Here is a 121896-nt window from a genome sequence, read left to right as displayed (position 1 = left end):
TTAGTCTATGCAATAAGTTCTAGGTTAGACTGGCCTATATAGTGAGATCCTGTCTCAAGAAATCCCCTCCCTCAAAAGATAACAAAAAAATCAAAATTATTCCTATTCTTTTTATCCCTTGAGGGACACCTGGATAGCTTTTTTAAAATGCAGATCCTAAGTACCTTATCACACCAAGGAGTTCAAGGTCAGCCTGAGCTGTATACGACTGATCTTAGAAACGAAACAATGAAACCCAGGCCTGGTGGCTCATGATTGTCATCCCAGCACCCAGGTGGCTGAGGCAGGAAGTTCACAAGTTCAAGGCCAGCTTGGGTTACACAGCAAGACCAAGGTACTCGAGACAGCGGGTGGAAAGACAATAGTCCTGTGATAAAGTGGCAGTAAAAACAGACAGGGACTAGCAGGTGTGCTGCTCAAAGTAATCGGGTCAAAGTGGGCTTATCCTGGGGTGATGCTGAAGTTGCTGGGTACCAAAGCAGTCTCTGACAGGTCAGGTGCGTCCCTGCAGACGAACTCTGTGTGACTCCCTGTCTCACTGCCAGATCTTTATGGAGACTGCTTGTCGTCTAACTGTATTCGTGTGACTTGGCCCCTGCGAGGGTATTCTACAAGGGGGTTGTGGTGATTTGAATGATCCCCGCCCCCATACACACAGGCTCATGTCTGCTTGGCCCCCAGTTGGTGGAGTTGTTTGTGAAGGATTAGGTGTGGCCTTGCTGGAGGAGGTGTGTTAGTTCTCTCTGCCTCGTGGTTGTCATCTGAAAGATGTGAGCCCTCAGCTGCTGTTCCATCTCTGTCCGCCTGCCTGCTGCCATGCTCCGCACCATGACGGCCCTAACCTCTGGAACGATGGTCCCCAAGTTAAGTGCTCTCCGACATTGCCTTGGACATGGTGTTTTAGCACAGTGATAGAAAAGTAACTAAGAAGCTGGGTGTGGTGGCGCCCGCCTTTAATCCCAGTGTGTTGAGAATGGGAGTCTCCACTGTAGTCTACTCTAAAGGCTTGTGGTTTCAATGCTATTAGAGGCCTGCTTCTCTTGTGAGGTGCCAGGTCTGTGGCTAACAAAGCTGGTTAAAGCCCAGGCAAAGGATGCTGGGATGGGGTGGGCAAGGGACACGGGATGGGGCAGCTGCCTCTGGAAACAGCCAAACTGTCCTCAGCTGCAGCAAGGATAGAGGATTAGGTGACAGTCCCCTAACCTAGCCCGGAACTAACACCCTCCTCCCCTTCACCCAGGCACCACGGCCTGCCCCTCAAGCCTGTCAAAGCTCAGAATAACTCTGAGAACCAGACAGCAGGATGGCAAGGGCTCTGCTGGATGCCCTGCTTCTCTTGGCACTACTTGGTAGGGGAAGCCAACCTGAAGGGACTAGGGCAAAGGCTGAGACCGGGCTGTAGACTGAGATGGTACTTGGTCCCCAGGCGCACTATTGTTGGTTTAGGAGAAACCCAGAAAGATAAACAGGAGGCCTGCACAGGCCCAGGGGCGGAGAGAAACCTCTTAGGCTGTTGCTTCCCGTCTAGTGACTCTTGTTTCTCGGCCTACCACAGGCAGAAGCGAGGGCAAGAATGAAGAGCTTAGCCTGTATCACCATCTCTTCGACAAGTATGACCCAGGATGCCGGCCAGTTAGGAGGCCTGAGGACACTGTTACCATCACCCTCAAGGTCACCCTAACCAACCTCATCTCACTGGTAAGACACCCCCCCATTCCTATGCCTGTACCCTCACTTCTGGCCCTAACTCCTGACTTCAGACAGACTCATTCCTTTTGTAGAATGAGAAGGAGGAGACTCTGACCACCAACGTCTGGATCGGAATTGTGAGTCAGATCTGGGGAACAGTGTGAGGGTTCCCGGCCAACCCCTTTCTTCCTACCAGGTGGGAGATGGAGCGCACACCCTTCTACCCCTACCGCTTAGGACTGGCATGACTACCGGCTCAACTTCAGCAAGGATGATTTTGCAGGCATAGAAACCCTGCGGGTCCCTTCAGAACGTGTATGGCTGCCAGAGATTGTTCTGGAAAACAAGTAAGGATTGGTCAAGACCAGGCTGCAAGGGGAACAGTTTGGGGGGACTTGGTTGGTGGAATGGGTTCAGTACGCTTTTCAATACTGTGAAAAACTTGGTCTCCACAGTATCGATGGGCAGTTTGGAGTGGCCTATGACTGCAATGTTCTGGTCAGCGAGGGAGGCTATGTGACCTGGTTGCCCCCAGCCATCTATCATAGCACATGCGCGGTGGAGGTCACCTACTTCCCCTTCGACTGGCAGAACTGCTCTCTCGTTTTCCGGTGGGGAGTCTCACTTTAAGCAGGAGACTGAGGGGGGGGGCTGGAGCAGGGGACAGGGCCTGATGTGGAGGAGCTCTATGGAAGAGTTGTGTAGGTGGTGGAGTGAGAAGCTAGACCTGGGTCTGCTGTCGGGGTGGGTGCCCAGGTTTCTTAGTGCGGTCTTGTAGTTTTATTCCATAGTCCCAGCTACTCCTCAGGAAGACTCAGAGATGTAAAAATCACCTGAGTCCAGGAGTTCCTTGGACAACATGGCAAGCCCTTGCTGCAACCAAGCCAGACCAAAAAGGAAGTAGAGCTGAGAGCAGATGTGCTGGGGGGTTGTGGATAAGAGCAGAGCCAGATCCAAGCTTCCAGGGCGGGACTAAGGAGGATCCCAGCTTCTGGGGGAAGCCTGGCTCTGTTTCACAGCTCCAAGCTTCCAGGGCGGGAGTAAGGAGGATCCCAGCTTCTGGGGTGAAGCCTGGCTCTGTTTCACAGCTCCCAGACCTACAATGCTGAAGAGGTGAAGTTCATCTTCGCGGTGGACGACAGTGGCAAGGCCATCAACAACATTGAAATCGACACCGAAGCTTTTACTGGTGAAGGGGCTATCCCTTTTTCCAAAACCTTTCCCAGATGAGGCCCAAGGAGGGAACTCAGGCCACACAACTTGAGCTTGCTCTTCTTGAAGTCAGTCTCAATTGTCACACTAGACCCCTCTCTTCACTTGAGGTTTTTCCACACCCTTGCAGGAATACCCCTCTCGGCCCATACTTCCCCATGCTAACAGCCCAGGGTCCAAGTAGTCTACTTGGACCTTGACAGCTGCACCCACCCACTCAGTCTGGAGTTGCAGGTATGTGGTCTGACGTCACCCCATGTTCTGCAGAGAATGGAGAATGGGCCATCGACTACTGCCCAGGCATGATTCGCCACTATGGGGGAGCCTCCGCAGAAGTCCCTAGAGAAACTGACATCATCTACACGCTCATCATCCGCCGGAAGCCGCTTTTTTACATCATTAACATCATTGTACCTTGTGTGCTCATTTCCGGCTTGGTGCTGCTCGCTTACTTCCTGCCTGCGCAGGGTAAGGAGTGACCCGAGTTCTAAACCCCAGGCTGGGCTCGCTCCCTCGGACTCCTCTCACAGCCTGTTCCCTCTAGCCGGTGGCCAGAAATGCACGGTCTCAATCAATGTCCTGCTAGCCCAGACTGTCTTCTTGTTCCTAATTGCCCAGAAAATTCCAGAGACGTCTCTGAGCGTGCCACTGCTGGGCAGGTAACCTCAAAGTGCATCCCACAGAGATGGGGTACCAGCATGGAGGGCGGAGCCAAAGAAGGCTGGCCTAGGGGACTTGCAGTTGTCCTGTTCTGGGCTTTTTATTTGGACACAGGGTGGGGCTGGGACAGTGTTGGGTTATCTGGTCCCCGGTTCTCCTCACTGCTGCTGGATGCCACTTTGAGGTCTCCCGAGTATCTCTGTTGAGAGGTCAGTGTGGCTCAGTATATCCTCAATCCCACCTCCTCTGACCCGTGTCACACCCCTTATTCCGAACGCACCGGATCCCCGGGGACCCCAAGGCCCAGTTGGCGTAGGGTTTGTTGCAGGGATGAGGTGGACCCATGCAAACCACGTCCGCACAGGCATAGCCACGCCCCCTGGATCAGATACCGGACACTTGCGCCAGCTGCTGCTCCAGCTTGCCGAATCCCCTGCCCTGCGGCCAGGGCTACACGAGCCAGCGCCCTCCCCGGATCCCCAGTGTCCGGAGCTGGGCCCGGGCAGCCGTCGCTCCTGTCCAGTAGCTGTAACTCCTGCTGTAGCCACAGGGCGGAGATCTGCATTGGGGGCACAGGGGCTAAAGGTCTCTGGTTTTGCTGGCCTAGCCCTCTCCCCCTTTTCTTCCCATCCCTTAACTCCCCAGGGCTGCACCTCTAATAAGGTGGCGCCAAAGCTCATGATGCTGGTCGCAGCTTCTTTTAGCACCAGCCCTAAGGTGGGCTTTTGGGCGGGCGGCTTATCAGATTCCAGGGGCTCCTGGGACTCAAGTTCTCTGAACCGTTGCAGCAGATACTCGTGAGCTGCGGCCACAGCAAGTTCCAGGGAAGATAGAAGCGGAGGCTGTAGGGCCACCTGGAAAAGTAGGGGTAGTGGAGTGGTCTTGGTCACATGGAATGGGTCACAGCAGCAGGCGCTGGAGACCTCCCCAGATGACGCCTTTGGGTGGGCCATTCTCTTACTCTCACCTCGGTGGAGCTGTGGAAGTGGTAGACCCACAGCAGGGTGTCCAAGTTGCTGGGAGTCCCCTTCATGGCTGCAACAGATGGTAGGTGCAGAAGGGCGGGGACAATACTGGCATCGTGGAGGGGTAGCAAGGCGAAGTAACTCCTCCACTTGCGCGCAGTTGTTTGTGAAGTAGAATGACAGCTAATAGCCTCTCCTGCTATGTGGGATGCTGTGACATCACGCCTCCGGGGTATCTCAGGTATCTTATTTTCGTCATGGTGGTTGCCACGCTCATTGTTATGAATTGCGTCATCGTGCTCAACGTGTCGTTGCGGACGCCGACAACTCATGCCACATCCCCTCGGCTGCGCCAAGTAAGCGCTGGTTGAGTAAAGGGCAGCCCAGGGTGGGAGGCGGGCTTGGAATTTATCTCTGCCCTGGCCACAGATTTTATTGGAGTTATTGCCACGCCTCCTGGGCTCGAGCCCACCCCCAGAGACTCCCCGAGCTGCCTCACCAGCTAGGCGTGCCTCGTCTGTGGGCATTCTGCTCCGAGCAGAGGAGCTCATCCTGAAAAAGCCGCGGAGCGAACTCGTGTTTGAGGGGCAGAGGCATCGGCATGGGGCTTGGACGGGTGAGCACTGCTCTTGGTGGGTCAAAAGCACACACTCGGAGTTGCCGATGCTCTTTCATGACCCAGCACTTGGTGGTGGCGCTCTTTCAGCCGCCTTCTGTCAGAACCTGGGTGCTGCAGCCCCTGAAATCCGCTGTTGTGTGGATGCTGTGAACTTTGTGGCCGAGAGCACACGGGACCAGGAAGCCAACGGAGAGGTGGGTTAGGTTGAGGGGGGAGTGGCCCTATGGCCCTTCCCTCCCTAACGCTAAGCTGTGTCTCACAGGAAGTGTCCGACTGGGTGCGCATGGGGAAGGCCCTCGACAACGTCTGCTTTTGGGCAGCTTTGGTACTCTTTGGAGTCGGTTCCTGCCTCATCTTCCTTGGGGGTTACTTCAACCAAGTTCCTGATCTCCCCTACCCACCGTGTATCCAACCATGAGCCTGCACCAGCACCACCCCCCCCGCCAAAGAAGTTGATTTTGAAAACAGGCTGTACCTCCTGGCTCCTGTGATCCATCTGACCAGTGAGGCTCTGCACAGACTTACACATAGGAACACTGAAGCTACAAGTCTGCCCTGCCTTGCTGGAGCTGCAAAAACTACACACTCAAAGTGCTCCCCAGGGTTACCACCTACGGAGGACGCACTGGCCTTCTCTGTCATGTCTTCTGGGTTTCCTGGCCTAGCACCATCACCTCACTTCATCTCCACAAGACTTCCTCCACAGAGCCTAACACCTCTCCTCCACCCTCTGTATCCCTAACTCTGAAAGCGCTCCCTGGAAAGACAGCATCTAGGATTGAGAGAAAACAATGGTAGATCTCAAAATGGTGGGAGCTGGTTGAATTGTCTTTATTAACAAACGGGATTTCCAAGGCCACTACATTGAGAAAGGATACCAGAGGGAAGGGCTGCTCGCTGCTCACACTATATACAGATGCAAGCAAGGGGGTATGGAGGGTGGGAGCGCCGAGCTCTACCTCCAGGGAAGGGGCAGAGGCTGGGGGAGGGTGGGAAAGGAGGAATGTTTTGGCTGTGGGGTCCCTCCTCCATTCCCTGGGACCTGGGGGTGGGGGAGAGGGGAATCATTAAAGTGCTTTCAGAAAATGAGGACATGGTCCCTGCCTCTGGAGTGGCTAGTGACCCCCCCCAGAGTCTGGTACATTCAAGGGGGGAGCCGGCTCCCCTGTCGTGCAAATAAAGGGGTACAGGGCCCTGCTCAGTCAGCAGCAATGGGGTAAAGGGGTCCAAGCCCCAAGCACTCTCCTCTTAAGTGGAGAAAAGGGGAGGGGCAAGTCCCACTCAGTTCCTGGTAAGGGGAAGCTGTGTCATTCATACCCCACAAGTTGGGGACAGGCACAGTTTTGAAAACATGTTGGGAAAAAAGGATGGTCACGTGATCACAAAAGCTTCAGGGATCAGAGGTCACGTTCCCAGCAGGCTCCAGTGACTCAAACCAGTAAAAGCAAAAGCCCAAGGGGAGGGAGGGGGGCCGGGCGGCCTGGGTAGTCTGGCTGTGGGGAAGACAGCTGGGTCCACGTGGGGGGCCCCAGCTCAGGGGCTCGTCACCAGTTCATGATGCAGTTACGGTTCAAAGTCATAAAGTAAACTTGGCTGCTTCCCCCAGAGCGGACTGAGGCAAAAAACACCTGGATGAGATAGAAAAGCTATCACCAAGGGCTAAAGTGTGTGTCTGTGGGTGGGGGTTCCTCACCTGGGAAAGGGAAGAGGAAGTGAGAGAAACTACAGAGTGACTGGTTTCTTCCCACCCCCAAGGTGTGTCACCCGACCCCTGGGTAAAGGCAACAGAACCCAAGGGAAGGAGGGTAGGGGCTCTGAGGGCTTCCAGAGGGGCTGCTTTGAGGAGAGGGCAGCAGCACTCCCCCAGACCTGCCCAGCACAAGGTCTGGAGAGTCGGTCCAGCACAGGGCTGGGCTCCTTCATGGATACACTGCCTCACCTTATCGTTCCGCTCACACAGGAACTTGAGCCTCTGGGCTCGTTTGTGCATGAAGACCCCATCTAGGTGGCCTGTCTCCACAGAGCGGATCTCAATGGCTTTCTCACCCCAGCCCATTATCTGGTTGGAGCAGATGTAGGCTGAAGGGAGAGGACGGGAGAGAGGCTGTAAGGAGGCTGTGGTCGGGTCCTCAGGGCAAGCAGACTGGGAGGTGGCCCTCACGCACCCACAGAGGTGGGCATCTCGCCCCACTGCAGCACCACGTCCTTGATGATCCGCCCGTAAGTGTTGACATAGACTCCCTCGTCTTCATAGCAGAGCAGCATCTCCATGCCGTCAGTATTGGGGAGGAAGATGATGGCATGGGGTGTGATCTGGCTCTGGATCTAGGGAGAAGAGACGGCTGGTGGGGCTCCCATGTCTGACGTCCACAATGGGCAGGTCCCACACTGCCCAACAGCCCTGCTAAGCTCACGTGTACAGGGATGTAGATGTCGTAGCTGTTCCCAGAGTCAACATCCACAGCATGGAAGCCAGCACTGGAGCCATAGATGACCTTGAGCCGCTGTCCCTCCTCTACTGTCAGGTCTACCAGCAGAGGGCGGTGAGGGAGGTCAGCGAAGGACTGTGGAGGAGAGGAGGTTCAGGGAAGACAGGAGCAGGCGCAGAACCTTGGAATGCACGCAAGGCCAAGCTGCCACTACCTTGAAGGCCATGAACTTGTGGTAGGGTTTGGGAGCCCAGGCATACACTTCCACAGAGTTCTTCAGGGCAATGACCAGGAACTTAATCCGCTCATATTTCACTGGGGGCAGGAAAGAGAAGGACGCAGTGACTTCCGCTGTCAGGCTTTGATGACCTCTGGATGTAGCCCAGATCTCATTTCTCCCTGGCTACTGTGCTGTGGCATCCTCACCGACACGGTAGTGGCCACAGCCCTCCATGTCCCCCACGGTGGTCCACCCTTGCTTCTTCTCCACCTCTGGGTCATTGTGCAGAATCTTATTCCGCAGCCAGGACAGGTAATATACCCGGAGTTTGTTCCTTTTCCCTGAGAGATGAATATACACACACACACACACAAAAAAAAAAACCTTCACACTCATTGAAGGCCCCATTGCTGCTTCCCACAATGTTGTTTGCACACCACAGGGAACGACCAAGGCTACTTTCCTCCCAAACTGAAGATGACAAAGCCAGAGTTGACACGCTTGTCCCCAAACTCTACACACAAACCTGAGATGGTGATGAGCAAGTTGAGCCCTTCCAGCACATCCATTTGCTGGAAGCGTCGCCGCCCAATGAGTCCATACACTTTGCCCTGCCCGCTTCGGTCCAGCAACATCAGCCCATTCTCTGTACCCACCAGGAGGTTGACCCCTGCAACAAGAGTCCTTGGACAAGTCAAGAGGCGGACCCAGGCTCTCCCCTACCAGGCTCATGAAGGAGGCTATTCCCAGACCCCATCCAGCCTTTTCAACCCTGGCTTACCCCAGAGGGCTGCACAGAGGATCTCCGAATTGAATCTCTTCTTGTACTTCCGAATCTCAGGAGTCTCACTGTGAGCCCGGGTGTTGGTGGGATTAACGTTGACCACAGAGCCCTTCCTCACATCGAACTGCAGCTGATCCAGACGACCACCCTCTCCACCTACTAGGGCTGCCAAGATGAAGAGGGAGGGTGGGCTGCAGGCCTCTAGTGTCTATTTTATTCCTATGCTCCTACATCGGATCTTGGTACTCCAGAATTCTCAAAAGGGGGAAGAGAAAGACTTCAGAACAGAGGTGCACAAAGAGATAAAAAAAACAAAAAAACAAAAACAAAACCGGTCTTGAGGCCAAGGCCTGGCTTAAATCCTACCTCTGTCACTCAACACTTCAACTTTTGCCCAGTTCCCTTAGCCACTCTGAGCAATCGTCACTGGGAAGCCCTCCCTTAGCAAGGGCTAAGCCTCAAAAAAAAGAGGCCTGTGCTCGTGGCGCACGCCTTTAATACCAGCACTCAGGAAGCAGAGGCAGGCGGATCTCTGTGAGTTCAAGACAAGCCTGGTCTACAGAGCAAGTTCCAGGACAGCCAGAGCTGTTAAACAGAGAAACACTATCTTGAAAAACCAAAAAATAAAAAATTTTAAATTCTTATTTTCTTTTCTATGTGTTCAGGTATCCATAGAGGCCAGAAAGGGCATCAGATTCCCTGGACCTGAAGTTACGGGAGGTTTTGAGGTGTCCGATGTGAATATTGGGAACCAAATTTGGGTTCTCTGGAAGAGTAGCAAGTACTTTTAACCACTGAACTATCTCCTCAGCCCAGGCTTATACTCTACTGTAAAGCTACATTCCCAAAGAACTCTGCTCAGGCTAGCTCTGGACAAGAACCTCAAGGCAGACAGACCCTCCTGTCCTTACCTGTGATAGGGATGGTATCCCCACTGCCTCCAGGCTGGTAGAGCCCTAGATCCACAAACATGGTGAATGAGCTCTTCCCAGGGGCCTTTACCAGCCCACGAGACTGGTACTGCGGGAGGGGAGAGGGAGCAGTCAAGAGACAGGCATGGCTCTGGCCTGTGGTCCTGTCTTGTACGGGTCAGACCTCAGGTCCCTACTGAGAGCTTCACACGCCACAGTGGTCCCACTACCCCACTCTTGTGCAAACCCCAGGGTTCGCTCTTCACCATGGACCTGCTCCAGCACACTTACGTCACTGCCTCCGTCCTTTGCTGGAGGGCTTTGACCTTTGCTGTTCTCAGTGGGTGAGTGGCTGGGCTGGACCACATCTGGCAGATTTGTGTAGCCATTGCTATCAGCAAGCAGCAGACTTCGTTCCTCTTCAGGAGTCTGTAGAATACAGACAAAGTCAAGGTTGGGCTGCAGAGAGCTTGCTGCAGGTATAGGAAAGGTTATGGAGACAGCCACTCACACGCTGGACCACCATGGTGCCTCCGCCATATGGGGGCTGGTTCCCAGCTATCTCCTCAACATCATGAACCACCATGGTGCTGACGCTGTCCGTGTCTCCATCGCTGCTGTGGAAAAAAGGAAGGTGGGGCCTTCCAGGTCCTGCCTGCCATACAATGCCACAGGAAGCAGGTGACAGCCAGAGACTTGGACTTTTAGTCTCCTCTAAAGTCCTCACTGACTCAGATGTTTTCTGAGTGGCCCTCAGGGCAGGCTGGCAAAGAGACAGAGGAGCATCTGAAGGACCCCACAACCGACAGAACAGACGAGGTGGGAAGCTAGCACTCCAGCTAGCACTGCTCCCTGCGACCTGGTCCAGCCCACCCCCTCCTTCCCAGCATCTCTCCTCTCCTTGTCCTGGTGAGGGAGGCCCTGCCCTAGGACACCCCATACCGGCCCCCGGGAGTGTCTCTGCTCCCCTCTGATGGCTCCCCATCGCCTTCCTCGTCATCATCTTCACTGCTCTCCACCTCCTCACTGGACGAGGAGTAGTCCATGGCTTTCTTGGGAGGCCTAGGGGCCTCGTCCAGGGTCCGTTCTTTGAGCAACACAAAGTCCTGTAGGGGAGACGAGACGAGAGAGACGGAGTGGGGCTTGGGCAGAAGCCGTACAAAGGCTGCCAGTGGAGCTGCAGACGGGGGACAAGGGAGGACTCCCAACAGCCCCTCACTAACCTCACCGATCGCTCGCTTATAGCTCTGGGAGGGGCCACAGAGGAGGAAAGGCAGCCAGGAGGAAGCAGGAGAGATGGTGAGAAGGTTAGTGACCTGAGCTGTGCTGGGTGAGACTCTAACTCCCCTCGTCCTCTCACATTAGTGAAGGATCTGGCCCCCATCCCAGTGCCCAGGGCTCTAAAGGCTCCATATCCCACTTCAGATCACTCACTGCGGGCCGGCCTGGCCTCGAACGGTGGTCTTCAGGCTTGGCTTTATTCCCGGGGGAGAGCACTGGGGAGCTGTCCAGTTTTGTGGAGGCTGGGCAGACAGGGTGGGAGAAAGGTCACAGAGACCTATGAAGTGGCCCCAGGCCCATGCCCTGAGTTGACCACAGGCCCCAAACCCACACACACACACTCATCCCTCCTGTCCCTGTGGTATTTTGGTCCTAAGCCACAGGTCCTGCTTTCAGTGCTGATCAAGACAGAGTCAAGGCCCCTTGCAAGCTTAGGCCCTGGCTGACGTACCTTCCACACGGTTTCGGTTGCGTTCCAGTGAGCCAGCCTGAGGGAGATGTCCGTGAGAGGCCGGGAGGACACTGTCTGAGCGCTCCCAGCCAGGATCACTCCTCCTGAGATCGGGGTTACTGTCAAGGACAGAGCTCAGGTCAGAGGTGTGCTCCCACCCATGGGTGTCGGGCGAGCGAGCGGCACTGTGGCGGGAGCCGTGGCCAGGGAAGCAGGTGACACACGTGAGGCGAGAGTGGGCCAGCCCCATTACCTAGAGGCGCTGGGCGGGCCAGGGGGCGGAGCTGGGGGCCCGGGAGGCTTGGGGGCGCCCCGCTCTGCCCGCCTCTGCAGATAGATTTGCCAGGCGGAGTTGCTGCGAGGTCTGTGGAGGGAGCACAGGGTGCCGGGGCGGGTGGTGGTGGGTGGCACAAGGAGGGGCTGAGGTGTCTGGTTTGGGGCTTGTCCCACCCCTATGCAGGCAACCTGGCCAATTCCCTGTGTCTCTTATTCCCTAGGCTGCCACATGACTCCACCCTGGGGTTGTGTACCTGGCGCGGACAGCCTGAGCTGGCCGGGACCCTCCGGCCCCACTGGTGTTAAGGGCAGTGGCAATAGACGAGGTTCTCTGAGGAACCTGGAGAGAAGGAGCAGTTGACAAGCTCTGTCAGTCTTGTACAGACATTACACACATTCAATTCCAGTGTCAATCTAAGAAGTGCAGTCTTCAGCATCCACGGAGAAACCAACAGGTCAGGAAAGTTACTGAGTATGACCAGGCCATGAAGCTGGAAAGTGGCCACGTAGGATAAGGGGGCCCTTCCATATGGAGCACCTGGCCATTTCTCAGCCCCCCATTGTCACTACTGCCTTTCCACCCTCTGGTTGCTAACCCTTGCAGGCAGGGTTCCCATGGCTGCCTTGTTTCTTCCTTCCCACTCTGAACTCTATGTTCTTGTCCTCCAAGGTTGTGCTTACCTTAGGTGGAGCCTCATTATCAGGCCGGACCCAGGATGGGGGGTTTGGGCCAGGACCAGGCCCTTCCGAGGTGGGGTCTGAATTCTGGCGGATGACAGCTCCTCGGGCACTGGGCGTGGCAGTGGGTGTGGGGACAGCAGCAGGGTCAGGGTCATGGGAGGCAGGGAAGGCAGCCAGGTTTCGAGTGGGCTGGTCCTGCAGGGACTGGGATCGGGGTACAGGTGCTGCATATGGCTTCAGTGGGACCCGGTGTGCCACCAGGCTCTGCAGAGAGACCAGGAAGGGTGGGCTGCCTGCTTTGCGGCACATCCTGCAAACCAGGGTCTGGGCTGAGCCAAGTCCCTTCTCCCTTCAGAAGACAAGGGGCTTCTAACGCTGGGGAAGAAGACTAGACACACGCAGCTGCAATGGCCACAGGGCTGTGCCCCGTGATGTGCAGAAGACACCGGTGAGTGCACACGTGTGCCATGCATGCAGCTCTAAGCAAAACCACTGTGTTAGGACAGGAACGGGGACAGACTCACCTTGTGCGGTCCTTCCTGAGGCTCCACGGGCCTCTGCATAGGAGGAGTTTGGGAAAGAGGTCCTGGGGGGCTAGGAGAGGCCTGGGAGATAGGGGGCTCTGGTCCCGTACTGCTTGGCTTCGTCTTGGCCAAGGGAGAGTTCTGTTGCTTATTCATCCGTGCTCTCTCTTCCACCTGTGGTGCCAGAGGGTCCTTAGCAGGCCAGGGTCTGCTTCCCAGGTCTCAAAATTTAGATTCTCACCTGCTCCAACCACTCCGGCACTACAACCTCTGCTCCTTTGCCCTTCTCCATGCCCGTTACTTAATGTGCAGCGGTAAGTACCTCTCGGGCCCACGCTGGCTTGTCAGCAGGATTAATGCCCCGACCATAATGATATAGGGGCTTCCTGTCCCCAGGCAGGATCTGCTGCTGCTGCTGCTGCTTCTGGAGCTGCTGTTGTTGCTGCTGCTGCTGCAGGGACTTGAGGTAGGCATGCTCCTGCTGCAGCTGTCTCTGGAGCCGCTCTGACTGCCGCTGCTCCTCCAGCTGCTTCCGCTTGTATTCCTGGGCCCAATGGTAGGGAAAGAGGGCTCAGCAGAGTGTGGCCCTGTAAGTTAGAGCAGGCATGCCCTTCCTTTCTCTACTGCCTACACAGGAGCTGCTCCCCTGGTCTTGGGAAGCCCCTTTCCCTGATGTGTTCCCATCCCAGTGCAGGAAAACAGCTCAGGATGGCATCTTCCCGAGGACACCGAGGGACCCCGTTACCAGCAGCAGGGCCTGTTCCTGGAGCAGCTGTTGCTGAAGGATCTCGAGCTGTCGCTGCTCCTCCTCTAGCCTGTGACGGATATATTCCTGGGGGGTGGGGGGGCACGGGGCAGGGAGAGAGGGAGGCGGCAGAGGAGGGTGGCAGCAGCGGCGAAGGGAGGGAATCAGCGGGGTGAGGATGAGGGTAACGGGTAGATGAGCCCCAGGGGGCAATGTGGCATAGATGGGAGTAAGAGGAGACGGGATGAAGAGGAATCAGGTGGGGACCATGAGGGACAGTGCCCCAGGCAGGAGTCAGGGATGGGCAGAGAGATGGGGAATGAAGGCACAGAGTCAGGAGGGCAGGGATAGGGTGGGGTTGAAGGGTAGGAGAAAACAGAGAGAAAGAGTGAAGCTAGAAAAGATAGGAGGAATCTGGGGCAGGGGAGCGAAAGGGGCAGGGCACCGAGGAGCAGGAAGGCAGGCGGCAGGAGCAGGGCAGGATGGGCGTGGAGGCGGGTGTGTGTGTGCACTGGCACCAATACCTGCTCCCGCTCTGCCTGCCGCCTCTCCTCCTCTCGCCGCAAGGCCTGCATGTCTTCCAACCGCCGCTGCTGCTCCTTCTCCTGCAGCTTCCGCTGCTCCCTCTCGCGACGCTGTTGCTGTAGACCAAGGAGGTGGTGTGCATTACGGGCCATAACAGATGCCGGCACGCAGTCTGGGGAGGATTACCCCTCCACGGAGAACAGGGCAGGGGTTTGTTAGAGACGGTGGAGGAAAGGCTTTAACACTGCCAGGCATATAGCCGTAACCCTGTACCAGAACTGCACACCTGGCCCTAAGGGCTGGGCTTGAGAAGTTTGTGAGGTAGCCGTGTCACAGGGCTAGACAGAGACTGCTGGTCTTGGAGTGGGCTCAACAGGGTGACATGTTCCTTTTCCCATTGCACCACTGTGCCGGCTAGTTTTATGCCAACTTGACACAAGGTAGAGTCACTTTAGAAGAGGGAACCTTGCCAGGCGTTGGTGGTGCACGCCTGTAATCCCAGCACTCAGGAGGCAGAGGTAGGCGGAGCTCTGTGAGTTCGAGGTCAGCCTGGTCTACAGAGAGAGTTCCAAGACAACCTCCAAAACAATACAGAGAAACCCTGTCTCGAAAAACCAAAAAAAAAAAAAAAAAAAAAAAAAGAAGAGGGAACCTTAACTTAGAAAATGACCCAACCAAATGAGCAGTGCATCTTCTTGATTGATGACGCATATGGGAGGGCCCAGCTCACTGTGGGTGGTGCCTCCTAGACTGATGGTCCTGGTGCTTTCAGGAAACAGGACAAGCAAGCCATGGGGCACAAGTCAGCAAGCAGTGCTCCTCTTGGCCTCTTCATCAGTTTCTGTCTTGGGTTCCTACCCTGACTTCTGATGATGAACTGTGATGTAGATGTGTAAACAAAATAAACCCTTTTCTCTCTCCAAGTTGCTTTTGGTCATCACAGCAGTTGAAAGCCCTAAGATAGCCACCCAACAACAACAACAACAACAAAGCGTCAACAACAGCAACCTCCTCACATGCTCCTTGCACCTCAAATTTGACTCTGTCTTGAATGCTAAAAGATATATGTTAGTGACAGTCTTTGGCCAGCAGAGGGCACCAAGTGTTTGTGTACAGAAAAGCAACCTTTGGATTTGCAGAACCACCTTCATTTGTCTTCTGGCCAGTGTCTGTCCCCACCCCAAACAAGACCAACAATAAAATGACCAAGACCAGGGCTCTGAACACACAAAAGCACTCTTCCCGTGGTAAGGCAGCTGGCCAGGCCTCTGTCACTTGCTACTGACTGCTGTTACAGAGAATGGCAGAAAGTCTCCATCAAGCTTTCTTGCAAATCTCGTGTTAGTAAGAACCGAGGCCTACTCTGAGAAATGGTGACAGTGGAGATGCTGAAGCTACTGCCTCCTAGACAATGTTTTTGTTTAGTTATGAATTTTGAAAAAAAATACAAATTTCTTATTCTCCATCATGTACCAATAAGTACATTTAGACACACATACATGTTATTTTTTTGTCATTAGACATCAAACCCAAGAGCCTCATGTATGACAGACTCTACCACTGAGCTATATCCTCAGCCTCCAGCCCTTTTTCTGAGACAAAGCCTCACACTTGCCATGTAGCTGAGGCTGACCTAGAACTCCTTGTCTTCCTGCCTCCTCCTTCAGAGTGCTGAGGTTATAAGTGGGTACTACTGCAACCAGTTTTACATGGTGCTGGGGACTGGACTCGGGGTTTCAGGCAAGCCCTCTATCAACTGAGCTATACAACTTTTTGGTTGTTTGGGGGTTTTGAAGACTAGGCTTTTCTGGAATTACTCATCTCCCTGCCTCTACCTCCCAAATGCTGCGGGCACAGGACAAAGTCACCACACCTAACTGTAATATCTTTTTTTTTTTCGAGACAAGGTTTCTCTGTGGCTTTGGAGGCTGTCCTGGAACTCACTCTGTAGACCAGGCTGGCCTCGAACTCACAGAGATCCGCCTGCCTCTGCCTCCCGAGTACTGGGATTAAAGGCGTGCGCCACCAAAGCCCAGCTTAACTGTAATATCTTAAAGAGTAATATAACAAATAGAAAACTGTTCTTAAATGTAAGATTCTCTTCAATTAAAATGAATCCTTCGCCAGGCGGTGGTGGTACACGCCTTTAATCCTAGCACTCAGGAGGCAGAGGCAGGCGGATCTCTGTGAGTTCGAGGCCGGGCTGGACCGACAGCCTCCAAAACAATACAGAGAAACCCTGTCTCGTAAAAACCAAAAAAAAAAAAAAAAAAAAAAAAAAGAATCCCTCTACCTACCTGTAATTAGTCCAAAGCAGGAAGACTATAATTTATAACAACAACAACAAAAATCACAATCAAAATAACTGTAAGTACTAGAAGGGTCTTTCCAGCTTTTAATCAGCTACACCAACAAATGTAGGCACAGACCTGTGGCTGGCCAAGACTGACGGTCTATGGAGCTGAGAAGCCCACAGTGGAAACACAAGTAGAAACAGCTTTATCATGGCAACAGCTGTCACTTTTCAGACATGGCTCTGCTCTGACAGGATGCTGATGGCACAGTCATCCACACAGGGCTGGGACGGGGCTGAGTCTTTCCAAGCATGCTGAAAGGCTCCTCCCCCTCCTGGGTGGGCTACCCACCTCCTCCACGCGCCGCCGCTCCTCCTTCTGCTCCTCTATGCGACGCTGCCGCTGGTGCAGCAGGTGTTTGATGTGAGCCTCGGGGTCTCGCTGCTGCTGCTGCTGCTGCTGCTGCTGCTGCAGCTTTAACGCCTCCGAGTTGCTCTTATTCTCTTGCTGGAGTCGGAGGAACTCTCGACGGAGTGTGGACTCCCCAGGCACATTCATGATGGAGCTGGATAGGGTAGCACAAAGGTGTGTGGAGTCAGGACATGCTGGTGGTCCCTAACCCTGGGCAGCCTGCCTGAGCGGATGCCTCCAACTGTACTGGACATCCTGCCAATGGCCAATCCCAAGGGGAGTACATTTGTCTTCTCTTCTGTCCCTCTTCCCTGTTTGAGACAGGGCCTGGATTATGTAGCCCAGACTGGTTTGGAACTTGCTATCTTCCAGCTTTGGACTCCCAAATGCTAGGATTAGAGGCATGCATCATCACCCCTGGCTTCTGTCCAGCATTTAGTGCCCATACCTTTGTCATTTATTTCACTGTTTCATACAAGGACTCCATTTGGTTTTTTTTTTTCAGTTACATCATTTATTGTGTATGTGCACACACGCTTGTGAGTGACACGTGTGCATGTCTGAGTGTGCCACAGCATTCACATGGAGATCAGACGACAACTGGAAGAACCCTCTCCTTACCACGTGGGTCCCGGGAACTAAACTCAGGTCATCAGGTTGGGGCAGGTGCCTCTCTGCCTGCTGAGCCGGTTCCCCAACCCAGGGACTCAGTTTATACAGCCCTTTCCTCTTACACACCGCTACCTGAGAGCCCCCGGAGCAAAGGGCCATTGCTGTCCCCTCAGACAACACACACAGACCCCGACCTCCCACCTGTACCTGCCAAGCCCACCTTGGCTCGCCTTCCTCTCCATGGCTGTCGTCTTCCTCTTCACTGCCACTGTACTCATACTCTGTCTCCTCTGCAAAGGGAAGACCACTGAGGCTTTTCCACCCAAAGCTCCAGACTCACCCTGGGTAGGGAAACCTCAGCTGGGAACAGGCTCACACGCTCACACAAGCACAGCCTCGGGATGGGATTTCTGTGAGGAAATCACGCAGCCATCCTCACCTGTAAGGCTGACTTGAGACAAGCAGGAAAAGCCCCTAGAATTTTAAGTTTGGGAGAACGCTCCTTGGGCAGGGAGTATAAAGGCAAGCCCAAAGGACTTACCGCTAGAGAGGAGACAGGGCAAAGATATCACCCAAACCCCTCTGCTCCTCACCCATCCACTGACCTTTCTCACCCCGCTTCTTCCGGGATCGGTCAATGTGGTCCTTAAGCTGGATGCGGACCTGCCGCTCTGTGGGCTGGTCTCGGATGAAGGGAAACTTGAGTAACTGTTCAGTTGGTGGGCGGCTCAAGTACGTCTTGATGAGACACGTGTCAATGAAGTCAGTGAACTTCTTAGACCTGAAAACAGGAGTGGCTTACACTGGAAGGGCCCCTTTGGAAGGGGAGTCACAGAAGATGGTGGGCCATTTATCTTTAAATTGTCTTTTCCTTCCTGGCTTCTCTAAACCCCAACCCAGCTGCTACCTACAGTCCCCACAGTTCTTCCATGGTGTACACCAATGCCTGAACACAAAGAATTATTAGGGTGAGGATGGCCCTACCTAACCTTCACTGTCAGATTGAAAACACCCATAGACATACCATTTCTTTGACTTGAGCCTGGGGGGAGGGTTCCGAGGGATGAGGAAGAGAGCCCGCATTGGGTGCATGTCACACAGAGCTGAGACACAGAAGAGGCATTGTCAATCCTCTTTGCTTTATCGAGAGGCCAAGGAATCCCTCAACACGACTCTCAAAGTCCACCTCCTCCCTATACTCCCTCCCTTGCCCTCCCTCTGTCCCATGCTACTCCAAGGCAAAGTCGGCACTTACGGGGGGCTCCCTCTGCCATTTCGATGGCTGTGATTCCTAGAGACCAAATGTCACTCTAAAAGAAGGGAAAGAAGGGACAGGTATGAATTGTCCCTGACAATGTCCCACAACTCCCTTCATGCAGCACCCCACACAAACCTATCATATCTTCACCCCCTTCTTCCAAATCACTTCACCTTCCTATATAAACATTTCCTGCCATAAAATACTGGGTTTTTAATTTAGTTTATTTGTAATAGGCTCTTGTTAGGAAGTCCTGGAAGGCCTCAAACTGCTATCCTCCAGGTTTTGGCTTCCCGGGCCTGGTCACACATGTTGAAAAGTTTCTATCTCTTCATTACTCACATGTCACTTCCCTCACCCTGCCCACGCCCCAAGCTTTTAGTCTATCCGTTATTCCCATCTTCCTTCCTGACCCCAGGAGGCCCAGTGCTCCTGCTTTCCCACTTCATACCCTGTAGTCATAGGTGGCATCAGGGTTCTCATCACAGGCAATGACTTCTGGGGCCATCCAGTATGGGGTACCAATGAAAGTGTTCCGCCTGCCCACAGTGCGGTCCAACTGAGCACTCACCCCAAAGTCCACTGTGAGACATGAGGAAGGGTCAGCATGAAAAGCACCCCCTTTCTTCTGCTCACACTGCTACATGCTCTCATGTGCCTGGCCTATAGCAGCAGAAGCCCAGATCCCACCTAGAAACCTCCACACCCTCTTCAGGGCGACATCGCAGGCAGGAGGGAACTCAATGCCCTGTCTCCACAGAAGGGTGCAGAGCAGCTGCGCCCTAGTGGGCAGCAGGTGAAAGGCTTCTCGAGATTTTTAGCAGGAAGCAGACATCTCAGTGTGGGAGATGGAGACAGGGAAGAGAGCCCCTCAGCACAAATGCAATTGGACCTACGCCAGACACTGGAGGAAGGAGACCCTGCTCCCTGGCTTGCTAGTGAAGGACCTCAGAAGGACCCACGGTACCTAGCTTAACTTCAGCATTCTCTGTCAGCAGCACATTCTGTCCCTTGATGTCTCGGTGGATCACCTTGTGGGCATGGAGATGGGCAAGACCCTGGGACAAAAGAGTGGGGGAATCAGCCACAGCGCTGGAGGGGGCAGGAAAGAGCATGAAGGTGCAAAGAGATTGAGAGGAAGTTAGCTACTGTCCTTACTTCAGAGCAAGGCTGAGGGTACAGACCACCCCCACCACAGCCCAAGGGCAGGCAGAGCTGCCAGGTATGTGTGTTGGGGGGGGAGGAGCTCTTCGCAGTGGTTAGCCACCTTCCTCAGTGGGACGATCAATACCGGTGAAGCAGTTCTAGCCAGTGTGGCATGGGGGAAGGACTAGTGAGGGGCTTCAAGCTCACCCTGAGAATCTCCCTGCAGATGTAGGCAATGCAATCCTCCTTCAGTGCATTCCCTTTTGTGTTCTTTACCAGGTCAGTCACTGAGCCAGCACCACAGAACTCCATCACCAGCTATGGGTCCAGGTCCGAGGCAAGAGTCAGAAAGAAAAATATGTCAGGCAAGTCCTCTGCCCCACAGCCAGGGCCCCGGAGGAAGGCCAGAGGTTTGGAGACCAGAACTGGTATGAGTCAAACAGCAGGGCTAGATGACCCCTTGGAAGCTTTATAGGACTTCCTGAGGTCAGAGAGAGAGGGGCACGCAGCTGGGGAAGAACTGTAGTGAGGAATGAAGGACTCCCCAGACTGTCAGCACAATGATGCGGCTATCATTCTCCGTGAAGTGTTCAGTGCTCTAGTCAAACCCTCCCTAGACTCCCAAACTGGTTTACAACTGCTGCTTTAGAGCAAGGGATGGCAACTACAGGGTGCTAAAGAATGTGGGGTTGGTTTGTTTGTTTTTAAATTTTGTTTTTGCTTTGTTTTGAGATAGGGTTTCACAATGTAGGTGTAGCTGGAACTCACTATATAGATAAGGCTGGCCCTGAACTCAGAGATCCACCTGTCTCTGCTCTCTGAGTGCTGGGATTAAAGGTGTGTGTCACCACATAGCCCTGTAAATTATCTTTGTGTATCCATGGGGGCTACACCCAGCTTGAATGAGAGAGAGAGAGAGAGAGAGAGAGAGAGAGAGAGAGAGAGAGAGAGAATGAATATGTGTGTGTAAAGAGAATAAATGTGTGTGCGCACGCACATATATATATTTACATAAACAAACAAATAAATGAAAAGGCTAGCCCTGTCTGTCTCCCATTTTGCCATCATTGGGATTACAAACATCCCCTTCCATGATGAGCTATTTATGTGTGTTCTTAGGATCCAAACTTATGTTCCCACACTTGGAAGGCAAGCGCTCTTCCAACTGAGCTATCTCCTCAGCATGTTTTCACTATGTTTAATTATTAGGGAGAGAAAACCAAAACAACCCCACAAAAACCCAGGGTTCTATTTCATGGCCCATGAGAATAATACCAACTTTAAGTGACCTAAATATAAATCTGAGAATTCAGGCACACTTACGCTTGGTTCTGTTTGGGTGAGGTCTTTCCATGTGGGCCAGGGTAGTCTCAAACTTATGAAGCTCCTGCCCTGAGCCTCTGAGTGTTCAGCTAGCCACGCTCATTTGCTGATGTGCTATCTATTGCTCTCACAGAGCATCAGCAGAACTGAGTAATGATAAAAGCAAACATGACCAAGAAAGCCTAAAGCATTGACTATCGGGACTTTCACAAAAACGCTCAACATCCTTGGTTCAGAGGCAAGAAGGGCTGAGTCTGCTAGGGAAGTTCATGGGGTTCCACTCAGTGTGCTGCTGGAGGGAACTCAGGAGCAATTTCTTTCAACCGTTTTCACTAAAATTGACATCCAATTTAGGGACAGGCTGGTTGGGACTGATATGTTTGCTATGCAATCAAAGTAATATTCATGTGCCCCACCACTGGGACAGCACAGTGGGTGGAGAAGAGGCCCAGTACCCCACACATTAATAAGAGAGTGTTTGGCCACTATTGCCTAACTGTCAGTCCTCAGTGGTTTCCCACTATGCGCAACTAGGTGAGCTGCATGTGTCCCCCCAAATCCTTGGAGCCATTGAGACTGGAACCATGGCTCATGCTCAACTTTGCAGGGTAGATAGATGCTTACTAAACAGCTAAAGTCTAGCTGACTTCCAGCATGTTCTTCAAAACTCCCAATAGCCACAATGATGCCCCTTGTTGCTTTCCCCTCAGCTTATGGGCCCAGCACCACAAAGGCTGAGGCCAGAAAATCTGTGGCACCAGTGTCCAAGCTAGGGAACAAATGAATCTTAGGAATGGTCTGGGTCAGGAGGTATTTGGGTAGGCTCTTGTTCAAATCATCACCCAGAAGGGCTGTGTACTGCCAGGATGGGTCTGAGTCCTGTTGTTTCCTACAGATACTTTGATTCCATGGCTCTACCAATATTGTTTTCGAAGGCACAAAGAACTTAAGAACTAAGCCATCCCTCATTCCCAACCACATCATCTGACTATGACCAAGACTCTACTGCTTATTGATTAAGAAGTGTTTGCTGATTAGTCAGGGTAAAGTGCAGGGCGGAGGGCCAAACACTAGGATCCCTGTCAGTAAACACACAAGGGACAAGACACTGGGCAGACAAGACTGAAAAGCAGAGTTCCTTTGGATCCACATTTAAGGCAGGGATGTCAGAACAGATACTGGCCTTGAGTTCCCCGTGAGCGGCTTGGAGCAGAAACATTTGGGAGGGGCTGGAAGGGCATTTCTTACCCAGAGCTGGTCATCGTTTCCAGGAGGGCTCTTCTTGATAAAGGCCCCATAGTAGGTGGCAATGTTGCGATGGTGAGAGTACTTTTTTAACATGTTGATTTCCTGTTTGATCTCTTCCTCCTCGTCCTAAGGCAAAACGGGTAGGTAAAGCCTAAGATCTTACAGCCCCTTTCTGATGCCAGCCTCACCCTGCCAAACCTCATTTCCTACCTCTGTGACATCCATGACCTTAATGGCAGCCAGCTGCCCAGTCTTGACATGCCGACCCTGCAAGAAAGCCAAGTATAGAAGGTGTGGAGGGGGTCAGGGTATATGCTCGCTTAGTAAAATAAAGAAGAGGAACTAATTCTGGGAAAATTCCTGTCTCTCAGTGTTTTTCTGCTTTAGAATGTGCCCTTCATGTGGGTAGAAGTCTTGCTTTTACACAGCAGAAGACAGAAGGGAGGTTCCTGAGCCATCACAGCTAACACAGAACTGCCTAGACATTTCTAGGCTGTAAGGATAACGTTCAGCAAGGAAGACGGCTCTCCTATACAACACCTGAGGTACATGACAGATGCCACTGCTCTGTTCCGGCAGCCCTAGCAGGGACTTTCTCCCATATCCTAATGCAGGCTGCAAAGGGGCTAACCCTCTCTTTCATCTATGTAAGATAAAATGTCTGGTGCTTTCCTGACCAAGCCACTCTAGACAGGAGGCCTTTCCCTGGATCGATCTCACGCCCAAGGTGTTTATGTTATCAAGGAAAGAACAGACTCACAGCTGAGTGTAGGAAACGCAGGTAAACAAAGGGAGCAGCTGCCGTGTGCCACACCTAGTCATCAATCTTAATGGTGGGAACCTTTTAGTGTGTGTACCACAGCTTCTCTACCTCAATTGCAACCCCACCCCATCCACCCTTCTGAAACCCTTTGTTAAGAACCATCAATAGCTTGGACAAGGAAGCACCAGGCTTCCTGAGCAGAGCAGAATGGGACAGCAGCCATTCATGGGAAGGACACGGGCATTGCAGCTACCCCAGTCCAACCCCAAGCACAGAAAAGCACAGCTATCTACATGGAAACAGCTCAGCAGGAGCTGGGCACTGCCTGTTCCCCCAAAGCCCTTGCTCACCAGGGGGGAGGGGTAGAGCAAAGAAAGGCTGGTGGTCCCAGTGGGCAGGAGACTCAGAGAGGCAAGATGCCTGTGGAAATGCCAGGAGCTGTGCCTTGATGAGGAAGCAGACTAAATGCTCTAGGGACAGCACCACCCTAAACATCCCTTTCATTATGTGGACACCTCATGTATGCGCGGAGGTGCCGCTACTTGAGAGGGCTAAGCTGGCCAAGCTGAAAAGCTAATCAGGGCAGAGGAAATGCCACTTCTGTGGGAAAAAAGCAGCTCAAAAGCAGGAGGCTTGGGTTCTGGCAGGCTACCTGGGGCAAGCAGCTGCAGGAGGTCAAGAAAGCTGTTTCCTCTCTACAGGCCACCAGTGAGGTCCCATCAACCCCCAGTCTTCTTGTGGGCTTGGAGGTATCAATCCACACTTCTGGCATGAACTGTGAATTTGCAGGTGAGCCCTGACACCCACATCCCCATGTGTTCTTCCTGCTTTCAATCCCACAGCCATCAGCTGCACAGGAACACACATACACTCAGAGATGATGATGATGTCTCCTTTCTGTTGCTGCTCTCTGTGGTCTGTGCTTTTCTCCCTATCTGAGGGGCTCCCAGCCTCTGTCATCTCCTGTAGCTTCCCTCAGATTGCCAGTCCTGGGATCTACTTCCTCGGTTGCTCTAAAGACGGCCCTACTGGTTTAAAGGTTGTATTTCTGTCCCATGTCTCACCTTGTACACCTGTCCATAGGTTCCATTGCCAACCACCTCCACCAGCTCAAAGATTCCTGCGGGGTCCTGGGAAGAGAGAGAAGAACAAGGTGTCATCACTTCAACAAGTACTGTGATGCTAGAGGGGAAGAAGCTGTCAATCAGGACATGAGTGTCAGAGAAGGCTACCACTTAGGGGATTGTGGAGAATCCCGATGGCTAGATGCCTTTTCCCTGGATGGTCAGGGTTAATGTTCTATGGGAAGTCAGAGCCCAGATGACTTTTCAGAGACATGCTCTTCATGCCCAACCCAGTGGCCAGCTCGGTATCTGTGCTTCCTGCAGCAAGTGAGGGTACCCAAGAGCAAACCCCTGGGTGGTCTAAACTTTCTGTGAGGTAATGCCCACAAAGCACAAGACCCGGGCTGGCAGGGTGTGCCAATAAGAGCTTATATTGACATTACTTTAAAGGCAGAGTTGAGGGGTTGGAGAGACGGCTCAGCGGTTCAGAGCACTGGCTGCTCTTTCAGAGGGCCGGGTTCAATTCCCAGCACCCACAAGGCAGTTCATGACTGTCTATAACTCTAGTTCCAGGGGATGTGACACCCTCACACAGACATACATGCAGGCACACCACTAATACAAATGAAATAAAAATGAATTAATTTAAACAGCTGGGGTGGCAGAGATGAGCCATGCTATCAGGGTCTCCTCTCCCTAGTCTTCTTAAAACAAGGGTCTCCAGGTAGGACAGGAAGTGTCTGGGGAATGTGAAGGATGCTCCACAAAAGGAGAAAGGGCCCCTTACTGCTGGACTGAATTCTGTCTGTGCTCCTTTCTGAACCACACAGTGCCAGGAGAAGGCCCACCCACAGGCAACACAGAGCTTCCAAGATATCCTTCTTCCTGCTCGCTCACAGCAGGCAGCCTGGTCTCTGACTTATCTGCCAGCCTACCCTAAGGTCACCCACACCCTCCTGGCAGGACTGCCCCTAGACCCCCAAACTGGGAGGTGTAGCTGCAAGCACCACCCCCATCCTATAGAAAGGGCAGGTCTGTTCCAATCCCTGCAGGGAGGCACCAAGAGTGAGAACACCACCATGAAATCAACATTCCAGGCAACACATGAAGTCTCTGTGCTGACCATCCTAACACCCCTCTTGCTGATTTTAAGAACCAATATAGGATTTTTGAAAATAAAAACATCCTGTTGCACTGAAGAACTCTACAGGGAAAGAGTCTGGCATGGTGGAAACCAGGAGGTCGAAGCCCAAGGCCTTTTAAGAATGTGTGCATTTTCTCAAAGAGGAAGTGGAGGGCAGAAACACCCTGGCTCCCTCACTGTAGGATCACAAGGCATTGTGACTGCTATTTACTTGCTGGGAAACTCCCTGGAGGAAGTGCCTGAGTTCTTGCTTTCAAGATCTGTCCTGCATCTCAACCAGACCTAGCACTCAGCACCCCATCTTCCCCAAGAGCATCTCACAGCAATGGAGGGGCCTTCTCCTCATCCATGATTACAGACCTTATGTCAACAGTCAATTATTTTGCTAGCTAGTTACCAAAAAGTATTTGTGCGGGTGAGGGTGCATGCATGTCATGATGCAAGTGTGGAGGGTAGGACAACTCTAGACCACTGGTCCCCTCCTTCCACTATCTGACACAGGGTCTCTTGCTCACTGCTGAGTTAGAATAACTGGCTTAGTACATAATGTGTGGAGGGAGGACAACCTGTGTGTGGGGTTTGTTCTGTCTATCCTGTGAGTCCTGGGGAACAGAACTCAGGTTGTCAGGCTTGGCAGCAGGACCCTTACCTGTTGAGTCATCTCACTAGCCCAGCCTCTAAAACATCCTTAACAGGTCTGAGACATCAACAGGACTCAAAGGCAATGGGGGCACTGCTGCCACCCTTTGGGGATGGAGTCAAATACAAGGTCTGCCTGAACCTGACAGCTACAAGGAACATGAGTATTATCTAGCTCTAGTTCTAGATGTGGAGGCTCAAAGAAAACACCAGGCTGGAGAGATGGTTCAGAGGTTAAGAGCACTGGCTGCTCTTCTGAGTTCATGTACCAGCAACCACATGGTGGCTCACAACCATCTCTAATGAGATCTAGTGCCCTTTTCTGGCATGCAGGCATACATGCAGACAGAACACTGTATACATAATAGATAAATCTTTTGGAAAAAAAAAGAGAGAGAGAACACAGTTCCTAGAGGATCTTCCCTGGGAAGGAGGGAGGAGCTTCTCGTGCCACCTTTGAGGAAATCTTTTCTGGAATCCAACTTCAGTTTTTTCAGCAGAGGAAGAGAGGCAGGAAAGTAGATTGGTGGGTGCAGTTTTTCCCAAATACAATGGCTCAATAAAGGCACAGTGATATGCCACTATGAGCTCAATTCACCACAGGAATGTTTTTATTCTATAACCAGAATTCTCAATCTGTCTCTTGACATGTATTTGGGTGCTGAGGAATGAGAACATCTCTGAGGACAGACCCAGGGACTGGGACACAGTCAGCAGTCCCAACTCAGCTCTCTGACCCTCTGCTGTAAAGGACAATACAGACAGTGGGGGGCAATGACATACTGGTCACAGCACCCGTCCCACAGATCAGCTGCACCATCTTTTCTCACCCTTGACTTCATGCTCTGTAGTTCCTTCCCTGCGCTGGTCACCAGGTCCTTTCCCTGCCATGTCCTTGGTTTACTCTCAATTCTGTTGGCTGCCACTTCAGACCCATCTGTTTTGCCCTCTCTCCTACAGACCCTCCCTCCCCACCTCTCCTTTTAGCTGCCCCTGCACTTTAACCTCGTCAACTCTCCTGAGCTTTCTTTTCTGCTCCCCACTGCTTGAAGACAGTCCCACCACAGAGTGCCCACCATGAGTCAGCCAGTGACTGTGAGTGCCTCTAACCACCCGGCATGGGATGAGCCCTGGAAACTTGATGAGGCAGCCTGTCTCACTGCACCTGTTCCATCAGGCGCTAACTCCAAGGCAGCTTCTCTAATAGGCACACCAGCTCAGCCACATTGAGAAACGCTTTGCCTCATCATCTGACGTGACAACACACATCATCGAGAGACTGCTTGCTGTGGTGAGACAAGCAGCAGGAAGTAGCTCCCTGGTGAGAATATGGGCATCAGCTGTATGTCCTTGACCAAATGTTTGTTTCAGGCCTCATTTTCTTTCTGGAGAGACTTCGGCTCTAATTCAGAGTTTCCAATTGGCTCAGAGGAGACAAAACTTGGCGGTTGGAGGCTGGGTGTTTCCAGCCACAGAGACTGAAGAGTGTCGTGGCATGCCCTGCTGAGGAACAGCGCTGTGGTTAAGACACTACTTTTGAGAAGTCAGGAGCGTGGGAGCATGTCTATCATGCAGTTAAAAACAAGGGTCTGATGAAGAGGCAGACACACTTGCGAGCATGAGAGATGATGACAAGGTATAAAAGAAAAGAGCACAGGAAAGTGGGGGAAAAAGCCACGGCTAGCCTGAGAGAAAGGACAGACACTGGAGGATGGGTGGCCCTGGAGGCCACCCTGTGGGGAGGACAGAGTGACAAGACAGTCTCAAATGCTACAGAGCAGTCAGAGGACATTGCAGAGACCCCAATGGCCTTAGCTTCTAAACAACCAGTGAGAAGCTTCAGGGGAACTGCACTTGTGGGAGCGAGCGGAAAGCAGAGTGGGGGCCAGAGGAAACGGGAGGGGCAGGGAAATCAAGGCGTTCTTCATTCGGGAGCACCCTCCCAGGAGCATTCTGAGAGCGGAAGAGGGAAATCAGATGACGCCTAGAGAAGGCAGCAGGGTCAGACAAGGTTCTGAAAATAGGGTAGATCACTCATGTCTGTGGATAAAGACCACAAAAAGGGAAGACAAAAAGAATCCAGTATTTTTCCCCCTGAGACAAGGTTTCTTTGTGTAGCCTTGGCTGTCCTGGAACTCACTTTGCAGACCAGGCTGGCCTTGAACTCACAGAGATCCACCTGCCTCTGCCTCCTATGTGCTGGGATTAAAGACGTGCACCAGTAGGGCCAGGCCAAGGGACTGATTTTAAATAACATATATGTGTCATGTACATCTGCCAGGTTTTGCGGTTGTGGCTATTGTTACTGTGGTTCCGTCAGGAGAATGGTCCACCTCTGAGCTTCACTGCCAGCTCAGGAGTACAGATGTTGTTTGTTTTTGTTTTTTTGAGGCAGGGTTTCTCTGTATAGCTTTGGAGGCTGTCCTGGAACTCGCTCTGTAGACTAGGCTGGCCTCCAACTCACAGAGATCCGCCTACCTCTGCCTCCTGAGTGCTGGGACTAAAGGCGTGCGCCACCATCGCCCGGCGAGTATGGATGTTTTTACTCCAGAGTAAGAATATTGTTCTCTGCTTTGCAGTAGTGACAAAGCCCAATGGTACCCGATTCTATCTCTGCATACCCAATGATCCAGAATACCCAGACTGCACACTGATCAGACAACAAAGGCAGCCCTTCAAGTACAATCTGTCCTTGGTCACCCTTCAAAGGTGAAAAGCCTCTCCAGGGGCTATGGTGCTCCTGGAGAGACCTCGGGTGGCCTTCCCTGGCTGACCTGGCTCTGCTGTAACCAGTGCTGTAGGCCTTCCCAGCCTCCTCCTCAGTTCCTATCTAGTCAGCTACCCAGGTGGAAGAGCCACCAAAGACCAGGACAGAGCTAAGTCTTGAGACCTGCTGAGGTCAAGAAGACAGTTAGGCAGGAAAAGGTACTTAGTGAACAGCCTTTTGCCCAGAGACATGGAAGGAGAAGACTATCTCCACAAAGTTGTTCTCTGACCTCTGCCAGCACTCCATGGCACAGATGTCCCTTCCCCAACACACATCATGCCTACACACAAATCATACATATATAATTAAAAAAAAAAGAAGTTGAGAGACTGGAGAGATGGCTCAGAGTTAAGAGCACTAGCTGCTCTTAGAGCCGAGTTGAGTTCAGGTCCCAGGACCCACATGGTGGCTCACAATCACTTGTAACTCTAGTTCCAGGGGCTCCAATGCCCTCTGCCAATGCCCGTTTCTGACCTCTTGAAGGCTCCTGGCTGCACTTGCATGCGAGCACATAAAACTCATGAGGGACACAGGGACGCACACAGATAAATCGTTGAAGAAAATAAAAAGGAAGATGAAGGAGATCAGTAATACTCCGTGGCCTTGACGAGAGATGGAACTGGAAGGAAGTTCCCTTCCAGTTAGAGTGGACGTACATGATGTGGAAAGCCTTCAGAACCTTCAATCGGTAACAGTTCCTAATACAGACACCTAAAGTAGGTCAGGCATCCATGGCAGCATACATCTCTAGCCTCAGCTACTTGGGAGACTGAGGCAGGAAGACTATCTGAAGCAATATATACCTCCAGATAAAATAACAAATAAAAAGCTAAGCAGAAGTGTAACTCAGTTGGTACAGTGCACACCTAACATACTCCAGGTCCTGCATTTGACCCCCAATTCTGCATATACTCAGTGTGGTGATGCATACCTGGAGTCCCAGAACTCCAGTAGTGATGATAGAAAGATCACAAATTCAAGGTTATCTTCAGGTACATAGTGAGTTTGGGGGCTATCTGGGACACAGCAAATGAGCCTGTCTCAAAAGAGCGAGGGATACTTAAGGAGATGGTTTAGTGTCTGCTGCCTAGGCATGAGGAACTAAATTAGCTCCCCAGCACCCACAAAAAGGTGGGTGTGGCAGCATATGCCTTAAAACCTGGGGGAAATGGTATGCATCCCTGGAGCTTGCTGGCTAGTCAGCCTAGCCAATCAGTGAGTCTCAGGTTCAGAAAGTGACTAAGTCTCAAAATGTAAGTTGAAGAGATACAGAGATAACAACTATGATGTTAACATCCCTCTCAACAAGCACATGCACAAATATACACACTCCTTTATACTCCTAGCCACTTGTTACATCCATAGATTAGTGCCTCTCTCAGCCTTCAGCTGATCAGTTTCTTTTGCAGTAGATGGTGATTAACATGGACACCCACAACTGGTCAACTTGTAGACACTAAGAGTCTGTGGATCGCACAGTCCAAACACCATGCACATCCCCAAAGCCAAGGGATGATTGTGGAAGAGGGGCTGGATGATAAGGGAACTGTGGTTTCCAGTCACATCAGGACAGTTACACACATGAACTCACAGTGACTGTGACAGCATGCACAAGAACTACACAAGCTCAAACCAGATAAAGGCCCAGCATGGAGGGGTGATGTCCTTCTGTTTATATGTTTCCCTTACTGGCTGATGTATAAGACACTGTTTGGTCAATAGAGGCAGGAAGACAGGCGGGACTAGGAGACCAGGAGAATTCTGGGAAAGGTAGGCAGAGAGAGACGGCAGGGATGCCAATGTAGAGACCAGGAAGATAGGTGTTCTCCAGTGAGACCACGTGGAAATACTTAGATTAATAGAAATGGGTTAATAGTTAAGACTGAGCTGGCCAATAAGAAGCTCTAGCCATTGGTCAACAGTTTTATAATCAATATAGCGTCGGTGTGCATATTTGGGGCTGAGAAGGGTGGCAGGACCTGGCGGGACAAGAAAATCCAGCAACAGAGGGGGTTAGTGGGTATGAAGCCTCCCACCCCAATCAAGGAGCTACTGGTATGGAGGACAGTCAGTTTTCTTTAAGCGTGTGCCCTTATTTGAATAACACAAATTAGAATTTTTTAAATTATTATTTCAAATTTTGGAGGTTGTTTTGTTTTCTTTAAAAAAAGGAGGACACACACACAGAAAGTTGCAGGAGAGCCAGGGCTACACAGAGAAACCCTATTTCAAAAAGTGTGAGTGAGTGAGTGAGTGAGTGAGTGAGTGAGTGTGTGTGTGTGTGTGTGTGTGTGTGTGTGTGTGTGTGTAGAGTTGGCTCTGAAGAGAACTTACTGCTCTTACAGAGGAGCAAGGTTCAATTCCCAGCACCCACATATGGTTCACAACTGTCTGAAACTACAGTCCCAGGTGATCTGATAGCCTCTTCTAACCTCCAAGGCATCAGACATGCAGGTATACATATGGGTAAAACACTTATAAACCTAAAAAACCCCAACAAAACAAAATAACAAGCAGAAATAGGGAGGTAGAGGTGGATCTTGGAGGAGTTGAGGGGTAGTGGTAAATATTATCAAAATACACTGTAGGAAATTCCCAAAGAATTATGCATTAAAAGAAATATTTCTGGGGCTCTTTAAATAGCTCCGTAGGTAGAGACACCTTGTCATCAAGTCTAATGACCTGCATTCAATTCCTGAGATCCACATTCCCTCATGTTTTCCTCTGACATCCACATGTACATGGTGGCATGCACTCTCACACACAAATACATGTGTGGTGGTTTGGATGCAAATGACCCCCATAGGCTCACATATCTGAATATGTTTCTCAACTGGTAGGTTGTTTGGGAAGGACTAAAAGGAGTGGCCTTAGTAAAGGCCATGTGTCATTCACTGGGAATGGATTTCAAAGCCCATGCCAGGCCCCATCTGGCCCTCTCTGCCTGCTGCCTGGAGATCAGATGTTAAACTCACAGTCATTAGCGCCATGCCACACTGCCTGCCACCAGGCTCTGCACCATGATGGTCATGTACTAACCGTCTGAAAATGTAAGCAAGCCCCCAATTTAAATACTTCCTTTTATAAATTGCTTTGGTCATGTGTTTCCTCACAGTAACAGAACAGTAACTAAGACTAACACAAATAAATAAGTAAACAAATATTTTTAAGAGGATACCTGGACTGGACAGATGGCTCAATGATTAAGAGTGCTTACTGATCTTATAGATAGCAGAATTCAGCAGCCAGCACCCAGATCAGACAGCTCACAACTGTCTGTAACTCCGGCTCCAGGGAATCCAATACCCTTCTGGCCTCAACAGGTACCTGCATTCAGTTCACATACTCACACATACATTGTCATAATTAAAAATAAAATTAAAATATTTTTAAAGGATTCCTACTATACTCTCTCTCTCTCTCTCTCTCTCTCTCTCTCTCTCTCTCACACACACACACACACACACACACACACACACACACACACACACACACACAATGCCCTCGGGTTTCAATGGCAGAGCACGAGCCCACTATACTTGCACCCCTGGGCGTGATTGGAAGTCCAATACGGATATGCGTAAACAGCACACATATGCACACTGTGGTGTGCCCGACACTGAGCAGAGGTCCTGCCCAACGAGTTGCATACATTAGGCAGCACTTACCGTTCCTGTAAAGCTAAGAGCAAGGGAAGCCTAAACCAGGCAAAAAGATAAGGTAAATCAGAAATAAGCAAAGGATCTGAAGAAACATTTCTTCAAAGACATACGTAGTGGCCAATAAACATATAGGAGATGCAAATAAAAAACACAAGACACTAGTTCACACCTATCAGAAAGGCTATAATCAAAGCACAATCAATAGATGTTGGTGAATGCTATCTATGAAGAAACTGGAACCCTCATATTGCTGGTAGACATGTGAAATGGTGTAACCCTTTGAAAAACAATTTAATTCAGAAAAGCCCTAAAGCAAAATAAACCAAATGTCAACTGGTAATCGTATTGTGTCTACATAATGAAAAAATGAAACATCATTGAAAATACTGGAGAACCGCAGCTAGATGAACCTTGAAAACATGCTAAGGAGCCATGTGTGGTGCCTCCTGATTGTGCTCTGTGCACTTGGGAAGCCGAGGCAAGGGAACTGAATACTTGAGGCAATCCTGAGCTACAATTTGAAACTCCGTCTGAAAGAAAAGAAAAGGTATGTTTATGAAAGAGGCCAGTCACAAAAGGCCATGTTTTATGACTCCATTATGTATGTATTCATAAGAAGCAAATCCAGAGACAGAAAGTGATTGCCAAAGGCTAAACAGAGGGGAAATATATAGTGACTGCTAATGAGAACAGTTTTATTTAGGGCTGATGAAAATGTTCTGGAATTAGATGATAGTGCAATGATCACAAAATCTTGAATATACTAAAAGCCTCTCTAAAATGACCAACTTACTTTTTTGAGACAAGGTTTATGTGTAGCTCATACTGGCCTGGAACTTATTACACCCAGCTAAGATACTTTCAAAGGGTAGATTTTTTGGCATTTGAGTTTTATCTCAAAAAAGCTTATTAAAAATGATTATCTAGCTGGGCAGTGGTAACACATGCCTTTAATCCCAGCACTTGAGAGGCAGAGACAGGCAGATCTCTGTGAATTTGGGGGCAACCTGGCCTACAGACCAAGTTCCAGAACAGCTGGAGCTACACAGAGAAACCCTGTCTTGAAAAACAAAAACAAAACAAACAAAAACAAAAAGAACCCTAAGACTGTCCACTGTGGTGCTCAATCAATCAAGATTTATGACGATCCCTCCACGTGAAAAAAGGTACCCCACTACTGTGGGACCTATGAAGTGCTTCAGGTCAACACTTATGAAAAATCCTAAGCAGTCACACAGAAACAGCTGGACACTGTGGCACACACCTATCATTCCAGCACTTGGGGAGGTGGATGCAGGAGGATCTCAAGTTTAAGATTATTCTCAGCTACAAAGCAGGACTGAGACTAGCCTAGGCCAAATGAGACAGTCTCAAAATGAAACAAAAAAACCGTAACAACTCAAGTGATTAAAAGTTAGGCAATTAGGGTGACTGGTTCCTAGCATATACATGGTGACTCACAACTGTGTGTACTCCAGTTCCAGAAGATCCAACTGAGGTGAGAAGCATTAAACCCCCCTGGAGCTAGGGTCACAGGTGGTTGTGAGCCATATGACTTGCATGTGGGAACTGAAGAGCAGTATGAATATTTAGTCACCAAGCTGAATCTCAAACCCATAGTAATTTTAAAGCATTTCCTTTGTTGCTGGCACTGTCAATGTATAATCTAGAAGGCAGTACTATTGCTACTCCCACCTCACAGGAGAAGGAAGTGTAGAACAATTCAGTGGCATGCCCAGAGTCACACACAACTAGGAAGTGATGAAGCCAAGACCCAACCTCAGAGTCCAACTTCAAGGCCTGAAGCACACTATCTGGTTCACAACTCCTGTTGTCTGAGGGACTTCGAGAGTCAAAGAACTGGGTTCCTGCCTAGACACTGCCAGGCCAAGACTGAAGGGGCATGCTAACTAGAGCAAACTTCCATCTATCCATTCCAAATAAGGGAGAAGATGCCAGACAGAAAATGGAGTCAGGCCTGGAGAAATCATTATTACCTCAGGTAAAGGAAAGCAGGAGCTGCCAGCAAACAGTACAAAGATGACACAGAAATCAAAGCATTCACGGAAACAGAGGACATGGCTAAGAGCTACAGGGGAATGTAAGGCAGGAGAGCTGAGATAGACTGTAACTATTCACCTGCCCCCCACTGCTCCCAAAAATCCAGAACCATCTGTGGTCCATGGAGTTATATGCTCAGTTCTGATGCTCAGCAAGATGAGCCGCCAGGTGGTGGTGGTGTGTGCCTTTAATTCCAGCACTCAGGAGGCAGAGGCAGGTGGATCTCAGCGAGTTCGAAGCCAGCCTGGCCTACAAAGTAAGTTCCAGGACAGCCAGGGCTGTTACACAGAGAAACCCCATCTTGAGAAACCAAAAACAAACAACAGCAAAAACAAACAAACAAAAAAAAACCCAGGGTCTGGAGAGATGGCTCAGTCATTAAGAGCATTCATTGGTTGCTCTTCCAAAGGACCCAGGTTCAATTCCCAGCACTCACACGGCAGCTCACAACTGTCTGTAGGCCCAGGGGATCTGACATGACACCCTCATACAGACATACATGCAGGCAGAACCTCAATGCACATAAAAATAAATCATTAAAAAAATAATGACCTCCCAGGGTAGTGTATGCTTGCTATCCCAACACTTGAGAGTCTGAGGCAGGAGAACCTCAAATTCAAGCCAGAGCAAGGAAGCATGTTTCTGTCACAAACAACGAAACCCCAATATTGCTGACAGACCTATGCTGTTTTACACACACTAACTGATTTAATCCTTAGATAAATCCACAAGATAGACAATTGTATTATTACAGACTAGGAATCTGGATTGTGAAGGTGTAGGGATGTGACAGCCTGCCCTACCCGATGGCACTGTGTTATTGCCTGCCCAGAAATAAATGGCTCTAGCCCAGTCATTAGTGACACTTCTGCCAGAGAGCTCAGACCTGTGTAATAATTTACCCATAACTCTCCATGACTAAAGGATGAAGTGGTCTTTTCATTACTATATAACGGCAAAGAGAAATAACTGAGGGGGAGTAAAACAACCTCTTGCCCAGCAGTGGATTCCACAGATAACTGTAATGCACACCTTTGATATCCACCTTATAAACCTTTCCCTTAGCCCCCTTTAGCACAGAATGCTGTTTGGCTCTAAGGCTGCTATCCCACTAGCAGTAAGAATAAATTCATTTAATCTAAATTTAAATTGAAACTAAGTCTTTGGTCTTTCCCAGTGGATTTAAAAGTCACAACCAAGGTGTTGTGTAACAGTTTCCCCCCAAATTGAAACATTTCATTCTGCAGGAAGCTCCTTAAACAGAAAGGTAAACAACTCAAATAGCTTCAGGAAGTTCTGGAAACTGACCAGATCCACTAGGTCCCTCCCTGTCAGAATAAGTAATTAAAGCTAAGTATCCCTCAAAGACTAATTCAGCCAAGCAACAAAGAAGTCCCAGGCCAGACCAGCTGTCTGGAAGAACTAGGAGCCAGTCTGAACAAGATCAACTGAGAAAGGTACCTGACAAGGACACTCTCCAACCTGTTGAGCTGCCTGCAGGCCGTGCAGTGTGCTCCAGGTTCCCTGCTGGGGTGGGCTTTGGTGATGCAGCTGTCTTTGGGTCATTTCTGCCCCTATAAGAAACCCCTCACCCTGGGCTAGAGAGATGGTTCAGAGGTTAAGAGCACTGCCTGTTCTTCCAGAGGTTCTGAGTTCAATTCCCAGCAACCACATGGTGGCTCACAACCATCTGTAATGAGATCTGATGCTTTCTTCCGGTGTGCAAGCATATATGCAGTTAGAACACTGTATACATAATAAATATTAAAAAAAAAAACCAACCCTCACCTACAGTCCCATAAGTAACCCCAATAAAACTATTGGTTTACCAAGTTGAACTTCAGTGGTACCTGTTCTTTGATCTGTTGTGGGCTCACTATGTGGGGTGAGTATATGTATGTTGTGTCTCCCCTGGAAAAGTTGTCATACAACATAAGGTGTGTAAATTGCTCAAGGTTGGCAGCACATTAAGTGGTAGAAGCAAGATTTAAGATTTGAAGGCACATGGCTGCTTCCAGAATCAACCATCCCTTTATTTGACCTAATTAAGGAAATTCTTACAACCAAACAAGCTGGACCACACACTGCTCTTCCACCTTCCACAAGATTAGGTTTCATCCTCCCCAGTAGAACAGAAGCCATTTAAGGGCAGGACGAAGACAGCACTTGGGTAGCACATACAGAAGACAGGGCTGGGCAGACTTGTGCCTGCATTCAACACAGCAGTGTCTTCCCTTCAGTTCTGAATCTGTGGCATATGCAAAACTACTTTGCTGTATAGTAAGCACATGCAGGCAGGCTCTGGCTGCTTCCTTCCTCTTACTAGAGCTTCCATGACTAAGCATTTCTCAGCCTCTCACCCTTTACATGTTAAAATTTCCACATATGGCTAGGTATGGTGGTACACACCTTTAATCCTAGCACAAGGCAGGCAGAGGCATGTGAACCACTGAGTTCAAGGCCAACCTAATCTGCACAGTGATCTACTACCCAAAAAGGGGGAGGGACAATAAACCTTTACATTTGAGTTGGGTATGGTGGCACACTCCTGCAATTCCAGCACTCCGGAGGCAGAGACAAGAAGACCATGTCCAAGCCTATCATTGGCTACATAATGAATTCAAGGTCAGCCTGGGTTATGTGAAACTGTCAAACAAACAAACAAAATCACTTTTTTCTTTTTTTGGCTTATGGGGAGACTGTAAAATGTAGCCTAAAAGTGTTGGACTTGATTTTACAATTGATAGCCTAAAATGTGTAAGGCCCTGTGCACTCCACTCTCGGGACCATGTACCATATAATGCCAAGCAGAACAAGGTCTAGAGATAGGTTTAGTTAGGGGAAACTTGGTGGGAGAAGTTGAAGACTGGAGGGAGTGCTGGCAAGATGGCTCAGAGGACCAGGATTCAATTCCCAGTTCCCACATGGTGGCTAACAACCACCCAAAACTCAAATTCCAGGGGATCCAATGCTCCCTTCTAAAATCCATTTGAACTAGGCACATATGTGGTGGTACACTTACATACATGTAGGGAAAATATTCATACACATAAAATTGAAAAACAAAAACAGAACAACCAAGAACTGACTCCACCAAGTTGTCTTCTGATCGCCACATGAGCATGGTATGAGTGAATCCACAGACAGATCATACACACACAATAGTAACAATTAAAAAAAAAAAACGTTTAAGGTGAGGGATTAAGGCCGAGGGGCACAAGGAGAAGACACTGCCTTAAGTGCACAAGGGGACAGAAAACTGCTGTCTGTCTGAAAGCAGGTGTGCTGGTCTCCCCAGCTACAGCCCAGGACTTCCTGAGGACACAGCCTTGTACTTCATACTCTCCCTAGCCCAGGCAGGAAAGAGGCGAAATGACAATTGGCACTGTACCTTGATCTTCCCAAAACACCATTTGCAGTTCTGCTTTCTAGAGCAGACCAAGAGAGAAGTTGGCTAGTTTTATGTCAACTTGACACAAACTAGAATAATTGGAGAGGACAGAACCTCAATTAAGAAAATACCTCTTGAAGATTGAGCTATAGGCAAGGGTATTTACTTAATTAGTGATTAATGTGGGAGGACCCAGTCCATTGTGGGTGGGGCCATCCCTGGGCTGATGGTCCTTGGTTCTGTAAGAAAGCAGGTTGAGCAAGCCATGGGGAGAAAGCCAGTTAGCACTTCTCCAAGGTCTCTGTATCAGCTCCTGCTTCCAGGATCCTTCCCTGCCTTAGTTCTTATACTGACTTCCTTCAGTAATGGACTGTGGTGTGGAAGTATAAGCCAAATAAACTCTTTCCTCCCTAAGTTGATTTTGGTCATGGGCACAGCAACAGTAACCCTAATTAGGAAACAGGCACAAACTGGCCTTGAGCTCTTCCTGCCCTCTTTTGCTGATCCTCTTCCCACACATAGTTCCCATGGGGACCATGAACAGTGGACAACAGCAAGCCTAGCATTTCACTCTGATGCGTGGAACCCATCATCCACTGGCATCTTCTTATCCTTTGCTTGAGATGACCAAAGGAGAAATGCATTTAGTAGTAGGACAGCCTGAAACTAGTTTAGAAACAAAGGCTTTGCCACTTCCCAGGAGAAAATGAAAAGGCTTTATGTATTGTCAGGACTACTCAAGTTATCCTGGTAGAGGCGGGGATGGAGGTACAAAGGAGAAACTAACCCCAGCTGTGGAAGCCCAAGCCCAGGCTGTAGGACATGGAAAGAGAGAGGAACAAGTCCAACCTACTCCATTCTCTCACTGCCTAGAAACTTAGGGGGCAGCCTTGAGTCAGAGTGGAGTCACAAATAAAAGGCAATGATAATAGAATGGGCAAAAGAAGCTACCAGACAAGGCTTAGAGTAATAGAAGTGGCTCAAAGCTAGGGGTTAGAATTCTGGCCCCATCCTCATTCCAGTAACAACACCTCCTTCTAATAGCAGGCCCTTCCCACTGTACTTCAGACTGCCCATCTCCAAATAGGCAAAGTAATTCCTGGTGGGCTGGCTTTTCCTGTAGGTGAGTCTCTTGGACGTAATGACCAAGTTGGGCGCAGTGGAACACGCCTTTAATCCCAACACCTGGGAGGCAAAGGGGAATCTCTGTGAGCTGTGGCCGGCCTGATACACATAGTGAGTTCCAGGATAGCCAGGGCTATGTAGAAATTCCCTGTCTCAAAATAACAAAACAAATGCAGACCGTCAATAGCCAACATCAAATAATGCCTTCTGAAAGCCTGGCTCTAGCTTAATAATTAGGCCCTAAAACAGAGGGGAGAGATATTCTGAGGGCTAGTAACATGTGATAAATTGTAAAGAGTAAGATTGCTTATGAAGCTGGGCGCTGGTGGTGCACACCTTAAATCCCAGCACTCGGGAGGGAGAGACAGGAGGATCCCTGTGAGTTCGAGGCCAGCCTGGTCTACAGAGTGAGTGCCAGGATAGGCTCCAAAGCTACACAGAGAAACTCTGTCTTGAAAAACAAACAAACAAACAAACAAAAAAACTGCTTATGAAGCAACTTCAGGAAAGGATGTAGGATAGGAAGCTGGACTCGTACCTTTTTGCTGATCCACAAGTCTTATAATTATAGAAATTCAGATCTATAAGGGTCTATTACTGATTCCAGAGAAGCTGTTAGAATGGTAGAAAAGACCTGGAACCATAAAATCTGGAAGTCCTTTGGAAAGAAACATTAAAAAACCAACAAAACAAAACAAAAAGGTTAAGTAGAAACGAGAGAGGGACTGGTCTCACCTGTGCTTCAAGCCCAGCAGCAATTATTTGCTTAGCTATGCTCAGCAGGCCATACCATTGCAGCCAGTGCCTTTCGAAAACTCATGCAAGCACCTCACTATGCCCTGCCCCATGGGAACTGTGCCAGGAGGCGAAGCTGCCACAGGGTGTGGGAGGACTGGACAAGTCATGGCCAGCCGGCTGTAAGGCTGGAGGAGGGAGGAACACCCCCCATTTCCTGCAATCCCACTTCATGGCTCACAGCAGACTTCCCCTGTGACCAACAGACTGGGGGTGGGGGGTGATACATAAGGGACTAGGGGAGCAAAGAACCAGGGGTCACACAGGAAGAGAATGGGAACCTGAGCTCTAAAGATGGACAAGAGGTAGCACAAAAGTTCCAAGCCAAACCTGGCAGTCTCCATGTGTCTGGTACCACTGCAGAGACTAGAGCAGGGTTCTGCCTCCCTTGCCTGAATGAAAACAATGGGGTTGTTTTCCTCAGCTCTTCCTGTAATCCAGAAGGCCCACACAAGGGCAGGGTGGGGTGATGATGGTGGTAAAGGCAGTGGCAGAACCAATGGATAGTTTGGGAGTGGATTTTTGATCTCCCATAAACTCCCCAGCTCCTTCAAAGTCACCCTAAACATTAACATGAATACTTATACAGTAAACACTGTGCAAATCTAACTTTGAAACCCATCCCTCAGTGCCACTCTCAACCAGATTATCAATATACCGCCAGGGAGGATCAAACAGGGTTTCCTAACAGCTCAAGGCCCACCAGGTCACAGGTCTTTCCCAGTCCAGGCAAAAATTTGGAGGGAGAGGCAAGTGTGCTGGTAAAAGCAGGGACAGTCTTTGGGATCCTTCATTTAGATGAGTAGTTAAGGGTGTGTGCAAGGGGAAAATACAGTAGTGTGAGAAAGACAGCAAGAGTGAGTATGTGCAAGAGAAACTGTGGTTGGGGGCTAGGAGGCACACGAGAGTCTCTTGAGATCACCCTACCTTCATGCCTAAGCACAGACACACAGACATAGCTCCAAGCACCCAAAAGGAGTGTAGGGTCAGACTCCTGTCTCCCTCTACAAACCACAGAAAGCATGCAATATGGCCCCAGGCCAAAGTGTGAGATAGGTTACATCTTGATGAGTAAGGAAGTGGATGGAGAAGGGGCTCCCTAGAGGGCCCCTCCTCATTGAGCCTGTATGTGAAGTGAAATGTGCAAAATTCTGAAGGCTAAGATCCTCATCAAATTCCCATCACTCAGCATACCCACTTACAAAAACACTAGGCTCTTACAAAGCCTTCCAGAATCCATGTTCCCATATTTCCTCATTGTCAAAATGGACTCTCAACTCTGCTGACCTCCCTCTCATACCGGTAAACTTGATCAGCTCTCTGTATTCTGAATGTACACTGTGAAGTGCCAGTCTTCTGTGTATCTATGTTGTGAAGTTTGTTTGTTTGCTTTACAGTAAACAGGTAAGCTCCAGGAGTAGAGCAGAGGGAAAGAAAGCAAATGGGTATTTATATAGGGGAGGATGGCTATAACTCATTCCTCCTGGATATGAATCAATCAATCTCCCTCCTCACCCCCCCACCCAGATACATGTTGAGACAGAAACAAGTCAGAACAGGATACATCCATGAACAAAAATGCCATTCTCATCAGAAACTAGTCAGAGCAGAGGGGCACCCTGCCTGCTGCAAGGAAGTAGGGAGTCTCCCCTACTCCATACTTTGGTTTTGCTGTCCCAATGCCTAGGCTATCTACAGACTTTGCAGACTCAGAAGGGGCCCTAGGCTGGCTGCCTGAGATAATCTAGAGGTCTACATGACGAAGGCTTATGGTACAGTGCAGAGTACACATACAGTCAGGCAGTAGGGGAGGGAGGAAAAGAGAAGGAACCAAAACTCAAGCAGCCTGATGGGACTCTAAATGGCCACAGGCAAGGCAAGGACAGATGGTCCCTTTCTGAGCTGGGGAAGTGAAGAAAGGGACAAGGAAAAAATAAATACCATCAGTCAGAAATTTTAAATATAAACTGAAAAAAAAAACACTGAAAGATAAACAGCTTGCATCTGCCTGTCTCCAGAGCTTTCTAAGGGAAAAGAGCTGCTGGCAAGGGAGTGTCAGCTCCCCAGCGTCAGGTCTGGAGGAAATTGGGGACGTGGGGAGAGGGGTGGAGGTGTAATAGATGGATCATTCTAGCCACCTGTCCTTGGTCTGGAAATCCCGAAAATCTTTCGGGCAGCTGAGATTGTATCTTGCCTTTATCTCTACAGCCCTCCTTCCCAACTGACTCTCAGGTTAAGTAAAGTACCTAATTTTAAAAATAGAACAAGCTGGCCGGGCGTTGGTGGCACACGCCTTTAATCCTAGCACTCGGGAGGCAGAGGCAGGCGGATCTCTGTAAGTTCGAGACCAGCCTAGACTACCAAGAGAGTTCCAGGACAGCCTCCAAAGCCACAGAGAAACCCTGTCTCGAAAAAAAAAAAAAAACCAAAAAAAAAAAAAAATAGAACAAGCTAAAAACAAAACAAAACAAAACAGGCAGGAGGTGATGGTACACGCCTTTAATCCCAGCACTAACCCTAACCCTGAGGCAGAGGCAGGTAGATCTGAGTTTGAGTCAGCCTGGTCTACAGAGTGAATTCCAGGACAGCCAGAGCTGAACAGAGAAAGCTGTCTCACAATAAATAATAAAATGGAAGAAGCTTTCCATACACTCAGTGGTCCACAGTGAGCAGACCTGGTTTGTCATTGGAGGCTGCTGGCTTCACCTACTGTCCAGCGCTCTGCAATCGCTAAGGTGATTTCAGTCATCATCTAACTTGTGCCTCAGACCTGCAGAAAGCTGGTCAGGTAGGAAAACCAAGACTGAGAGTGCAATGTCTGCCTAGGGCTTTGGCTCTTCAGCTTCCTAACACTTCGACCCTTTAATACAGTTCCCCATGCTGTGGTGACTAACAACCATAAAATTATTTTTGTCACTACTTCATAACTTATTTTTGCTAGTTATGAATCATAATATAATTCTGTCCATTAGATCTTATTGGTCACCCACGAGCCGAAGAGATGGCTGCTTCACATTCAGACATCCAGTCTTATATCTGATGGTCACAGGGTGATTTACATGGAGACTTTCTAAACAGTGATTGAAACAGCTCAACAGCTAAGTGCACTTTGCAGCACATATGTGATGACTTAAAATTAAGCCAAAAGCACCTGACCTCCAACACCCACATATAACAAATAAAACTCAAAATGCTTTAAATTACATGGAGCTTCACTAACGGTGCCCCTTTGTTTCTTGCTTATGTGGGAAGGAGGCCCCACACACGTTACTGGATTCCTCTCAGTGCTCGAGCCACAGCCTATCTTACACATGCTCTCCACTTTCAAGTTAATCATTCCCCTCTGCAGCACCGGAGTGGCTCAGACCATCCCTCTAGATTTCAATTTAAACATGACTACCTGCAGAAGTGTCCTGTTTCCAGAGTACCCTGCAGTCACCCTTTCAGGATATCAATTATATATTTATATAATAATTCCCTGCCTGCCTATTCTGATAGACCAAGTTGTTGAAGGTCAGGGGTGAATTTTCTGTCACACAAACATAAAAATAAAAGGAAACTTTTTTAAAGTAAAGGTTTCTGACAGTAGATTGGGGTTATTACCATCCTTTCAAAATGACCATGAAGGAGAAATGACACTTAAGTTCATGAGGGCATCTATTGAAGTGGATCCCAGGGCTGGGGCTGCTGCTCTGTTGGCAGAGTGTTTGCCCAGCATATATTAAGCCCTGAGCTTGCTTCTAGCACCACATAAAACCTGGCAGATGGTGACATCTGCCTATAATGCTAGTACTCATTAAGTAGGAGGCTCAGAAGTTTAAGGTCATCCTTAGATACACAGTGTGAGCCAACCTGAGCTACATGGGACCCTGTCTCCAGAAAGAAGGGAAGAAAATAAGATTCTCTAAAAGTGACTGGGGGTGGGGGGTTCATATGGACTGACATGTTTGGTGAGTGTTACCATAAAGCAGTTTTTTATTTTATTTTATTTTTTAACAGGAGAGACCTTTCCCATGGTTGGCAAAACCCAAATAGTAACACTAGAGTAAGGGCCCAAAGACCACAGGAAGCAGGAGGGCAGGAAGAGATGAAGCTCAGGCTTCCTGGAGAACAGAGTTCAAGAAGCAGCTGGGTCTGGTGGCACCTGTCTGTCATCCCAGCCACTCGGGAGATGGAAGCAAAAGACCACACGCTCAGGCCTGTCTGGGCAACTTATGACCCTGACTCAAACAAGAAGTAAAGGAGGGCTGGGGTGCAGCTCGGTGGGCAAGCATTTGCCTAACACAGCACCATGGAGGCAGGTAGGTGAGGCCAGATGAGAAGGGCAGGAGTGACGTCCCCCCTCTCCCCACCCCCCAGCCTATTAGAAGGTTCTGAAGTGTTGAGAGGATGCAGAAGGTCAGGCTTTGTAGCTAGTGTGCAAAGGAGTCAGGGGCACAAGATGCAATGACAGGCAGCCATTAGAGAAGGGTTTGATGGTACCAAGAACTAAAAGGTCTGGGTACCAGCTCTGATCCTTTTTATGTAGTTTAGACAAATAGCATGCCATTTAACCTTTCACAGCCTCTTTTTAAAAAGCTCTCATCCAGTCGGGCGTTGGTGGTGCACGCCTTTAGTCCCAGCACTTGGGAGGCAGAGGCAGGCGGATCTCTGTGAGTTCGAGGCCATCCTGGTCTACAAAGCGAGTTCCAGGAAAGCCTCCAAAACAATACAGAGAAACCCTGCCTCGGAAAACAAAAACAAAAGCAAAACAAAACAAAACAAACTCACATCCACAAAAACTCACAGATGTAAAAACATCTTCAAGTCCATAACATGCTACAAATCTGCAAGAGTCACGATGAAGAATAGACCCCCCCACGTGATAAAGAAACTGGTAAGAGGTGGTTTTCCAAGATGGTTGATGTTTCTAGTATTTAGAACGAAAAGGAACAGCTTAGGAGAAAGAAAACACTATGAGCAGAAGCAAGAAGAGTCAAGTGAGAGAGGAGATGGTAGGTTCTGTGCCCAATAGGGAGGGGCGGGCCTGGAGGGAGGTGGGAGGCAGGAGACACCAGGCCCATTCACTCTGGCAGATACCAAACTAATGGAGGAGGACTACACCAGTAATCAGGGGCTGGGTAATAGCAAGGCTTCTCCATGCTGATTTTCAACTGCAGCACAAACAAATCATTATACCTCATTGCCAGCCCCCACTGTCGAATCAGGTGTCCACAGAGCCAGGGAAGAGCCCTGGGCCCTGCCTTTGCTCTAAGAAGTTTAATATGCCATAAGAGAGGTAAGAAACAAAGAAGTTGGGCTGGAGAGATGGCTCAGTGGTTAAAAGCACTGACTGCTCTTCCAGAGGACCTGGGTTCAATTCCCAGCACCTACATGGCAGCTCACACCTGTCTACAACTCCAGTTCCAGAAGCTCTTACCCTCACACAGACATATATACAGCAAAATATCAACGCACATATATGAATCATTAAAAAAAAAGAAACAAAGAAGTTAAACTGGGTCTGGTGGCACCTGTCTGTCATCCCAGCTCCTCGGGAGATGGAGGCAGAAGAAAGACCACACGCTCAGGCCTGTCTGGGCAACTTATGACCCTGTCTCAAACAAGAAGTAAAATGGCTGGGGAGGGCTGGGGTTCAGCTCAGTGGACAAGCACTTGCCTAACACATAGGAGGTCCCGGGTTCAATTCCTAGTACCACCAGAGACAGAAAGGTGAGGCCAGATGAGAAGGGCAGGAGGTGACAACCCCTTCTTTCTTCAAACAAGAGCCTATTGGAAGGTTCTAAAGTGTTCAGAGGTAACACAGAGAACCAAGAATGAGCAGAGGTGCCAGGCTGAGTCGGGGAAGCAGAGCAGGGGGAGGGCAGGGCCAGCAGCAGGGTATGGAAGAAAGACTGTCTGAATCATGTTCTCTCCACAGGGTGGGGATGTTCCTGGCTCCACCAGGAACCAACCCAGAAGAAATGACAGTAAAGGAGCATGCCGACACCCTGCACAACTGCCAACCTCTCACCAGGTCTGGCTCTCCTCCTGTGCCTAAGAAACCTTCTCTGACCCCTTCACACCAACTCTAGGAGCCAGTTCATGCATTCATTCAATAAAATCAGTGGGTAAAGAAAGACGCTTGTGTGAGAGCCTGGTCACCTGAATTCATCCCCTGGAACACATGTAAGGTGGAAAGAGAAAACTGATTCCCTAAAGTTCTCCTCAGACGTACACACACACAATATACATCAAGAGCCTAGTGCTGGGGTGTGCCTTACTTGGGAGAGTGCATGCCTACATGCATGAAATCTGGGGTTCCATCCTCAGTGTCTCATAAAACTGGAAGGGGTGGTGTACACCTGTAATCTCCAAACTCAGAGGTGAAGGCAGGAAAATCACAGGTTCAAGGTCACGGTGCTACATAGCAAGTTCAAAACTAGCCTGTTCTTAGGTGGGGACAACAGTGGAAAGCTGGCTCAGCAGTTAAGAGAACTTGCTGCTTTTGCAGAGGATGAATTCAGTTCCCAGCACCCACAGTCCCCATAACGCACAGTCATTTGTAACTCTGGCAACAGCGGTTCCCATGCCCTTTTCTGACTCCTCAGGTACTTTTAGCATGCACGAATGTGATGCACATATACACATGCAGACAACACATGCAGACAAACATTCATACACATAAAATAAGCCTGTTTTATTTATTTAAATGAAGTAGCTAGGATGCAGAGGCAGCTGTCTGGAATGTGGCAGGTAATACACAGAATAGAAAGAGTCCCTTTCCTCAAGGAGTTTATGGTCTACTTAGCAAAGCATATATTGAAGGAAGATACAGTTACACAGCTGTAAGAAACCAAAGAAAAAGGATGAGTACTGTTAGAAAGATTAAAGGAAGACATGACAGGCCAGCTAAGGACACGATATTTAAGCTGAAGCCACCGGAACAGCTAAGAGTTAACCAAGTCAAGGCTAGAGGGGAGGGAGGACTCCACATCCTCAATACCTAGCCCCGAGTCTGTGCCTTACATAAAGCTCTTGTTTGCTTATATAGATGCCTCTCACATCCCAACTATACCCCCACCAGACTGTGCTTCCTCTGGGTAGGTCCACAGCTTTCACACACATGCAAAAGGCAGGGCAAAAGAGACTGCCCAGTGATTGCTGGGAACCCTGACTCAACAAGGGCAAGTCAAACAGGAGTTTCATGTTTGGGTAAGATTTAAGTCACTCTTTCTCCCAGGGACACTGGAGTAGTTGTGGGAGAGCTCCTGGACAAGCAAACGGGAGCCAGGTTCCAGAATCCCAGACCCACACCTGGGGCTGTGACTCATGGCAACAATTATGAAATCAATTGACTGACTGGTTTTTCTCCTTAAACAAAACGCTAAGTCAGGAGAGAATTTTTTTTTTCAGAAGAGAATGTTAACTGAGCTGTAGATTCCCTCTTCAGTAAGAGAAGGGGATTCACACACCCCCATTTAATAAGCATCCAGTAGGCTACGCATTTTCATCTAATACTCGTAACAGTCCTATTATATGGGTTTTGTTATCCTCTCTTTTTTTTTTTTTTTTTTTTTTTTGGTTTTTAGAGACAGGGTTTCTCTGTATTGTTTTGGAGGCTATCCTGGAACTAGCTCTGTAGACCAGGTTGGTCTCAAACTCACAGAGATCCGCCTGCCTCTGCCTCCCGAGTGCTGGGATTAAAGGTGTGCGCCGCCAACGCCCGGCTGTTATCTTCATTTTATAAAGGATAAAAATTAGGTGTGGAGTGCTGGCTGTGGGCCAAAGATCACACTGAGTAGCAGGATTTGAATCCAAGCCTGTTGCCAAGGCCTGTGTGAAAAACAGCTGCACCTACTGCAGCCCCACCCCCTCAATCCTCAAAACCCAAGTAAAAACATCTGTCTTCCAAAGTCAATCCTCACTTGGTCCTGACTTTTCTTTCCTCTCAGCACCAACAGATCTGGATCTGGACAGTCTTTCGGGTATCAATATCCTGAAGGTTACCTTCCTTTTACTCCGTGCGCCTAGGCCTGATGCTCTGCCCCAAGCCTGCACTCTTAACAGCATGTCCACCAGAGACCTCTCCACGATCTTATCATTCTTCTCAACTCCTCCTTTGCCTGGCTCAACACACAGAGGTGTTTTCCTCCTACAAAGAACACCACAGATCCCCATCTGTCTAAATCAGTGGTGAGAATAAATTAACAGCCAGGTGTATCACATACACCTTTAATCCCAGTACTTGGGAGGCAGAGACAGGTGGATCTCTGTGAGTACAAGGCCAGCCTGATCTAAATAGCAAGTTCTAGGTCATCCAAAGTGACACAGTGAAACTGTGACAACCAAAACCAAAACAAACCAAGCCAAAATCCTCTTTATAATACAAACTCAGAGAAGACAGGAAGGGATTCTGGGTCTCAAGTCTGCTTCTGCAGTTCTGGACAAGAAACCAAGACACCAGGGCCCCACCCTGAGTGTGGTGACTCACCTCCTGGGCAAGCCTGGCTATGTGCAGGTGATTTTGACTGAAAGCCACTGAGTTCCTACCCCCTCATTTTGCAAGGGAGGAAACCAAGTCCAGGAGAGACTTATGCTAGAGTTGGAATGGAAAGGAGTACCAGGTCTCCGGGCACCACTCCCACTGAAGATGAACAGGCCCTCACCCTGGCCTGGCCTTCAACAGGGAACTCTCTGGACATCAAGTTTACTCAATGAGGTCATGAAGCTAGGGGATCTTGGCAAAAGCAAGGTACTCACTGTTAGCTTGCTGAACAGACTACACACCTAGGACCCCAGGATGACCAGCACTCACAGGCACTTCAAATATGCCAGGGACTGTGCAATCCAATAAGTTACTAAGCACCCACCTAAGTATCAGAAGTCAGCTCTAGCCCCAGAGCCTTGGCCTTCTTCCAATGTAAGGTAGCCAGGGGGTACTCTGCTTTAGACAATAAGCAGGCAAGCCCCTTTTTGCCTTTATTAGGACTGGAGATGGCAACAGCATGCCAGACTACAGGATAACACTCAAGGGAAGACAGGTTCTAAGAGAAGCAATAGAACATTCCTTTATTCAAACTTTCAGGATTGGGTAGCCTCCATCCAAGAAAAGCAACCAGCCTCAATTCACACTGGGCTGAGTACATGCAGCCTGCTCTAAGAGCAGAGAAAAGCACCTTTTGAATCTACAGGCTTTCTCTTACTTTAGATCCAACACTACCTTGAGGAAATGGGGAGGTCTGGAGGGCAAGCTTCTGACTGCTACTCTAGGCACACAGTCCTAACCACCTGCACCCTTGAGTTACTACCTCCAAATCATGACCTGCAGGCCTCCACTGCCTGCACCTGACTTCCAAGGCCACCTTTCTTTCTGGCTCGATTGACTATCAAGACCGACCAACCTCTCGCCGCCCCTTTCTCGCTCATGTTTCCCATATCCCAATAAAAGCCAAAGAATAAACTGTTAGAGCAGCCATGGACAAGGGAACTTAGATCAGCAGGGCTCTGTTCTAAGATATAAACTATTTCTGGGTCATGCTTTGGGTCTGTCCAGTGGTGTGAACACCCCAGAAGAAAGCAGAGTCTGACTTCACTCAATTGTTCCAGCAGTGCGCGTGCATGCATGCACACACACACACACACACACACACAGAAAGCTATTAAAATTTTCACCCTCTAAATGGTCTTCTTTCCAACCTTCTCTAACACATTGGTTTTCAACCTGTGAGTCATAACCCCTTTGGGGGTCGAATGACCCTTTCACAAGCATTGCCTAAGATCATAGAATTTATATTACGATTCATAACAGTAGCATGATTACAGTTATGAAGTAGCAACAAAGCCGGGCGTTGGTGGCGCACGCCTTTAATCCCAGCACTCGGGAGGCAGAGGCAGGTGGATCTCTGTGAGTTCGAGGCCAGCCTGGTCTACAAGCCCTAGTTCCAGGGCAGCCTCCAAAGCCCCGGAGAAACCCTGCCTCGAAAAAAAAAAAAAAAAAAAAGTAGCAGCAACAAAAAAATTTTATGGGGGTCACCACAACATGAGGTATTGAGGGTCGAAGCATCAGGGAAGTTGAGAACCACTGCTCTAACACATGCCCCTCAGCCCACCAGGATGAAATGAAGTAAAAAGCTGATGACAGACACAAGAACAAGGCCAGGAATCCCTGCAAGTTGTGTGGAGCTGAGGACAGAAACCACTTCTCTTCCACCTGCCCACCGGATCCTCTTGTGATGACAAGGTGCCCTTTCTTTTGAAGTCCCTTTCAGAGGCCTGTGAGTGTGTACTAGAGCCAGCAGTGAGGGCCGTGTTCAAAGCCAATTGATAACTCTGAGACAGTTCATGTCACCTGACTTGTCAAATATTAAGCATCTGTCTCGGTCCAGTCCTCTGTTCAATTCTGCACACAAAAAGGGAAGAAAGTAGTATTCTGGGCCGGGGGAGCAAGACATAGATTGGTGTTTGATGGACACAGAGACTCGGCAGGGTACATGAAAACATTCTGGAGGATGGTGATGGAATTTACTTAATGCCACAAAACTGTATGCTTAAAAACATAGCTAAATGCAAGCCAGGCTGTGATGGTGCAAGCCTTTAATCCCAGCACTTCGGAGGCAGAGGCAGGTGGATCTCTGTGAGTTTGAGGCTAGCCTGGTCTATAAAGAGTTAGTTCCAGGACAGGCTCCAAAGCTACACAGAGAAACTGTCTCAAAAAACCAACCAACCAACCAGATATCTAAATGTAAATCCATTGTTACATATTTTAACCATTTTAAAAAGTTTTTTTTTAAAGAACCTGGAGAGATGGCCCAGTGACTAAGAATGTTTGCTATTATGGCAGAGGACCTGGATTCAGTTCCTTGCACCCTTATGGAAGCTCACCACCACCTGTAATTCCACTTCAAGGATACCAGTGCCTTCTTCAAGGCACCAGGCATGCATATAGTGCACATATATACACCACATATATATGCAAACATTCATATATGTAAAATAAAGACAAATCTTTTTTTTTTCTTCTTAAAGACACAAACCTGGAGATCTGAATCATGTGCTCCTGCAAGGCAGAAATCATTTCACACTGGCTGTCTCTAATCCATTAAAGGAGTCATATTCTAAAAGTCACCACGGACTTCACAAGTCCTCGGCAAATCTACATAACCCATTTGCCATAGGTCACAGAAATTTTACACATTTGCAACTGAAACAAGCAGAAAACAGTGTAAGGTGCTGGCCAGACACTGCCCTCCAGCCCTCCCTTCAATGCCCACCCCACACTTCCTGCCTCCAACTACAAGCAATTTAAAAAAGCTCTGGTTCTGAGTGAGTCAGTTCTGAGACTAAACCCAGGCTCAGCTGCTCACTGACCTTCCGACTTCAGATCTTGCACAGGTTACTGAACTTCCAAATAGCTTCTCTCCGTTTCTCTTGTTGAAAGGGCTACTGTGAGGGGAAACTGAGATCACACAAGGACAGCAGCTACTGCACAGTGAGTGCTCCTTGCTCCAGCTCCCAAACCCCCTTCTGAAATGAACACATTAAAATACAAATGACTCGTATCAAAGCGTTCTTTGTTCCGCACTGAAGAAAGGCAGGAAAAAAGGCTTATGAGAGAGGATCCGAGGGCCAGAAAGTCAGACTCTGGTCCACGTGCCCTGTGTCTCCAATCTTGCCTTGCCGCATGTCCACAGCAGCGCCCACAGCCTTGTTAAGGTTGGAGCGACTTGGCCACTTTCTCTGGCCCTCGGATAAACAAAGACAAGTGACTATCAAGCTCTGCTGCACATCTTGGCTCCTGTGGCCCTGTGCGATGTGGCAAGGTGCCTTCCACGCTCTCATACTTCCCCACAAGGTGTAGATTTGGGGTGCTGAGGCTGAGATAAAAGTGGAGGACAAGGACAAGTACGCCTCTCCGTCTACGACTGATCCGAATAAAACTCTTCTACCTTTGAGGGGACATGCAAAAGATGAATAGACGTGAGCGAGGAAACCAATATCCCAGCCTGTCTCTCAACACTGCACGCACACGCACACCTACTTCTGAGCTTGGGTTACCCTGCTCAACTGTTTTCCTGAAGGCGCTTCTCTGAACTACTGAGGATGAATTCTGCAGGGCTCCACACTTCCTTACACATGTGTCTTGAGGGAATGGGCAGGGGTGAAGAGAACATGAAAACTGCCCCTAGTCTGGCAGGTAACCTACCTATTTTGCCTCCAGAAGTGTACTGGCAAACACAGCTCTCAGTCTGAGTTATGTACCATGTGCAAAAGCAATTCCTCACTCCTCCCAGAAAGAAGTGAACAGGAGAGAAGAACTTCCTACTGACAGAAGAAACCTAGCTTGTCCTTCCCTGGCCTGTCCCATATCCATAACAAATTCACAAAGGTTCTGGAAAACAACCAAGAGTGGAAAAACAATTCTTCAATGCAATGTCTGCAAGACTGCAGGATGGCTAATATTCTTGTCACCACATACTAAGTATCTTTAGTGTTCCCAAGACACAGTAAACAGTTAACCTCCTCCTCAACACTTCCAAACACACTCTGGAGGGTAGTGCCACTCAGCTGAGAACCACTGAGCACTAACTCGTACTGTTGTGTATCCCATGGGCCTACCATATTCTAGTCATCCATTATGGCTCGGGAACTAAACCCTGTAGAACAAGTCAAGAGCCCTATCTCCAACCAAGTGAATAATTACTGAATCCTTAGCTTGTAGTCAGCATCTTTATAGGCAGTGACAGATCAATAGGAAATATGGGTCAGGATCCCCATGCACAAGGAAGTGGTAGGAGACTATAAAACATGATTTGATATACAGTAGTATGCAATCAAAATAAGACATATGGTCTATGAGAAGCAGATAACATAGTCAGCTAAGGGCTGGCACTATGACAAGGACTTTGTGGGGAAAAAAACAAGTTGTGGTAGGTCTTGAAGAAGGTGGAATTTTCTTTACTCAGAACTTCTGAACCTCAATCTCTCCCTGTTAAGAATTGCTGTCCATGGAAAACTCCTTTTTAACTTGGTTCCAGGAGCAATTCACAGTCCAACTCTTCAAACCCCATGCTCAAACAGTTGCTGGTAGACAACGGTGTGACTCAGACCCCACAGCAGAGGCACAGGCACCAAAGATGAGTCAAAGACATTCAGTGCCACATACACTCACTGAGCCCTGAATGCTGGCTGGGCTTCCCAGGCTACAGGAGTGCAACATTCTCCTGCCAGTTCCAGCCTGCATGGTCTCCTACTGTGGGGACACGAACTTCTGTAGCATGATGTCTCAATTACCTTCTCTATGGAAAGTCTCACTAGACATCTTCATTTTTCTCAGACAAACAGTCCCTGCTTCCTCCCCTCAAAGCCCATCCCACCATCTTCCACAGTCCATCCACCAGACATTCAAGCTGCTTCTGGAGTCTGGCTCCTCCAAGAAGCCCAAGACTTGAGGCTTCCCCAACCCTCTTTCCTTTCCAGCATTCAAAAATCACTAACACTCCCCCTACACACTCCACTCACCCTTTACTTGCACACAATGTAAATGAGTCTTGTCTATTTATATAGAAAGAATCTATCTAATGTTAGAGGAAGGATCCCATTTCCCACAGACCATAAGAGCTAAGTCCAAGGCCGAGCCTGGTTGCTCTTATTCTTGAGACTCGTTTACCTCAGCCACCACTCACACTAACAATCCAGCTCCCAGAGCACAGAGCCACAGGTGAGTCCACAGACTCAAGACTCAGGAGCCCTCCCCCAAGAAATACACTTGAGTCTTGTGCCCTTTCCACATATAATTCCTTATTTTATAAAACATTTTTTAGCCTGCCATTGGTGGCAAACGCCTTTAATCTCAGCACTCAGGAGGCAGAGGCAGGCAGATCTCTGAGTTCAAGGCCACCCTGGTCTCCATAGCGAGTTCCAGGACAGCCTCCAAAACAATACAGAGAAACCCCATCTCGAAAAACCAAAACCAACCAAACAAACAAACAAAAAACATTTTTTTTCCTCCCACATAAAGGTTCAGAATAAGTTCTTTAGACAAAGCTAAGTCTGGAGTTTTCAACTCCTCAGACTAATGGCTCACAACCCATGATGCAGTCCCATTTTTTAGCCACCAACTAATTCTACCTATGGGCTGCTTCATTTCTAATTAAAATGCCAGCTACCCTTATGCCTACCAACCAACCAACCAACCAACCAACCAACCATCCAACCAACCACTCTTTGTCTTGTAAAAACAAACCAGGAGTGTTGACTGACATCTGTAATCCCAGCACTCAGGGGGATAACATACTGAGTTGTAGGCCAGCTAGGACACAAAGTAAGATCCTGTCTCAAAACAATTCAAACCAGAAAAATAATGCAAAAAAGTTGGCATAGTGGCACGAACCCATAATCCCAGCACTTGGGAGGCAGAGGCAGGAGAATTCCAAGTTTGAGACCAGTCAGGGATACACAGCAGATTGAAGGCTAACCTAAGCTAAATAACCAGACTCTAGTCTCAGAAAAAACAAACACTAGGTGGATTTCAGAGCTTAAACTTGGGTCACTGGGCTTCACAGAAGGAGCCTTCCTGTAACTACTAAGCCATTTCATTTCACCAGCCCTCTTTAGTTATTTTTTTTTCCTTTGAGACAAGGTCACACTGTAGTTCTGGATGTCCTAGCACACTCATTACATAGATGAGGCCAGCCTCAAACACGGAGATCCACCTTCTTGTGTCTCCCCAGTGCTGAGACCAAAGGCGTGTTCCAGTACACCCAGCTTCACTGGTCCTCTTATTACTTTGGATTTTGAGATAGCTCGCTAAGTTCCCCAGGCCAGCATTAAGCTTACTCTGTAACGAGGCAGGCCTTGAACTTGCAATTCTCCTGACTCAACCTGACAAAGCTGCTAGGACTACATGCTTTTGTCATCAGGCAGAACCTACACATTCTCCTGTAGATTTTAAATCATCTCTTGATTACTTTTAATACCTAATATAAATATCAATGCTATATAACAGTTGATATGCCATACTGTTCAGGGAACTGTGACAAGAAAAATCAAACTTGTGCAGTCATACTGTAATCCCAGCACTTGAGACCTTAAAGTATGAGCATAGAGTTTGACTCAGTTGATGCTACATAGTGAATTCCAGTCCAACCTGGGCAACATAGTGAGACCAACAAAAACAAAACAGAACAACCACCAAGTCAATTAGGACTGGGCTCAGTGTTTAAAGCATGTAAAGAGCCCAAGTTCAAACCTTCAGAGCCTGTGCAAAGCCAGGTGCAGGGTTCCTATGGTGGGATGGGAGGCAGACAAGGAAAAGACTCTGAAAGCTGAAGCCAGCCAGCCTGGCATGTGTAGCAACAAACAAAAGTTTTGCCTCAAATAAGGTGCAGAGTGAGAACCCAAGGATGTCCTCTGATCTCTAAGCACACACACCACAGTATACACATTCATCTCATGATGCACACACACATTCATACACAAGAAAATTTTAAAAAGTCCATTCACTAACCTAATCACTTTCTGTTCTAGTTTTCAACCTAGGAGGGAAAAGCCCAGAGGTTATTGGCATAAACTGGGTTATCAATAGGTTATAAAGTAGGTTAGGAGGAGAGTACGACTGAACACTGGATTTCCAGATGATTGGCCACTAATCATAGCACAACAGAAAATAAATGTAAGTTCGTAACATTCAGAATTAGTAAGAATGCCCAACTTTGAGAGTTCTAAGATACTGAAGGAGCACTAACCATTAAGAAGAGAACAAGAGACCAAGCGGTGGTGGTGCATACCTTTAGTCTCAGCACTGGGGAGGCAGAGACAAGCAGATCTCTGTGAGCTCAAGGTCAGCCTGGTCTATTGAGTGAGAGAATGAATTCCAGGGCAAGCTCCAAAGCTACAGAGAAAATCTTACCAAAAAAAAAACCAACCAAACAAACAAAAAACGAGAGGGGGTGGAGAGAGAGAGACAGAGACAGAGACAGAGAGAACACGAACACAAGGCTGGAGAGGTTCAGAGGTTAAAAGCACTGGCTGCTCTTCCAGAGGACCTGGGCTCAAATCTTAGCACCCACGTGGCATCTAACAACTGTCTGTTAACTCCAGGTCCAAAGACTCCTATGTCCTCTTCTGGCTGTTGTAGGCACCAAACTCATATGGCACACAGACAAAACACTCATAAAACAAAAAGATGAGACGAACCTAGGGGGGCACAGTGTACATGCCTGTAGTACCAATGACTTAGGAGGAGGATAACTTGAGTTCAGGAGTTTGAGACCAGCCTGGGCAATATAACAAGACCCCTGGCAAGAGATGGGGTGGGGGTGGGGTGCTTCTAGGGTCTGGGTTTGCAAAGGCATTTCTTAGAGGAATGCTCACAGAGTACTGATTCAAAAGCTTAGTACAGTTGTGAGCACAGTGTCACATCCTTCCCACAGGGTCTAGAACCTGATGTCAACAGCACACAGACAATGCTTAGCGATGAAGGGAAGGTCATCCCCCACAACTTTGACAAGACTCTGGAGACAGAAACTCTGCAGGCAGACTCAGCTAGCTTCTGGAGATGCTGTGTAGTCTCAGGACATTTGTATGTGACTGGGTGGGCAGGTGACTGCATTCCTTGTTTACAGACCTAAACAAAATTGCAAGTTTGTCAACAGAAGTTGCACACTTCCTGCCATCCTTCCCCCTAAGTGACAAAATGTTCTAAGCAGCCCAAATAGTGTGTTATCCTGTCTTAGGCACACAGTTTGTAGTTCAATGGAATAAGGCCATTATTTCAAATCTAGACCCTATAGCCCATCATGAGCCCTTGGGGCGAGAATGAGGGACAGAGTGAGTGTAGGCCAGAGGTCAACATCATTATCTTCCTTCCCTCTTCAATGCTTCTCCTCCTTACTTTTCAAGACAGGGTTTCTCACTGAACCCAGAGTTCATTTATTTGGCTAAACAAACTGGCCAATGAACTCCAGGGATGCATCTGCCTCAGCCCCCAGCACTGGGATTACAGATCTGTGGGTACTGGGGATCCAAAGTCAGGTCCTCATGCTTGCACAGCAGACACTTCACTGACTTCACATTCTCATCCCTCTTCCCCTTGTTTTCATTGTCAAACTCTTGGGGGCTAGAGAGATGGCTTAGTGGGTAAGTTCAAACATGAGGATGTCAGGGTGAAGTGAGGAGCAATTACTCACAAAGTTAGGCACAGATATGTGTGCCCGTAACCCCAGAATTCAGGGGAATAAAATAGGTAGATGTACTAGGAACTTGCTGACCAGCCAGCACAGCCCAAAATAGCAAGCCTCTGGGTCAGTGAGACCCTGTGTCAAGGGTGGAAGGTAGAGAATGAAAAAAGGCACTCAACACACTCACACACTCACTCACACACACTCACATACACACTCACACTCACATAAACACTCACACACTCACACACACTCACACTCACACACTCACACACACTCACTCACACACACTTTGATTTCCCAAAGAACTGCTCCTTCACGTGCCATTAAGGCTATGACAATTTGTCCTATCCTACATGAAGGGTGGTGACGTTCCTCCCTTTGTCTGGGTAATGGCTGAATTCCAGTCATGGCCTCTGTTATCATCCTTTTATCATTTTACCAACACAACATTTTTCATCACTTCAAATGTCACAGGCTTTCAAACCCCCCTCCCTTCTGTCATTCTCTAGGAGAAAAGTCACTAAATGCCCTCCCTGCCACTGCAGGAGGCCAGTCCTCCCATCCCTCTGCCTATGACATCTGTCATCAACCTGTGGACAGCTAGCAAGCATCTCAGCACATAGCAGTGATCCTAGACATAAGCCTCATGGCCAGCTTTCCTGGTGATGCCGGCTCCGTGGCAGCAGACAAGAGGAGGAGGAAAGACATCTTCAAAGAACACACACAACCATTTGAGAGACACAAAAGAACATGCAAAATCATTTGAGAAGAAACACCTGTCAACAACTACCACCCAACAAGAAGTCCCTTGAAGGTGTGCTGTGGCATGACTTCAATACAGTCACACGGCCTGGCCCCACAGCCTCAGAGACACTGTATTTCTAAAACTTCTGGCTGCTGCACAGTAGAAAGAAACTGATTTATGAAGTGGGTCAACCAAAAGCAGTAATGTAAAAGGAAAGAGGTCAGCCTGGAGCTTGCTCACCCCTTTCCCAGCTACTTCTGCTCATGCTTTATTGTTTGTGAGGAGCCACAGTGCCAAGTCAGAGGACTCGTCTGGAACACAACCAAGTCTGGACACAAAGATGACTTAAAACTAGAGGCCCAAATTCTCTCTCAGCTAATACTAACTTTATTTTAGAGTCATGGCTAGGTCAGACACATCCAGAGCTCTGGGTTAACACAAAACAAAGTCTGATCCCAACGGATCTCAGAGGATACTCTTTGTTGTTGTTTTTGAAATGGGTTCTCATGCATCCCAAGCGGCTCTTGAGTTTTTGGTTTTTTGAGGGAGGGTTTCTCTACTATGTAGCCCTGGCTGTCCTGGAGCCATGTAGACTAGGCTGGCCTGGAACTCAAAGGAAGCCCACCTACCTCTACTAGGGTTAAGGTGGGTGCTACACCAAATAGATTTATTTATGCTGATTTGTGGTGTGTGTGCGCGTGCGTGCAAGCATGCATACATGCGCTCATGGACACAAATGTATGCATGCACATACATACCTCATGACACACATGTGGAAGTCAGAGGACAACCCAGGAGTTCTGTTCTCTCCTTCCACCATGTAAGTTCTGAGAATCAAACTCTGGTGTTATCAGGCTTAGTAGAAACTGCCTTTACTCTCTGAGCCATCTCCTCAGGCTAGGTAACCATTTTTTCCTTTTTTTCTCTTTTTTTCCAGACAGGATTCCTTTGTGTAGCCCTGGCTATTCTGGAACTCACTATATAGACCAGACTGTCCTCCATCTCAGAGATCCGCCTGCCCCTGCCTCCCAAGTGCTGGGATTAAGGTGTAGGCCACCATGGCCCAGAAGGTAGGTCTAGCATTTCTTGAGTACTGTAAGCAAGCATTATACTAATAGCTTTCAGTTATTATACCATGCATTTAGTTAGCAAGCATCTGAGCCCCACTATGTAAACTCTGTTCTAGGTACTGGGGACACAGACAGACCAAAACAGTAAAAATTCTAGTTGACAGCAAGCTTTTATTTTTGTGGTACTGAGGATCCTAGGACTTCATGCATGCTAAATAGACAGCTACCATTGAGTTGAACCCCAAGCCTTAATCCACATTTAGTCAAGACTGACTAAATAAAGCTATGTCACCGGGGAGGCCAGCCTGGTCTACAGAGCAAGTTCCAGGACAGCCTCCAAAACAATACAGAGAAACCTTGTCTCGAAAAACAAAACAAAACAAACAAACAAAAAACCTATGTCAACTAGTGATAAGAACTATGAAAAAATAATTTTATAAAAACATAAAGCAGGGAAGAGGGTGCTATTTTTTAGAGCTGTCCTGGATGCTTCTCAGTTCTAAACTAGGAATTGAGCTAAATACTTAATGTGTAGCATTTCATTTAATTTCAGTCACTCTCTGTTCAGTGCTATTGACATTCCCATCACAAAGCAAGAAAATGGAACTCAGGGAAATAAGACTCTTTGCAGAGTCTGCAGGGAGGGAAGTAAGAGTGAAGGACCAAGGCCTGTGTCCCACAGGAGGTAAGGAAACTGGGACCTGAATCAGGAAAGCAACTCCAGACTCATGTTCCTCTCCAGTTACACTATGCCACCATACTGTTGGACACACAGCCCAACAAGTCAAGGGTGATGTGGTCACAAAGCAACAGGTTCATCTGGTCTCCTTGCTAAGAGATGAATTAGTGCAATTCAATCTTCCTCTAATATCAAACTGTCACTGCCAGTTGAAAACCAAGCCTTATCTTGAAACAAGAGGAGAAAAACATCTTAGGCTCATTAAGGTTTCTCCCATCCTACCCCAACCACCAACACCAGCACCAGTCCTCTCTAGAAAACAGGAACAGAATAAGGTGTGACTGAGCCAGCAGTCAGATGGGGCCACAGCAGTTGTTGGGAGGTGTGTTGGATGAGACTGGAAACTGAGAGAGAAGCCAGCAGCAAGGCAACAGGGGCCTTCCCAGCCCCATTTCAAGGAAGCACAGCTCAACCATAAGTCCTAGAGTACTGGAGTGAGAGACATGCCTTGTTTTCTTCAGAGGCAGGACAGACAGAAGCACAAGGAACAGGTCACCCAGCTCTCTTGAAGGGAAGGAGAGGAAAATCAGGAGGGAAGTCCTGGAGGGAAATGCCATGCCCAAGGTCAAATGGCAAGTGCAGGATAGCTGGAAACCCATGCTGGGGGCCCAGATTAAGTTACCAGAGAGGCCAGAAGAAAAGACAGTAAACAGAGGACTGAGGTTCAAATCAAAGTTCACGGTCAGCACCTACCCACTGTGTTATAGTGTCTAGTCACCACTGCCAGAGCACCTGTGGCCAGAGTTAATCAACAACTTCAATTTGCAATTTCATTCCAAATCCGAGCACATTAAGAGACTTTATTCAAAACCTGGGTTTCCACCTTCCATTCCAATGGACTTGAGCACCTCGATTTAAACACTGACTGAACCGACCCCCCAGTCTTCAGATCTTTTCCCTACTGAAACAGAGAGAGAGACAGAGAGAGACAGACAGAGACAGAGAGAGAGACAAACAGAGAGACATAGAGACCCATTGCTCAGTCTTGTTCTCCAGCCAAGTCAGGTCTCATAACCTAACATTGCACCAAACAAATTATGACCTGAATGGCAAGGGAAGAAAAAAAAAAACTGTGTCACCTAGAGAAACCCAATTAACAACATGACTCTGCTCTCTTCAATTCTCTCTCCCCTGTAGTCATATCCGGGGCACTTGTGGGCTGGCTGCCTTTTCCCTGGCTAATTCAAAAGTCAGAAGACAATCTGCTCAGGGGCATTCTAAAAAGCTAAGCATGAGATGGGAAATCCTGCTCTAGATACACCTCCGCCAGTTGGGAAAGCTCGCAGGGCACAGAATCAAAACACCACCTGGGAGACAGTCTGGAGTGGTTCACCTTGAAATCGCTATGTTGCCCTTAAGACGAAGCTGCCCGCTAAGGAAAAACATACAAAGCTGCTGAATTGAAAATTCCGGAAGGAGAGCGAGAGTAAGCGCCCCACGTGGAACAATAATTGGGTTATTTGAAAGCCGTCCTGACACAGTTGTTTCCTCTTAACCGCTCTCCTAAGGAGCCCCCTCCCTCCAGGTCTCCTCTGCCTCCACCCCCACTGGTTTCGCCAACCCCTCACCACTGACCACAGGCAGCATGTGTTTTGTGTGTGTACATATATGTAAACATCGTCTTCCGGCCCGAATTTCCGAGGGAACCAATGCTTCCCTTCCTGCCCCTGTGCACTTGTCTGTCCTCCCAGCCCTACACGGCTGCAGAGTTAGTAATGCAATATTCGGGGACCCCGAGACCGGAAATGCCTGGCTCTGGAAAGCCGCACTTGAATGCGAGAGAAGGGATAGAGAAAGTGAGCGTGGGAAGGAGACGTAGGTGGTGTGTGGGGTAGTGTGAGGAGGTGAAATGCCGCCCAAGCTGCAATTCAGGGGTAGGCGAGGAAGAAAACGAGGAATGAGGGGGAGGCTGAGGCACTTGCAAAGTCAAAATTCCAGGAGCCGGAGGAGGTGGTGGCAGGAGACGTGAGAACCGAGGAAGGGTGAGGGGCCACAAAAACGACTCTGCAGGTGATGCCGAGCTGGATTTAGGGACACTAGAGGTGACCCTCAAACGCCTAGAAGGGTGAGGACTCGGATCCAGGCAGCAAGGTAGGGGTGGCAGGCAGGTGTGGGGGAGGGCAGCGCAGGGTGGGGACCGAACTGGCTCCCAGAATCTGCAGAGGGTGGGGGCCCGGGCGGCGCGAGCCGGGGAGAGGGGCAGGAGTCGCGGGGCCGAGGCTGGGGGCGGCGCTCACCCTCAGGGCGGACAGGTCGATGTCGTCCAGGCTGCGGGCGGGGGCTGGGTCGCCCATGGCCGCCGCAGGGCCGCTCACGCTCCGGCTCGCTCACTTCGCTGCCTCCGTCGCCGTTTCTCCCCCATCGGGGGACCCGGGGGGCGGGCTCCACCGCGCCTGCCCCGAAGGCCGGGGAGGGGGAGGGCCAGCGGGAGGACCGACCCAGCGGCTGACAGGCGCTCTCACCCGCGCTCCTGCAACCCGAGCCGCCGGCTGCCCTGCGCACGCGTCGAGCGGGCCGTGACGCGAGCGCGCCGGGCGCCCCCTCCCGCCGGGCGCCGACACCTGCGCGCAGGCGCAGGAGAGCGGGCGGAGGGCGCGCGCCGGCCGAGCCTCGCGGGAGCCTGGCATGCAAGGAGCGTGCCCACCTGCTGGTGCGCGTGCGCACACACCTTCCCTTACTTTCCCCTTTTATTTATATTATTATTATTTATTATTATTATTATTATTAGCCTCCTCTCCCCTAATTCTTTCCTTGATTTTTTACTTGACTCCTTTCCTTCCCTTCTTTCTTTCGTGTGCCCAGCTGCCAATCAAACCACCCACCTTTCTATTTGCGGGGGAAGGGAGGCGGGACCCAACCCCCTCTATTACTAGGGGGTTGTTATGGTAACTCCCCACGCGAGGGCTGGTGGCCTCTAGATAGGACGGGCTGTCCACCCACCCAATTGCCATGGCAACTGTGGAGCCGCTGAGGGAGGGGCCTCTCCGTGAGAAGTTGGCTGGAGAAACCACGTGGGAGGGAAGGAGGGGGTACTGTCTGCCCTTTACTCCCTTTCCTGGCTGGAGTAGGGATGTTGGAAGCGGATCTCGGCCGTTAGGATAGGCACTCCGACTGCACACGTTTATCTCTGCTTCTCTTAACACAGTGTTGTGCAGGAAGGGACTATCGCTGGAGTTGCTAGTGGCAAAAGAAGAGGAAGAAACTGTATCCAATCCCTTCACGTTTTCTTCCAGCACCTTAGATCTGATACACATGTTGACACAGCATCTCCAGCCGGTTAGTCTCACTAGAGGATGGGTCATGCTTTGTAACTATATAGACAGTCATGTTCTGCCACTGACCAGTGTACCGTGTGGCTTTGAACAAGTGAATTTGCCTCTGTGGGCTCTTCTTTCCCTATGGAGTTGAGGGGAGAAGGTTCTCTGCCTGTCTTGAGACCTCTTCCGACATTAGTACTCCCTCTGAAAAATCCCCGTTTCCAGTCTTAATATAAACATCACTTAGATGAGTTTGAATTCTCTGGAGCCTTGTTGGCACATTTGGATGCTTACCGTGCCCCTGATATTCAAGCCCCCGTTATTCTGTCAACCTCCCACATGGCCCCTCTGCCTGGCACCCTCCGGTCAGTTCTTCATATCCAGAAGTGATTTTCCTAGACTTAAATCTGACATCATTCTCCTGTTTACAACGGTTTTCCGAACCCCACCACTCAAGAAGCTGAGGCAGGAGGACTTCATTTTCTGTTAGCTTGGGTTATGTAGTGACTATCTGAAAAGAAAAATGAGTAAGACCACCCTTGCTGACTCCCGCTGCTTTGTGGGTAGAGATATCAAAGACTTTCACGATCCTGTCCGTTTCTCTGGCTTTGTGTATTTTGTTTTCTTTTTTTTTTTTTGGTCTTATGTTTTAATAAGCTCACTTGTTCCAGCTGTACTGAAATACACTCTACTTGAAGCTCCCATAACTCAACATCTCTCCTCTGTCTTTGCACTTGGTTTTCTTTCCCTTGGAGTATTCTCCGACTTCCAGTTGGGTCGGCTAGTTTTATGTCAACTTCAGCTCCTGCTTCCAGGTTCCCGCCATGATTTTTCTTTTACAAATTTTTTTTTTTTTGGTTTTTACGAGACAGGGTTTCTCTGTATTGTTTTGGAGTCTGTCGGTCCAGCCCAGCCTCGAACTCACAGAGATCCTCCTGCCTCTGCCTCCCGAGTGCTGGGATTAAAGGTGTGTGCCACCACGGCCCGGCCTTTTACAAAATTTTGTTTCATGTATTTGTGCGCATGCTCGAGTGCTACAGTGCACATATGGAGGTCAAAGGGCTACCTCAGTGTATTCATGTCACCAGGCTTGATGAGACAGGCATTTTGCTGGTCCTGAAATCTTTGTTGATCTAGTGAGTTTGGCTCTTCTGTTTTAGCCGCCTGAGGGCTTTGGTAACATTTGATACTATGAATTTTAAGTATGTAAATCTACCCAGAAATGATGTCAGTCTTGTCCAGCACAGGGTCTGGCACCTTCAGATGATTTGGGAAGGCTAAATTGCATCATGGCTTCTGTTGCCTAATAGACAACACAGTAGTTCAAGGTCAAGACCATTGTATAGTAGGAGAAACAAAATTTGAAGTGGCTGCTGTAGGCAAATCACTAATCCCTCTAATTGTTTAACCCAATTCTAATTATCTATAAAATAGATATTAGGGAGGTTAGAAACTAGGTGTTGTGGCCAAACACTCACCATATTCTGGAGGCTAAGGCAAAAGGAATCCTGCAAATACAAGTTCAGCCTGGGCTACAGAGTGAGATCCAGGCCAGCCAGTGCTATATGGGACCTTGTTTTAAGAAATAAACAAAAATCCAGGTGTGGTGTATGCCTGTAATCCCAGCACTTGGGAGGCAAAGGCAGGAAGATCACAGCAAGTTCATGGCCAGCCTGGTCTACACAGTGAATTTCAAGCCATCAAAATTCTGTCTAGGGCTGGAGAGATGGCTCAGAGGTTAAGAGCATTGACTGCTCTTCCAGAGGTCCTGAGTTCAATTCCCAGCAACCACATGGTGCCCACTTCTGGCCTGCAGGCATACATGAAGGTAGAACACTGTATACATAATAAATCTTTTTAAAAAAGATTCTGTCTAAAATGAATTAATAATAGTGAGTCACTTATACTTATACTTAATAAATTTTCTGATGCCAGATTCATGGGATGTTTGATAAAGATAATTAATAAACAAATGAGCAAATCAACACCTTGGGGACGGGATAAATGGCCACCTTCACTTCATGAGGCCATGCAATCCCTGGAGTGGGGAGGGGAGAAAGCAAGACTGGTGGGAGCTGGTTCTTGTTTGTATTGAGACAGGGTGGCTACCTTCCTTCCTCCCCTACACTGTTAGCCTCTTATCAAGACTCTGAAGTTCAGCTGGGCTTGTTTACTAGTGCAGTCCTTGCCCTCGGGAGGCTGAGGCATGCGGCTCAAGGATGCCTGAGTTGTACAGCAAGACCCTGTAGTAGCTGAGCATAAAGCAGAAGCAGGATTGCGGGCAGCCATGCTGGTCTTCAAACACTCCAAGACTAAGAACTAGAAGGCTGCTGTGTGAAACAGAAGCCAGTCTACACACACACACACACACACACACACACACACACACACACACCCGCTCAGCTTGGGGCAACTGCTGTCTCCACCTTACAGTTAAGTGATGGTCCCCCCAGGGAAGGAGATATTTAAGTGCTGACAATGAGACTAATTAATGCATTAGATGCCAATTAGTACCTGGAACTGCTGTGTGTAGGAGGGGGATTTCTTGGATATTAGTGTTTTATTGTATGTGTGTGCATGTTCATATATCTGTTCTGAGGTACACTGGGTGTGTGTGTGTGTGTGTGTGTGTGTGTGTGTGTGTGTGTGTGTGTGCGCTTGTACCCTGGCCTGTGTGTGAAGGTCAGAGGACAACTTTTAGGAATCTGTTCTCTCCTTCCACCATGTGGGTCGTGGGGCTCAAACTCAAGTCATCAGGGTTGACAGTAAGCACTTTCTTGTGCTGAACTATTTGGCTGGCCGTGGGGTCACTTCTTGAGAGAATTAGAGGGTCACACTCATAGGGGATGGGACAGCAATCTAATGTCCTCACATCACATCATTACCCACCCCCACGTATTAGCCTTACTAAATCCTCCACTTCTCTGAGTTTCTTCAGCTTCTGTGGCTACCATGTTCAACATTTTCTAATTGCGAAATACCTCAGACATAGGAAAAGTTATGAATATATATGTACACACACACACACACACAGAGTTTGGCTCTGATCTTCCTTCAGGAATTAGGTGAATGAACTCGGGAAGCTGTTGCTAAGAAGCACAGAGATTTGGACAGAAGAAATAAACAGGAATTGAGGCAGAGAGAAGGTGAGGATGAGTGTCCTGTGCAGGCAGGGAGAGCCTATAGCAACACTCCTCTCTGCCAAGAAGAGGCATGGGCCTTTTCTACACTTTTATTTATGAAATGCTTGATGAACTGGTACAAAGTTAGTGTCTGTCAGGAGGCTGGTGGAGGCAGCTACGGTGTCTCCCCACCACCGTTGGCAGGGGCTGTATGGAGTCAAAAGTGACCCTATCTTGGCAGCAATGGGCTGGGAAAGGCCCTGGGGCACATAGGGGGTTCAAGGGCAGAAGGAAGAGTGAGATGAGGAGGACCCAGGGCGGAGCCCCTTTTCCTGGAATAAAAGGCTTGACCTCAGGCCTTCCTTCTAGTAAGAGTTAGGCTTCTGTGAGCAGTGGTTTGAACTAGGTGGTGAGAGGGCAGACCTCTCCAGAACTCTCTCCTGCCTCCCCAGGCCAGGCTTGGGAGTGCTCCCTTGGGTTACTTCTCAAAGTAAAGGTCCTCTGTGATTCTTTAGTACTCCTCAGAGATGCCCTCCCTAAGGATCAAAGAATGCTGCCCTCGGACCTCAGGGTTTGGGGCAAGGATCAGGCACAGTGGAGCCTGGCGGCTATGGCTGCTGCCAGGCTGAAGCCTCAGCTATGTCCACACTTCTAAAGGTATCATGCCTTCCTTGCTCCCCAGAGGGGGCAGCAAGGACTCATCCTCCAGAAACTTGAGGGGGAAGTGAACTAAGTGGCCCTGGATGTGGGCCAGTTCAGATTGGGCCAAAGAAGGGCTGACCGTGGCCAAGGGCTCCACTGCCACATACTCCCGGAGAGTCCGAAGGGAACGAGTGGCGTTGGAGGGCAGGCAGCGGAAGATCTAGGGTAGAAGGGAGGACATAGGAGCCAATTAAGATTAGGGAGATTAACCCAGGTGGTGGTCACACCTTTAATCCCAGCATAAGGGAAACAGAGGCAGGCAGATCTCTGTGAGTTCGAGGTCATCCTGGTCTACAGAGTGGAGTTCCAGGACAGCCGAAAGTGTTACACAGAGAAACCCTGTCTCGGAGGAGGCGGGGATGACCAGGGAGATTAGAGTCCCCAGAGTCTGAGCTGCCTGGGCTGGACCCCTTGTTCCCTATACTACCTCCCAGTACCCCTGGCCTACGGAATCCTAATAGGAAACGCTCCCCAGACCCTCATCTCCCTTCTGGACAGGATAACCCACCAATTCCTCAGGCCAGACCCCCCTCAGCCTCTACCTGCTCATAGATGTTTGCATTGTTCTCAGCTATTTCTTGCCACAGCTGGAAGAAGTCATCACAGACAGGGTCTCGGAGATCCAGGTCTGGCCGAGTATTTGCCCCAAGAATCACACTATGGAAGAACGGTACCAATGGCCAAATTGAACTCCTTAAAGAACCCTAACCCCTGGTACTTCTAAGCAGATGTGACAAATGGTAACAGTGTCGGTGAAGCTAGTGGGGCTTTGATTTATCTTCCTTTGATGTTTAAAAAAAAAACAACTACTTGGGCTGGAGAGATGGCTCATCAGTTAAGAGCACTGGCTACCCTTCCAGAGGTCCTGAGTTCAATTCCCAGCAACCACGTGATGGCTCACAATCATCTATAATGAGATCTGATGCTCTTCTCTTCTGGCATGTAGGCTGTATGTGTAGACAGCACCATATACATAAAATAAATAAATCTTTATTTAAACTACTTTAGCTGGGCATGGTGACTTGTGCCTATAATCAATACCAGCACTTGGAAGGCAGTGGCGGGGGATCAAGAGTTCAAGGTCAGCCTATGCTACATAGCAACTTCCTGTATGTATATGTTCCTAATAGGCTGCTACCTTAACAGGATGAGTCTGGTAAATCTGGTACCAGCTCCAGGAAGCCAACATATCTAGCTCAAAAGGCAGCCCCTCCCACTGCCCCCAATCCACCTGCGCACTCCCGGACTCCTACCTGAAACAGTGCTTCCGCAAACTCAAGGCAAACCTGCCTGCCTGGTACTCCACCCCGTCCATGAGGGATGGCTCCATTTCTGTATCCTCAATCAGTATAGCTAGCTCACTGTCCCGTTTTCCCAGCAAGCTCCTGTCGTTGATGTTCGCAGAACCTGGGATGAGTTTCAGGGCACACTGTGTCTATTTGGGCCCAGGAGGGCCTCCCCAACACCTCATCACCTTTACCAGAGCACTAGCCTGAAGCCCCCCAGTCACTGTGAGCTTCAGCTGCAGATTGCATCACCCTCTGACCCTCCAGCCTCTCCTGACAGGACCAGGTGCAGCACTGACCAATGATGACTCTCCTGTCATCTGCAATGAGCATCTTGCTGTGGATATAGATGAGCTCCGAAACCGGGTGCCCGCCCAGCTCTCCATGTGTACGAAGCCCACAGATGGATATGTAATCCCGCCACGCTGTCCCCACTGTACACGAGAGATACGGAGGGGCAGTGAAGTGAGAGGTGTCTGCTGTGAGTGGACGGGACTTCATCCCACCTCTCGCTCCCAGCAGTGACAAGCCACCTGCAGTCTGAAGAGCATGCAGGAACAACAGTTTACTTCCCTGGTTCCCAGGACCCCAGCTACCCAAGCTGCCTCCCTGCCAGGGGTCCAGGGCTTGAGGCCCCAGCACTCACTGGCTGCTTTGAGACGATGTAAGATTGAATATTCCCCACGACACAGGGTCCTGAGAGAAAAGAAAGGGTGCGGGAGGCAGAGGCTGGAGGAGGAGGAAGGGAAGGCCTCCAGAGTCCCTGCAGGGAGCCGTCAGGACAGGGTGGAGAGGATGCCAGTACGAAGGGGCAGTGAAGAGCAAATCTGGCTGTGGGGAAGGGGCTACCTGTAAGTGAAGTGCAGAATGGCCTGGATGGAGTTGCCACCCCCTGTGGAGATGTCACCCTCAAAGCCAGGGAGCAAAGGCAAAAGCACGTAGACTCGGAAACACTGCCCCTGTCTGGGAGATAACAGCCAGAGGTGTGATGGTGCCCAAACGAATCCAACCCCTCCGCCTGGGCTTCCGCAATGCCCCCATCGCCACCTTACTTGTGGGCCTGCAGTACTCTGTCCACAATCTCATCGCCCACCTTGTTCAGAACGGTACGCCCATCTGAGCAGCTAATGAAGAACTGATTCTGGGGCAGGGATCAAAAGAGAGACATCAGCGTCCCAGCCCTGACCTCTGGCCCCAGTCCTGCATTTGCTTCACACCCAGCCAGGCCCTCATCCTTCCCATTCCCTCCCTCCACGTAGCCTCAGTCAGACCTCAATGTACAGAAAGTGCTGGCTCTCTCTAATGGTATGTAGGTAGGCATTGAGGATGGAGTTCTCCAAGGTCCCTGCTGACCACCGGTCCACAGACCTTAAGACCTATGGGATGGTGAAGAGAATGTGGCTTTTAAGCCGGAGAAAGGAGAAACTGGCTATATTGGGGGCAGGGTTCAGGGAAAGAAGATGAGCCAAGGGCTAATGGGGGGTGGCTGGCTGATCGGGAATGTCACCTGCACAGTGGTGCACTGCCCGCCTGGGATTGTGAAAGGGAGATGGTTTGCAGTGCTGGTGGACTTGGGCAGCAGGTAGGGGTACACGGGTATCTTGTACTTGGCCTTGGTGGTCTGCCATGAAGGAACAGCAGAGTCAGCAGAAGGTGGTAAGCTGAACCTGGCTTTTCCCTCCCTCCCTCCAGTAACCCTGGAGAGAGTCAGCACCTTCGTGAAGTTCCAGCGCTGGATGAAGTGCCGGGCAAGGTCCCGAGCAGCTGCACCATGTACGACCACTCCAACATCCCTCCACGGCATCCTGGGTGTGGTCTCCCTGTCAATAAAATCTGGAAGTCCCAGGAGAGTTAAGGTAGAAGTTAGGGCTTGTGTGTTGGGGATATTTGGAACAGGAGTGTGCTGGCTTGTCAACTTGACTCAAGCTAGAGTCATCAGAAAGGAGGGAACCTCAATTGAGAAAATGCCTCTGTAAGACTAGGCAAGCTTGTAGGGCATTTTCCTATTAGTGATTGATGTGGGAGGGCCCAGCCCATTGTGGGTAGGACCACCCCTGGGCTGGTGGTCCTGGGTTCTATAAGGAAGCAGGCTGAGCAAGCCAGCAAGCAAGCCAGTAAGAAGCACCCCTCTTGGACTCCTGCCTCCAAGTTGCTGCCATGCTTGAGTTCCTGTCCTGACTTCCTTTGATGATGAACAATGATGTGGAAGTGTAAGCCAAATAAACCCTCTCCTCCCCAGCTTGCTTTTTGTCATGGTGTTTTGTAGCAGCAGTAGTGACCCTGACTAAGACAAGGAGGAAGAGGAAGAGATATTGAGGAGGAACCTTCCAGAGGGAAGGCCGAACTGTTTGTGACTCATTTCATCTCATGCGTAGTCCCAGGTCTGTCAGCTCCTGGAGGCCTCTCGGGAGGGAGCCTCACCTTCAAAAGGCCGGTCCAGCTGCACCCAGTCCTTGGTGATGAGATTGCTGTAGTCCTTTCCCAGCCAGAAGAATCGGTTACACGACAGGTCTGGGGTGGCCGCAGGGTCTGCACCTGGTGTGGGAGCCTGTGGGAGGGTTACACCACGTCCAGGCAAAGGTGAGGTTACGGAAACAGGCCTAAGAGAAGACTGTGCACTACTCCAGAGAGTCTGGCCCCCATCCTCCCCCTCAATTGCAGCTAGAGTCAGTAAAACTGGAGGAAAAGAGTGCGTTTTACACGTGTGTGTGTGTGTGTGTGTGTGTGTGTGTGTGTGTGTGTGTGTGTCCATCCCTGTCCCAGGCTGAACTCCTCCTGCCTGAGTTTCCTCAAGGCTGGAATTACAAATGTGGACCACACGACAATATTTTGAAATCCATTCCTTGACAGACATAGTGGCACATGCCTATAATCTCAGCAATCTGGAAGCTGAGACAAGATGACAGATTTTGGATAGCTTGAGCTATATAGTTAGGCCCTGTCTCAGAAACAGTAGCATAGCTTCCTGGAGTCTCTGAATGGCTGAGGAACTCTGCAGGTCAGCAGTGCTGGGAAGGGTGTAAAAGAGTACCTGGGTTTGGGGGGGCTCAGGATGGCCTTGGGGCAATTACCTGTGAATCTGCAGATTCAGAAGGGTCCCCAAGGTCAGTCAGTCGGTATTGCACATCATCCCAGCGGCCATAGGCAAGGTCCAGCCCCCCTAAGAAAGCCACTACTTGGTCTATCACCAGGAGCTTCTCATGATGGGCCCACAAAGTCACAAAGTCTGGGTGGCGCATCACCTAGAGCAGTGTGGAGGAGTACACGGGAGGGGTTTAGGTGAGAGGACAGGGCAGGAAAAGATGGAGGATGGGACTTTTTAGGGAGAGGAAGGGTTGAGAGGATGGGAAGTGACCCGAACATCACCTTTATGTTGGGGTGCAGCAGCATCAGCACCCTCTTGCTATAGCCACTGTTGATGCCTAAGGCCAGTTCCACTTCCTTAAACAGCAGTATGGATACACGGACACCTTCTTCCTGGTGGTAAGTGGGGAAATCAAACCCTAGTGCCTCTCCTCTAGTGGCCCCTATCCATGCTCGGGATTCCTGTGTGTCCCTCCACCCTTCCTGGATGCTCTCCCACGTGCACCTGTCATGGAGCTTACAGCAAACAGCTCACCCACTCATCTGTCCACCCATCTTTCATAATCTAGCCAGCCATCTTCCCAATTATTTGCTCTTCTTCATAACTCCTGTCTGTCGTTCTTGCCAATCACCTCCACCTTCCCAAGTCATATCCTTCCATCCATCTCCCTGTTGTTTCCCCCCCTCTTTGGAGACACAGACTTTAGTCTAGGATGGTATACTACTCATTATACAGCAAACCTTCAACTCCTAACCCTGCTGTCTCCCATCTCCCAAGTGCTGGGATTACAGGTGGGTGCCTCCACACCCATTTTCTTTTCTACCACCTATCCATTCACCTTCCATCACCCATGGACCCTTTCTCTTTTCGACATCCACATCAACATTCACAAATGCCAGGTGCGATGGCAGACACTTTTAATCCCAGCGCTGAGGAGGCAGAGGCAGGCAGATCTCTGAGTTTGCCAGCCTGGTCTATATAGAGAGTTCAAGGCCAGCCAGGACTGTATTGTGAGACCCTGCTTTAAAACCAAAGCACTCAGCCAGGCATTGGCGGCGCACGCCTTTAATCCCAGCACTCGGGAGGCAGAGGCAGGTGGATCTCTGTGAGTTTGAGACTAGCCTGGTATACAGGCAAGTTCCAGGACAGCCTCCAAAACAATACAGAGAAACGAGAGACCCTGTCTCAGAAAACAAAAAACAAACAAACAAAAAAACCCAAACAAACAACCCCCCAAAACTCCAAAGCACTCACAAATGTTTGATGTATGACAGGTGCCATGATTTTGTTCTGGAACTTGTGATGTTGCTCAACAAAAAGACACAGACATCTACACCCCCGAGTATCACACAAAAGGTCTGAGTATTGGGAACCTAGTCTATGCTAGTACCCGGAAGAGGAAACCAGGAGGTGACTGCTGACAAACACTGAGACAAGGAAGGGACAATTCCTGGTGCTGAAGCCCCAGATTCCCAACCTTCTCCTTGGAAGACTCCTGCTGAAGTCCTAATTAACTCCCCCCCCAGCCAACCACTCCTCACCGCCTTCCTCTTGAGCATAATGTCCAGTCTCCAGTCGTCTGAGTGGGCTGGACGCTTCAGGTAAACCTCAGGGCTCAACCTACAAGTCAGGGCAGTGGGTAAGGAGCAAGCTAAGCTCAAGACAGCCCCTACCCTCCGGCCCATGTGCTGCTCTGCCCCCACCCTCCATACTTCCCCTTCTCCCGTGCACGTGGCCTCACTCACCACCAGTCGGTGATGAAAATCTCCTCCCGAGCTCGCAGGATGGCATCTGCCACAGCAGCAAAGTAACCTGCCCCATTCACAAACCTGGGGGGAGGCCAAGCCAAGGAGGTCAGGGGAATCAGAAGCCAGAAAGTTCTGGAGAGTGAAGACCGGAGGATAGTCATGGGTCAGAGGTGACAGTAGGGTCAAAGATCAGGAATGATCAGAGAGGTTAGAGTGCATCAAATACATCAAGTGGTATTAATCAGTGTGATGTGCCAGTGTGAGCAAATGAAAATGACCAAACACAACAAGTTAAAGAAACTCACCAAAGATGGCAAGGATGAATACATCACACAATTAGCAGCTCCAGCAAGACAGTAAGAAGCAAATGGGAAGCACAGAAGCCAGCTGAAGAGTGAGCCAAGAGTAAGAACTGACGGTTCACAGCAGGTATAAGACAGTCATAGGGTAAGACCTGAGTTCACTAACGCAGGAGAAATTAGGGCAGGGTGTGGCACACGGGCCTGTAATCCCAGGCTGAGGCCAGAGGGTTACTTACTGAAAGTTTGAAACAAGCTTGGGCCACATAGTAAGACTCTGTCTCAAAAATACCAAAAGAACTGGGCATGGCAGCACATGACTTTAATTGTAGCACTTGGGAGGCAGAAGCAGGAAAGAAAGTCATCTGTAACACAGTAGCAGCATATGAAGAAGCCAACATTCTCACAGACTGGCTATTGACTTTTTTCCTGGTATTTTGAGACAAGGTCTCACTGTAGTCCTCAAGTTTTGACCCTACTGCCCTGGCCTCTGAGTGCTGGGATTACAGGCTTACACCACCATTCCCAGTTGACTATTTAGAAGATGAGTCTACAGTAACAGTCACAATGTTAAAAGCACATACTAGTTTTTGTTGTTGTTGTTGTTGTTTTATTTTTCCTGAACTGCTTAGGGACCGAACTCAGTACTCTGTACATGCCCCATGCCAGGGGTCTACTGTTGAGCTACATCCAGCCAACATAAACCTCAAATAATTTTCAAATCATACTCTTTAATGCCATTAAAAACATATAATGACTTTTTTTGTTTTTGTTTTGTTTTTTGACAGGACCTGACTCTGCAGCCTGATAGTCTAAAACCACCTAAGTAGACCAGGCTAAACTTGAACTCGCAGAGATACACCTGTCTCTGCCTCCCTAGTGCTGAGATTAAAGGTGTACATCACCATACCTAGCCTGTATCATTTTTTTGTTGTTGTTGCTGTGAGCCTAGTCTCTAACAGCTGAGCCATATCTCAAGACCTGTATCATTTTTTAAAAAAAAGATTTATCTATTCACTATGCGTAGTGTTCTTTCTGAATGCATGCCTGCTTGCCAGAAGAGGGCACCAGACCTCACCATAGATGTCTGTGAGCCAACATCATGTGGTTGCTGGGAATCCAAACTCAGGATCTCTGGAAGAGCAACCAGTGCGCTCAACCCCTTGAGTCACCTCACCAGCCCTTAGCCTGTACCTTTAAAAAAAATTTATTACGCCGGGCGGTGGTGGCGCATGCCTTTAATCCCAGCACTCAGGAGGCAGAGGCAGGCGGATCTCTGTGAGTTCGAGGCCAGGCTGGACCAATAGCCTCCAAAACAATACAGAGAAACCCTGTCTCGTAAAAAAAGTATTACATTGATTTATTTGGGGGGGGGGAATACATGTTTCACAGCACAACTGTGAAGGCCTAGACAATTTCAGGAGGTCAGTAGTCTTACACTGTGTGGATCCCAAGGATCAAATTCAGGTCATCAAGCTTGGCAAAGTGCCTTTACCTGCTGAGCCATTTCACCAGCCAGTAACTGTATTTCCAGGAATACATATTCTAAATATTTAGGTAAAGATTATGTTTGGGGGGACATTGTGTTTTCGAGACAGGGTTTCTCAGTGGCTTTGGAGCCTGTTCTGGAACTAGTTCTTGTAGACCAGGCTGGTCTCAAACTCACAGAGATCCACCTGTCTCTGCCTCCCAAGTGCTGGGATTAAAGGCAGGCGCCACCAACGCCCAGCTAGGGGGAACATTATCTTAAAGACAGGGAAAAAAACCCTAAATGTCCAATCTTTTTAAAAAAGATTTTATTTAATTTTATGTGCATTGGTGTTTTGTCTGCATTCATGTCTGTGTGAAGGTGTCGGATCCCCTTGAACAGGAGTTAGGCAGTTGTGAGCTGCCATGTGAGTGCTGGGAATGGAACCCAGGTCCTCTGGAAGAGCAGCCAGTGCTCTTAACCACTGAGCCATCTCTCTAATCCCTAAATGTCCAGTCTTTAAATGGCAGAATAATAAGCACAAAATAAGAGTTGACAATCCCATTTACATTAAAGTAAAAGGTAACGTGTACATGTGTACAAGGATATGTAGATGATGAGAGAGGATACAAAACTGTTGCCAAGGTTATTTCTGGAAAGAGAAATGCAACCAATTGGAGTGGGGGGGGGGACTACAAAACAATGTGGGTGAGGTAAAGAGTGGTAATTACAATTGTTCTGTGTGTCCGTTTTTATTTTAAGACAGGGTCTTGCCCTAGCTGCTCTAGTACTCTGTGAAGTCCACTTTGTCCTCAAACTTGTGTCAATCCTCCTGTTGTCTCTCAAGTGCTGGGGTTACAGGTGTACATCACCGCATCTAGCTTGGATTTTTGTACTGATATGTTACTGTGCTGCTCAACTTTTTTTCTAAGTGCTGGGCACCAAGTTCAGGGTCTCCCTGGTGATAGGCAAATAGTCTACCACTGAGCTACACCCTTTCATTTGACTTCTCCATCTAGGAGGGTGGTAAAGGGCAGTCTTGATTCCAATGGCTTGCATGCAAATCCCAGATCCACTGTTCACAAGTTGTATGACCCTAGGTAAGTTACCCAGCATGTCCTTGCCTCCATTCACTCATGTATAAAACCAAGATAACTGTACTTGCGTAGTTAAGAGTTCAGAGGATCCATAAGGTTAATATGTGAACATTCCTGGCACACAGTAAGCTCCACAGAAATAGTGGCTATTATTAATGTATTAAAAATAAATCAGGACTGGAGAAATGGTTCACTGGCTAAGAGCACTGGCTGTTCTTCCAGAAGACCTGGGTTCAGTTCCCAGTACCCACATGGCAGCTAGCAAGTTTTTTTGTTTGTTTGGTTTTTGGTTTTGTTTTTTTTTTTTCAAGACAGGGTTTCTCTGTGTAGTCTTGGTTATCCTGGAACTTGCTCTGTAGACCAGGCTGCCCTCAAACTCACAGAGATCCTCCTGCCTCTGCATGTGATTAAAGGCATACACCATCACTACCATCCAGTTTGCAACAATGTTTAACTCCAGTTGTGGGGCAATACAATGTCCTCTTCTGGCCCCATGGATATCAGGTACCCATGTGATACACAGACATTCACCCAAAACACATAAAACAAAAATAAACAAATAAGTCTCAGCTATATGTGGCAGCATACACCTATAATCCCAGTGCTCAGGAGGCTGAAGCAGGATTTGCAAGTTCCAGGCCATTTTGTACCACGATGTCAGACCTGGTCTTAAACAGATAGGTCAGGTCTAGTGGTGTACACCTAAACCCCCTCCCCCATGAGGCAGAAGCAGGAGGATCACCACAAGTTCAAGCCTAGCTCGATCTACACTTTAACTTAAAGTTCTGCTGGGGCTACAACACAGTGAGACTCTGCCCACGCCACACACATAAAATAAATGCACAGCCAGACACGGTGGCACATGCCTTCAATCCCAGCACGGGGGTCAGGCAGCCAAGGTTATCGTTGACTACACAGTAATCCTGGACTACATGAGCTCCAGTCTCAAAAAAACCAAGGATGAATGAATAAATAATAAACCGGCAGGGCTACTGGTACAGGCCTATCACTGCTGCTACTCAAGGAAACGGAGGCAAGAAACGGAGGCAAGAAGGAGCAAATGTTGGAGGCCAGCATGAACTACATGAAACACTATCTTTAAAGGGGGTAAACAAGAAAAACAGTTTAAAAAGAGCTGGGAGGGCTGGAGAAATGATTCAGTCAGTAAAATGCTCCCTTCATAAGTTTGAGGGCCTGAGTTCAGATCCCCAGTACCCACAGAGAAAGCCAGTGTGGCCAGGCATGGTGGCACACACCTCTAATCCTACCACTCATGAACCAGAACCAGGAGAACCTCTGTTTCAGGCCAACCTGGTCTACACAGTGAGTTCCCAGCTAGCAAGCATTACAAAGACAAACAAAACGAGGCCAGCACAGGTCTATTATGCCAGCACTGAGGAGGCAGACACAGGCAGACCCCTAGAACTTGCCTGCAAGCCACTACAGTTAAATTAGTAAGGTCTAGGTTCAGTAAGACTCTATCTCAAAAAAAAAAAAAAAAAAAAAAAAAAAAAGAAGTGAACTGGAGCTGGAGAGATAGTTAAGAGAGCACACGGCGCCGGGCATTGGTGGCGCACGCCTTTAATCCCAGCACTCGGGAGGCAGAGGCAGGCGGATCTCTGTGAGTTCGAGGCCAGCCTGGTCTGCAGAGCAAGATCCAGGACAGCCTCCAAAGCCACAGAGAAACCTTGTCTCGAAAAACCAAAAAAAAAAAAAAAAAAAAAAAAAAAAAAAGAGAGCACACTGCTCTTGCAGAGGACCCAGATTTGGTTCCCAGCACCCATCCACATGGCAGCTCACAAACACCTGTAACTACAGTTCCAAGGGATCTGACACCTCTCCTTTTGGCACTACTGGGCACCAAGCACACACACGGTGTGCATACATGCAGATAAAACATTCATACATGGCCAGGTGGTGGTGGCGCACGCCTTTAATCCCAGCACTTGGGAGGCAGAGGCAGGTGGATCTCTATGAGTTCGAGGTCAGCCTGGTCTGCAGAGCAAGATCCAGGACAGCCTCCAAAGCCACAGAGAAAAACAACAACAAAACAACAACAAAAAAATCATACACATAAAAATAAACAAATAAAGCTGAGCAGTGGTGGTGCACGCCTTTAACCCCAGCACTCAAGAGGCAAGCAGATCTCTGTGAGTTTGAGACCAGCCTGGTCTATAAGAGCTAGCTCCAGGACAGTCTCCAAAGCTGCAGAGAAACCCTATCTCGAAAAACCACACACACATACACACACACACACACACACACACACACACACACACACACACACACAACTAAATAAATCAAATAGATAAGTAAATAAAAATGAAAGTGAGGAGAAACAGAGAAATCTCAGTTGTCCTCTTGCCTTTTTTTAAGGTTTTTTTTTTTTTTTTTTGGTTTTTCGAGACAGGGTTTCTCTGTGGCTTTGGAGCCTGTCCTGGAACTCACTCTGTAGACCAGGCTGGCCTTGAACTCACAGAGATCCACCTGCCTCTGCCTCCCGAGTGCTGGGATTAAAGGCGTGCACCACCAACGCCCAGCAAGGTTTTTTTTTAATATTTTATTTATTTATTGTGCATACAGCCTTCTGCCTGCAGGCCAGCAGAGGGTACCAGATTTCATTCAAGATGGTTGTGAGCCACCATGTGGTTGCCAGGAATTGAACTCAGGACCTCTGGAAGAACAGTCAGTGCTCTTAACCACTGAACCATCTCTCCAGCCCCCCTCCTCTGGCTTTTATGTGCACACATACACATGTTCATGCACACCCACACACACTAACATGTACACACCTACCATTCACACACAAGAAAGAAAGGAAGGAAGGAAGGAAGGAAGGAAGGAAGGAAGGAAGGAAGGAAGGAAGGAAGAGGCAAAGGGATGCTGGACTCAATGTAAGGGGTTTGCTGTGCCAGCACGATGACCTGAGTTAAGATCCTTAGCACAAAATAAGAAAGCCAAGCAGGCCGGGCATTGGTGGCGCACGCCTTTAATCCCAGCACTCGGGAGGCAGAGGCAGGCGGATCTCTGTGAGTTCGAGGCCATCCTGGTCTACAAAGCGAGTTCCAGGACAGCCTCCAAAACAATACAGAGAAACCCTGCCTCGAAAAACCAAAAAAAAAAAAAAAAAAAAAAAGAAAGCCAAGCAGAGCAGTGCACATGTCTATAAATCCAGTGTTGGGGCAGGGTCAGAGACTGGCAGATCTTAGGGCTTTGCTGCCCAGCCAATCCAGTCAAATCAGTAAGCTTCAGGTTCAACGAGAGGCACTGTCTCAAAAATTACAGTGAAGGTGCTGGAGACATGGTGCAATGGTTAAGGCCCAAGTTCGATTCCCAGGACCCACATGGTAGCTCACAGTCATCCATAACTTCAGGGGATCCAATGCCTTTTCCTGGCCTCCAGGGCATTGCATGCATGTGGTACCCAGCACACGAGACACCCACGCACAAAATAATAAAATAAAAATTTAGCCCGGCGGTGGTGGCGCACGCCTTTAATCCCAGCACTCGGGAGGCAGAGGCAGGCAGATCTCTGTGAGTTCGAGACCAGCCTGGACTACCAAACGAGTTCCAGGACAGCCTCCAAAGCCACAGAGAAACCCTGTCTCGAAAAACCAAAAAAAAAAAAAAAAATTTAAAAAGTGGAGAGTGCCAGTGGAGAAGTCTGGAGACAACGTTCAGAATGGTACCTCGCAAGGGGGAGGAAAAGAAAGAAGAACAGGGCATCAGTCTTGGGCCTCAAGTAGCCCAGGGAGAGAACGTATTTGGTGTCTGCCACATTTTTGCATCCTTCAACAACACCTTTGTCCGTGTTACCGATCTTTCTGGCGAGGAAACCATCTGCCGGGTGACCGCTGGAACAAAGGTTAAGGCTGAGAGAGATGAGTCATCTCCATATGCAGCCATGTAGGCTGCCCAGGATGTTGGCCAGAGGTGCAAAGAGCTGGGCATTGCTGCCCTGCATATCTGACTCTGAGCCATGGGAGGAAGCAGGACCAAGACCCCTGGACCTGGAGCCCAGTCAGCCCTCAGAGCTCTTGCTCATTCAGGGATGAAGATTGGGCAGATTGAGAATGTCACCCCCCATCCCCTCTGACGGCACCCAAAGGAAGGGTGGTCATTGTGGTCGCCGTCTGTGAACAGGACTTCTCAAATTAGTTTCTGTTAGTAAATTGCATTATATAAGAAAAAAAAAACCAGTGGAGAGTGATAAAGGAAGACATCAAAGGTCAGTCTCTGATTTACACACAAACACACACACACACCCCTAGACAAGCACACACACAAAGGCATAAACACATAGCTTTAGCTTAGTGGCAGAATGGTTGCCTAGCACAGGTGATACCCTAGGTTTAATCCCAATACTGCAAAAGTAAGGCAATAAATAAAGGCAAAAACCAAACAAACCCCCTCAGCACCACCTCGAGGAAGAAGATCATTTCCTGTTCACTTTTGCCTATGTAAAAGCTAAACCTCCCGGCTCAGCATGCCAGACTCTGAGGGGTCTGGAGCTACGGACTCACAGGCTCTTCACTGAGGGCACCTCCCCTCTCTCCAGCTGTAATAAGTCCCCCTGTTCAACAAAACATTCAGCTTCTGTGCCCTCTGCCTGAACTGCGCTTCTCCACTGTACCTTACTAAAGGAACCTCAGGGCTATGCTTTCTGGAAGCCTGTCCTGACATCCTCCCTGGACAGGTGCTCAACCTCTGTGCACCTTCCCCTATATCTACCGCCCGCCCGGGTGGTGAGTTCACATTGTTTTATAATTAGATCATCTCCTTCCCTAACCCAGAGAAGCCTGTGTCTGACTGCCAGTACTGGATGGAGCACATAGCAAGCGCTTACGATTCAAATGCTTAAGTCTTGAAGGGATAGAACAAATCAGAAACACTTGGGGAGCTCCCTGTGGTTAAAATGCTCGTGAGAATCAGGGAGGTAAGAGGCCAGAGAGATGAGAGGTACAAAAGTGGGGTCATGAGGTCAGAGGAGACAAACGAGGCTCATGAACTCAGAGAGTACCAAAGAAGGCAAGAAAGCCACACAGAAGCTCAGAAAGGAGGGAGATCAGGGTCTCACCACCGGGCCAAGGTGCCGGGCCGGGGCGGGGCGTAGCTGTCATGCCGATGTAGCTGTAGGAAATCTCTGCCTGGCCCCTGTGCCAGCTCCATGATCTCCTGGCCCCACCACCGTGCCTGCCGGTAGCTACCACATTTGAGAATCAGGGACCTGGACAGAAAAGAGAAGGTGTACCACTAATCCCTCTCCTTCAGCCTACAGTCTTGCCCAGAGAGCCCCCCTTTTGTCTGTTACCTTCTCTCTCTTTTTTTTTTTTTTTTTTTTGGTTTTTTCGAGACAGGGTTTCTCTGTGGCTTTGGAGGCTGTCCTGGCACTAGCTCTTGTAGACCAGGCTGGTCTCGAACTCACAGAGATCCGCCTGCCTCTGCCTCCCGAGTGCTGGGATTAAAGGCGTGCGCCACCACCGCCCGGCTTTGTTACCTTCTCTTAATTGCCCCATTAGCCCCTAAGCTGGAGTCCACAGACAGTGCAGATATCTGCTTTATTCATAGTTGGGTTTCCAGTGACCAGTACTGTATCGGGCACTCATTCAACAATAACATTGTTGAATGAACAAACAGAGTTTAACTTCCTTCCCTCCTCTCCCTCCCTTCCTCCCTTCCTCTTCCCTCTCTCTTCTTTTTAAGGCAGAGTTCCATTATAGAGCTCAGGTTCTACAGAGACAGTCTTCCTGGCACAGCCCCCTAAAGGCTGGGATTACAGGTATGCACTACCATGCCCGGCTCCTTTTCTTTTTTATGTTTTTAGTGTGCATGTGCACATGTGTACAGGTGTGAATGAAGAATCCAGAAGAGGATATCAGCCTCACTGGAGATGGAGTTACCGGTGGGCATAAGCTCCAGTTATGGGTGGGCATAAGCTCCAGTTAGTTATGGGTGGGCATAAGCTCCAGTTATGGGTGGGCATAAGCTCCAGTTATGGGTGGGCATAAGCTCCAGTTAGTTATGGGTGGGCATAAGCTCCAGTTAGTTATGGGTGGGCATAAGCTCCAGTTATGGGTGGGCATAAGCTCCAGTTAGTTATGGGTGGGCATAAGCTCCAGTTATGGGTGGGCATAAGCCACCCTATGTGGGTGCAAGGAACGGAACTCGGAGCCTCTGCAAGAGCACTATTCACTCCTCTTTCTCCAGCCTCCACCCCTCCCCATTTATTCCAAGCCCCTGCCCGATAGGCCCTTACTCTAGGAGTATCCTAAATATATGGATAGACTAACTAGCTCCCTGATTCAAAACTCTGGCTGGACCAGAGCATGGAGGACTGAAGAGGCTTCCTCTTCCCCATGGTGTCTCTGGCTCAACTCCCCTCAGGGTCACAGAAGGCTCTCACACCAGGGAGGCCTTACCTGTGGGAGGTGTCGATCCTCACCCCATACCGCGTCTCTGTGCTCCTCTTCCCCACCTGCACCTCAAAGCCAGGGTCGAAAAGCTGAACAAATGAGATGGTGCCAGTCTCCAGGCGCATGTACAACAGGAACGAGTCCTTCACCACCAGCCACCTGGAGGGGAGGGGCTCTGATACCACCCAGGTCCTCCAGACCTCCCTCTTCAGCTGCCCACAGATCCCTGCTCAGCGCCAGCCCTCACCTCTTGGACCATCGATAACAAACTTGGTCTCGGCCACAGCAGGTGAAGCCAGGAACTCGATGCCCACCTGAGCGCTTCCGGATCACCCCTTCCCTACGGGGACAATCGGGAAGGTTGAGGACTCTGGGCACTCGTACTACATGTTTTTTAAACAGGTAGATGGGGAGTGATGCCTGCAGAAGGCTGGGCAGGGGATTCCCACACTCACAGTCCTTTGGAGCCGAGGTCTGGGATAAAGGAAAGTTGACTGACTTCTAGAAATTCTGTCTGTGGAGGAAGAAATAAGCTCAGGGGGAGACTTGGCTTTCAGCCCCTTGGCCTTACTTATTCTTCCTCTTTGTCCTCATCTACTTAAAAAACCCGAGGCATCCTAGGACATGATGGCACAGGCTTTTACTCCCAACACTTGGGGAGGCAAAGGCAGGTAGATCTCTGTCCATTCAAATCTAGCCTGGTCTACATTAGTTATTTCCAGTAAGACCCTGTCCAGAGAGAGACAGAGAGAGACAGAGAGAGAGAGAGAGAGAGAGAGAGAGAGAGAGAGAGAGAGAGAGGAGAGAGAGAGCATGAGAGAGAAAAGAGAGATACACCCAGGCATCTAGACACTGAACCTTACCATGGCATGATAATTTCGATAGAAAGACATAGTCAGGAGGCGGTTGAGGTAATTTTCCAGGTATTTCTGAATGGGGGTGGGAAAGAAACATATGTAGCCAGAGACTTGCACATATCACAACACCTTGCTACAGGACCTGGTGTTAAGTCATACCTGCTTGCTGGCTGTGTGTCTGGTGGAGCCCTCAGAACCTCCTCGAGGTAGGGAGGGAATGTCCTCATTGGCTGCCTCTCGGGCTGGAGAACTGGCCACAGCAAAGCTAAACAGGCGATGAGAAAAGGCTCAGAGAAGAGCAGGCAGGCTAGATGCCTGCAACACTGGAGACAGGACTTTGGAGTGGGAGAAAGACTGGCAGAAGAAAGGGTCTCTATCCTGGAATGGAGACAAGTGGGGTGGGGTGTTGCCAAGGACATTTTGGGCATCCAGCCCGGCTGTAATATTGGCACAGTACCATGGACAAAGAGAACCAAGCAGGGAAAGTTTCCTGGGAACCAGGGTCCAGCACAGAGCTGGGAGAAGGAAACTGGTTGGGAAGAAAAGGTTACCATAGGTTGGGGTTGAGACAAGCAGACAGGAGTGAAGGCTGCCATGGGGTGAGGAATATCTATCTGCCTTTTACAGAAAGCACTCTCGTCCCACTCACCGAGCCAAAGGGAGCAGACTCATCAAGACTTTGTGTCTCTGGAGGTCCCGATGCAGCTCCTGAAAGTGACGGAATTTCTTCTTGGTTGTCCAGGTAAAGTCACCATGAGTCAGGCGGACAGAATATAGAGTACAGGTTCCCACCTGGGGGCCATAAGAATCTGAAAGTCATGTATTCCGGGTCTTCCGGCCCAAGCCAACCCTCCAGTTTGGGCAGGCCTCCCGCTCCCACCCTCCCTGGTACCAGCCCAAACACCTTGGATCCACTGGTGTATCTTTCAGTGCCCACCACCTGGGCTGTAACCGGGACACCAGGGGCAAACACCAAGGGGTGCACTTTCAGTGGCTGAAGGTCGTAGATGGCCAGAAAGGGGTGCATTCGATCAGCTGGGAGAGAAAAAAAAGTCCAAGGGTGTAGATCTCAGGAGACCCCAGATTCCTATCCTCCCTTCTGTGGGGGCCATCTCCTTGTACCTGGATCCTCTCCTTCCCTCAGCGTGTCAACCTCATCTGGCTCCATGTGCAACTGGCTGGAGTCCAGGTAGTCCCCATACGGAAAGAGGTTCTCCTGGGTTGCAGTCATCCTAGGATATGAGGAAGCCTCAGGAAGGGACTCGCCCATACAGAAACACCCTTCCCTATCTTAACGCACCCGGTCCTCACCCATCTCATTCAACTGACTCCCAACTTCTGTAGTTGCAGACCGACGCCCCTCTAGCCTCCACTCTCTGCAACCCCCAGCCCCGCCTCTCATTCCGTATTCAGGGTCCAAGAAGCACCTAGCCAAGCTGGGATGACTTCGAACTGGGGCGAGGTATGTCCAAGGGAGGAATCCCGGTGACAGCTGGGCTCAAAGACAGGCCAGACCGGCTGGAAGCGAGGGTCCCGGCGGGAATGAGGAAGTTACGACGCGTTCCCCGCCCAGGAGAGAAATCCCGAAATCTGGGTGTGCGGTTGAGTCAGAAGGCCGGAGCAGCTCCAGCCGGACCCCGTCCCCGATCTCAGCCGCGCCAGGTCTCCGGCCCCTCACCCTGGCTGCGGGCGCCCGCACTCGCGCGGGTTCGCAAGCACCGGGAGCAGAACTCAGCGGAGAGCCCACACCCCAGAAGCCCGGGGCGGGACCGGGGCTTAGGGCCTGCCCTAGGGGGCGGGACGGTCCCCCCCCCACCTCCGCGGGTGGCGCGTCAGCCGCGTCCCGCCCCCGCCGCCTTCTGCCCGCCCTGCGCTATAGACGCCCCGGCCCGGCCCGCCCACTCCCAGGGCCGCCCCCTCCCCAGGGCCGTCCTCTCCCGCTGGATGCCCTCGGGGTACCGGGCTGGAAAGTCCAGCACCCCAGAGTGTGCGATCCACCCCGCTCACATTCTTCTACTGCGCGCGCGCGGGCCTTGGGTTGTCTGGTCTCCAGCGCTGCCTGAATCAGGGCGGAACTGGTCTCGGTGGCGAGGACCTGCTGGTGTCCCCTAGCTGAGCCCTGTACAGATAATATTTGTTGATGGGAGATAAGATATTAAAAAGCCAGAAGGATGGTGACTACAAGTTCGTTGCAGTATGAGAAATCTGCAACGTGATTTCTCACAGTTGCAGATTTCAGAGGTGCAGTAACAGAACAGAACCTGCTCGCCTGTAAGTTCCAGTCTAGAAAAAACTTTTTCAGATCCTAAAGGTCGTCCTCCATTCATCCTTCCTTCCTTCTTTCCTTCCCTCCCTCCCTCCCTCCCTTCCTTCTTTTCTTCTAAATTAAGAAGTTGAATTGTTATAGTTTTCGTCCACTGGAAATGAAGGTCCCATAAACATTTATGTACCAGTCATTTCTCTTCGGTAAATAACCAGAACGGAAGTACTGGGTCATATAAATGCATGTTTAACTTACAGTAGACCGTCAAGACCTGGGCTTGGCAGTTTGTAGCCCAGCAGCAAAGAGAATGTAGCGAGAGGATTGTAAAGCTTGGGAGTGGAGGCCTGCTGAGGCCACTCAGCAAAGCACCCCCCCCCAAAAAAAAAGGGCCTGGAGAGAGAGAGTTCTGTGCTTAAGGGCACTGGCTGAGGACCTAAGTTTGATTCCCAGCATCCATATGGCTGCTCACAAATAGTTGTAACTCCAGTTCCAGAGGATCTAATGCCCTCTTCTTGCCTCCATGGACGTTGCACTCACAAAACATACATAAAAGCAAAGAAAAAGTTGAAAATAAAAACCCCTTCCAAAATGGCTCTTCTATTTTACATTCTTTTTTGTGTTTTTTTTCAAGACAGTGTTTCTTTTTGTTTATTTATTGTTTTTGTTTTGTTGTTGAGACAGGGTTTCTCTGTGTATCCCTGGCTGTCCTGGACCATGCTGGCTTCAGACTCAGATGGTCGCCCACCTCCAACTCCGTGTGCTGGTGTTAAAGGTATGTGCCACCACAGCCAGGTCTATTTTACATTTCTAAAAACCAGTGAATGGTACTTCTTTTTTTTTTTTTTTTTTTTTTTTTTTTGAGACAGGGTTTCTCTGTGGCTTTGGAGGCTGTCCTGAAACTAGCTCTTGTAGACCAGGCTGGCCTCGAACTCACAGAGATCCGCCTGCCTCTGCCTCCCGAGTGCTGGGATTAAAGGCGTGCGCCACCAACCCCCGGCTGTGAATGGTACTTCTATTATAGTTAACTCCATAGCTTACACAGTGCACATCCAATGCTGTAGGTCCTTAGTGTTACCCATCCAAGGATTGTGAAAGGTATGGTATTATAATTCTAATAGTACATCTCTGACCTGGTGTGGTAGCACAGGCCTTTAATCTCTGCATTCGGGAAGCAGAAGGAGGCTGATCTTTGTGAGTTCCAGGCCAGCCAAGGTTGTTACACAGAGAAACCCTGTTTCAAAAAAAAAAAAAAAAGTTGGGCCGGGCAGTGGTGGTGCACACCTTTAACCCAGCACTTGGGAGGCAGAGGCACCAGAATCTCTGTGAGTTCGAAACCAGCCTGGTCTACAAGAGCTAGTTTAATGACAGCCTCCAAAGCCACAGAGAAGCCCTGCCTTGAAAAAAAAATTGTACATCTCCAAATATTAATGATCTTAACTATATTTCATATGCTTAAGTATCTGTTCAGCTTTTCTAATTACAAAACATACATACATACACACACTTATTAAATAGGATGTCTCTATGTCAGTGGTTCTCAACCTTTGGGTCCTATCTCAAAAAAAAAAAAAAAAACCTGAACAACCCTCCCTCTTTGGAAGCATCTCCACAGACTTGCCCAAAAGTATGCTCATTCATGCCTTAGGGTTTTGTTTTTCGAGACAAGGTTTCCCTGTATTGTTTTGGAGGCTATCCTGGAACTCGTTCAGTAGACCAGGCTCGAACTCACAGAGATCTGCCTGCTTCTGCCTCCCGAGTGCTGGGATTAAAGGTGTGCGCCACCACCCAGCCTTAGGTATTTTGTGTTTGTCATTGCTGTTGCCTTTGTTGCTTATAGAAGATGTTCTCAGCTTGATATTTAGACCAGACTGGCCTACAATTCACAGAGATCCACCAGCCTCTGTCTCCTGAGTGCTAGGATCAAAAGTGTGCACCACCACAATAAGCTCAGGTAAGATGTGTGTGTGTGTGTGAGAGAGAGATGTGTATATACATACATACATACATACATACATACATACATACATACACTCATACACCATACCCATGCAGGAACCCAAGGAGGTCAGAAGAGGGCATCAGAGGCCTCTAAGTCCTCTTCTGACCAAAACACAAAGAGGAGTATTTGTGGGGGCAGGGAGGAAAGTGGAAAGGGATGGGCCAGCTTTTCCTGTATTTTGTATTCTGTTTCTTCAACATATAGCCAATAAGTATCTTGTCAATATAGTCGATAGGTTGACTTCAAAAAATATTGGCTAACCATTGCAATGTGGAATGTTCAGAATAAAAATGTCCACAGAAACAGGAAGTAGATTAGTGGCTGTCAGGTAAGGAGGAGGAGTGGGGGATGGTTTCTAATGAGTACAAGGGTTTCTTGAAGGTAATGGAAAAGTCTAAAATTAGTTGTGATGGTTACATAACTCTGTGAATATAGCAAAAACCACCATGGAGTTGTGTCTTAAAAGGGTGAATTTTATGTATATTCAGAAGAACATTGCAATAAACTACAAACCACATAAATTGTTACTATACGTAAGACATTATGCTGAAAGAAACCAGACATGAAAGTGTAATCCAGTATGATTACATTTGTTCAAAGTTCTGAAACAGACAAAAACAACTGATAGTAATGGAAGACAAATAAGTAGTTGCCTGAGGCAGGTCATGGAGAAGAGCTTGCCTAAAAGGGGGCTTTTTGTAAGAGAAATTTCTAGAGTGGTAGAAAATGTGTTCCAGGGCTGGGGAGACAACTCAATAGATACAGTGCTTGGGGTACGAGCATGAGGGCTTGAGTTCAGAGCCCCGGTATCCACACAAAGGCCAGACCTGGGGAGATGTCGCCCCCCATAAACACAAACCAGGCATGGTAGCTGGTAACCCCAGCGCTTCCAGGGATAGAGACAGTAGGGTCTCTGGAGCTCCTTCTCTCAAGACCTAATGTGGAGGGGGCCAGTGAGATGCCTCAGCGGGTAAAGGCACCTGCTACCAACCCCGACCACCTGAGTCTAACTCCTGGGACCCACGTGGTGTTAGAAGAGAGCTGACTCCAGCAAGTTGACTTCTGACATCCACACACGCTATGCTCTGGCACACTCACACCCGCCCCAACCTGCAACATGCACACAAAATAAATTTAAAGTGTAATTTAAAAATAAGATGGAGAATGATAGAGAAAGTTACCTGATGTTAACCTCTGGCCTCTGCATACACATGCACACACACTACCCCCACCTCCCATACACACACACACACACACACACACACACACACACACACACACAAGAGAAACATCTAATTGTGAAACTCAATGGAGCTGTATGGTGTGATATGGGTGTTCAAGATATGCATACTTAGTGCCTTAGTTAGGTTTATGTTGATATGATAAAGATCAAAAGCAACGTGGGCGGGGCTGGAGAGGTGGCTCAGAGGTTAAGAGCACTGACTGATCTTCCAGAGGTCCTGAGTTCAATTCCCAGCAACCACATGGTGGCTCACAACCATCTACAATTCAATCTGATGCCCTCTTATGACATGTAGGCAGAACACTGTATATGTAATAAATAAATAAATCTTTAAAAAAAAAGCAACGTGGGCTAGCATGGAGACACATCTTTCATGCCAGCACTTGGGAGGCAGAGGCAGGAGGAGCTCGCTGTGTTTAAGGCCAGCCTGGTCTACATAGTAAATTCTAGGACAGCCAAGGCTGCATAGATAGACCTTGTCTCAAATAACACAGAAAGGAACTCTTATTTGGCTCACATAGCCTACTGATGGAAGCCAAGGCAGTAGCTCAAGGTAGGAACTGAAGCAGACGTCGCCAAAAGTCACGCTAACTGGCTTGCTCCTCTGCCTTGCTCAGTTTGCTTGCTTCTGTATCTCAGGACCACTTGCCCAGGCCCTCCCACATCAATCAGTCAAGAAATTGCCTACAGGCCAATCCGATGGGGAGCATTTTCTCAATTGAGGTTCCTTCTTCCCAAATGACTCTAACTTTTGTCATGTTGACAAAAAACTAATGAACACACTTGGTTTCAATAAAGTTCTTTTTCGGTGTAGTGATATATCCACCTTTGACCACTCCTTATATGTTTCTTTTATTGAATAGTGAATAAAACACTGATTGGCTGATTGACCAGACGGAAGTGATGTAGCTGGGCAGAATCAGGATATAAGCAGGGACAAACAGGAAATCACTCTCTTCACTGTGGAGACACTGAGCAGTCATCATGTAGCAGTCAAAGGAGTTGCAGGTCCAGCATTCCCCAGCAAGCCAAGACCATGTGGAATTACATGGATTAATAGAAATGGTTAATAATTAAGACAGAGCTAGCTGATAAGAAGCACTTAATCATTGGCCAACAGCTTTATACTTAATATAGCATCTGTGTGTTCATTTTGGGGTTCCAGGCGGCTGGGACCAGGATGGTGGGAAAGTTATCGTTACATTTTATGGAGTAGGAAGAAGGTCTCATGATACAATCCAGGCTGAACTTGAAGCAGCAATCCTCCTGCTTCAGTCTCCTCAGTATTATTGAAGTTTCAGGGATGCACCACCACTGCCAGCTCAATTTAAAACAAAACCCAAGTGTGGTAGCCTTCACCTATAATAGCAGGGCTTGGGAAAGGCAGAGAATAGCAGGAGTTCAAGGCTAGCCTTGACTACCTAAAGTTTGAGGCCAGCTACATGCAATCCTCAAAAAAACAAACAAAAAACAACACACCAAATTGCTGGGTTTTGCTCAGTGGTAGAGAGCTTTCCAAGCACACACTAGGGCTCTGGGTTTCAGCCCCCACACTACAAATCTCAAACAGGAAGTAAAACAACAAAGTCCACTAGACTTCTAAGCACAGTGCAACCAGCAGAGTGTCCTAACATTTCCTGCTGGAGGCACCTCAGGGGATGATGATGCAGTCCTCAGGCAGCTCTACGCAGGGTGCTTCGTTATGGTGTTCAGGACCTGAAGTTCCTAGCCTGGGTCCTGCTGCCACCCCAACCCCAGGGCTAGCTAAAAACATCAGTGCCTGAGTGGCACACTTGGGATCTGGAGTCAGACTGATTTTAGGGTAGGGTTGAAGAGTTCTGGGTGACTGCCTATATGACCTTGGGTAAGTTGCCTATCTCTTAGTGCCTCCCTTTCCTGTTCTGTAAAATCAGGATAGTAATAACACCTCAAAAGATCACTATGGCAGAGTACTCGTCTATTGTTGAGATAACTTTGGGCAATACCATGAGATCCACGTTGTAAAACAATGACAACAGATAACTATCAGGGACTAGTCACCAGAACCCCTGTGCCTGGCAGTGTAAGCCTGCAAATAACACTAATAAGCTGAGGCAGGAGAATCACCAGCAGTTTCAGGCTAGTCTGAATCCCACGTCTGAGACTCTGTGTCAAAACAAAAACAAACACAAAGAGTTATCAGACCACTTAATGAGAATACATTTCCTTCTCTGGATAAAATGTCTCATGCCAAAACCAGTATTATTAAATTTGTATGCCTTGGGCACTTCAAATTTTCATCCTAAAGTAAAATTTAAAAAGCAAAGAAAATGGTGATGGGGAGGAGGTAGCTTAGTGATAGAGCCCTCACCCAACATACAGGAGGCCCTAGGCTCTGTTGCCAATACCAAAAATTCAAAACAAAATAGATTCCCATTCCCAGCAGTGTCTAGCCTGACTCCAAGTTGAGGGTTATGCTCTACTGAATTTTCACTGTCATAGCACCCCTCTGCTTGCCTCTGCCCTGAAATCACTCCCAGGGTCCTCCTTTTAAGTGGGAATAAAAGAACCCCTAAATCAAGAGGGAACCAAATGTAAGTATTTGAATGGGGGTAGTCCGGCACCCTTCCTCCCTTCCCTCGTCCTCCCTTCTATCTCCTGGCGCCTATAATCACCAAGCGGTCGGAGGCTAAGTGGTAGTTTTGCCCACGGTGGGGGGACTTGAAAACCACACCCCTCCCCCTGGGGCCCTCCTGGCCCTTCCCAACGTCCCAGTCTCCACTATTGAGATGGGTCTGAAGGGGGCTTGGTGTTTCCCATGGTGTGGGTGCCGGAGACAGCGGGGGACTGAGAGAGGAACAGGTATGGGTGTCTACTGGGGCAGAGGGCAGATTGATACGAATTGGTGGAAGGGGTGGGGAGAGATAATCCTCAACCCAGGGAAGGAGAAGGATCCTGTTGCCTAGGCGGGAAGTGGATTTCTCCTGTCTCCTCAGGGCCACCTGAAGATTTTGCAGAGACTGCAAAATGGAAAGATGGAAGCCTGTGGTAAAAGCATAAGAATATCAAGATGGTGACTGCAGATTACTACCTCAAGCACTGGGGTGCTTTTGAGCAGGAGAGGGATTTGGAGAGGTGCCTCTATAACAGCTCAAGCCATACCCTGTAGAAGCTGGCCTCACTTTAGATGTTCTCTCTCCACAGCCCTGGTGTTGTCACCGACACCCCTCATTCTCTTCTAACCCCTTTTCTCTGTGGGTGTGGTGGGAGGTGTCTGGGAGTTGAACTCTGACCTTCCCCCTCCAACCCTTCTTCCTCTTCTGATTCCTCCTTTAGGCCTGGAACCTGCTTCCCCTCCAGCTCCTAGTCCAGCAGTGGCCCCCGTTGTGACTGGGGGACCGCCCTCCCCAGGGGCTGGTGCCTACTTAAGCCGGAAAGCTCGACTCTCTTTTCGACACCAGCTGCATGATGTGACATCAGCCAATGACTCTACCATTTAAAAGGGACAACAAGGGGCTAAACTTTACTACAGGGAGTCTTGGCAACCTTCTGTCACCACGTTTGTCTGTCGTGACCTCATTAAACTTGTTCAGAGTCACAGAGTGTTGTGTGTGAGTGTTGGGTGAGGGGAATCGGGAATTGATGCTAGGCCTGGGGTAGAAGTGTGAGGTAGAAAAGTGTATGAAAAATGGAAATGGTATATCTGAGGTAGATCCCAAGTATAGCTAATAGGAAAGTTAAGTCTGCTGAAACCAGGCTTCAGAGTTGGGTGTGGGCAAAGTGAGCTGGGTAAAGTTAGGGCTTGGGCAGGACAGGAAACATAATTAAGTTTGTTTTGTTTTTTTGAGACAGGGTTTCTCTGTGTAGCCTTGGCTGGCCTGGAACTGGCTCTGTAGACCAGGCTGGCCTCGAACTCACAGAGATCTGCCTCCTGAGTGCCAGGATTAAAGGTGTGCACCACCACTGCCCCGCTAAGGAGTTTGTTATCTAGTGTTGGACTGGGGAGATGACTCAGTGGGTAAAGATACTTTGCTGTATAAAGCCTGAAGACTTGGGTTTGATCATTGGAACCCTTGTGAAATGCCAGTACCCAAGGCACATTGTAATCCCAGCACTCCCTGGGAGACAGGAGGTGGAGACAGTATGAAACATAGGAAGAAACAAGCTGGACCTTGCCGTAACAAGGTAGAAGAGAATCAATTCCAGAAAGTTGTCCTCAGACTTCTACATGTGTGCTGTGGCATGAACACATGTGTACATGTATACACACACACACTAAATAAAACCTTTAAAAAATTTAAGTTAGGGCTGGGCCTTTAAATCCTGGTACTCAGGGGGCAGAGGCAGGTGGATCTCTGAGTTCAAGGCCAGCCTGGTCTACAGAGTGAGTTCTAGGGCAGCCAGAGCTGTTACACAGAGAGACCCTGTTTCAGAAAAAAAAATTTAAGTTAGAAGCAGGAATGAAAAGAGCGTAAGAGACGGAAGATGGGAAGGAATGCTGAGAATGCCTTTAGGTGGCACAGTCTGAATTCATGAGCCCAGAGAAGCTGCACAAGACCAAGTCAGTCAAAATTTCAGCAAGGATGGAGGTGGAGCTCTGAGTCCCCATTTCTAGCTGAGGAGCTATTGGCAGTTGTTGGCTGCTAGAGTCAATTTTCTTTGGGGGTGTGGCTCCCAGTATGTTCCCCATGCTCCAGTGGATGGCCTCATACCCATGTTCATGCAGGTAACACTAATTGGACTCACTGGCATCTATCTATCTATCTATCTATCTATCTATCTATCTATCTATCTATCTATCATCATCTATCTATCTATCTATCTATCTCTATCTCTGTCTCCCTCCGTCCCTCCTTTCCTCCTTCCGTGTGTGTGTGTGTGTGTGTGTGTGTGTGTGTGTGTGTGTGTGTGTGTGTGATGGAAGAGGGACATGGTATTGGGGGAAGGTCCAGAGAGAAGGAAGGGGCAATGAAGAGTGGAAATGATCAATATTGTATAAATGTATAAAATTGTCAAAGAATGAATTTAAAATGTTCTTTAAAGAATATAGTGATGGCACACACCTTTAGTACCAGAACTCTGGAGGCACAGGTAGGTAGATCTCTGTGAGTTTGAGGCCAGCCTGGTTTACAAAGCTACACAGAGGAACCCTGTCTGGGGGTGGAGGGGAAGAATGTGACAGATTTATCAACGAATCAGGAAGAATTCCTTCTTTTACTGAGCTGACTTTCTAGTACGGACAGTAGATAACAAGTGAAAAATCAAGCATGCCAACAAGAAATAGCAATTAGGAGGAAAATTAAACTGGGTACTGTGAGAACGAGTCAGGGGTGTTTCTCCTATCACAAGAGGTCAGAAAAGGCCTTCCTGATGAGGGGACCTCTGAGGTGAGACCAGGGTGATGAGCAGCTGGAGAACCACATGTCAGTGCAGGTCACTGACTCCAACAGGTCAGTCTGGCTCTTGTGTAAGATACTGACAAACGAGGGAGGCTGTGCATGTGTGGCGGCAGAAGATTTCTTTATTTGTTATGTGTACAGTGTTCTGCCTGCGTGTTTGAAGAGGGTACCAAGTCTCGTTATAATTGGTTGTGAGCCAACATGTAGTTGTGGGGAATTGAACGCAGGACCTCTGGAAGAGTAGTCAATGTTCTTATCTCTGAGCCACCTCTCCAGCCTGAGGCAAGAGATACGTAGGAAGTCTTTTTAACCTCAACCCAATTCTGCAGCAAACCTCAAAATACTCTATTAAAAATAAAGTTTTGCCAAGCACAGTGGCTCCTGACTAAAATCTGGGAGGCTGAGGTACGAGGGTTGCCACAAGTTTCAGCATAGTCTGAACCACATAAGTGAGTTCCAGGTTAGTTTGAGAGTGAGATTTGTCTTAAGAAACTTGGGGCTGGGAGGTGGTGGTGCACATACCTTTAATCCTAGCACTGGGGAGGCAAAGGCAGGTGGATTTTGAAGCCAACCTGATCTACAAGGTGAGTTCCAGGAAACTTGGGGATCTGGCTATGGTAGCATACACCTCTATGTATGCTGGAGCACTCTGGAGGGTGAGATAAGATCATAAGCTCAGGGGCAGCCTGGGCTATACAGAGAAACCTTGTCTAAATTCATGGGACAGAAGATGTAGTTGGAAATTACTTGTCTAGCATTGCAGAGTCCTGTCTTTGATGCTTAGCACTATAAAACAAAAACAAGCAAAATCCACCCAACAAATATTAAAGTACAAATAAATTCTAAACAACAAAAAAAGCACCAGTGGCCAGGTAGTGGTGGTGGTACACACCTTTAACTCCAGCATTCAGGAAGCAGAAGCAGGCAGGATCTCTTTGAGTTCAAGGCCAGTCGACAAAGTGAGTACCAGGATAAGCTCCAAAGCTACACAGAGAAACCCTGTCTTGAAAAACAAAAAAAACTAACAAACAAACAAGAAACAACAAACAAACAAAAGAAAAAAAAAGAGTAAAAGCACCAGTGATTGGCATCAAAGCTGGGGCAGCTGTTTGGTCTTCTAGGTCATAAGCAGTCAGTATTCTAGGTGGAATGGCAAGACACCGAGGAATGCTTTTGGTTAGTGTGTGTGTGTGTGTGTGTGTGTGTGTGTGTGTGTGTGTGTGTGTGTGTGTGTTTGGGGGGAAGGGGGAGGTGTGATTGCTTCAAAGCAGGATCTCACTAGGTAGCCCTGGTTGACTCTGAACTCCCTATGTAGACCAGGCTGGCCTCAAACCCAGGTAACCATCTGCCTCTGCCTAGTATTAACGGTGAGTGCAACATGTGGTCTGACACTGAGAACAAATTGCAGAGAGCAACACAGGTTCATATTTAAACATCTTCTTGGTTGCTCTGTAGTTAAGGTTCCATAAGGGCAGGCATGGATGAGGTTATGTACTTTCAGAAAGGTTTTAGAGCTGAACTGTTAGGTTAAGTACAAGAGAGAGGACTCAGGGAGAACAGGACATATTTGGACATGAGAATCTAAAGTATTTCTAGTTAACATCCCTTTCTGTTCTTTTCACCTAACTAGGACCTTACTGCTTGTGGTGGGACTTTAGAATCACATGGAAAACAAACCTTTGGGCATGTCTCTGAAGGAGTTTCTAGGTTAGGTTAACTAAGGTGGAGAGATCCATCCTAAATGTAGGTTACACCATTCCATGGGCTGGAGTCCCAGAATAAATAAAAACAAAGAGAGCATAGCAGCCCTACTTCCTGCTCATGGATATAGGGTGACCAGTGGCTTCACACTGCCACCATGTCCTCTGCCTTGATAATCCCAGAATGAGCTATACTCAACCTTCCCCAAGTTGCTAGTCCTCTCTCCTTCTTTCCTGAGGAGTAAGTCTATAGGAACTGTCCTTTCTGCCCTCAGAACAAGGTCTGTAAATGTGGCTTCTAGTTCCCTGACCAATGGACTAGAGAAAATAAGACTGGAAGGATGGAGACACTGAGCACCTCTGAGCTCCTTTAGGTCCTTGGTTTGAACAGGGACAGCTCTAAAGGGGTTTGAGCCCATTCCCAGCCTCATGAGGGTGGTGTTTACAGAAATGGCTGAAAGCACTCCCTATGGCTGCCCTTTGCTCCCAGCATTCACCGTAATTTCCACCTCTTTCCCCAGAAACAAAGAAGTGGCTTTGCTGTGTGATGATTAGGTGACAGAGAGAAAGAGGGGACCAAGAGGCTAGCCTGGGGGAAATTTTAACCTGGGTCAGCAGTCACCATGATGACTGGCAGCAGGGAAGGTGATCCCAGTCTCATAATTCTGAGTTTTAGCTGGGACTCAGGATGTTGCTGCAGTTCCTGTATCAACCACATTCTGGTGGTTCGGGTATCTGGGTATGTAGAGTGTATATGATCTACAGAAAAATATTCAAAACTAATGACCAGATACATGGGTACACACCTATGACCTGGGCACTCAAGAAGCAAAGGCAGGAGGATTGCCACAAGTTCAAGAGCAGCTTGGGCTATAAAAGATCTAGTCTCAAAAAATAAAAACAAAGGGGCTGGAGAGAGGGCTCACCAGTTAAGAGCAGTGGCTGCTCTGCAAGAGAACCTGGCAGCTCACTGTCTGTAACTCCAGTTGCAAAGGATCCAGCACTCACATAAACATACATGCAGACAAAACACCAATGCACATAAAATCAGTGATTAAAAAAACCCAACCAACCAAAAATAATTCAGTAATAATAACAGAGCAGAGCACTTCTAAGTCTCCCTCATCACCTCTCAATTCCTACAGAGCTCAGTGCAGCAGTTTGCACAGAGACTGGACCTGACAAGTCCAAGCTTGAAGTCAAGAAGAAAAAAGAAAACCACAACAAACAGAAACATCTTTGACAAACTGTTTATTAACTTTTCTATCAGTATGAATATCTTTTAATATACCCTAACATTAGGATTCAGGGAGGGGGTAAAGTAGCAATGGTGAATTTGGGTATCTGGTCTCCCAAAAGCACCTGCCGTTCTACCCCTGACTCTTGAATGGCTGCCAAGCGGATCACCCCTCCACTGGAGCCGTCCCGTTCCATAGCCAAAGCGAGAGCTGTAGATAAAAGGAGGAAATTGGGTTGGAGTTAGGCGCTGAGCGTATGGCAAGCAATAAGGAATCTTGGCGTGCTTGGGTAGTGAGGGCTGAGGTTCACAGGTCTAAAAGCCCAAATTCTTACCATTGGCAGTGAATTGCAGACATTCGTCCTTGGTCATGCCTTCCCGATAGGTAGCATCAACATAGCCATAGATGTATGAGCTCCCAGAGCCTCCAATGGCAAACGACTGCCTTACCATCATACCCCCCATGGGAACTGAGTACACCTGCGGGGTGGGTGGGGGAGGAAAACCATCAATTACACCCAACATATGTACGTTTACCCGCCCCTTTTGACTTTGTTCCGGGGAAAAGTCTATGGTAAGGTAGAGACAGAAAGAGAAACCAAAAAATGGCTGGAGTTGGACTGGGGTTGGCTCGGGTGGTAAAGTGCCCGCCAGGCAAGCCCAAAGACCTGACTTCAAATCTCAAGCACTATTCAAAGGCCAGGCGTGTCTGTAACCCTGGGAGACGGAGGCAGAGAGGGTACTCTCCAGAGCTCATCGTGTAGCCAGCACAGCCATAAGGTGAGCTCTATGTTCAGGATGACCACGTCAAGAAATGAAACGAGAACAGAAGACACGGCCAGCAGACTTCTGGCCTCCACACAACACATATGCATCTGCATCTACATGCAGACACCCACAGGATGTGTGCAGCAGGACATAGTGGGACACACACAACACACAGACCAACAGACACAAACGCAGACACACTGAATGTCCGTGGAAGAGCAAAGGTGTGACTGCAGCGCTCTGGCGGGGGAGGGCCTGACCTGCCCTCCTTCTTGAGGGTCCCAGCCTGCAATGATGATTCCCGCCATCAGATCTTCTCTGTACCGGTAACACATCTCCTTAAACAGACTGGCGGCTGTGTGTACTAGTGGAGGCTCATTCAGTTCGATACTAGAGGGTGGGGTTGGAAGGTCAGAGAAGGCAGTGTCAGGATCTGGGGTCCGGCCTCTTGGTGCCTTAGGTCCCAGATCCCTTAGGATATTTGCTCCTCCCCTGCCCGCAGGCACCTGTGGAACCCGAGCTGGTAAGTGACAGCATCAGCTACTGCTTGGGTGTCAGCCGCTGAGCCTGAGCGGCAGCAGAAGATCCGGTCATGGATAGGGGTCAGCTTGTCAGTCACTCGGTTGGCGATGTAGGACCTGCGGGATGGCACATGAGTGAGAAGGAGCCCACCTGCCTCCGCCTCCTCCGCCACACCACTATCCACTCCCTCCAGCTTCAGGAGAAATACCGGTGCTACCCATCAGTTCTGAAAGCGAAGCGGGATGGACAAACAACAGTCCTTTACTAGTATTTCGCCAAAGGGTGAGGGGAACTGCGAGCAGTAATATTGGGAACAAATCCACATCTTCCCACAGCGGTCTGAGGACGGTCAGGCTGGGCTGGCGGTTAGAAGGGGGTGTGTACGGGGTGGGGGCACAGGAAGACCGTTCTGTTTTGAGCTCACCCAGTGGTTGTTCTTGAGTCTGCTCCTAGAACCACGCCCCCATCAAACTGCACAGCCATGATCGTGGTCTGGGAAAAGGAAGAGCGTGCAAAGAGTGAAGCTGAGCCTTACTCGAGCACACATCAACCCCGGTGACTCCTCGCCCGGATTCTAGAATGCAAAACTCGTGCTCCAGGGACCCACTACCAAATCTTATGGGGGCTCATCACTTCAAATACAAAAATTCCAATCTTCAAATCCCAGGATTTAGGATCTTGTGCTCAGCCCACTGTTCACCTCTCACGACGAAAGGTATCACCCGACTCCAGCATCCAAAGAGCCCTCCTCCCTCTCGCAAAACAACGCTGCCCCTCCCCCAGCACACTAAGCCCAAACCCACTCGGGCCTCGTGCTTTCCCTCGCGCCAGGCCTACTACATGTCTTCTGAACTCTGACTCTTTCCTCACCCCTGTGGAGACTTCCCGGTTTTCCCAGTCTGGGGTGAGAGCCTCCGGCCCAAAGGCCGGTGCGGAGGCCCCTCCACGAACAGCTAAGGCGGCCGCCATCTTCCTCTGCCTCTGCTGCCACAAAGCAACTGTCGTAAAGCGCTCCGTCACTCTCTTTAGTCCCCCTTCTCGGGGGAGCGGGCGGAGGTGGACGGCGGAAGTTTGCGACAGTGAACACTTGACGGCAGTGTGTCAAGTTGCAAAAGAAGAAAAAAAAAAACAAAAAGGAGGGCATAGGGAAGGAAGGCGAGGGCGGAGCTTACAGACCGCCCCACCAGAGGCCCGCTGGATCCCTGAGGCTGAAGATGGTTCTAACTGCGGTCCAACTTTATGAGATGTGTATGTGTGTTGTCTCAATGTCAAGAGGTTGGACACTCCATAACCTGATTGGTGTCCTGGTTCAAAGACCCTGCAAGATAGAGTATAAATTGGAATGGTCAGGGCATGTTTTCATTCCTCTTGGGTACAAATTTAGCAGTATACGCTAGGAGTTAATTTTCTGGGTCTTTTGAAGAAGCTATAATTGCTTTCTGTACCATTTGATAGCACCTGCCATATCTGAGGGTTTCCACCTTCATGCATTCTCACATATACATATTAATATAATATATTGTTATTTTTTAAATCATGGCCATTCTAGTGCATGTGGATGCAATCTTGTAATTTTTTTATTTGTTTTTCCTGAATAATTATTAATCATATTTTTATGGCTAATGAGTCATTTGTACATCTTCCTGGAGCAATGTCCATTCAAGGTTTTTGTCCGTTTTAAAAAAGGGTTACTTAGGGGCTGGAGAGATGGCTCAGTGGTTAAGAGCACTGGCTGTTCTTCTTGAGAACCTTGGTTCAATTCGCAGTACCTACAAGGCAGCTCACGTCTGTAACCCCAATTCAAGGGAACCTGACACCCATGGCAAAACACCAGCACACATAAAAAAAATAACTGAATTGAAAAAGGTTGGGGGTTATTTGGTGTCTTGTTTTGTTTTAAGACAGGGTCTCTCTGTATTGTTTTCGGAGGCTGTCCTGGAACTTGCTCTGTAGACCAGGCTGGCCTTGAACTCACAGAAATCTGCCTGCCAAGTGTTGGGATTAAAGGCATGCACCACCAATGCCTGGTTATTTGGTGTTTTTATTGCTGTTGTGAGTGAAGTTTTTTGTTTGTTTTGTTTTGTTTTTGTTTTTTTGAGACAAGGTTTCTCTGTGTAACTGTAGCCCTGGATGTCCTGGAATTCACTCTGTAGACCAGACTGGCCTCAAACTCAGAGATCATCCTGCCTCCAGTGGTGGGATTAAAGGCATGAGCATTTTTTTTTTTTTTTCGAGACAGGGTTTCCCTGTGGCTTTGGAGGCTGTCCTGGAACTCGCTTGGTAGACCAGGCTGGTCTCGAACTCACAGAGATCCACCTGCCTCTGCCTCCCGAGTGCTGGGATTAAAGGCGTGCGCCACCAACGCCCGGCAGGCATGAGCATTTTTTTAATTTTAGGTACTAGAAACATCAGATATATAACTTGCAGATATTTTTTCTACCACTTGATATGGTGAAAGCTTTAAATTTTGGGCAAAGTGAAATAGGCCAAGTAGTAAAGTTTCCCTTGCACGTGGAGGAGAGAACAATCCCTGAAAGTTGTCTTCCGACCCCCACAAACCACTGTGGCTCAAATGCACTCTCCTCTCCCCCAACAAATCACTAAATGCTAAAAAAAAAAGTTTTAAATTTTGGTGAAGCCAGCTGGAGATTGTGGCACATGCTTTTAATTCCAGCACTGGGGAGGCAGAGTGCGAGGCCAGCCTGGTCTACAGAGTGAGTTTCAGGACAGCCAGAACTATTACACACTATTATGCAGAGAGACCCTATGTTGCCAAAAAAAAAAAAAAAAAGGTGGAGTCAAATTTATTCATTTTTTTCTTCAGTTGTGTTTCTGTAGTAATACAGAATTGTCAATGCATTGCTTTCTGAGATTTCTGTTTAGATTTTGCTTTTGTTGATGGGTTAAGACCCAGAACTTTGTGCATGCATCCTAGGCAAGCACTCTCTCATTGACATCCCCAGGATTCTTTACTTTTTTTTTTTTTTGAGGAAGGATCTCTCTAAATTATCCAAAGCTAACTTTGAACTTATTTGTAGCCCAGGCAGGCACTGTGCTTACTGAACTGATGTATCAGCCTCCCAAGTAGCTGAGATCACGAGGCCCTGATACCAGGCTTGGCCTTTCTGATTTTTTTTTTTTTTAGATAGGATCTCATTTGGCTTTGAACTTGGATCTTCCTTTCTGTATATTCCTTTTGCTGGGATTGTAGATAGGTTGTCATGCCTACCCTGCTTTTTGTTTATTTATGTTTTTCTCCAGACAGAGTCTCATTATGCAGCCTTGGTGTCCTGGTACTTGCACTGTAGACCAGGCTGTCCTAGAATTCACAGAGATCTGCCTGCCTGTGCCTCCATAGTTCTGGGACTAAAAAGTCCTGTGCCACCCTGCTTTTATGTGGGTGACGAGGATTCAAACTCTGGTTCTCACCTCAAGTACTTTACCAGCTGAGTCGTCTCGCTAGCCCCCAATATCTACATTTTTAAAAAATCACCTTTTTTGCTTTAGTGACAATACAATTGTAAGAAAGAATAGGGGAACATGGCGACAATTAGGCTAGTTCAATAACACAGGTGATACATAAGGTTGATTTAGACAAAGAACTGTGGGGAATGGTCAGATTTTCTGATTCAGTGTTGATGTGGTGAAAGCCAGTTTAACAAGATTTTGAGTCTGAGGAACTGGAAAAATAGAATTCCTTACTGATCTCACAAGACTACAAAGGGAATATTTTAGGAGGAGAAAGCATTAAAAACTCAGTCTGAACTTGTTAGGTATGCTATGCCTAGTTGACATTCAAATAGAAATGCCGGATAGCCAGGTAGATATGCAGAATTCTAGAGTTAAGAAATAGATTTGAGGTACAGTTTTGGAGTTAGTATATGAAAAGGTTAACTCTTTCACGTTCACTAACATGGGAGCGGCCAAGGAGCCCTTTGATAAGACATTTTGTGGAGCCAAGTGCCTGTTTGTTGAGAGTCATGATGCACAGGCTCTAGGATGGAGACAGAGAACACAAAAGGAAACGGACTTCTGGTGGAGGCAGGGTGGAACTCAGGCGGGACCTGAGTTTGCTGTGTGGAGCTCAGAGAACAGGTCTGGACTGCAGACTTGCTATCCGGCTGGCAACTGAAGCCATGGGCGTGGCTGAAATGGGCTCTGGGGAATATGAGCCATTCGGTGACAGAGAACCGGGGTGACACATCTTCCCACATTTCCTCCCTTAAGCTGGTTCTACGGTCATCATACATAACGCCCTGTGTGTCGACAGCAACTAAAGAATTCTTTATTCCTCATTGCTTCTTCAAGTTTCGTAAGGCTGAAGATGAGAGGATCTGATACCACGCACTCTGCCCTGCTGGGGCTGGGCCTTAACTGTGGTGACATCACGGAGGAGGACGGCTCCCCAGGCCGCCTGGCTCCTTGGTGACCCTGGATGCCTAGATCCCTCCCCACAGCAATGCCTTCCTGGTAGTCCCCTGACACCGCGGTCATCAAGCCAGCTGGAGCAAGCCGTGGCCGGCCAGCAGGCTTTGGGTACGGTTGTAGACGTTCTCCAGGACTCGGGCGGCCCGGGTTAGGGCCGCCCGCGCGTCCGCCTCTCCGGTTCCGGGACATGCCAGCTGGAGCAAGCGGCTGCGACCAGGGAGGGCGAGGATGGCCAGGCGTGCGGCCTGGCGGATGAGCCAGGGGTGGTGCTTGGCCAGGGCGGTGCTGTAGGCGTCTCCGCACTGCACGCCCACGTCGGGACCTCCGAGCGTCCCAGTCGCCACCCTGTGGAGGCAGAGCTGGGACCAGCGCAGCGCGCGGTGCAGCAAAAGCAGCGTTCGAGAGCCCGAGGCCCTGGCTGGGTTCCGGGCCGCGGTCCCGGGCCGTTCCAGTAGTCCTGCTTGCCGCTCCCATGTCGCCATAGACGCCAGCGACGTGTAGTGCGAAGCATCCGGGCCATGCACGCGAGCCTCGAGGGCGGTCACCTTGATGAAGGCTTCGCTGGTGGCGAAGGCGAAGACAGAGCCAAGGGGGGTTAGGAACCTGTTTGGCGGTGGAAAGGGGGAGATGACTTGAGAAAGAGCAATGGATCATATGAAAGACGGCCTCTGGGGAGGGAGATCGAGACTCACCTGAGCAGTTCCCTCCATCCTGCCAGGTATTGAGACAACTCCACATCCCCTTCGGGGCTCATACAGGCCAAGAAGGGGCTCACCATACGACCCAGCACCCCTTGAGGCCCCAGACAGGGAGGCTCTTCTTTCTCTGGGACTACCAGGGGTATCAACTCTGCAACGATCTGGGAGGTAGACATGAGAGATAGGTGAAAAGTTCCTAACCTGCTAGGCCTACTTAACGACTGATGGGCTCCGAAAAAAATAGTCCCTCAGGTTTAGCCGGGGTTCCTCCTGCTTATTCTTAGCATCTGAAGGGAGAGGGCAACGGGGGGGGGGCTCCTTTCATTAGCTTCTCAGCCTGGGTCCCCTGTTTCCTTGTTCAGAACCTTCGGTCTCTGGCCTTAACTCAAACTTACCTGGGAAGGCAGCGGTCCCTCTGGATTGCAGGCCTGCACCCCGGGCCTGCAGCCTGTCAGGACACCTGAGGTGAACCGAAGCAAGGTGGTGAGGACTGGAGAAGGAGAAGGGGGCTCGAGTTCCCAAAGGCCAGACTGCTGGGTTCTCCTAGCCGGTAATACTAGAGGCCACTCACGGAAGAGCCTCGCACTGGTGTAAAGAAATAACAAAGTGAAAATAGCGAAAGGAATTGCGTGGCACAACCAGCGTCCCAGGGCCGGGGATGTCAGTGAGACCCCCATGACCATCGCTGGCACACCTCACCTAACTGGGTGGTGGCCTTTCTCTTCCCGTGGTGTCCAGAGGTGCAAATGGTTAATAATTAACCTATTAAGCCCCCTCCCTTGTGTCCTTTGCCCCAGAGGTCAGATCCTTGGGTGAGGGACCTAATGAAGATTTGGGGGATTTGGCATGTGACATGTCTCTTCGTTTTCTTTACATGTGGGACTAGCCTGTAATAAGAGGCAGCCTCTTACGGGTCCTACTTTAACCCTGGGCATGAATCCATTTTAAATCGAGGATAATGGGTCTTTGTAAATCTCACGTGAGGATCAAGTGAAAACATTGTAAGTGGGAAAGCTGATCACAATTGCCCAATAGATCTTACTTGCTGGGGTCAGATGTGGGGCTTTAGGCTCTCTTATTTTACATTCTAATGATTTAGTTTTTTAAGCTCCACATTAGTTTTTCCTTCATTAAATCAATCTTTACTTCACCGTGGCAGGCCCTGTACTCGATTCCTCAGAATACCTAAGTGTTTTCACAGTTGGATATGGCGGCCCATGCCTTTATGCAATCTTAGGTGCTTGGGGGGCTGAAGTAGGAGTAACAAAAATTCAAGGCCAGCCTGGTAACTTACCTAGATCTGTCTTTTAAAAAGGGCCATTCTTATTCCAATAACAATGCTTAGAGATGCTCAGAATGGCCCAGCATTTTACATACCATTACATGTTTCCATAAAATACAGACTAACAAGAATGGCTATATGGGCCGGGCGGTGGTGGCGCATGCCTTTAATCCCAGCATTCGGGAGGCAGAGGCAGGCAGATCTCTGAGTTCGAGGCCAGGCTGGACCAACAGCCTCCAAAACAATACAGAGAAACCCTGTCTCAAAAAAAAAAAAAAAAAAAAAAGAAAAGAAAAGAAAAAAAAAAAAAGAATGGCTATATGGAACCCCTGATAACAGAATTGTTAATCGTTATTCCAAGAAGCTTGGGGAAGCACCAAAATCGACATGTTGTGTCCAGGCAGACTTTGAGGAGTTTGTGCTGTGAGTCCTAAAGTTCTCATGACATTGCCTAAAATAACAACAGCAATGCTAGCAGGGTATACATGATTCCACTTGTAATAAATGTGTTCATGAGAGGATCTGGTGTTATGTTCTCTTTTAAGGAACAGAAAACCATTGTGAAAGTATTGAAGACACAAGTACAGAGTCAGAAAGCTAAATAAATAATAAGATTTTTGTATTATTTATTTGTTTATTGAGAGAGGGTTTCTCTGTGTAGCTTTGGCTGTCCTAGAAGTCACTCTGTAGACTAGGCTGGTCTCAAACTCACAGAGATCCACCACTGCCCAGCTAATATTACACTTTTTAAAACAATAAAAATCAAGCCTTGTTCTGTGAAAAACATTAAAAATAGTTTAAATTTTTTAATTATAAAAAGGGTTAGTGGTAGGTTGTCTCTCTAGTATGTGCAAGACTCTAGGTTCAAAACCCAATCAATATTTTGTGTGTGTGTGTGTGTGTGTGTGTGTGTGTGTGTGTGTGTAAACACAGCTCAAGCTTCACTGGGGAGAATCTTCTGTCTTCCCCAGTGGAATGTGGGCCTTGATAAAGACATGTACCTTTTCTCTCTGTGTGCATTTTGAAGACTGAACCCGTGACGTTGAGCATGCCAGGGAAGCATTCTAGCATCGAGCTGTACCATCTTCAAATCCCACTTTGTTCCCTCTTCCCTTTTATGTTTGAGACAAGGTGTAAACTCTCCAGGTTGATTCATTTTATTTACTTATTTATTTGAGACCGGGTCTCTGCACATAGCCTTGGTTTGTTTGTTTGAGTCTGCAAAGCCCTGACTGTTCTAGAACTCATTATATAGACCAGGCTGACCTCAAACTCACAGAGTCCGCCTGTCTCTGTTTCTTGAGTGCTGGGGTTAAAGGTGTGCATCACTATGCCCCACATCTCAGATTGATTTTGAACTTTCTATCCTTAGCTTTCTGAGCCGCTTCGATCACACACAAGCTTGAGCCACTTGGCCTGGCCAGGCACCTTACTTTTCTTGGCCATTTTAAGCATTTAGAACATTGCTTGCACCAAATGTATGATAAATAAATAATTATTTGTTAAAGAAACAGAGGAATGTGTATGAGGCCAGTAAGTCAGAGGGGTCCATCTACTGGTCATAGTAGGGAAGGCATGCCAGGAAAGGATTCAAAAACATAAGCAGGCCAGGGCAAAGGAGTTGTAATCCCAGAACTCAGGAGCCCGAGGAAAAAGAATCAAGAGTTCTAGGAAAGCCTGGGGTATAGAGTGAGCTCCAGGCCAGTCTTGGCTACATGGTAAACCCCGACTTAAAGAACACAGGAAACACAGAAAGAGCAGCTTCATTTGTCTCCTGCTCTCAGTCCCTGTCTCACTGGGTGTGGTGCCCCCTGGGTAATCCTAGCACTTGGGAGGCTGAAGCAGAAGGATTGTGGAGAGTTCAAGGTCAGCTTGGGCTATTGTGCTGGATGTTGTATGTCAATTTGTCACAAGCTAAAGTCATCTGAGAGGAGGGAGCCTCAGTTAAGAAAATGTCTCCAGCCGGGCGTTGGTGGCACATGCCTTTAATCCCAGCACTGGGGAGGCAGAGGCAGGAGGATCTCTGTGAGTTCGAGGCCAGCCTGGTCTACAAAGCTAGTTCCAGGACAGCCTCTAAAACAATACAGAGCCAAGGCTAGAGATTTTGCCAGTGCTGGGATTTTCCTCCACTTACTGGGGGCAAGTCACTTGTCATTTCTGAGACCCAGCTCTCTCATTTACAAACTAGGAAATATTATTTCTATCTTCTACAGTCATTGTGAGGATTACATGAAATATACTGCAAAATCCCAATCACAGCTAGTGGTCTACAGTATTGGGCAGGTGCTAATTTCAACTCAATGGCTTTCACTGCACCTCCTTCAGTAGCTCTTGGCAGCCTTTGTCTCCCAGAGTTGGGAATCAAATCTTCAGGGTTCCTGGAACGGATTAGTTTTGAATGTCACTTAATCCTGGTCATTCTTCCGCAATCTGAGCCATGAAAGGACAGGGCTGGTATAGACCGGCAACCTGAATCCTGATAGGCAACGGGTTGATATAAATTCATGAAAGCAATCAGATTCATAGGTAGTGCAGGATGGAGTTGCAGGCTGGAGCCAAATTGCTGCTGCTGCTATGGGTGATATTCTGTGGGCATGCACAGAGAATTAGGCAAGAAGCTCGATATGCATCGATTGTTGAAGTGACCAACGGTGGGACCTGGGGTGATTGGGCCTGGCCTGAGATGTGTCCCGATGGATACTTTGCCAGTGGGTTCTCCATCAAGGTGAAGCCTCAGATGCGGGTCTTAAAGGACGGAGATATGCCAGATTGCAGAGCTGAGAATGGCGATCCCCTCTCACAGAAGCTCACTTCTTCTCTCCTCCACACTTAGGTGGAGCCCCCTCAAGGCATTCCTGGAGATGACACCGCTCTGAACGGGATCCGGCTGCACTGTACTCGAGGGAATGCGGAGCAAAACACCCATGTTGTAGAGTCCCAATCAGGAAGGTGGGAATTCGGGACCCCCCCAAAAAAGGTGGGGTAGAGCGTTTATCAGTGTGTGTGAAGCTGGGAAGGGCACTCTCCTAGTGCAAAGGGATACCCCTTTCCCTCTGTTACACTCCCGAGGTAAACTTACAGTTAAGGAGAAGTAGGAGGGAAACACAGCTGATTAGACCCGATCCATCCCTTATTGGTAGTACCTGGTTTGGAAGTCCCCAGGTGGGTAGGAGGCGCTCACAGAGCCAGTTATAACTCTCCTTCTCTTGCAGCTGGGGCTCGTGGAGCGAGCCTCTGTGGTGTCCTGGCTCGCACTACCTAATGGCTTTCTCCCTTCGGGTGGAGCCGTTTTCATTTCCTGGGGACAACACTGCGGTGAACAACGTGCGCTTCCGTTGCTCAGACGGTGTGGAGCTGGAGGGGCCTGGACTGAGCTGGGGAGATTATGGAGACTGGAGCGACTCCTGTGCCAAAGGTGTCTGTGGCTTGCAGACCAAAATCCAGAAGCCTAGAGGGCTGCGTGATGACACTGCACTTAATGACGTCAGGGTATTCTGCTGTAACAGCTGATGTTGTTACCTCTGCCCACTCTCCCACTGGACCCTGCGTTCTGCTCTAACAACTGAGGCTGTTGCCGCTGCCCACGCACCCTGCCAGCACTGTGCCTCTTACTATTAAAGCTTCTTGGTCTTTGCTGTCGCTCGATTTAGAAATGAGAGGAGCTGCCTCCTTGCTTCTGTCTTGACCCTGCATAGGTCCAGGCCTGTGTTCAGGTTTGGCTTAAAGGTAACCGCAGGTCACACAGTTCAGAACAAAGAATTTAATTAATCACATAACTTAGGGCGCAGATACTATGTTCCCTTTAAGAGCCCAAATTGTTTCCTTCCGAGCTACCAGTGACTTCAGATTAAGGAATGGGATGGAAGTCCCCGCGTTAATTAGACCCAATCTATCCCTGATTGGTAGCGCCTGTTTGGAAGTCCCCAAGTCTGAGTTGGCCAGGTGGGGCGTACCTCTGGTTTGCAAGTCCCTAGGTGGGTAGGAGGTGCAGCTAATTAGATGACAACGCAAATGGTTTTATATTTCCATTTTCTAGAGTTCTGAGACTAAAGAATCTTTTCCCATGGAATCAGAGTGGAGAGGGGAGAAGATAGAGGGAAGAGCCAGAACAGGAGGCCAGGAGGGTAAAGGGTAGATAAACAAACACACAAACAAGCAAACAAGCAAAAAGGCCAGGCAACCAAAATGTCTGGATTATGTAGGGAAGGCAGCTGGGGAAAGGGCATCCCAGCTCCAGGACTGAAGAAGTTTAGGGTAGGGGTGGGGTATGCCAGCCATACCCTCGAACAGGTAGAAACTGAGGGATGCTGGGAGAACCTGGCAGCCAGGTCCACTTTGATATGTAGGCAACTTCAGCCATTTGTACAGGGTTTGAGACCTAACATTTATCAGCGACTGAAGTAAATCTTCACTTCTTTATAGAGAAACTGCCAGCCAGGATATGGTGGCACTCACCTTTAATCCCAGCACTAGGGAGGCAGAGGAAGGTGGATCTCTGTGAGTTCAAGGTCAGCCTGGTCTACAGAGTGAATTCCAGGACAGCCAGGGATACACACAGAAACCCTGTCTTAAAAAAAAAAAAAGACAAGGAAAAAGAAAAAGGAAGAAATGGTCAATGGTGGGTGTAAGAAAAATGAGGCAGAGAAGCAGACAGAAGTCATAGATTGCGTGTGTGTGTGTGTGTGTGTGCACATGTGTGTGTGCACATGTGTGAGCTGGAGCACAGTGTTTGATTTGACCGCAAGCAGGGTGTGTTGTTTTCAGTACCTGGGAGTATTTTGTTTCTTCGGGTGAAGTGGAAGGGTCAGGCTGGGGTAGAACTGCTCTTTACGGCTTGGGGCTTTTTGCCTAGTACAATTCCTCTGGCCCCCAGGACCTGAGGGGAGGAGTGAAATGGGAGCGCAATAGGTAGAGGTGCTTGGTGCAAGCCCAAGGACCTGAGTTTGATCCCCAGTGCAAGCCCAAGGACCTGAGTTTGAGCCCCAGAACACACATGATATTAGAACACTCCTACATCACTTACACACACACACACACACACAGAAAATTAAGTTAAAAATTGCTCATCTTTCACCATTGGCACCTTGAGAGCACAGAATTTTATTTCCAGAACAATACCTATTTGTTAGGAAAATAACTAGCTGGGGCTGGGGGTACAAATAGAGGCACAAGCCTAGATATGTCTGAAGGCCCGCGTACAGTCCTTCCAAAGGATAAACTGGGGCAGGGTGCTCAGCGCGGTTTATACCACAAAGGAAAAGACTGAACAATAAAAGCTAAGCAGGGAGTGGGTGGTCCACTCAGACTTCCAGAAATGAGGTATTATGGGTGACCCATGGAACTCAGTGAGCCGAGCCCTGCAAGAAAATAAAAAAGGGTAAAAACTCAGCCAAGAACAAACGGGACCCCGTCCCCCCACAATCCCACCCCATGCGTTCCCACCTTTTTCTGACAATCGCCACACAATACGCCAATGGTCGCATTCACCAGCTGTATTCCACACAGCACTGTTTCCAGGCTTGAGGCGACCACCAGCAGAGAGAAGAGCGTCACGTTCCAGGGCACCACGTGAGGTGGCGCCTCACATAAATCCCATAGAGTTTTATTGTGCAAGTAAGAGCCTCTGTGGATGGACAGGGTCATTTGAAAGAATCTGATCACACGGCAGGCCCTACCACCACCCAGTGCAAGGGTCTGCTAATATCTGCAAAGGGCTCGATGGGCCACGTGGAAGGGGCTCTCTGGAAGCTCGGTCTAGTTCATCATTTCTGGACCACGCAGGAAAGAAGGGCGGGTGGGGAGGGGCACAGAACGGGGGATACAAACACAGAATAGGACTTACTGGGTTTCCTGGAAGTGATAGTCCCACTGGTTGTTTATTAAGCATTTGGGTCCCACTCGGAGCCCGGCTCCCGACACTGAGAGGCAGTAGATGGCGCCAAGCATCCCAAAGGCAGAGGAGAAGACAGAGCGAAGCATCTAGACCCGGTGTGGAAAGGTAAGGTGAATTGGCCCGCCTCCTCCCTTGGAGGGCCACCCGTGCCAACTCCTCCCGCATGTTGCAGCGCTCCTGCCCAGCCTGCCTAAAAATACATTTCTCTTTAAACTCCAGGTTTGAAGTTAGGAGAATCCTAAACGTCATCTACCACAGAGGTTCATGGGGCCTCTAGGCCCCTCTGGTCAGGTTCATTTGGGACCCAAGACTGTGACTGAGGCAGCGCCTCAGCTTGTAGGCTGTGCTGTGGTTCTCCGGGAAGAGTCAGGAACCAAACTTCTTTCTTTTTTTCTTTTTTTTTCTTTTCTTTTTTCCCGAGACAGGGTTTCTCTGTGTTACAGCTCTGGCTGTCCTGGAACTCATTTCTTTTTCTTTTTCTTTTCTTTTTTTTTTTTGGGGGGGTTTTCGAGACAGGGTTTCTCTGTAGCTTTGGAGGCTGTACTGGAACTCACTTTGTAGACCAGTCTGGCCTCGAACTCACAGAGATCCGCCTGCCTCTGCCTCCCGAGTGCTGGGATTAAAGGCGTGCGCCACCAACGCCCGGCTCGGAACTCATTTCTTAATTTGGTTCTTACCCTGCAGCGATTCCCACAGCAACCTGCACCGCAGCAGCCCTTGCCTCCTGCCCGGACTGCTGCAATTCCCGGACACAGCACCTGTGGGATGAGAGTTGGTGATGGTGACAGGTTCTAGATCCTCAAGGCTGTACTTGCATCATCCATCTATCTCCTTAGGAAAGCTGCTCACGATGCCCTCAGCCCTTTGTACTGTAAAACCTTATCTGTACGTCTCTGGATCATTGTTGGACTCTACCTCAATTTATCATTATTTATATGCCTGCCTTATCTCGCTCCAGATTGTAGCTTCCCGGAGAGCTGGGTCCAAAATACTATGCCTATCTTAGACAAAAGGCCATCAAATGTTTGGACGAGGGGGTGGCAATAGGATTTATTCCACATACACAGTTTTGAATGGTAGGTACCTACTGAATGGGAGTCAGGGTCTTCATTCCACTCTGTGAACTGATTGCTTTCAGTTTTGTCTCTGTAAAATGGATCTGCAAGACCTATCTCAAAAAGACTGTTCTCAGGATTTAATGAGACAGCAGGATGATTTTATGTCATGACTGACTCAGAGAGAAGACCTTGTGCTGATCACTTCAACAGGTACAGTGAGCAGCAATTATGGAGAGTGTGTTAGGATTTGCACAGAGATTCTGGTGTAGATTGCCGGATTTCCTAAGAGTCAACTTCTAATGTTTTGTTTTTTCCTTGTATCCCTTATTATGAAGCACATACCCTCCCAGGTAACCAACCAGCTGTTCCTCTTTGCTAACAGTCACTTCCGGGTACCCAGAGAGCCGTATCATACTGCCGGAAGGACGTGCTCATTTGAATGTCTTTGTTAACTCAGCTCCCGGCAAGCCTCATACTGACCTCACAATATCTCCCAAATTCATCAGTGAAAATATATCCACCAATTCACCTGGGCTGTGAGAGTTTTTAATCCTCCTACACCAGGGCTGACTTCAGTCTTCTGTACTTTTCCTCAGCGGTTTCTAAGTCTTTCAGTCCTTTTTTCTTCTTCACTCCCCCAGTCCCTACTCCCCTTGTCTGCCTGTCTAATAGATTCTCGTCACTCTTATCCCATGCCATCCCAGACTCCATCCCACACGTTAACCCCTGATTAACTTAGTATTTAATTGCTCTTTTATCTGATTAAGTCCTTTGAGGTGTCTTCAAAGATACCCTAGGCTTGTATGCATGTGTGTGTGTGTGTGTATGAGTGTGTGTGAGTGTGTGTATGTGTGTGTGTGTACGTGTGTGTGTGTGTGCATCCTATAAATACCAGTACACATGGGGGGATTGGGCGGGGAGGGGGACGGATGGGACGGGGGACTGGGTGCTGAGGCTAGCTGGTGCTACATAGCATGTTCCAGGCCGCCATGGGCTACAAAATAAGTCTCACAAAGCCAACCGTAGCAAGTCTTCCTTACCCTGCCTCCAACTTCATGTAACACAACAGCCCTTGCCCTTGTACCTTAGTCCCACCAAGTCTTGGCTTACCTTGCATCCATGGAATTCTACAGCTTTTTGTTGTTCTTTTGTCCAATACTAAGGTTTGAACCCAGGCCTTGTGCATGCTAGGCAACTGACTGTCACAGAGCCCATCTCCAGCCCATTTTTCTTTTAAATTTTGATTATTAATTTATTTTGAGGCAAGGTCTACTATAGCTCAGGCTGGCATTTAACTTATGACCCTCTTCCTCCAAAGTGCTAGAATTACAGGTCTTAGCCACCACATCTGGCTCTATTTTTTAAAAAGATTTATGGGGGCTGGAGAGATGGTTCATTGGTTAAGAGCACTGACTGTTCTTCCAGAGGACCCGGGTTCAATTCCCAGTGCCCACATCGTGGCTTACAACCATCTGTCATTCCAATTTCAGAGGATCAGATGTGGTTTTGATCCCCATGGGCACCAGGTATGCATATGATGCATAGACATACAATTTTTTTTTTGTTTTTTGAGACAGGGTTTCTCTGTATAGTTTTGGAGGCTGTCCTGGCACTTGCTCTGTAGACCAGGCTGGCCTTGAACTCACAGAGATCCGCCTGCCTCTGCCTCCCGAGTGCTGGGATTAAAGGCGTGCGCCACCAACGCCTGGCCCATAACAATTTTTTAAAATATCTATTTATTCATTTTTATTTTATTGTGTATATATGAGTGCCTGCATGTTTGTATATGTATCACAAGTGGGCCTGGTGTCCCTGGAGGCCAGAAAAGTGTGTCCCTGCCAGGAAATGGAGTTACTGGCAGTATTGCTTCTTCCTTCCTTCCTTCCTTCCTTCCTTCCTTCCTTCCTTCCTTCCTTCCTTCATTTCTTCCTTCCTCCCTCCCTCACTTCCTTCCTTTCTTCCTTCCTCCCTCCCTCCCTCCCTCCCTCCCTCCCTCCCTCCCTCCCTCCCTCCCTTCCTTCCTTCCTTCCTTCCTGTTTCTTTCTTTCTTTTGATACAAGGTCTCTCTGTGTAGTCCTGGGTATCTTGGAACTCAATATGTAGACCAGGCTGGCCTCAAAAGTCACAGGGTCTGCCTCCCAAATGCTGGGATTAAAGGTGTATGTCACCATGCCCAGCAGCAGCAAGTACTCTTAAAGGAAGGGTCTCTCTAAATTGCCTCTTACATAGGCTGGCTTAAGCTCTCACTTCTGCTTTTGTCTGCAGACAGCTGAGAGCCTGGTGCAGTCTAGTCTTGCATGCTCATAATCCCAGGTTTTTGGGGGAGGAAGATCCAGGACTGTAAACTCATCCTAGGCTACACAGTGAGCTCAAGACACACTGGGTTTCATGTGACCTTCTCTTTTTTTTTTTTTTTTTTTTTTTTTTTTTGGTTTTTTTGAGACAGGGTTTCTCTGTATTGCTTTGGAGGCTGTCCTGGAACTCGCTCTGTAGACCAGGCTGGCCTCGAACTCACAGAGATCCTCCTGCCTCTGCCTCCCGAGTGCTGGGATTAAAGGCGTGCGCCACCAACGCCCGGCGACCTTCTCTTAATAACCAAAAAGAAAACAAGTTGAGCCTAGTGATGCATGTCTGCAGTCCCAGCATTTAGGAGGTAAAGGGGCTCAGGGGTTCAAGTCCATCCTCAGGTACCCAGTGAGCTCAAGGTGAGCCTGATATGAAACCTTACCTCAAAAACCAAAACAAAACAATAACAATGAAAAAGCATGTTAGATGGGGCGCACATCTTTAAATCTAGCACTCAGGAGAAAGAGGCAGAGGCAGACAGATCTCTCTGTACATAGTGACACATCTACCATCTCAGAGAAACTTAAATGTTTTTATTTTGTTTTGTTTGAGATAGAGTTTTACTCTATAAAGCAGGCTGTCATTGAATTCATTATGCAAACCAAACTGACCTTGAACCCTAAATTTATAGTGATCCACCTACCCCAGTCTCCCAAGTACTGAGATTATGGGTATAAGCCATCATGCAAATACATACATATATATACACACACACACACACACACACACACACACACACACACACACACACACTGTGTCTTTCAGAGCCCAACCCAGGGCCAGCCTGGACTATAGAGCAAGTTCCAGGCTATACAGAGAAACCCTATCTCAATAAACAAACAAACAAATGAAGATTTTTGCTAAACATGGTAGCACACGTCTTTAATCCCCCTGGGAAGGTGGGAAGGGACAGAGGCAGAGGATCTCTGTGAGTCCGAGGTTAGCTATGACTACATGGGGAAACCCTCTCAAAAGGTAAAGTAATTGTTTTTATTTTTTTATTTTTATTTTTTGGTTTTTCGAGACAGGGTTTCTCTGTATTGTTTTGGAGGCTGTCCTGGAACTAGCTTTGTAGACCAGGCTGGCCTCGAGCTCACAGAGATCCATGTGCCTCTGCCTCCCGAGTGCTGGGATTAAAGGCGTGCGCCACCAACCCGGCTAGTAATTGTTTTTAAACACAGGCTTAAGCACAGGCTTGAGAGTGAGGGGTGGACAAGTGAGATGGTAGTACATGCATTTGCGTAGCGCAGGATTCTCAAGGGATTTTTACTTCTTAAAATCCAAGTATTTGTTTTGTGCTTTTTTTCGTTTGTTTTGCTTTTTTGTTTGTTTGTTTGTTTTTGTTTTTTCGAGACAGTGTTTCTCTGTGGCTTTGGAGGCTGGAACTCAAACTCACAGAGATCCACCTGCCTCTGCCCAAAGTGCTGGGATTAAAGGTGTGCGCCACGGCCTGGCAAAATTCAAGTATTTGTTTCCCTTTTTTGAGCTCCTAGGCTCGGAGCAATCTCCTCAATGTAGAGCTTGAGTACTGGAGACTACAGGCCAGCAAACAGTGGGGTTCTGGTCTGCGTGCTACGTATATAGGCATGCTTACTTTGTGAAAAACCCATTGAACTAGGAGTGTAACTCAGTGGTAGAGATTGTGCTCAGCATGAAAAAAAACCATGGGTTCTAACCTGGTAGTCCTCATTCTAGAGGTTTTTTTTTTTTTTTTTTGTATTGTTTTGGAGGCTGTCCTGGAACTTGCTCTGTAGACCAGGCTGGCCTTGAACTTAGAGATCTAACTGCCTCTGCCTCCCGAGTGCTGGGACTAAAGTGTGTGCCACCACCATCTGTCTCCCAGAAAAAAAGTGGAGAATTTTGTGCAGTGGTCTATGTTTATCTCATCAAACTTCAGCTCTGCTGACTGCCTGGCTGACCCTAAAATGTGGGGCTCTTGTTTGTAACGCTCCTCTTTTCTTTTCTTTTCTTTCTTCTTCTTTTTTTAATGTCATCTGACTGTCAGTTCTGACATCATTGCATAAAAACTTCCTTGGGAACACTACAAAATATGTCCCCGGGGTTGGCAGTGTGGCTTAATTGCAGAGTAAGTCCTTGGCTTGCAGCAAGCCCCAGGATCAGTCTGAAATATCAAATAGAGGAAAAGAAGAGAAAAAGAAGACAAAACAAGTGCCCTAAGAAGTCTTTGTGGTGATCCCTGATTAGAGAAAGTGTGTGTGTGTGTGTGTGTGTGTGTGTGTGTGTGTGTGTTTGCATGCAAGCGCCTCTCTGTTTTTCTACTCTCAGCATCTAGAGCGCTGTCCTTACAGGAATAGCCACCATGCCCACATCATCTTGCCATTTATTTGCTTCATTTGTCCAACAAATATGAACTGAACACCTCATAAGGGAAGCATCCTTGCTCTCACGGGGCTTCCATTCTTGTTTCCTTGCCATCTTTTGCCCCGTCTACAGAGCACAGCCATCAGGAAGAGCACACTACGGTATCCCTGAAAGGCTGCTGTGAATGAGAATGTTGGGAGGCCAACCTTAGCAGATCCACTGACACAGGCAAGTTTGATTGGGTAGGTGAATCAGTTGGTTTAGACTGGTGACATACTTGATGTGATGCTGGGTGAATGTGAGGGCCTAGGAGGAGTAAGAGAGCTGAGAGAGCATCAGAGTAGAGGCTCCACCAGAATCCGAGCAGGGGGTAGACTAGAGTGATGCCAGAGGGCAAGGGGAGGGAGCTGTTATCCGAGGTTATCTCCATTTAGCTAACAAAGATGTGACCAGCAGGGGGAACCAACCTGCAACTTCTCCCAGAGAATTTTAACAGCCAGCTGTGCTAAAAATGGGAAGCTGTGCTAGATAGATCTCTCGCCTTTAGCCCAAGAAGATGATATACTAGGTTAACCCTCCAAAAGTACTCCTGGATGGTCAGGCATGGCAGCCCACACCTGTAATTGAGTGGTTGAGGCAGGAAGATTTCAAGTTCTAGATTGGCCTGGGTTATACAGTGAGTTCCAGGCTAGCCTGAAGTACAATTGGGATATTGCGTGTAAATACATACATAAACAAACAAAAAGTAAAAAATTGAAAAAGCAAATTCACTAAATGGGAGAGAGTTTAGAGATGGGGGCAGCAAATCTAGGATATTTGTGTCTCTCCTTCCCTTGATTTTTTTTGTTTGTTTGTTTTTTCAAGACAGAGTTTTCTGTGTAGCCCTGGCTATCCCGAAGCTTGCTCACTAGAGCAGGCTGGCTTCAAACCCAGAGATCCCCTTACTTCTGCATCTGGAGCTCTGGGACGAAAGGCGTGAAACACCGTTCCTGACTCTTCACTCACTTTTAATAGATCTTAGTCTGCAGGAAGACTGGGGCATCTACTCTAAAAGACTGACCTAGGTCCAGGGTTATTACCCCTAACAGAGACTGGGGATTCTGGAGGGTGGGCTGAGAAGGAACGGCCGTGGAGAGAGGGAAAGCCACATGGATCTGGCCGGTGGAATGACTGATCTGAGCTATTTACCTGGGCTGAGGCTGTCAGGGCACCCACCCTCACCGGTTATGACACTGTCCTGACAGCCTCCCACACAACCAGCTGCTCCGTCGGCTTCTACCCTCATAATGAGGTTTTCTCAGTGTGTGCTCGCTGAGAGGCATGTAGAACTTGCTCCCATCTAATAGAGACGACACTCTTCTTCTTCCACCCGCTCCCCTCAGACACTCAGTTCAGGACCCTAGAGCTCTCCAGGACCTTCTGCAGAATGACTAGGGTGTGTGAGCAGATGGATGGATGAGCCCCTAGTCCCCACCAAGCCCTTGCCACACCCTCCAGAGCAAACTGGTCCTCTCCCCTCTTTTGCTCTCTGTCCTGTCCACCGTCCCTTAGCGGGTCCCCAGGTCCCCAGCCAACGCTCCAGCATTCTCACCATCAGGCCTCCTCCAACGAAGCCACCCATAAGCCAGACTTGCAAGCTGAGGTTGCTGTTGGTCCAGGTGGTCTTCCCATCAGGAACCAGCAGGAGGGCATTGGCCACGATGCAGATCAGGGAGAGAGGGATGAGGGAGAGCCCCAGGCACCGCGCACACTTTCCCGTACACATGTCAGTGGCTTCAGGAAGGGCAGGTGGTGAATGAAAGCGAGAGGAAAGTGCCAGGGTCCAGAGCACACTAGGCTGGAGCTTGGAGCAAAGGTCTGCAGAGAGGAGTGGCAGAAACTGGTAGAATCACCGTGATAAGAGGAGAGAGGCCCGGAGGAGGTGGAGGGGCTGCCGCTGGGTGAGTTTAAGAGGAGGATGTGGTGGCAGGAGATGTGGGAGCTTGTCACACAAAGGAAGTTGACTGGGGTCAGCATCTTCCTGGGTCTGTACACACCTTTCCACAGCCCTTCCTCGTCTACTTCGGGACTCAGCTGAACCCTTCACCCCTGGAAGTCTCAGTTGTTTCACTTGTACAAAAAGCTTGCGTGAAGCCACTTTGAGCCGGCTGGAGGGATTTCGTGGGACAAGGTAGAAGGATCTGTCACCAAGGAAGTGTAGGACAGATGTATGACAGCCTCATTATTTCTGCCCCACTCACTGGGAGAGATTTTTTTCTGTAAAGAAACTGAAAAGACTACAGTGGAGTCAGGCAGCAGCATTCGGGAAGATTGTGGGTTGGTTACATTGTAAAGCATTGTCTGAAAACACACAAAAGGATGATAATAACTTCTGGTCTATTTATTTCTTTTCAAAAGCTTCTTTTTTTTTTCAAAACAAGGTTTCACTGTGTAGCCCTGGCTTTCTTGGAACTAACTATGTGGACCAGGCTGACCTCAAACACACAGAGATCCACCTGCCTCTGCCTCCTGAGTGCTGGGACTAACCACTGCCCAGCTCTTTGTTTATTCAGCTTTTTCTGTTTTTCAGAATGGGCTCAAGCATTCCATCAGTGTTGACTCCATGAACCAAAATGGTCCCATTTCCTTTTTATTTTATTTTACTTTTATGTGTATGAGCATTTTGCCTACATGTACATTTTTGAACCACTCATGTGCCCTGATGTCTGAAAAAGCTAGAAAAGGGCATTAGATCCCATAAGACTGAAGTTACAGGTGGTTGTGAGGTACCATGTGGGTGCTAGGAATCAAACCCAGGACTTCTGGAATCACCCAGTGCTCTTAACCACTGAGTCATTTCTCCAGCTCTTGTTTTTTGTTTTTATTTTTGTTTTTTGTTGTATTTTTGAGACAGGGTCTCACAAGGTAGACCTGACTGTCCTGGAACTAGATCTGTAGGCCAGGCTGGCCTTGAACTCAGAGATCCACCTGCCTCTGTTTTCCAAGTGCTGGGATTAAAGGTATGAGCCATGATGCCCAGCTCTCATTTTCATCTGGTTTTGTTCATGCTGTGAGAACAAAGAAGTTCTGGTTTTGTCGAGGTGCTGAAGGCACTGGTGATCTGTCATCATGGGAGAAGACCAGCCTGTTGGGAGTGAAATCTAGATGAGCGAACAATGGAGATAGAAGTTGGGATGATGCTGTTTAAACCTGGACATACACCCATGTCAGAAGCCTGGCCATCCCTTAGAATGTTTCAGTTATGTAAACTGGTTCGAGCTGTGTTTCTGTCAACTCTAATAGAGAAATCTATTTTGTTTTTGGCTTTTTGAGACAAGGTTGCAGTATGGAGATCAAACTGGCCTCAAACTCACTATCCTGCTGACTCAGCATCATGAGGCCTGGGATAGGCATTTATCACCATCCCCGGTGAAGAAAATTTTTTTCTTTTTAAAGATTTATTTATTATGAATACAACATCCTGCCTCCATGTATGCCTGCAGGCCAGAATAGGGCACCAAATCTCATTATGGATGGTTGTGAGCCACCATGTGGTTGATGGGAATTGAACTCAGGACCTCTGGAAGAGCAACCAATGCTCTTAACCTCTGAGCCATCTCTCCAGCCCCCTAGAAATAATTTTTTAAAGATTTATTTTTATTTTATGTATATGAGTGTTTTGCCTGAGTGTATGTCTGCCCACCATGTCCATGCAGTGCTGGAAGAAGCCAGAAGAAAGTACCAGATCCCTTGGAACTGGAATTTCACAAGGCTGTCAGCATCCATATTAGTGCTGTGAATTGAACCTGGGTCCTCTAGAAGAGCAACCAGTACTCCTAACTATTGAGTCATCTCTGCAGCCCCTGCAATCATTGTGGCTACGTGAATTCCTTAAGCCCGTTCTTCCTTAGGACCTCGTGGTAGAGTATGGATTCACAGTTATCAGGACTAAGTTCGGGATTGTGCCCTTGAAGAATTCACTCACACTGGGTAGCATCTGGTCAGAGATGAGGGTTGCAAGAAATACTCTGGAATCTTACAGAGGTACTTGATGCCAGTGCCATAGGGAAGGAGGCATCTAGTCAGGGGTCTGTTGAATTTCCTGCCCAAACCATCATAAACATGTGGGAAACGGAGAAATCTAGGTGCCACTCAAAAATAAACAGGAGAATCTTGGAGGAATCCCTGTTACCTGTGAGATGGAGAAGCTGGATGGAGAACAGCAATGAAGACTCTGCCTCTTAAATGAGGGATGCCTGAAAAAGAAAGTACTTTGAACTTTCCCCATCTGTTCGAACTGTTTGCCTCTGACTCATGAACAATTACATGGTCATTGATATTTGGTATTGCTTTTGATGACTTGTTTAGTGCTTTAATAATATTTCCAGTGCAGAAGGTCGGAATTTCAAGCACCCAGGAGACAGAGACTGGAATACTCCAAGTTTGAGGCCAATCTGAACTACATAGTGAGTTCCTGGCCAGCCTGGGTTACATTGTGAGCTCCCACCCAGTTAGTGTTATGTAGTGAGATCTTGTCTCAAAGTAAACACAAAACAAAACAAAATTTACAAAGTGAAAAAGATGGGGACAGCAGTGAGGAAGTTAATCAGTTTGAACAAGATATGATGACATGAATGTATGAAAATACCACAATTAAAACTAATACTTGGCTGGGCAGTGGTGGTGCACACCTTTAATCCCAGAACTCAGGAGGCAGAGGCAGGGGGATCTCTGAGTTTGAGGCCAGCTTGGTCTACAAAGTGAGTTCTAGGACAGCCAAGGCTATACAGTGAAACCCTGTCTTGAAAAAAAAAACAAAGCAAACAAACAAAACCATTACTTATTATATGAACTTTTAAAAAATTTAAATGCATTTCCACAGTGTTTCCTTTTCGTTAAAGTTTTACATTCTCTGGTACTTCTGGAGGTATATTTTAAAGTTGAAACAGTGGTTATTTTTAAAAGCTGTGCATCATTCTTTAGTCACCTGCCTGTCCCCTCTGCAGCTCCCTCTGAGGGGTTGTATGCAGATGACTTACCATGCCTTGAGCAACTGTACCTCATGAACTTCGGTGAAAAACAGGAACTACTTGCTCTAATTCCTCAGCCCTCCCTGTATCGATGTCCTGTGATGTGCCCTTTGTAGCCCCTCTTGCTAGAAGTAGCCCCTTTACTGCATGGGCAAAATGGAATGTGGGCAGAGTCAACAAGACAAGATTTCAGAACCAATACACATAGAACAAAAATAATCTTAAAAAAAATGAAGTGCTCAGGCCGGGCGTTGGTGGCGCACGCCTTTAATCCCAGCACTCGGGAGGCAGAGGCAGGCGGATCTCTGTGTGTTCGAGGCCAGCCTGGTCTACAAAGTGAGTTCCAGGACAGCCTCCAAAGCTACAGAGAAACCCTGTCTCGAAAAACCAAAAAAAAAAAAAAAAAAAAAAATGAAGTGCTCTATGGTGCCATGTGTCTCTATCTTTGTCACTGGAGAAACATGCTGGGCTACCCACTGGCTTAAAAAAAGGTGTAAGATACAAGGACAAAGTCCCTGATTGGATGCCAATCTATGTCAGCTGCCCTCTAGTCACCTTTACATGTATGAGTGAAATAAATGCTTATATTTATATGTCATGAACACTATGGGTTTTCGTTTTATTAAAAAAATTCTTGTGTGTGTGTGTGTGTGTGTGTGTGTGTGTGTGTGTGAGAGAGAGAGAGAGAGAGAGAGAGAGAGAGAGAGAGAGAGAGAGAGAGAACAAGTGTGCCACCCAACACTTGTGGAGGTCGGATGACAACCTCTGGTGACAGCCTTATCTGATCTGCTGGGCTTGCTTGAGGCCAGGTCTCTTCTTTGTCACTACACATGCCAGACTGGCTTGTCCCACGGACTTCTGAAGAGTCTCCTGTCTTCACTTCCCACTTGCTACAGGAGCCCTGGGGTCACAGGGGCTCATGCCGTATCTGGCTTGTTTGTGAGATTTGAATTCGGGTCCTCACACGTGCACAGCAAGCCTGTTACCCACTGGGCCATCTCTCCAGCTCAGGCCTGTTGTTTGTT

The 121896-nt window shown here is 48.7% G+C and overlaps 8 protein-coding genes and 1 pseudogene across 18 annotated transcripts; 3 read left to right on the top strand and 6 right to left on the bottom strand.

The window, feature by feature from the left end:
• The first annotated feature begins 1282 nt into the window (after positions 1-1282).
• On the top strand, positions 1283-5593 carry Chrne (cholinergic receptor nicotinic epsilon subunit). The gene is made up of 12 exons (XM_005067485.4): positions 1283-1349; positions 1556-1698; positions 1782-1826; positions 1927-2036; positions 2145-2300; positions 2778-2878; positions 3169-3369; positions 3446-3560; positions 4768-4882; positions 4956-5142; positions 5233-5339; positions 5408-5593. Exons 1-12 carry the CDS (start codon positions 1304-1306, stop codon positions 5561-5563), a joined length of 1482 nt encoding a protein of 493 aa, XP_005067542.1. The 5' UTR covers positions 1283-1303; the 3' UTR covers positions 5564-5593.
• On the bottom strand, positions 3646-4679 carry CUNH17orf107 (chromosome unknown C17orf107 homolog). The gene is made up of 4 exons (XM_040749028.1): positions 4529-4679; positions 4215-4415; positions 3842-4120; positions 3646-3760 (listed from the first exon to the last, which is right to left on the bottom strand). The coding sequence occupies exons 1-4, from the start codon at positions 4592-4594 to the stop codon at positions 3662-3664; spliced, it is 645 nt and encodes a 214-aa protein (XP_040604962.1). The 5' UTR covers positions 4595-4679; the 3' UTR covers positions 3646-3661.
• Positions 5594-5952: 359 nt separating the features above from the next.
• On the bottom strand, positions 5953-61879 carry Mink1 (misshapen like kinase 1). Of its 11 annotated transcripts, none has more exons than XM_040749017.1 (34): positions 61629-61879; positions 24092-24157; positions 22475-22531; positions 22265-22390; positions 19901-20011; positions 19515-19605; positions 18999-19129; positions 18545-18599; positions 18314-18392; positions 17895-18070; positions 17510-17579; positions 16618-16831; positions 13972-14088; positions 13448-13534; positions 13025-13246; positions 12703-12876; positions 12179-12442; positions 11752-11837; positions 11475-11585; positions 11222-11340; positions 10924-11012; positions 10713-10736; positions 10432-10595; positions 10001-10103; positions 9781-9918; positions 9490-9598; positions 8576-8743; positions 8321-8464; positions 8001-8135; positions 7789-7889; positions 7560-7709; positions 7311-7470; positions 7085-7224; positions 5953-6773 (listed from the first exon to the last, which is right to left on the bottom strand). In XM_040749017.1, the coding sequence occupies exons 1-34, from the start codon at positions 61683-61685 to the stop codon at positions 6690-6692; spliced, it is 4122 nt and encodes a 1373-aa protein (XP_040604951.1). In that variant the 5' UTR covers positions 61686-61879; the 3' UTR covers positions 5953-6689. The 11 variants fall into 11 exon arrangements, with proteins under 11 accessions (XP_040604951.1, XP_040604953.1, XP_040604950.1 ...); XM_040749019.1 differs by having other exon boundaries at positions 10001-10106; positions 12179-12382; XM_040749016.1 differs by having other exon boundaries at positions 10001-10106; positions 61629-61878.
• A 3987-nt stretch (positions 61880-65866) lies between these two features.
• Pld2 (phospholipase D2) lies at positions 65867-84295 on the bottom strand. The gene is made up of 25 exons (XM_005067488.4): positions 84153-84295; positions 83848-83957; positions 83630-83760; positions 83375-83517; positions 82885-82990; positions 82732-82797; positions 82324-82382; positions 82116-82208; positions 81875-82027; positions 80533-80682; positions 72589-72672; positions 72385-72463; positions 71125-71235; positions 70830-71000; positions 70180-70306; positions 69473-69591; positions 69266-69379; positions 69030-69134; positions 68811-68899; positions 68608-68721; positions 68405-68454; positions 68058-68192; positions 67726-67879; positions 67015-67129; positions 65867-66632 (listed from the first exon to the last, which is right to left on the bottom strand). The coding sequence occupies exons 2-25, from the start codon at positions 83954-83956 to the stop codon at positions 66408-66410; spliced, it is 2802 nt and encodes a 933-aa protein (XP_005067545.1). The 5' UTR covers position 83957; positions 84153-84295; the 3' UTR covers positions 65867-66407.
• Positions 79054-79594, top strand: LOC121141390 (annotated as a pseudogene).
• A 12249-nt stretch (positions 84296-96544) lies between the features above and the next one.
• Psmb6 (proteasome 20S subunit beta 6) lies at positions 96545-98864 on the bottom strand. The gene is made up of 6 exons (XM_040749015.1): positions 98706-98864; positions 98260-98327; positions 97820-97951; positions 97574-97703; positions 96881-97025; positions 96545-96756 (listed from the first exon to the last, which is right to left on the bottom strand). The coding sequence occupies exons 1-6, from the start codon at positions 98802-98804 to the stop codon at positions 96614-96616; spliced, it is 717 nt and encodes a 238-aa protein (XP_040604949.1). The 5' UTR covers positions 98805-98864; the 3' UTR covers positions 96545-96613.
• A 3234-nt stretch (positions 98865-102098) lies between these two features.
• Positions 102099-103644, bottom strand: Gltpd2 (glycolipid transfer protein domain containing 2). Its single transcript, XM_005067491.4, has 3 exons — positions 103357-103644; positions 102956-103122; positions 102099-102866 (listed from the first exon to the last, which is right to left on the bottom strand). Exons 1-3 carry the CDS (start codon positions 103642-103644, stop codon positions 102329-102331), a joined length of 993 nt encoding a protein of 330 aa, XP_005067548.1. The 3' UTR covers positions 102099-102328.
• Positions 103645-106762: 3118 nt separating this feature from the next.
• Positions 106763-107899, top strand: Vmo1 (vitelline membrane outer layer 1 homolog). Its single transcript, XM_005067492.4, has 3 exons — positions 106763-106968; positions 107077-107192; positions 107456-107899. Exons 1-3 carry the CDS (start codon positions 106780-106782, stop codon positions 107751-107753), a joined length of 603 nt encoding a protein of 200 aa, XP_005067549.1. The 5' UTR covers positions 106763-106779; the 3' UTR covers positions 107754-107899.
• A 1428-nt stretch (positions 107900-109327) lies between these two features.
• On the bottom strand, positions 109328-117725 carry Tm4sf5 (transmembrane 4 L six family member 5). Its single transcript, XM_013111598.3, has 5 exons — positions 117454-117725; positions 110814-110894; positions 110086-110222; positions 109686-109866; positions 109328-109600 (listed from the first exon to the last, which is right to left on the bottom strand). Exons 1-5 carry the CDS (start codon positions 117625-117627, stop codon positions 109586-109588), a joined length of 588 nt encoding a protein of 195 aa, XP_012967052.2. The 5' UTR covers positions 117628-117725; the 3' UTR covers positions 109328-109585.
• Positions 117726-121896: the final 4171 nt, after the last annotated feature.

This window comes from Mesocricetus auratus, unplaced genomic scaffold (genome assembly GCF_017639785.1).
Source record: "Mesocricetus auratus isolate SY011 unplaced genomic scaffold, BCM_Maur_2.0 Super-Scaffold_100007, whole genome shotgun sequence".
In the NCBI taxonomy this organism is placed as follows: Eukaryota; Metazoa; Chordata; class Mammalia; order Rodentia; family Cricetidae; genus Mesocricetus; species Mesocricetus auratus.
This window is presented reverse-complemented; position numbering and strand designations above follow the sequence as displayed.

Excerpts from the sequence above, each read along its gene's own strand:
- Chrne (XM_005067485.4), top strand. The coding sequence starts at position 1,304 with ATGGCAAGGGCTCTGCTGGATGCCCTGCTTCTCTTGGCACTACTTG. Across the intron at positions 1,699-1,781 it reads TAACCAACCTCATCTCACTG|AATGAGAAGGAGGAGACTCT; the intron begins GTAAGACACCCC and ends TTCCTTTTGTAG. Across the intron at positions 3,561-4,767 it reads AGCGTGCCACTGCTGGGCAG|GTATCTTATTTTCGTCATGG; the intron begins GTAACCTCAAAG and ends GGGGTATCTCAG.
- CUNH17orf107 (XM_040749028.1), bottom strand. The coding sequence starts at position 4,594 with ATGAAGGGGACTCCCAGCAACTTGGACACCCTGCTGTGGGTCTACCAC. Across the intron at positions 4,416-4,528 it reads ACTTCCACAGCTCCACCGAG|GTGGCCCTACAGCCTCCGCT; the intron begins GTGAGAGTAAGA and ends CTACTTTTCCAG. Across the intron at positions 4,121-4,214 it reads TTGGCGCCACCTTATTAGAG|ATCTCCGCCCTGTGGCTACA; the intron begins GTGCAGCCCTGG and ends CCCCCAATGCAG.
- Mink1 (XM_040749016.1), bottom strand. The coding sequence starts at position 61,685 with ATGGGCGACCCAGCCCCCGCCCGCAGCCTGGACGACATCGACCTGTCC. Across the intron at positions 11,586-11,751 it reads GCTCAGGCTGTCCGCGCCAG|ACCTCGCAGCAACTCCGCCT; the intron begins GTACACAACCCC and ends CTCCCTCCACAG. Across the intron at positions 11,013-11,221 it reads CAACCGAAACCGTGTGGAAG|CCTCCACAAAACTGGACAGC; the intron begins GTACGTCAGCCA and ends CTGTCTGCCCAG.
- Pld2 (XM_005067488.4), bottom strand. The coding sequence starts at position 83,956 with ATGACTGCAACCCAGGAGAACCTCTTTCCGTATGGGGACTACCTGGAC. Across the intron at positions 83,761-83,847 it reads GAGGGAAGGAGAGGATCCAG|CTGATCGAATGCACCCCTTT; the intron begins GTACAAGGAGAT and ends TTTCTCTCCCAG. Across the intron at positions 72,464-72,588 it reads ATTTTCATCACCGACTGGTG|GTTGAGCCCTGAGGTTTACC; the intron begins GTGAGTGAGGCC and ends CCTGACTTGTAG.
- Psmb6 (XM_040749015.1), bottom strand. The coding sequence starts at position 98,804 with ATGGCGGCCGCCTTAGCTGTTCGTGGAGGGGCCTCCGCACCGGCCTTT. Across the intron at positions 98,328-98,705 it reads ACCGGGAAGTCTCCACAGGG|ACCACGATCATGGCTGTGCA; the intron begins GTGAGGAAAGAG and ends TCCTTTTCCCAG. Across the intron at positions 97,952-98,259 it reads GACTCAAGAACAACCACTGG|GTCCTACATCGCCAACCGAG; the intron begins GTGAGCTCAAAA and ends GCCATCCCGCAG.
- Gltpd2 (XM_005067491.4), bottom strand. The coding sequence starts at position 103,644 with ATGGTCATGGGGGTCTCACTGACATCCCCGGCCCTGGGACGCTGGTTG. Across the intron at positions 103,123-103,356 it reads AGGGACCGCTGCCTTCCCAG|ATCGTTGCAGAGTTGATACC; the intron begins GTAAGTTTGAGT and ends TCTACCTCCCAG. Across the intron at positions 102,867-102,955 it reads GGATGGAGGGAACTGCTCAG|GTTCCTAACCCCCCTTGGCT; the intron begins GTGAGTCTCGAT and ends ACCGCCAAACAG.
- Vmo1 (XM_005067492.4), top strand. The coding sequence starts at position 106,780 with ATGGAGTTGCAGGCTGGAGCCAAATTGCTGCTGCTGCTATGGGTGATA. Across the intron at positions 106,969-107,076 it reads CCAGTGGGTTCTCCATCAAG|GTGGAGCCCCCTCAAGGCAT; the intron begins GTGAAGCCTCAG and ends CTCCACACTTAG. Across the intron at positions 107,193-107,455 it reads GTAGAGTCCCAATCAGGAAG|CTGGGGCTCGTGGAGCGAGC; the intron begins GTGGGAATTCGG and ends CTTCTCTTGCAG.
- Tm4sf5 (XM_013111598.3), bottom strand. The coding sequence starts at position 117,627 with ATGTGTACGGGAAAGTGTGCGCGGTGCCTGGGGCTCTCCCTCATCCCT. Across the intron at positions 110,895-117,453 it reads TCGTTGGAGGAGGCCTGATG|GTGCTGTGTCCGGGAATTGC; the intron begins GTGAGAATGCTG and ends CTCATCCCACAG. Across the intron at positions 110,223-110,813 it reads GCTGTGGGAATCGCTGCAGG|ATGCTTCGCTCTGTCTTCTC; the intron begins GTAAGAACCAAA and ends CACCGGGTCTAG.